Source organism: Pteronotus mesoamericanus, unplaced genomic scaffold (assembly GCF_021234165.1).
Source record: "Pteronotus mesoamericanus isolate MK-2021 breed Mesoamerican mustached bat unplaced genomic scaffold, CSHL_Meso_final contig_173, whole genome shotgun sequence".
Classification (NCBI taxonomy): domain Eukaryota; kingdom Metazoa; phylum Chordata; class Mammalia; order Chiroptera; family Mormoopidae; genus Pteronotus; species Pteronotus mesoamericanus.
This window is the reverse complement of record NW_026555072.1, coordinates 12411452-12555630: the sequence shown is the minus strand read 5'-3', so window position 1 is coordinate 12555630 and position 144179 is coordinate 12411452. Positions and strand designations below refer to the sequence as shown.

Here is a 144179-nt window from a genome sequence, read left to right as displayed (position 1 = left end):
CCATCCCTGCCCCCACCTAGCAACAGACCCCATTTCCGGTGCCGCGCACAGCCAGTCCTGCAGGTGTCCGCCAGTCCTGCAGGTGTCCTCCTCCCCGGTTCCAGGAGGGAACATTTCGAAGTCCCACTGCCTGCGCCCTAGATTCAAACTCCGGCCGCCCGGGTCGCCCAGTGCCAGGGCACCCCGAGAGCCTGCAGCCTCCACCCTCGCCCCTGCCGCTGCCGTCCCCGCCGCTGCCGCCCCGCAGCCCCCGCTGCCTCGCCGCCTTGGCCTCGCTGCCCCGTGCCTGAGCCTACGCATAGAGACATGGAGACCCCGTCCGGGACCTCCGCCGTGCCTGACAACTACCACCCTGACTGCGAGGCCGCCGTCAACTACCAGATCACCCTGCACCTCTACGCCTCCTACGTGTGCGCGTCCATGGCGTCTTACTTGGACGGCGCAGGCCTCAGGCACTTGGTCGAGTTCTTCCTGCAGCAGTCGAGCAAGGAGAAGGAGCACGCGGAGAGGCTGATGCAGCTGCAGAACCAGCGCGGGGGCCAAATCCACCTGCGCAACATCAGCAGGCCTGACCGCAACAACTGGGAGAGCGGCCTGAAGGCCCTGGAGTGCGCCTTGCACCTGTCCGTGGTGGTGAACCAGAGGCTGCTCGATCTGCACCAGCTGGCCACCCAGAAGGGGGACACCCAACTGTGCGGTGTCCTGGAGACTCACTACCTGCACCAACAGGCGATGTGCGTCAAAGAGTTGGGGGACCACGTCACCAAGCTGCGCAAGGTGGGAGCCCCGAAATCCGGCCTGGCCGAGTACCTCTTCGACAGGCTCACCCTGGGCGGCAGCAAGAACTGAGCCTTGGACTGCCTCCCGCGATAGCCGCGGGGTCACTTCCCCGGGGCACCGTGTGGAACATGCCCGTTTCTCTATGGCCCTTGCAAAACGGTCGCTTCAGTTTTTATGTTCCAGTTTCACCACTTCTTCCAGTAAAGTTATTGGTTCCTAAATAAATAAAGGTGTTTTCAATGGGGGGGGGTGGGTGTGGGTGTGGGGTGTGAGTGTGGGTGCGGGTGCGTGCGTACGCGTGCGTGTGCGTGTGCGCCTGCGCGCGCACGCGCAAAATCCACGCCTTTTAAGATTTAAGACAGGTAAGCAGGAGTCTCTCCACTCACCCATGCCCCAATCAAGTACAGCTCGGAAACTCCAAAGATGGAGGGAGCGCGTGTTCCGTGGGACCCGGGATGGGGGGAGAGGGTATTCCCAGGGGCCGTGGATGGACGGAGGATGTATTCCGTGGGACCCTGGATGGAGGGAGGGGATATTCCCTGGGACCCTGGAGAACGGAGGATTAATCTTCCTCTTACAAAGAATGTGGTATATGCGGGTGGGGTGATGTGGGGCCCTGGTGAACGAGAGTGCATGTGCATGGCAAAAGTATAAAAGTCAACAATGAAGAACATAATAAATAAATAAATAAATGGAGAAAAAAGAGGAAAAGACGGTATGTATAGAAACATAGCCTGAACATCAGGATTGCCGTTGCCTCTGGGGAAGAAATGAAGGGGTTGGGATGAGGCAGAGATGAAAAGAAAAGGGGTCTTCACTGTACCTGAAATGTTACTGGTTAATTCTAGGTAGCTGGTTGGGAACCTTGGACAAGCTCACCCTGGGCTGCGGTGATAATGCCCCTGAGTATCGCTCTGGCTTTCCCAGAGACATGGGGTGACTTCCTGTAGTCACCAGCGCTGGGCATGCATACTGCCCTTCCAGTACCTCCAGGTGTGATTTCTCTCGCTTAAAGCAACATGGTACCCCAAAAACACCTCTGTAAGAGGCCTGAAAAATACACAATGGTGGCTGGGGGTCAGTTTCTGATATTAAATATTTAATCGAATAAACCCCACTGCATGTTAGGCCAGTGACTGGCTGCTCTGAAGCATGTGCAGGACAGGAGAGAGGTGAAGCTGGGAGACCAGTTAGGACGTACTGCAGCTGGCCCAGGTGACAGACAACTGGGGTTGGGCCGAAGTGGAGGCTGAAGAAATGCGGAGACAGACAGGCTCTAGTGGATGTGGACCAATCAACGAGGTTTCCTCATGGACCAGAGGTGAGTAATGAGTTATGAAATAACAAAAATAATCTACTTTCGTGTTTGACCTTGAACACCCAGGTTGAAGGTGTGGCTATTTATTAATCGGGGGACATTTCCAGGGAGACACGAGGGGTGGGGGAAGGCACGTCATGTTAAATCTGAGATGTCCGTTAGACGTCCCAGGAGAGATGTCATGCAAGTAATTGAAGCTGGAGCTCAGGAGGATGTCAGGGTTGGCAATACACACGTGGGAGACATCAGCCATAGATGCCTTGAGGTCATGGGACTGGATAAGCTCACTGCATAGTGTAGAGAGAGTATGGCCCAGCCAGTCCCAAGCACAGGACGGCTAACATTAGGGGATGAGTTGAAGTGTTGGAACAGCCAGGTGGCTACTGGCCCCACCTGGGCCATGACCTCCTTCCAGACCGTGGCCACCTGTGTCTCCTCACAGTCTATCTCGGAATCAGCCTGTTCCTAACCTCCGTGTGGCCTCTGCTTTCTCCTTGCGTGATGTGGAGAGGAGTTAGCCTGTTACCTTGTCTTCATGGCTATGGGTAGAAACAAATTACTGTCCTGTTAATAAAAAAGATTTCATAAGAAAATTATAGGTGTTTGTTTCTTATATTTCCCTTTAAAGACTCAGCCTCTCTCTCAACCCAGTGTTTTGGACCACATGAAATCTCTACCCATGTAAACCCTAAGGCGGTCCCTGCCTGCGAAATCATAACACACCTTTCCTCTGTGCCTGTTGTGGTTACAAAGATAAAAGTTAAAAACTGCAGGTTTGCATACCTCATCAATATCACATGGCTAGCTGGAGTCTTTTTAAAATTTGCCGATAGCTTTGAACACTATTAACATATACACAAGCTTAGCTATACAGTAACAGCCTTCCTTAACTTCTATTGCCTGGGTTCAAATCCCAGTCTGGCCACTTTCTAAACTGTTAACTATCAACATAAAATTTGGTTGCTGAGAGATCAAATGAGGTAATGTTTTTAAAATGCTTTCCGTAGTGCCTAGCACATGTAGCAGATGTAGTATTTGTAAGCCTCCTTTATCATCAGCCCCATCCATTGTCACCATCGTCGTCTCGCCCGCTTCCCAGTTCCTCTGTGGTGTTCGTGCTTTGGGGAGACTTCATGTCTATGCTTTGCCACTGGAGGTCTCCCTTGCATTTCAACTAACTGTCCCCCTGCATCTGGGGAAGGAAAAATCCTTCCTAGTTGTCAGGTGCTGCCAGGACTCAGGAGGGTACATGGCTCTTTCTGCTGCCCCAAACTCAGGCCCAAGTCTAGAGGTGAGTTTTCCTGTGACAACTGTCTGTGTAACCCCCCATTCGTCTCTACCTGCCTTCCCTTTAAATCACCCCCCTGGGACACTTTGTGCTTATTCTTCCCCCACCCAGGTGCCTGAGCCTCCTCCTTCCATCCTGAACGACATTCCACCGTTCAGAGGCTGGAAGGAGTGAAATGATGAAATGCTAATCCTGACCCTTCCATCATCTGGATGTTTGCACCTGAAAAGGAGAGGAATGGGTAGACTGGAAGTGAAGAATGGGCAAAAGGGCTACTGATAACATAAAAATTGATAAATCACGATGTATTTTGCCACAGATGTTCTCACGGTTTGCTGCCCATTAGCACAACCTAGAAAGCTTTTAGAAGTCTCAATTCATAGGCCACATCCCAGGCCAACTCTATTAACCTCTGGGGCAAGACCTCAATATCCTAGGCATTGAAAAACCATGCAAGTGAAGTGCCTTGCTACCCAAAATGTGGTCTATGGAGCAGTATGTCAGTGTTTTCTGAGAATTTGTTAGAAATACAAAATCTCAAGCCTTATCCCAGACCTACCAAATCAGTGTCTATGTGTTAGAAGACCCCACGTGAATATGGTGAACTGAGAAGCACTCTTTAGTATTCTGGTTGTGAAACATGGCTTCACCTTCAATCACCTGGGTCACTGGAAATAACACTGATGCCTCTATTTAATTCACTTAGCCATACATTTATGTAAGTACGGGACCTAGAGCAACAAAAACATACTGTAACTTCAACAACAATTATTGAATCAACAGTTATTTATCATACACACATACATTGTCACTCACATACTAGCTTTCAGCCAATCTGATGTTTTATCACAAACTAGTTTGTTTCAAAGTATGGGTTGGCAAACTGCAGTCTGTAAGCCAAATCTGTCCTCTGTGCTTTTACAAACAGTTTTATTGGAACACAGCTGCACCCATTAAATTACCTATTGTCTGCAGTTGCATTTGTATTATAAAAGCAGAGTTACTAGTTGTAAGAAAGACCATATGGCCCACTCAGCCTAAAACATTCACAGAAAATCTTTGCCAAGCCAAATTTTATAGTAATTTGCCACAGGTCTCTGAATTCATTAAAAGCCATCAAATATTTTAAACTTTTCACCTGTCTTTATGCATCTATTTGTCTTTTTCTGTTTCCTTTTATTTTCTCTCACTTTTAATAAATACTCTAGAATAGTTTGGATATTTAAAGTATTTTATACACACCCCTAATTCTCCCACTTACTAGAATTGTAATTGTTACCTTCCGGACTGGTGTCTTTGTGTATTTTAGAAAGTCAACCTGTAGACTTTCTTTGTGTCTTCAGTTTTCCCTGTCCCTCAGTGTTCCTTTGTTAATTGAAGGCCATCAGTCACCGTGCTTCTGGGAGCATCAGAGTGGAACAATGCCTGACTAGCCTTTTTGACTAATCTCCATAATCACATATTCATCAAAGAGGCTGTTTAAAGGGAATTTATTTTTAAGTTATTGCAATCTATCCCAATCATTTTTCTTACTGTGAAGCATTTGAATTTCATTAATATGCAAAGCTACTGCCTTGCGTGAAAGGAATATACTCCTTCTTTTTTATCTATATTTCAACATTTATTTTTTGTAATGCTTTTGGCTAACAATTTATTACATGATATTAAGTATGCCACATGCAATGAGATTTGTTCTCTTTTTTTCTGTAGGATAATACTCTGTGCATGATTTTTTTTCTTCCAAAGTTTAATTCTTTTATAAAGTTTATGGAGAAGTAAAGCTCCAGTTTAAAATATATTTTAGAACTAGAAATCAAGAAATAAACTTAAATGAAACATTCTAGGACAGGAGCTTTCACGCAGATTTTTAATTTTTTAGCCAAATAGCTATTTTTTTCCAAAAGATTATATTGAGTCCTATGAAGTGTCTTGCACTATGCTTGGCACTAGGAATATAAGGTGACTGGGGCACAGCTTCTGCTCACAAGTATAGTGGAAAAGACAAACACATAGATGCCTTCAATCTGTTCAGGTAAGACCTAAAAGTGAAGTAAACACAAAGTGATATGTGGGTCCAGGAGAGCAAAGGGGTCTAAATTTTACCTGACACTTAAGAAACATCCACGGTGGAGATACCAATGAGCTGAAAGATAAATTGGAATTCTATAAGTGGAGAATAGAGGAAAGGGTGTTTCAGCTATGTGTATTTGTTGCAGAGGGACCAACAGAGAGGGAAAGGTTACAGATTCAGGAGTGTATGGGATATAGTTAATGAAAGAAGACCCAGAGGAAGGGAGAGGTGATGGATTAACCTTATGTAGGAGGAGGGATAGTTTTTTTTTTATTATTATTTTAAGAAACTCTACAAAAACTCTTCCCTCAAAGGTAATCATTGATCACTTTTCAGCATTTGCCCTGCTTGATCACTCTGTAGCACTTAACAGTGTTGACTGTTCTTCAAAGGCAAGATTTATCTATGAATAAAGAGATACCTAAGATTTATCTATGGAGAAATATACAGACATAACCACCCTCCTGGATCCTGCTGTTGGTCTCTTTAATTCTTGTTCTATATATACTCCCCCTAGAGTTCAACTACATCCATAGCTGATCTTAGTGTCTCTCTCTCCGTCTCCCTCTATCTCCTTTCTCTCCCCACTCAGAAGCTTCCCTTGAGTATGAGACTTGCAAAGCCATCTGTGACACATCTCCTTCTGGATGTTTCCAGAAAACAGACTCAATAAACCCCCAAATGAACTCATTGTCCAGTCCCCAAACTCTTCCTAGGTTTGCCATACTTTCCCATAGTCTCACAAGTAATAAATTTCGGAGTCACCCTAGACTTCTGGCCTAACAATTTCTATAATCTCCGTACCTGTCAGAGTTCTTGGTGACAAACCATAAAATATGACTCAGGCTAATCAAAACAGAAAAGCTAAATAAACTTGACTCAACCAGAAGGCAAAATGAATTTAAGCTTGCTCTTGACATGTCTCTTATATCATATTATTTTCATTTGTAATGGAAAAACTGAGGCAGCTAGCATGTTCATCATTAGTGACAATCTTTATTTTTATTTGCAATGGAGAAACTGAGGCAGCTAGCAGGTTCACTGTTAATGACAATCTTTCTTAACATTAATAACTCTGTCCCCAACAGCAATTCTCTATTATTAATGAGAAATAGCTCTGTTCCCGACAACAATTCATTATTAAATCATTTTGAAGTTTGGAAGGTAGGCCTGAAAACATGTTTATAGAGAACTATTTGGTTAATTTTGTTTTATTTTATTCTAACTTGTTAGTTTCTGATCAAGTCCTAAAGAGGCTAGAGTATCCTGTTTGAATGCCCATGTTCCCATACAACTTCATCTTTCTTAGGCAGCCCAGTGATGACAGATCAAGAATGAATATTTCTGTCAAATCATTTTTTAAAACATTATGCCAGCTTAGTAGAAGGAAATGCAGAGGATGGCAGTGGGTAGCAAGTAGGATCTTCATCAGAGTGAGAATGCTCCTCTGAGAAACAACCACAACCATGTTTTTCAAGATACATTCTATTCAGCTAAATTTCCTTAGCAGAGGAGAGAACAAGGGACTTGAGTGGGGAAAGGCAGTCCCTACAACTTCACTCAGAGCCTTGGCAGATGCATTCCTTGGGCCATTATCATTGTCTATTCCATAAGTAAGCCCAAACAGATAAAATCAGGTTTGTTAAGCAAACATCTCTGCAACCAATCAGTAAAGGGCTCAGGTTACGCAAGTAAAGGGCTCAGGTTACGCAGAGCATAGTTTCATCCAGCTCTTGTGTTTTCAGATCTTGAGATAATGCTTTGTGAGTTCCTTTGTTAGTTCTCTTCCTCTAAAGGGATATCTACACAGTGCTGCCTTCCTAGGAAAGCAACTCAGCAGGCCCCATCAATGGTTGCTTGTAAGCACTGCAGACTATAGGGCTTGGCAAGAGCAAGGTGCCTGGAGACACTATACAAGCTGAATTACATTGGCTGGCACTGCAAGGAACCATACTTTACCCTGGCTCATGTCAAGTTTTTACCTGGTGCAGTTCACAGAAAGACCTTAAGTAACTCCTGCCATACAGACTTTCCTGCTTCTTATGCTGTGCTGAACATATCCTTCTAAGTAACCTTGAAGACCCCACTTAACCAAATGTCAAAGATGTTATTACCAATAATGAATAAACCAACATCATGTGCCTCCTGATGTGGTGCTCTAAGAAAGAAACAAAGCCATTTCTGTAGCATTTCTGCCAGGAGAGTACATAAGCCAAATCGAACCATGAGGATACATCATATGAACCCAAACTGAGAAACTCCTACAAAATGGCTAGACTGTATCCCTTAAGAATGCCTGTGTCATGGTATCATGGAAGACAAGAAAAGGCTAATGAATAGTCCATAATAAAGGAGGCTAGAGAGACATGACAACTAAATGCAATGCATAAACCTGGATTGGATGTAGGGGAAAAACAGAATTGCCAGAAAGGCAATGTGGAGATCACTAGTGAAAATTGAATATGGACCATATCTTATATAATAAATAGCATTGTAAATCAATGTTAAATTTCCTGAATTTGATTCTTGTACTGTGGTTTTGTAGGAGAATTTCCTTGTTCTTAGAATATATATGGTGAAGTTAGCTGGATCCATCTGCCTGTTCAATCTGAAATAATTCTGCATGTATGTGTATGTGTTTGTATACACATATAATGCACATGTGGGAAATGTTAGCAATTGATATATGTAGATATAAGGTAAAGGTAGGGAGTTATTTGTACTATATAGGCAATTCTTCTGTAAATTTTAAATTATTTCTCAATGAAGATTAAAAATATCACTTTTTTATTAAAAGTAAATAACAAAGAGAAAGATTTTTTTAAAAATATACTTATGCCAGAGTAAAGTGGAGAGAATAGAACTCATTACTGCTAGCTCCAGCAACAAATAACTAAGTATTGTGGGATAAAGTCTCTAAATCACTCCTGGACTCAGGTCTCTATAAAATGCAAGAACTGGTCTAGATACTCTCCAGGATGGATTCTTGTTCTCACACTCTATAGGACGTCTCTTTCCATATCTTCACTTCAATGACACTAAGTCATAAACTCTTTTTCAATTGTATTCATTCTTTATTGATTCATTTAAATATAGCAGTCTTCTTCCTGAAAGTAAAGCCACAAACCGGCAGTAATGACCAGTTACAATATAAATGTCTGGAAATGCAATTTAATGCATTTTGGAATAGAATTGTACTAACAGGAAATATAATTAATTCAGAGGCATTCTGACAGAGTAACCCCAAGTTTTTTGTATAGGTTCATTTCAGCATAGAGTCAAGGGAACATGACTGAGGTATATAGCACATCAGCACATCTGACACATTTCAGTAGGGGAGATGCAGTTTATATTCCAAGTAAATAAATGAGAAAAAATGAATAGTTTCATCAACAAATTATGCCATTATCTGATGGCAATATTAGTCTAACTCCTAGTAATGCAATATAAGCCCAACAGCTAGCTGTAAGAGTAATGAATCTGAACAAAAATTGATTGTGAAGTGTTCTTGGCTTAAACCTGGAGTAACTATCCTGCTGACCTAAGAGAAATCCCACAGTAAATTGCTTCAGGAGGCGTAAGAATCCAGAAAACTCTGCTTCTAAAGGGTAAAGCATCATTTTCATTGTGAGACCTACTTTCAGGTGCTAAATTAAATTTTAGATGGCCTCAGCTTTTTTCATGTCCCTAAAAGATCCAACTCACATATTTGTCATGCCTCCAGTTTTGGAAAGCTGGCAATGGTAATCTTTTCTCAGATGAATTCTGAGCCTCGTTCAGCTTGGTTAGTTAATTACAGTCATTATCATGAAAAATACTAGGTCACATTACTTCCTTTTCTTTTTTGCAGAAGAGAGTAATGTATGAATCTTTAGCCTGGTCATTTTGTATTCAGCAACTAAGCTGGCTTTTATTGCTTGGCTGTGACATTGGTAGAGGTCAACTGCAAAGCAAGGAACAGGCAGGATAGAGTAACTTATGTCAGGAATGTGATAACTGCATAGTGTCACAACATTGTTTTCTCCTTCAACATGCACTGAGCCACTGTCCCACCCCCAACTCTGTCATATTGGAAAAATGACTTGGCTTTTCTGTCCCCCAAATGTTCTATCTGTAAAATGGGGATATGATTTTATTTCCCAAGGACCAATGACTGAACTTCCTTTTCTAAACTAGAACAAAGAGTTCTTATTTTTGAAGGAAGTGTAAATCTGGAAATGTATGACCTTCCTTTTGCTCCTTCCCAAAGCTCCACTGAAACAACAGGGAAGGTGTTAAAGATAGAAACCTGAAAGGATAAGTACAATAGGAGATAAGACAGCAGCAGCAAAATTTGGAAATGGGAAAGCAGTCAATGACCTAGAAAACCTGAGAAATATGAAATCTTAAACAGGCAGCAGGAAAAGCTGAGAATCAATTAATGTAGCCAGCAGCACCTTGAAAAGCTTAGGAATTGGTGCTAATAGCTAATCCCAAATGTTGGGATGAGGATGAGACTGAAAGTAGGAGGATTGCGTGAAAAACTTTTTATGAAACATTTAGAGTCCAGATCCCCTACTTCACTATGTGTAGCATTTGACCATCCTGCCCACACTCTGGCAGCAACTCAGGATTGATCTTTCGACAGGATAAAACAGGGGACTTCTGACCTGCAATACTGAATGAAAAAAGTGATTAAGCTAACATTTATATACTGAATTTGATATGCCACTTCTCCCAGCCCTCTTCTTCCACTCAGACCCTATAACAATGGCAGCCAGACTTTGTGCCTTCCAAGCAGATTATATCCTTCTTTGTGGATGTAGATGTCATATATTCCCCAAGGGAATGTGCTGGCCATGTCGCCACATTACCATGTCACCCACACTCAACAAAACCCATCTAGTCCCATAGAGCTTTTACTCAGCTTTTTAGTATTCAATTCTTAAGTATGAACAGACATACCAAAGATCAATAGTCTAAAGAAAGCCTCTAACATGAAAAACAGAGGCCAAACAACACAAAATAAACATACAAACAGAAAAAGAAGTGTGGCAAGGAGGAATTGAATTTGCAAGAAGAAAACTTTAAAGAAGAGAACTGCATTAATATCCTCAGAAAAGAGAATATTGCACTTATAAAATAAGAAGAGGGGGCTAGTACATCAGAGAAATGCAGATCAAAACCACCATGAGGTACCACCTCACACCGGTCAGAATGGCCGTCATAAACAGATCCACAAACAACAGGTGCTGGCGAGGCTGTGGAGAAAAGGGAACCCTAGTCCACTGTTGGTGGGAATGCAGACTGGTGCAGCCACTGTGGAAAGCAGTGTGGAATTGCCTCAAAAAGCTGAAAATGGAACTGCCTTTTGATCCAGCGATTCCCCTGCTGGGACTATACCCTGAGAACACCAAAACGCCAATACAAAAGAACCTATGCACCCCAATGTTCATAGCAGCACAATTGACAATAGCCAAGTGTTGGAAGCAACCGAAATGCCCATCCGAAGATGATTGGATCAAAAAGTAATGGTACACACACACAATGGAATACTACGCAGCAGAATGAAAAAAAGAACTACTAAACTTCACGACAGCATGGATGGAACTGGAGAGCATTATGCTAAGCGAAATAAGCCAGGGGGCGAAAGACAAATACCATATGATCTCACCTATAAGTGGAACCTAAGCAACAATACAAAGATGCAAGGAAAATAAGACCAGCAACACTGAAAGAAAAAAGAAACCAGCAGAGACAAGAGGGAAGGAGGGGGGGGACGGGGAAAAGAAAGGGAAGGGGAAAGTCAAGGAACATGTAGCAAGGACTCATGGACAAAACCAAAGGGGAAGAGCTGAGGGAGGGGGCAAGGGAAAGTGGTGGGGGGGAGGCAGAGACAAATGTATTTGAAAAAATATAAATAAATAAATAAATTTAAAAAAGAGAGAAAAAAATAATTTAAAGGCTGAAAAAAAAAAAAAAGAAGAAGAAGAGGGGGCTAGTAAAAGGAACATCCAGAGGACCAAACAAAGTATCTTAGAGATGACAATTAGGATAGCGAAAACAAAGTTTGGAATATAAATTTGAAGAAATCTTCCAGAAAGTAGAGCAAGAAGATTAAGTGATAATATGGTACAAAATTAAAGGACCAGTCCATATCATCCAACATCTAGTTCATAAGAATTCAGAAAAAAAGGACAAAGAAAACAGAGAGGAAGAGATTATTCAAGAACTAGTAATAAAACATCCCATTACTGAAGGATGTGAGTTTTGGGGTTAAAACTATCAAGTGCCCAGCAACACTTATAAAAGTAGCTACACCAAAGCTATCATCACTAATTTTCAGAACCCTAAAAACAAAGACATGATCCTACTTCCTTCCAAAGACAGAAAAATTGTTCATATTCAAAAGGCCAGAAATTAGAATGACTTCAGTTCTCTCAACAACAGCCCAGTAGCTAAAAGGCAGTGGGGAAATACCTTCAAGATTCCAAGGGAGAATGATTCCCAATCTATAATTCTATTTAATTATCAATAAAGTGGCAGAGTATAATGAAAATATTTTCATATGAGCAAAGTCCCCCCAAATTTACTTCATTTAAGTCCTTTTCCAGGAACCTACTAGAAGATGAGCTCCATCAAAATAAGGGACTAAATCAAGGAAAAGGGAGATTAGGAATCCAAAGAACACGAGATGCAGCTAAAGAAGCCACATAGATTCACAGTCTGAAGGTTGAGGGAAGATCATAGGATGGCAGCCATGCACCAGAAGAAGGGACCCAGAAGTCCAAATTGGAAGTGCTCAGAAGACTTTAGAGAGGTCACTTACGATGTTGAAACCGAGAGAACACATGATGTATCAAAGGTGTTAAAAGGAGATTCAGACAACCAATAGAGAGTTGGGGATTGAGTTGGTAATAAGAATGTAAAAAATTAAGCAAGTAAATAATGACAATCATTAACTACAGGTAAAATAAAAAGTTGTGCAAAATGGAAAAATAACCATACTATTGTATGAGGCTCAGTTGTGAATAGTATTTACATAGTCAATGAAAACACTAATATTGAACTCACCATAATTTTGCTGTAACTATATGAGGATGGGAATCAATAGATAATTCTGAAAACCAAAAACAAAGGAAGTAATAAGCAAGTTATTTAAAGATATCAAACTAATTAGCTAAAATAATTGAAAATTGTTGCTAGTGGGGAAATGATTTGACTTTTATACTCTGTGCAAATATAGCTTCAATATACATAAAAGCTCAATTATAAGAAAGAAAGAGGACATCAATAAGAATAATAATCAAAGCACATCAAATATGGTTCTATTTATGCTGGGAAAATAACTTAATCTTTTGAAAGCTGGAAAATAAAGGGGAAGAACTAAGAATTCATCTTGTCTTTCCTATACACATTGTATGTCAAAATAAGCAAATAGGTGTTGAAGGAAATTTTCTGTTATTAAAAGTTTTCCAGCAATAAGAAGAATGAATGATAATTAGAACATTACCACTTTGTGACTCTAACAGTATAACAAATCTTGCAAGAGATCATCAATGTCTACTAACTGCCCCAAAAGCAAGAAAATAAGGCACTATGAGCCTCATGATGGAAGAATACCATAAAGTATTCTTGCCAACAATTCAAATCAAGCAAACCAAACCTCTATAGAAATTTGAACACCGACTGATGATATAAAGGAATTGTTATTTAAGCATATCAACAATATTAAGGTTATTTTTTCCTAAGTGTTCTTATGTTTTAGTAGAAGGGTTATCAAACCTGAATGTACATCAGCATAAATAGGAAGCTAAGTAAAAAACAGATTGCTGAGTCCTGATGCCCAGAGCTTCTAATTTAGTAGATCTTTAGGAAAGCCTGAGAATTTGCATTTCTAACTAATTCTCAGGTGATGCTGAAGCTGGCGATATGGGGACCACAAATTGACAACCACTGTTTTAAATATATATTCTGATATATTTACAGATATAATTATATAATGTTTGAGATTTGTTTCAAAATAGTCTGGGAGGGAGACAAAGGAGTAGAAAGGGGGTAATAACATAAAGATCAACCACTACTTGGCAGCTGTGGAAATTGGAATATAAAACATGGAGGTTCATTATACTCTTCTGTTTAATTTTATATATGTTGGACATTTTATATAATAAAGGTTTTTAAGGGAGAAAGGTAAGAAGACAACCAAAATGAAATAAAGTAAATAAAGCAAAATATTTGCAGGGATTTTCTTTGAGTACTTTCAATTTTTTTTAAAGGATGACCAGGTATTATGTTTATATTCAGGAAAACTATTAAAATTTATTCATGCTTTATAACTGGAACCTAATCAGCAAAGCAAGCAGCCAAGGAAAATATGACCAGCAACATTGAAAGGAAGAAGACACCAATGGGGACGGGAGGGAGGGAGGGAGGGAGGAGGGTAGCAGGGAGGGGAAGGGGAAGGTTCGGATCAAGGAACAAGTGTGAAGAAGACATGGATGAAGCCAAGATGGAGAAGGATTGAGGGGAGGAGGTGGGGGTGGGTGGGGCAGGGGAAAGTGGTGGCAGGTAAATGGAGACAAATATATGTGAAAATTGAAAAAAAAAGAAATTTAAAAAAATGTTACTAGTCTGATATATTATTAGAATAAATAAATATTCTAATACTTATTGCAGGGTTAGCAATAAAGAGTTAGAAAAAGTAATTTCCAAAAAGGACTATCAATATTGCCAATAGAAATATAAAGTTCCTTGTAAGGGATAAATCTAATAAAAGTCATGCAAAACTTGGATGCCAAAAATTTGAAAAATTATTGAAAGACAATAGACAATGAAAGTTTAAGTAAATGTCGAGGTCAATCATGTCAATGAGTAGGAACACTCAATATTCTAAAGGTATTTACTTCATATTTTAATCAGTAATTTCAATGCAATTCCAATAAAATTTTTAACTTAACTTTCATGAAACTTTATCAGCTGATTTTAAAATTAATATGGATAAACACAAAGTAGGAGGGATTACAATACCGGACATCAAACTCTACTACAAAGCCACCATACTCAAAACAATCTGGTACTGGCACAAGAACAGACCCATAGACCAGTGGAACAGAATAGAAAGCCCAGAAATAAGCCCAGGTCTCTATGGACATCTAATATTCGACAAAGCGGGCAGAAGCATAAAATGTAGCAATAACAGCCTCTTCAACAAATGGTGTTGGGAGAGCTGGACGGCTACATGCAAAAAATTGAAATTGGATCATCAGCTGACACCATACACAAAAATAAACTCAAGATGGATAAAAGACTTAAATATAAGTTGCAACACCATCAAAGTCCTAGAGGAGAACATTGGCAGGAAACTCTCAGATATCCCACGCAGCAATTTTTTCACTGATATGTCTCCTAAAGCAAGGGACATAAAGGAAAGAATAAACAAGTGGGACCTCATAAAAATAAGAAGCTTCTGCACGGCGAAAGAAAACATCAGCAAAATGAAAAGGGAGCCAACCCTATGGGAAAATATATTTGCTAATGATACATCAGATAGAGGTTTTATCTCCAAGATATATAAAGAACTCACTCGACTCTACTCCAAGAAGACAAACGATCCAGTCAAAAAATGGGCAAAGGACTTGGGTAGATGCTTTTCTAAGGAGGAGATACAGAGGGCCCAGAGGCATTTGAAAGGATGCTCAGCATCACTAGCCATCAGAGAAATGCAGATCAAAACCACCATGAGGTACCACCTCACACCGGTCAGAATGGCCATCATAAACAGATCCACAAACAACAGGTGCTGGCAAGGCTGTGGAGAAAAGGGAACCCTAGTACACTGTTGGTGGGAATGCAGACTGGTGCAGCCACTATGGAAAGCGGTATGGAATTTCCTCAGAAAGCTGAATATGGAACTGCCTTTTGATCCAGCGATTCCCCTGCTGGAACTATACCCTGAGAACACCAAAACGCCAATACAAAAGAACCTATGCACCCCAATGTTCATAGCAGCACAATTTACAATAGCCAAGTGTTGGAAGCAACCTAAATGCCCATTAGTAGATGATTGGATCAAAAAATTATGGTACATATACACAATGGAATACTACGCAGCAGAAAGAAAAAAAGAAGTACTAAACTTTGCGACAGCATGGATGGAACTGGAGAGCATCATGCTAAGTGAAATAAGCCAGGGGGCAAAAGACAAATACCATATGATCTCACCTATAAGCGGAACCTAACCAACAATGCAAAGATGCAAGGAAAATATGACCAGCAACACTGAAAGGAAAAGAAATCAACAGAGACAAGAGGGAAGGGGGGGGCAGGGAAAGGGAAGGGAAGGGGAAAGTCAAGGAACATATAGCAAGGACTCATGGACAAAACCAAAGGGGAAGAGCTGAGGGAGGGAAGGTGGGAGGCGGCAAGGGAAAGAGGTGGGGGGGAGGCAGAGACAAATGTATTTAAAAAGTAAATAAATTAAAAAATATATATATATTAAAAAAATTAAAAATAAATAAAAGCAAAATTAATATGGATAAACAAATGGACCAAGAATAGCCAGGATGACTTTGAAGAAATGAACTAGAGAAAAGGCTTTGTTTTACTAGATATCAAGATTTATTAGAAAATTATAGTATATAATAAACAGTGGTATTGGTTTAAAGATAAAAAGACAAACTGAGGAGAAAGTTCAGAAACAGACCTACGTGTATATAGAAACTTTATATATGATAGAAGTGCTGCTTCAGTTCAGTAGGAAAAGGATAAATGTTTTGATAAATAGTGTAGGGCAGTTAGTTAGCAACAGAGAAAACAATTGAATCCATACCTCACATCATACACCAAAAACAATTTCAGTAGACAGTGATATTTAAATATGAAAAATAATGTTTAGAAGTAATGTTTAATTTAGAAGGACACTAGAAGAGAATCATTAAAAATAATTTTCTTTATGATTTGAGGTAGGAAAGGGGTTCTTAAACAAGACTTTAAAAGTATCAGCCACAATAGAGAAAGAGTGATAAATTTAAAGATTAACTAAATTAAAATTGAAAACATCTATGCATCAAAGATACCAGAAAACATTGACAAGACAATACATAGACTGTGATATTTTTATAACACATATAACTGACAGAATTATCAGAATATATTAAAAACTACTATAAATCAATATAAGAAAATAAAAAACCCAATAAAAAATAGGCAACAGATATGAAAATGCACTTCATGAACTAGGAAAACCCATTTACCAACAAAGATAGTAATGATGCTGTAATATGGGAGATGAATATTAAAGCAACCATGAGATACCATTTTACACACATTAGCTTGACAAAAATAAAAGTTTGGGTCAATGCGGAGTTAAAGCAAGCAACCTCTCAATTATTGCTGGTAGGGTTTGAAAATTGCCTCAACCATTTTGGCTTAAAATTAGGCACTAACTAGTAAAATGTATGATATGCCCATTTTATGACCTAGCAGTTCTGATCCTAGATATACTCCCTAAGGAACTCTCAAACAGAGAAACAAGTGGATGTTTACAGCATTACTTTAGTAAGAAAAAGAGTAAAACAGCTTTAATGTTCATCAATGCAAAATGGGTAAGTATATTGTGGCATAGCATGGTCATACAGTGAAATATTACATGGCCATGGCATGCAAAACTACATGCAAAAACTGGAGCTACATGTAGCAATACACATAGATCTCAAAAACCTATGTTGATTAGAAAAGTAAGTTACAGAGGTTATGTACAATATGATATCATTTGTATAGAGCTTATTGACACACTATCTATACATACAAATGTTATATATGACATATATAGCATATAAAATATGAATGAAAATAATAAATACCAAATTGAGGGTTGTGGTAACCCGTAGAGTGGAAGAATACATAATGTCCAATAAAAATATTGTCTTAAAATCACCCAACTAAAAATATTCATAAGGGAATGATTAAAACACCATTTTCAAAGTCTCACTACTGATTACTTTATGTACATAAAGTATTTAGGGAGTTTTAATGAGATTAGAAAACCACCAACTGCTAGCCTGAGTAAATTTTAAAAAGCCGTCACTAGAACTCTATCAAACTAAATAATAAGAGTTACTGTTTGATTATGGGTTAGCAATGAGAAAGATGATGCTTCTTTCTTCAGCCAACTTAGAGCAAAGTTGATTGCACCTTCTCAGCCAAAGGATATTTTCATTGTTTGCCTTGCACTATTTTAAGTATCTATCAGGTCTTGAGCAATTCCTATATATCCCTTTGGCAGCAGTCCCAATATTCAAATTAGCAATTAGATGTATGAATAGCCAAGCAAGATAAGAATCTCTGTGTATTTTTAACCTAAGCCCCACTTGTCCAAAGGGCAAGTAAAACTCAACCCACTTACAATAATAAAGGCATTCCTGTCTCATAGCTTAGTTGTGCTGTTATTTATAGAGTTACATAATTTTCATATTGAGACTTCACAATAGGTCTTTTCTTTTAGAAATGAGAGAGTATGGCAGTGTAGTAAAAATTACTTAACTGAATTATTTAAGTTCTGCTATGACATATACTATCATGAACCACTCTGCCAAAGAAGGAGAAAGGATTTCATGTCCCATATTGACTTACAAAAATTAATGGAATACAAGATAAAAAACAATAGAAGAATGTAGCCATTAAAAGTTATACTTTTAAGGCTCTGGTGTGGTAGCTCAGTTGGTTGGAGCATCGTCCCATACACCAAAAAGTTGTAGTTTCAATTCCCCATCAGAGCACATGCCTACCTAGGTTGCAGATGCCATCCTAGGTCAGGAGTGCATGTGAGGCAACCAATTCATGTTTCTCTCATCTCTCTCTGTCTCTCTGTCTCTCTGTCTCTCTCTCTCTCTGTCCCCCACCCTTCCTCTCATTCTGAAATCAATAAACATATATTTGGGTAAGGATTAACAAAATTATACTTTTAAGGAAACTTTAATAAAAATTACAGCATTTTCACAGGTTTTTAAAAATCAGCACGTCCTGTGTAAATGCATAAAAAATGTGTGCTGAGACAAAGAAATATGGCCCAAATGAAAGAACAGATCAAAACTCAAAAAAAAAAAAAAGAACTAAGCAATAAAGAGAGAGCCAACTTATCAGATGCAGAGTTCAAAGTACTGGTATTCAGGATGCTCACAGCAATGATTGAATATGGTCGCAAAATGGAGGAAAAAGTGAAGGCTATGCAAAGTGAAATAAAGAAAAATATACAGGGAACCAACAATAAAGGGAAGGAAACCAGAACTCAAATCAGCGATTTGGAGCAGAAGGAAGAAATAAACATTCAACCAGAACAGAATGAAGAAACAAGAATTCAAAAAAATGAGGAGAGGCTTAGGAACCTCCGGGACAACTTTAAAAGTTCCAACATCTGAATCATAGGGGTGCCAGAAGGAAAAGAGGAAGAGCAAGAAATTGAAAACTTATTTGAAAAAATAATGAAGGAGAACTTCCCCAATCTGGCAAAGGAGATAGACTTCCAGGAAGTCCAGGAAGCCCAGAGAGTCCCAAAGAAGTTGGACCCAAGGAAGCACATACCAAGGCACATCATAATTACTTTACCCAAGATTAATGATAAGGAGAGAATCTTAAAGGCAGCAAGAGAAAAGGAGACAGTTATGTACAAAGGAGTTCCCATAAGACTATGAGCTGATTTCTCAAAAGAAACCTTGCAGGCAAGAAGTATTCAAAATCATGAAAGTCAAGGACCTACACCCAAGATTACTCTATGCAGCAAAGCTATCATTTAGAATGGAAAAGCAGATAAAGTGCTTGCCAGTTAAGGTAAAGTTAAAGGAGTTCATCATCACCAAGCCCTTATTATATGAAATGTTAAAAGGATTTATCTGAGAAAAAGAAGATGATCAGACATATGAACAGTAAAATGACAACAAATTCACAACTATCAACAACTGAACCTAAAAAACAAAAACAAACTAAGCAAACAAATAGAACAGGAACAGAATCACAGAAATGGAGATCACATGGAGTGTTATCAGCGGGGGGGGGGGGAGAATGGGAGAAAAGGTACAGGGAATAAGAAGCATAAATGTTAGGTACAAAATAGACAGGGGGAGGTTAAGAATAGTATAGGAAATGGAGAAGCCAAAGAACTGATATATATGACCCATGGACATGAACTAAGGGGGAGGATGCTGGGGGGAGGGGGATGCAAGGTGGAGGGGAATATAGGGGAGAAAACATGGGACAACTGTAATAGCACAATCAATAAAATATACTTAAAAATTATGAAAGGAAACATGAAAATGATACATATCTCTAGATGTTGGGTTACGGGTTATAGTTTTCACATTTTCTACCATGAGCACATACTGCTTTTCTAAATGGAAAGATGTTTTTTACTAAGAATTCAGTATGGTAATGTACGTAAGAGCTTAAAGGACATACTTTCAACCCTAACTGCTGAGTTACTAATAGAAAGCCTGAATGACTGATTATTCCGATATGAAATTTCATTTGCATGTCTTGGTCATTTTTGTTTAAATATGTTAAATGTTCCATTCCAATTCAAAGTGATAGTCCTTTCCTTTTCTAAAATCACCTCTTCAACAATTTTTTCCTCCTCTGAACTATGCTTTGTCCACATGTCAGAAATACCTGTTAGTCATTCACCTGTGGATTTATAACTATGGTGGTTCTAAATCTTTGCTGCTTATTGAAATCACGTTGGGGATTTTAAACAATTCTGATGCTCAGGTCATGCCCTGATACATAAACCAGAATTTATATTGGTGAAATACAGGCACCAGTAGTGTGTAAATCTTCCCAGGTGATTCCAATGTGAAGCCAGTGCTGAGAATCAGTGTACTAGCTTTATTGCTCACAGTATGGCCCGTGAACAGAAGGATCAGCATAACCTGAGACCTTATCAGAATTACAGAATCTTAGACTCCACCCCAAACCTACTAAATCAGAATCTGCATTTTCACAAGATCCATAAGTTATTCACATGCATGTTAAATGTTGGGAATCACTCCTCTAGAGTCCTCAAATGAGTCATTGAGGTTAGTAAGACCAAGGTCATGAGTGTGGCCCATGTTTCAGTTGTTTGGCTATGTTTGAGGTAGCATTTGTGTTCAACATTTTCTAATTTAATGGTCAAGTGTGTAAATAGTCTTTTGTGTCCATGGGTAGATGAGTGCTTGTAATGGCCTGCCAATGTAAAGGATGTTTCTATTCCTTGTTAGGTGTTCCTTATCACCCCAAGAAAGCATGTAATGATATTAAATACTCTGATGCCATTTATGAACCTCATCACACAAGACTCTTTACAATCAGATTCTACCTACTTTAGTCACATTCTTGCTGGACCCCAAAGTCTTTCACACACCCATGATTCACATTGCATGGAGGAAGCCCTCAGTAAATGTTAGCTAGATATTACTACTATTTCTGCCTTCCTCACCTGGCAAATACAAAGTTAGCATTCAAATACTGACTCACTCTGTAGCCTCACCCTAAGCACCCTCAGATGAGGAGCCCCTCTTGTGTGTGGACTTCTGTGATTATAATTTATCTGCTGTTAGGCAGCTGTTCCTCCTCTCTGTGTGCTCCTTTAGAAGAGGTACCAGATATCCTTGAACCCCTAGATCTCCTAGGTTCTTCATAAATATGAATATGATGGATCAATAATTGAAAGAAAGAACCATCTCCCTTTATGGAGACTTGCCAAGTGCATGGCAGAGGTTCTATTTGGGCAGAATAAAAAACCACCAGAAAGCATCTGGTTTTGAAAATGATAGGGTTATGAGATGTATTTTTATTATGCATTTACAGTTTAAAGGAAGATTGTTAAATAGTGCATTCTTTAAAACCCTGAACTATAGACTCTCCTATTTCTCATATATGGCTTCCAAAGAAATTTTCACATTATTATAATTGGACTTTTATCTGTTCTTTTGTGCATTAATTAATTCATTCACTTATTCATTCAATAGTAAATCATTTTAAATGTCTACTCTAAAGCATTAAATGTTTTAAGTGCCTACAGGAAGGCATAACAATATGAATGTATCACAGCTTAGCAGGATTAAGTAGAAACAGTATCATCATATCATAATGTCTTACAATAGGAGATGATGTATAGCTTGCAATTAGGCAAAATATCCCACACTTGCTGTAGAGGGCACAAGGATCTATTTTTATGGGCTTTTGTGTATTCCTGCCTCAACTTTGGTATGCTTTCAACATCCTAGCCAACACCTGCAGCTCTTCTTCAGGAGGTAGACACCACTCAGGATGCTGGAACTGTGTTGCAATGACTGTGGAGGTGGAAGTATGAAAACTCAGTTTACACTCCAGAGTTCCCTCATAGAAATAGGTTGAAGCTACTTGCTATGAGATTTAGCCTAAAATGGCACCCTTACTTGGCTTTTTCTCTTCTGCTTTTTTACTTCTCCCACTCCCATTATTGGTGCCTTCCCTGCCCCACCCTCCGCTCTGTCCAACACCCTGCCATGGGAGCATGTCAGTAATAAATCACTTGCATGCATATCCTTTTCTCAGGATCTGCTTCTGAGGATCATGACCTAGGCAGTTTTTTTAGTGCTGCATCTCCATATAAATATGTAAACACACACACATACACACAGAGTTTTACACAGTCAGCACTCTTTAGCCTGTATTTTATTTTGCCTTTGTCAATTTGCCTTTTATATTCTTTATGTAGCTATATTTCCCATCAGGTTAAAAGGTACTTAAGAATGAGAAAAGTGTTATTTCCTTTGTGTCCCCTGTTCAATTCTCTTCCCTCTCCACCACAACACCTTATAGACTACCCATGCAGAATACCTGCTCAATAATGTTGTTTGTGTTTTTCAAACAAGATAGGATACACATACACATTAATTAAGAATAGTCAAAGAACTTAAATCATATGTTATTAAAGGATTATTCTTCCAAGCAGGCAGAACATATATTTTAAAAGTCTTATGACTTAAAAATAACCAAGTGGATTCTATTTAAAATGAATTAATCATTTTTTTAAAAAGGGTTAAAAGTAAGAAATGGTGAAAATAATTATACCACTACAGAACTTCTCTTTTGGATCATTTTATGATTAATGCCTACTAAAATTATTCAAATATAATCTGACACAGATTTTTCAAAAAGCCATAATGAGAAATAAAAGAGGAGATAAAAAGGTTTTAAGCCTCTTTCTTTTGCTATTCAATCCAGTTCTGCCCAATTCCTTTTTATGAATTCTGTTTCCCTAACATCCTTTAGCTAAATCCCATTTGGGGCACTCACATACAAAATTCTCATGGCAGGCAAATGAGCTTGGTAACCTGGCTGCCCTGAAAAATTCTCCTTTTTATCATCTCCCAACAGTGATAGTCTCCAGAACAAGGAAAGTAACCCCTTCCAGTCTGTTTGCTTTAACTTAGTTACCTGCAAAGCCTTGGAATGCTCTTCCCATCAGGCACTTATACATTGAATTTCAGAAGTCATCTTAATAGAGATAAAATTGATCTCCACCTTCAACCAATTTCCATGCAAATTAGGCTTGACTAAACATGTAGCCTTAAAAAAAAAAGCCATTGCAGAAATTCCAAAGACTTATTTTTGGAAAGGAAACATGGTAAAGAAAAATCATTTTTCCATAAGCTTCCCTCTGCCTGAGTAGCTGCTTCATGCCTGCTCTTCACAAATGTCAAGAATTTTTTCAATGTGATTCTTGCTATTTTAATTCTGTAGTTTTTCATTTATTGTCATGGTTGGCCCTTATTGCCGAAGTACTAAGAGAACATATCTCCTAGTATTAGGGCATGTAGATGGAGGTGTGACACTCTAAGACAATGTCAAAAATAATGGTGCCTCAGTGCCAGAGAAAAATATTTCTCAGTTTCTTTCAAAAATCACCTAAGCTAGAATCGGTTGGAAGAGCTTGTTAGCAAAGCCGGTTCTCAGGATCCACCTATTAAACCCAAATTTCTTGGAGACTGGGACCTCTCTTTTATCAAGCTCCACCTAACTATCACTGATTGGCCCAGGAGTAAGCCCATGACTTAAACAGAGCCAATGAGAACTTTAGCTTAGAATTTTAAATTTGGGGCTCTGGGACTGGAAGCTCAACTAGGAGGAAGACCTTTTTTGTTGTGTTCTCTGATGTCTCTAGTGCCTCAGATAGTGTTGGGTACATAATAAGAGCACATGAAATGGAATTAATAGAGTAAATCTCAGTTTCCCTTTAATGGTGAACATTGTGAACTGTGAGGCAGCCATGTTGTCCTACATTTGGTAGAAATATAGAAACAGAAGGAGATCGTCCTAGAAATACTCGTCTCTAATTCCAATTGTCCCCGAGGCCTAGTTATCTCTCTATGCTTTACTTGGTATTGTGAGCCAATAAATTGCCTGAATTTATTGCCCAAATATGGGTGTCTTGATTTGGGTTTTTGTCACTTGCAACAAAAAATATTCTAATTAGTACAGTCAGGATCTTAGAGTGTCTGCCTTATTTGTAAATTATTTTATTGTAGTTTACCACTCTCTAGCTTAAATCAACCTTTGAAATAGGTTTAAAATTTATTGAGATACAAAGATGTTGAGAAAACTTGCCTAAGGTCACATGTTAGTGTGTGACAAAACCAGGAATAAAATTCATATTGATGCTTCTTGGTGGAAAAGAATAGATAGATAAATGCTGAGGGATATTGAGAGACTTGAATTGTTTTTAACTCTATTGCTTTTCAATTATTTAAAATAATACCATAACTGGCTCAGTGATGAGGGAGAGGTTCAGCTACTAGGCACTTACAGAAATCTCATTCTACTAAAGATAAAATATAAGATACACTACCTGATAAATTCTTGTATAGCCCCAGTAAAGGTTTCATTTGTCAATGAAGAGGGAGAGTAATAAGGGAATTGCTGCTTTTGATTTCATTCTAACCACAAAGAAGAATTAAGCGGTGATGGTGGTGATGTAAAAGTGTTAGAAATCTAAAAAATATTACCTTGCTGTCTTAGAAATTGTCTGACTTAGACCTTGGATATACCTGAATATATATTAGAAAAGCAGAGAATTTAAATTTTTCATAGGAAAAATAGAAATAAACTTTGATAGTTCTGCTATAAGCATAGAGGTAAAAGACTAAGAAGAATTTGGGATGCTTTGTTTGCCCAGCATTCTTCATTTGCTTTGGCATCAACACCATAATTTCTGTTGGGGAATCAATTCACTCCCAGAATGTGCTGTTTGGTGCCACACATGAGCATATAACCAAAGTCTGGCCAACCAGATCTGCTCTGGAATGGGCATGTAATCCAAGTCAGGCCAAAGAGAGTTAAAATCGAGAGAAGTACTCTTGCTAGGCCAGTGTGACTCAGTTGTTTGGGTGTCATCTCACAAACTGAAAGGTCAATGGTTCAATTCCCAGTCAAGTCACATGCCTAGGTTGTGGGTTCAGTCTCTGGTCAGGACACGTATGGAAGGCAGCCAATCGATGTTTCTCTCTCACATCGATATTTCTCTCCCTCTCTCTTTCCCTCCCATCCCCTCTGTCTAAAATAAAAAAAAAAAACTAGAGAGAAGTACTCTTTTTATTAAGATTGTTAACCTGTAGAATTTAAGCTTATCTCCACTATCTGGTGGTGGCTATTTTGTCAACACAAGCAATGAGGTTGCCTAAGATTGAATCCAATGGAGGGCGGTTCTTAAAATCATTGTTTAAGCACTTCATCCCAGCCACACCAAGGCGTTTTGATTATGAGCCTGTAAATTCCCTTTTGTTGAAATCCAGCTAGAGAAGTTGAATTGGGTTCTGCTTAATACAGAGTCATCTAGAGAATCCAATGTATTTACCTAGGAAATTTGCAATGAAGAAAAAAAAAAAAAAAAGATTTTTAAAAGACAAAGAGAAGATGGAGCATCTAACCAAATGTGAATAAGAAGGAGTACCACAAAGCCCTAAGAATGGCATCAGGAAGACAGAGAGGATTCAGGTGCATTAAGTAAATGTGCAAAAACAAGACAGTTCTTTTAAAAAATATTTTTTTCAGCAAGATGGTAAGAGTATCTGTTGGGTCGTGACAGATGACAGAAGGAAAGTTAAAACTATTCCACTTCTATTATGTTTCTATTGTTTTTCCATTGGAGAAATTTATTTTCAAATTAATAAGGTTATAATAACAAAGATAAGGAGAAAATAGAAATCCTGAACCCTTACAGAGAGGTTGGATATATGTCAGTCAGAAAACAACTGGTTGATTTCAACAGGAAAGTGATTTATTAACAGGAAATTACGAGGCTCATAGAAATTGGGAAGCTCATTGGAGTGGAAAGCTGGGCACAGAGACTAAGGACCAGAGGTATTAACCTAAATGACCCCACAGAACAGCCTATTGAGGACTCAGCTGCCACCATCACTGTGCAGTGAATACTACAGTTTGTGCCACCAGTTACCATGGTATAGGACCTTATAGCTGCCACTAGGACTCGGTATCTTGAAACAACTATACTTTTCACCAGAGATGACCCTCGATAATCACAGACTTTGTGCATGGTTGGCTTCAATTCAAAGTCTAAATGCATTTACAAGTGTATCTGATTAGCAGAATGTAGTTATGTATTCACATCCTAGATGCAAGGAATGCTGGTAAAAATCTGAATGTAGTATTTTTAAGTCTACAGAAAGAAATAGGTTTTGACTCTAACTGAGTGTGAATTCCTCAAGCTTTTCATGTATAGCCTTTAATGTGTTGAGGTAAATTTCTTCTATACTTACTTAGTTTGTTGAGAGTTAGGATCATAAAAAGGCATTGCATTTTGTAAACCGCTTTTTTCTACCTACATTGAAATGATCATGTGATTTTTATCTTGAATTCTATTAATGTGGTATATGACATTTACTGATTTGGGTATGTAGAACCATCCTTACATTGCAGGGATGGATGCCACTTGATCATGCATTAAAAAGGATCCTTTTAATCCTTGCTAGTATTTTGAGAATTTTTGCATCTACGTTCATCGGGGATATTGATCTGTAGTTTTTTCTAGTAGTGTCTTTTTCTGGCTTTATTAGGGTAAGGCTAGCTCCATGAAATGAGTTTGACAGCATCCCTTCCTCTTTAAATTTTTCTGGAGAAATTTGAGAAGGATTGGTATTATTTGTTCTTTAAATGTTTGGCAGAAAACATCCATAAAGCCAACTGGTCATGGGCTTTTCTTTGTTAGGAGGTCTTGATTACTGCTTCAATTTCCTGACTAGTTGTAGGCCTATTCAGATTTTCTGTTTCTTCATGATTCAGTTTTGGTAGGTCATCTCTCTCTAGGAACTTATCCATTTCTCCCAAGTTATCCAATTTCTTAGTGTATAATTGTTCTTTGTAGGCTTTTATAATCCATTTGATTTCTGTGGCATCAATTGTAATCTCTTCTCTTTCATTTCTGAGCTTAAATATTTGAGTCCTCTCTGCTTCTTAGTCTAGCTGCAGATTTGTCAATTTTGTTGTTCTTTTTGAAAACCAACTCTCACTCTGAAACAAGATTCTCCTTCATTTATTTTGATTCGAATATTTATCTTTTCCTTCCTTCTGGCATAGTTCTTTTCCTAGTTCCTTAGCGTTTCTAATTTGAGATTGATCTTTTCTTTAAAAATTTTTTAAAAATTTATTTATTTTTAGAGAGAGGGGAAGGGAAGAGGAAAGAGAGGGACAGAAATATCAATGTGGAGTTGCCTCTTGCACACCCCCTACTGGGGACCTGGCCTGCAACCCAGGCATGTGCCCTGATGGGAATCAAAGGGACAATCATTTGGTTTGCAGGCTGGCACTCAATCCACTGAGCCACACCAGCCAGGGCCTGAGATTGATCGTTTTTAATGTGGGCATTTTTCTTTTGCTATGAACTTCCCTGTGATTTCTGCTTCTGTTGCATCTTATAGTTTTAGTATATTGTGTTTTTGCTTGTCTCAAAAATATTTTCTAATTTCTATTTTGTTTTCTTCTTTGACCAATTGTCAAAAATCTGTTGTTTAATTTCCACATGTTTGTGAATTTTCTAGTTTTTCTCATGCTATTGATTTCTAGTTTCATTTAATTGTGGTCAGAAAAGATACTTGATATGAATTAAATCTTCTTCAATTTGTTAAGATTTGTTTTGTGACCCAACATCTGATCTATCCTAGAGATTGTTCCATTGGTTCTTAAGGAAAATGTTTATTTTGCTGCTGGGTGGAATGTTACACACACACACACACACACACACACCCCGCTAGGTGTATTAATCTATAGTGCAGTTAATTCCTCTGTTTCTTATTGATCTTCTGTATGGATGCTCTATCAATTATTGGAAGTAATATATTAAAATCCCCTACTATTATTGTGTCACTCTCAATTTCTCCCCTCAGTTCTGTCAATGTTTGCTTCATATATTTAGGTGCTCTCTTCTTGGAGAATATATATATATATAGAGAGAGAGAGAGTGTGTATGTGTCTTCCTGGTGAACTGGCCATTTTATCATTATATAATGTCCTTCTTTGTCTCTTGTGACAGTATTTTACTTATATTGTCTGGTATAAGTATGGCCACCACTGCTCTCCTTTGAGGTTTCCATTTGCATGGAACATCTCTTCTAGTCTTTTCACTTCTAGCCTGTGTGCGTCCTCAAATCTAAAGTGAATCTTTTAGACATTGTATATTTGGATCCTCTTAAAAATCCATTTAGTCACTCTATATTTTTGATTGAAGAGTTTAATCCATTTATACTTAAAGTAATTATTGATAGGCAATTACTCATTGCCATTAAAAATTATTTTCTGTCTTACTTGGAAATATACTGTACTTCTTTTCTCCTCTTGCTGTTTTACTTTATGTTTCATTGATTTTTTTTTTGTAGTGTCATGCTTTGATTCATTTCTCATTTTCTTCTATGTATCTTCTAAAAGTATTTTCTTTGCGGTTACCATGGTGCTTACAATGAGCACCTTGTAGTTATAGCAAGCTACTTTAAGTTGATAGAAATTTAACATCAACCAAATATAACAACCCTACACTTTTACATCTCCCCCACACACTTTGTTATTGATCTAACAAATTACATTTTTATATTGTATATCTATTAATATATTTTATAGTTATAGTTATTTTATACTTTACCTTTTAACTTGTATACCAAAATTAAAAGTGATTCATATATCTCCACTTTAGTATTACAATGTTCTGCATTTGTCTATATATTCACTTTTACCAGTGAGCTTTATATTTTCTTATAATTTTGTGTTGCTGTTTAGCATCTTTTCCTTTTAACTTGAAGGTCTCCCTTTAAAATTTCTTATAAGGTAGGTCTAGTGGTCATAAATTCTCTAAACTTTTGTTTATCTGGGAAATTTGTTTAATTTTACGTGGTCGTATGGCAAAAGCAAAAGTTTGTCTGGTTATACTATGTTTGCTGAGCAGGGTTTTTTTTTCCCCACCACTTTGAATTTATCATCCCACTCCCTTTTGACCTGCAGAGTTTCTGCTGAGAAATCGGCTTATATTCTTATGGGTTCTCTTGTATGTGGGGAGACACTTTTCTCCTGCTGCTTTCAAAACTTTCTTATTGTATTTGACTTTTGAAAATTTGATTATAATGTGTCTCAGTGTAAACTTCTTTAGATTCATCTTATTTGGGGTTGGTTGGGTTTCCTGAATCTGGAAGTTCATTGCCTTCCCCAGATTTGGGGAGTTTTCAGCCATTATTTCTTTATATAAACGTTCTGTCACTTACTTTCTCTCTACCCTCCCCTTCCCCCTTCCCCTTCTTCTGGTTCTTCTTCATCTTCTTGTACTCTAATAATTCAGAATATTTGTCCCTTTTTTGATGCCATAGTTTTTCTTAGATTTTCTTCGCTCCTTTTTTGCTGTTTTTCTTTTTGATCCTTTTACTGGATAATTACAAATGACCTCTTCTTTGAGTTTGCTGATTCTTTCTCATGCTTGAATGTGTCTGGTGTCAAATCTTTCTAAGAAAAATTTCAATTTGGTCATTGCATTCTTTAGTTACAAAACTTGTTTATTTTTTATATTTTTATCTCTTTGTTGAAATTCTCATTTCATTCATGCATAACTTTCCTAAGATTCTTGAGTATCTTTATGAGAGTTATTTTTAATTTTGTGCCAGGTAATTCATACATATATCTGTTTCTTTAGTGTTGGTTTCTGGAGATTTATTTTGTTCCTTTGGGATATTTTTTCTTGTTTCTTTGTGTTTCTTGTAATTTTGTGTTGGTATCTGCACATTTGAAAAAATAGTCAATTCTCCTACTCTTTATGAACTGACTTCATACAAGTAAATACCTTCAGCAATTAGTCCAGCTAGAGGTTATGGAGGCCCCTAAAACCTTTTCTGTGGATGTGTCTTCTCTGGATCTGTGTATGTAGATTCCTAATTAAAGATGTTTACTAATTTCTTTTTTTTTTCCAGGACCTTATAATCTCTTATTCCCTCTTGTGTCTGCCTGCTCTACTGCAGGTCCTCTGAAGCAGCAAGAACATGCTGCTCAACTCTTTTGTACTCAGCAGCTCCAGGCATCTCAAATATGTCAGCTCCTGTCTGTGATCTGAGAAAAGTGAGTCAGAAACTAGTCCTTTAGGCAGCCCCCCAAAAAGCCAGAATGTTAGATGCATACTTCATTCCTTTCCCCCTTAGGGAGAGGCCACCAAGCTGTATTAGCCTTTGTCTGCTGTGCCACAGGCCTTCTGGAATAGCAGAATGCCACACAGCTGTTCTTTGTTCTCACTGACCCCTAAACATTTACAGTATGGGGGTCTCTGAGATAGGAAAGACAGAATCCAGTCCATGAGGAAGCCCCCTGAAAATACAGAATGTTAGAGACATGTTACACTCTTACCCACCCACATCCTCCCAAAAAGAGAAAGGCTGCCAAGTTGTATCAGCCATTGTCCATTGCACTGTGGTTCTCCTGGAGCTCTAATATGCTGTCCAGCTCTTTTTGTTGTTGTTCTGAGCAATATCTAGGCATTGAGAGTGTGTAGGTTTTCATTAGTGCTCCAAGACAGGTGAAACAGAAGCTTTGGTAACCTTTCAAAATCAAAACATCAAATAGTATGATCCAGTCTTCTCTTTATAGCTGCACAGAGAAGCCAGAAGATAGGAGTTTGCTCCAAATCACATGGCATTGTGCTGCAGGGAGAGACTATGGCAAGAGATTGCTACAAATTTTTCTATGGACTTTAAGGTGACTGGTTTCACCCTTCCCTTCAATGCAGAAGCCTCTTAACTGGTTTCTGGATTTCTCACAGAGCGAATTGGTCCGTGTTTTGTTGTTGAATCAGTACTTCCCTAACAGCAAGGAAGGTCTGGAGCTTCTATTCTACCATCTTGATGGTGTCACTCATTATACTTTTGTCTCTTTTTTCAATAGGAAAGAGAAATAAACTCCTACTGTGGTTAGGATTTTTGATATTTTCTTTTTAATCAGCTAAATATAATACAAATGGAAGCAGATAGATGCCTGCTTTGGATGGAAGCTAATAGTTGAATTCTTAAAACTTTATAATTCTTGGACACTGTAAATCTAAGATTCAAAGTCAGAGAAATACAAGTACCATATGATTTCACTTATATGTGGAACCTACTGGACAAAATAAACCAACAATATAGAAACAGACTCATAGATACAGAGAACAGACTGACAGCTGTCACAGCGGGGGAGATTGGTGAGCTGGGTGAAAAAGGTGAAGGCATTAAGCAAAACAAACAAACAAAAAAACCCTCATAGACACAGACAACAGTGTGGAGATTACCAGAGGGAAAGGGGGGTAGCGGAGGTAGAAGAGGGTAAAAGGGAAATAAATGGTGATAGAAGGAGTCTTGACTTCTTGGCTTGGGGTGTTGAATACGCAATACAATACATAGATGATGTATTATAGAACTGTACACCTGAAACCCATATAATTTTATTAACCAATGTCATTCCAAAAAATTCAATAAAAATAAAAAAGTAAAAACAAAGTATTTTTATTCTCCCAAATATTTTATGAAAAAAGGAAGTTTTTTAAAAAATAATGAAAATATATAAAAGTACAGTTTCCAAGAAAGAAAGTCCTCCTGTTTGATTTATTTTTGTTTTTACCAATAGGAAAACAATGGCTCTTGTGCTGTTTTGGTTAATTAGGAAGAACAGATCAGACATCCAGATTTTAATCCCTTAGATAGTCTCATACTTCACATCTTTCTTTGGCCTGGATACTTACTGTATTTGCCATGTATAATGCACCCCCATGTATAATGTGCACCCATGTTTTTGGCCCAAACTTTCAGGAAAAAAATGTTTCATTTTAAATTTATAATTCAATTTTTTATTTATTTGTTCAACAAAACAGATTATCATATTCCAGCCTATTATTTTGCATATGGATATCATTATTGCTTTCTAGAGTTACACTTTTAATGCATAAGCATTAACAGGAGAATTAAAAACATTTATACAGATACAGAATTAGTACTACCCATGTATAAATGACTCGTCCTTTTCCCTCAAAAATTTGGCCAAAAAGTGTACATTATACATGGCAAAATACGGTACTCTTCATCAGAAACCAGAGTCAGCTTCTTCTAAATGAATGATCTCATTTTATTTATATTTAATCATTTGCTAAACGAAATAAAGCCATTAGAGATAATAGACCTCAGATTTTAAAATAAATAGTGAAACTAGATAAATATCTATGCTTTTTCATGACATTTATCTGGCAGCAGGAACCTATTAGACTGTCAAAATGTTCTATTCCATTGACTTATCGCCAGACTCTTTTTTATAGAAGGCCAATCTTCTGGATGCTTTTACACTCATCATTTATATGTACTTACTTATCTCTTCTGCATCCTCTAGCACTATATGTCTGAATTCCAAATCTACATGTTTCATGCAAAACTCAAAATACAAATGTACATTGCTCTTGACAAAAAAAAAAGGCTAAATGTCACCATCTGAATAAAAACCAATTTTACTGAGTAGTGGTAGCCTGGAGATGCTTATTGTGAATTTTAAGTAACTATATATGAACCACTCACCTGCATGTTAAATAGAAAGATAATATTGACAATTTCCCGGAACACACTAATTGAAAGAGAAAAAATATGATTAGAAACTAAAGATACTGATTTTTCTTTTAACTAAATGTGTTTTGTATAAGTTCTTGCCAATAATAAGCCAGGTTTCTCTATCAATCTTCCCAGAAGCAGCTCAAATAACCAAAACAACCAAAGATATCTTGCAGAGTTTTTTTCAAAGTTGGGAGAGTTTGGTAAAGAAATGAGTAATTTTAGAGAGCTTCTATTATAGTTAAAAGATAGAAGACCACTGAATTAAACATCCCCCTCATGTAGTGCCTGCTTATCCTCTCTTTGTAGATCTACTCAACTACATGGCTTTATGTCACCTGTTTTTACCGTACTGCCTACTTACTCTTGTCAGTGCAGAATCAGAAAGTCTTGAAAAGGATCACTTTTACTCTGTTACACATTAGCAACAATATTTTTCAACTTAAATCTTTGTTACCGGCGATCACATCAAAGCTGAGAGACACAGCATGTTTTCTTTTTCTTTCTTTCTCTTTCTTTCTTTCGTTCTTTCTTTCTTTCTTTTTCTTTCTTCCTTCCTTTTCTTTTTCCTTCCTTCCTTCCTTCCTTTTCTTTTCTTTTCTTTTCTTTCTTTCTCTCTCTCTCTTTCTTTCCTTCCTTCCTTCCTTCCCTCTTTCCTTCCTCCCTCCCTTCCTTCCTTCTTCCCTCCCTTCCTTCCTTCCTTCCTTCCTTCCTTCCTTCCTTCCTTCCTTCCTTCCTTCCTTCTTTCTTTCTTTCTTTCTTTCTTTCTTTCTTTCTTTCTTTCTTTCTTTCTTTCTTTCCTTTCTTTCTTTCTACCTTAGAAGCTAAATTTGACACACCAAAAAATATCTTTAGGCTTGTAAATGGAGTAAGTTTGAGTTAGGAATCCAAGAGAAAGAATAAGCAAAACAAACAAACAAACAAAAATCTCTGTGAATCTTTTCTAAGAACCAAAGTAGAAAAAGAGGAAGGTAAAAGAGGTTACATGGTAAGCAGGCAGCAGGAATCCACTTCTTGAAGCAACTATATGTAGAATAATAATGATTTTGGACAAATGCTAACATTCATTCAGAGCTTGACATCAAGTTAAACCCTTTATGGGCATTATTCTAACCATTGTTTGAAAAAGATTCTGTTACTATTACCAATTCATAGAAGAGAGAACTGAGACTTAGGAAGGTTAAACAACTTTCCCAAGGTCACACAGCTAGATCTGGTGGGGCACGAATCTGACATCAGGTCTTATTTCCAAACCTCCACTCCTTCATTGCTCAAGAGCTGTTCTCAGTCAGCTCTTATTCTCAATCAACCCCTCAAACATGACTTCTACCACCTTTCTAAACATTTTTCTTGTTTTCCTCCTTGCCTACTCAGCTTCTCTAAACAAATCATAGCAAACTATGATTTAATGTTTAAATTATTAAAACCCAGAATTAGTCTAGACCTCTTTCTTTTGCATGTGACAGACACCCACTTGAGCAAAAGAAGGAATTCACAAGGCCTCATAATTGAACAGTCCTTCAAGTAAGGAGGCCAGGTGCAGCTGTGCCTAAAATATCATCAGGTCACACTTTTTGTCTGTGACTCAGTTGTTTTCCTCTGTGTGGCTCTATCAGCTTGCTTTCTCCCTGAAGTTATAGGATGGCCACCACCAGCTTCAAATCTAAACCTTCTACTTTTGAAATTCCAAATTTTCCAACGGTTCTAGCCAAGGAAGCTCAGAATTGCTTCTCCTTGGGCAGACCAGGGCTGTTCACTCTTGGGGACACAGGAATGGTTTTGCTACTTTTAAATCACATGTTATGGGAATGGGGGATGGTTGTTTCTCAAAGGAAACTCAAAATATTATTAGTAGGTGAGGGAATGGAAGCCTAACAGACATTGTTCTGAAGTCTAGCTGCACTCATTTTCTTATATTACTACTATATTAACCCATTTCTAAAGCTTACCTCCTCCAGTGTCCTTTAATTGCTCTTACTGAATTTTTATTGTATTTTCAGGACTTAAGTTCTGAAATTTTTATTAAAAATATATATATATTCCCATAGGAAGACTGTGAAATCATACCCAACAGCTTCAAAACTCAGTTTTCTATCCTCTTATGCCCAATACCTATTCTACAACCTATATCCTTTGGCTTGGTGAGTAGCACTTCCATTGGCCCAATTGTTCAGAGCAGAAACCAGCCATAATCTTTGACTCTTTTCCTTCCTTATGCCCACATCCAGTAGGTCATCAAGCTCTGTAAATCCTATCTGCTTAAATTTCCTGATTTCTTCTAAGTCTCTCCATCCTTCCTGCTACTGATCTAGCTCAGATTTCCTCATTTCTTGACTATTATACTTACCTTCCTGAGATATCTTTCTCCTTTCAAATATATTCTCCATTTTTCCAGAAAAAAAATGATCTTTTGAAATCACAGATATGAGCCCATCACTCTCCTCTTTGCAATCATTTAGTGACTCCCTGCTGCATGACTGCCATGGGCCATAGTTTTCATATTAATTAATTAATGGAAAGAATTACATTGATGATCTCTTGGATCCTTTCAGCTCCATGATTCTGTTAATCCTTGCTCACCTCAAGAAGTTTGCTTTCTTTGGTCATCCGATAATGGATTTTTTGGCCTTTTGGATTATGGGCTGAGATCCAGGTTCTTTCTGGATATCAGTTCTTATTGTATGCCATGGGAATTCTGGGGTAAACTATCTTGAAAAGTCATCTTATATTGAGAACAGTTGGGAAATTATGATCATGGGCATTCCAGAGTCATAACCAATATTAATTATTTGAGACATATCTGATCTTTTAACTACCATTTCTTGCATTCATGCAAATGTCTAGAAATTGTATCAGAGAATAAACTATACTTCTGATATTGGGACTTCTTTCAACAATGAGAACTATACATGTAGAAGTAGAAATATTGGTTTATCATAAGACAAAAAGTGGGAATGTTAATGCATTATTCACAACTAGGTTATTATTTGACAGCTGTTGAACCATAATACCATAGAGATTCTTAATCACTCCTTTCTTCCTAACATTCTAAATATTGGAGAAAATGTTAGAAATGATGACATCTAGGAAACTGTCATAATTTTCAGATTAAAGAATTCACTTTGACCAAAGAAATGCCTCCATCTCTACTTTCCAATTTAAGGTATCTTTACACAGATTCATCAGCGTCAAATGGAGACATATCTGTTTTAGTACTGCCACACACAGCAGTGATTTATTATAGTGCATTCAAATAACACATCCATACACATATTATGGTACCTAAAATTCTAATTGACATCTATTTTTCTCATATCCAGTAAGTTGGGATGTGTCTTACAACTTGATCTTGGCCAATGTAATTGATCAAATGCACAGTCCCTCTTTCAGATGGAGTGATGAGTGCCAGCTCACTTATTGCACTGGTTTCTAATTCTGCCATTGTATTGTGTACTGGTGATCATGTTTGACATATAATGGCTAAAAAATGCTTTAAAATGGTAATACTGGATGTAGAGAAAAACACAAAAAAAAGAGAAACAAACTCTATGTTAACATGCATGTTTTTATGGTTGCTTGTGCAAAGGAGCAGGATCAAGAAACCAGTCAAGAAAGGAGAGAGCAAAGCTTAGCCATCAATTAGAAACTGGTAGAAATTTTGACATTGTGAAGGGTATCACAGGCATCAATAAATATCTCTTGAGCAAATACTGCATGCCAGGCATTAATCTAGGTACTGGTGATAAAGTAGGGAGCAACAGGGACAAAAACTCCTGTCCTCATGGGGATTGCATGCTAGTGGAGGAAGAACAAGAAATAGCATACATTGGTAAAATATATAGTTATAAGATACTAATGGTTGGAGGGAAAGATTGTAATTTAAAATAGTAAGTCATGGGAGATTTCAATGTCCTAGATAGAGGTGAGGGGCAAGCTATGAGTATATCTTTAGAAGAGCATTCCAGGAATAGGAAACTGTGAAGGAAGATCCTGAGTAAGACTATGACTAGTATGTTTAAGGAATACCAAGATGGCCGGCATGGCTGGAACTGAAGGAGCAAGGGGAAGAGGAATAAGAGGAGAGGTCAGAGAACTAATGAGGGCCAGGAGGCAGTGGGCCTTTTAGGCCATTCTGGGAACTCTGGATTTTACTTTCAGGGACAGGTGAAACACTGACATTAATCAGAAGTCAGGATCTGACCTATATCAGTCTGGCTGCTGTTTTGAGAAGGGCCTGTTGGGTCAAAAGAGCCGAAACAGGAGAAGTCTGCAATTAAGTTGCTAAGCTAATAATTCAGAGATGTGTCTCCAAAGAAAATGTACTCTGAGGACTGAACTTAGCACTGATTAAGTTATCTAAACCATTTCCAGGATGCAAAGTATTCTGAATGTATTTTTAAGATGGTTTATCCCATAAAGTATACTAAGCCTTAAGTGTTAAGGTTTTACAGTTATACAATTACCAATTTTTTTCATATTCACCCTTAGATAACAATGATTTGCATAAGAGGAACCCTTCAATTTTAATACTTGTTCCTGGATAGTTTTTGCATAATTTTTAAGTGATTTCCTTGATGAACCCACTTAAAACTATTTTCCATCCATAGTTTCGCATAATCTGCACAATCAGGAAATACTGAAGAAGAACTATGAACTGGACAATTCAGCAAGATCACAGAAACCATGTGTAGGGAGCTGCCTGTCAGCAAATGATGCTAGAGATTCTGTAACTCTCAGGAAAGATCTTGCAGATAAGGGCAAAATTAATGGCTTTGGCAAGATTTTGTATAGGTTGCATATTTCTTGTGGGGTCACCGCTGCCTTTAAAGAATCCAACTAGAATTATTACTTTGGAACACAACTTTCTGTGTGCCTGCATACCTCTTGTCTCCTGGTCCAGATTCCCCCAAAATATGCCTCTGTCCAACTAGTCGTTGCCCTTTTGAGTGAGCACTATTGATTATAGGGTACTTCTATAGTATTGAATTATGGGAAGCTAGCAGGATATTCTAGTTGCCTTTCCCACATAAAAAATTACCCCGAAACTCGGTGGCCTGATACAACTATTTCATTTTGCTCATAATATTGTGGGTTAGGAATTGTGGAAGGGCTTGGGATGGCAGTTCTCATGGAGCTGCAGTCATCCGAAAGCTTGATTGAGCTGTATATCCAATGTGGTTCACACACATGGCTGCCAGTTGGTGCTGTCAGCTATGCTGTTGACCCAAGCACCTGCACATGACCTCTTTACGTTGCCTGAACTTCCTCACAGTTTGGCAGCCTTGGGGTAGTAAGATTCTTACAAGGTGGCTCAGGACTCCCAATATGAGCATTTCTGCATGTAAGATAGAAGCTACATCATTTCTTATGACCTCGCATAGTATGTCATGAGGTGTCATTTCCATCGTGTTCTATTGGGTATAAGTGAACCATAAGCCCACTCAGATTCAAAAGGAGGGGACATATACCTTACACCCTGATGAGAAGAATGTCAAGGTCACATTGTAGAGGAGCATGTGGCATAGGACATATTATTGGGACCATATTTGGAAAATATAATCTGCTACACAGGATTAGTTATTAAAAATAGAATGTGTGAAGTCACTGAATTCAAGGTAAAGTATAGAGGTCACTGGGCTTTATTCAGAAACAAAGTAAGGAGGCAGAAACTGCACAATGTTTATATTCTTGCACTCACAAGAGCAAAAGAATCCAAGAAAACAGAAGGAATTTAATCAAGTCAGGTTAAAGTTTCAATAAAGGCTTCACTCTGCATTTTAAACTCCAGGACACCTTGCTAATGGTGCTCTTATGGCAATTCATTAACAATTCCACAAACTTTTAGTGAATGTCTACTACATGCACTGGGGACTATTTTAGGCTCTTGGTGCTATCAGTAAGTAAATGTAACAAAAAGCCTGACCCTCGAGGACAGTGTATGCTAGTGGGGTCATGACATTAAAATAAATAATACTGCTTGGGAATTAAGTAAATGACATCAAGCTCTCTGTCTAAAAGGACTAAGCTTAATATTATATTTAAAAATCAACCTGTTTTGGCAGTGTGATAGCAATATGGAGGCCATACTACCCACTATGTGGATGTCAGTTCTGGCAGTAATCTTGGCAAAGAGAGCTCCTTTTCCAGAATGCATCAAATAAGGATGAAGGGGCAGGCTATTTAATCTCTGCTACCAAAATCATTGTAACAATTAACATTTTTGAGGAAAAAAAATGCCTCCAAACAAAACTGGCCTTTCAAGTTAAGTCTTGTGCGGGAGCAGTTGCTCTCCCCACAAAGTGTCAGAAACTTTTCCATGAGTCACTTCTTTTGTGTCTTGCACAGTCCCTATCAAAATGCAAACACCTCAGGAGAGGTGACATCTGGCCTTCACTGGTTGACACTTTGGGAAAGGAAGAATTATTTTATTTTATTAAAAAAAAAACATTTTATTTATTTATTTTTTAGAGAGAGGGGAAGGGAGGGGGAAAGAGAGGGAGAGAGACATCTATCTGTTGCCTCTTACACGTGCCCCAAACCAACAACCCAGGCATGCACCCTGAGCAGGAACCCAACCAGCAACCTTTCACTTTGCTGGATGACACCCAAACAACTGAGCCACACTGGTCAGGGTGGGGAAAGGAATAATTATTTTAGAACAGCAGAGCAAAACAAAGGCTGCTCATTGTGTGTTCATTTTCTGCCTTTCCCACTGGAGTGTAAGCTCCGAGAGGTCTAGAATCATGTCTTTTTTTGTTTGTTTGTTTATTCCTCTATATCCAGAGTCCAGGACTCACAGGAGACCCTCAATAATGTCTTCAGAAGGAAAGCAGAAGAAACATGGGAATGAAGGAAGGGAGGGAAAGAGGTAACTCAGGACAGCCAGAAAAGGGTAAAAAGCCTACTTAAAATTCTAGCGCAGCATTTACGCTTATATTAACCTTATTCTATAACTGATGACCTCAGATATTTATTGAGCTCTTACTATGCATACATGGGGGAGGAGAGGTCTCCAGAGTAGAAGACAGAACCCTCTTACCCTCTCGCCCTCTTACCTTAACTTGGTGTGGTTCTTTGAATTTTTACATCTGCATACTCCGAGAAAAACGTCACAACAACCAAGGCCAAGAAACAGTTTCCTTATGGAGCATTTAACCATTTTAATGCACGAAACGTGAAGTACTCAAACCTCTCAGCCTTTGGGATTTAAGTATTCAGAATGAGAACTCCAAAGTGACCAAGATGAAAAACAAGTTTCAGGAGGGCGCTCAGTTTTTTACTAGTACTCTAGTTCAGTGACATCTCAAATTAATGTGCATGCGAAATCACTTGGGGAGGTTGCTAGTATGCTGATTTGGATTCACTAGGTCTGGAGCGAAGTCTGAGATGCTGCAGTGTTAACATACTTCCAGGTGATGCTGATCTGCTGACTCCAGGACCACACAGAGTAAATAGACAAGGTACTCGAGGTCTCCACCTCGACCGCCAGGTGTGCTTCTGCTTAGCCTCAGCATTCGGAATCGCTGTCCCGCGCTTCCTTGGCCTTCCGCCAAGAGGGGAGGAGCTGGGGGCGGGGCGGGAGGAGTGGCGCGGGCTCCGCGTGGGTCCTGCTAGAGATCACCTCGGCCCCTTAGAGAGGCAGCCTAGCTGCGGCGGCGCAGGAGGGGGCGGTTCGGAGAGGGCGCGGCCTCTGGGAGGGGGACGGGCGGCGCACAACCCCCGCGCTCGTCCCGGCCACTCGGTGGCCACTCGGTAGCCTCGCGGCAGCCGTGTGGCCCACTTGGCAATCCGGTCCGTGCTTCTTCCTCGCGCCCGCCTCCTCTTGTCACCTCCCGTCCCAGCCTCTTTGCTCAATCCCAGCCGAATCTACCACTCTCCAAGCGCCGCAGAAAGCGATAGGTGGTGTGCGGGGCTGCAGGACGCGCCCTCAAGTGGACCCCGGCTCGGCGTTGGGGGGCACAGGCAGCAGCATGGACACCAAGCGCTGCTTCGCCAACCGCTTCGATGACTACCAGGGCAGCCTGCTGGCTGGCCAGTGCGAGGAGGCGGTGGCACCGTTAGTCACCGCCACCATCGAGCGCATCCTCAAGGAGCTGCCCCCGCTCGCGGGCGGCGCTGAGGCCCGGGGGGCGGCGGCCGCGGCCAGCAGCTGCCAAGGGGGGCTGTACGGCGGCATCGCCGGGGTGGCCTACATGCTCTACCACGTCTCGCAGAGCCCGCTTTTTGCCGGGGCCCGGGAGCGCTACCTGCGCTCGGCCAAGCGCCTCATAGACGCGTGCGCCCGCGCTGAGGAGTGGGGCGAGCCAGACGCCGACACCCGCGCAGCCTTCCTGTTGGGGGGCGCGGGCGTGTATGCCGTGGCTACGCTCGTGTACCACGCCCTGGGCCGGTCTGACTACGTGCAACCGCTGGGCAAGTTCCGAGCTCTGTGTGCCGTCTGCGCGCCCGTCTCCTTCCTGGAGTGTGGCTCCGACGAGCTGTTCGTGGGCCGCGCGGGCTACCTGTGTGCCGCACTGGTGCTCAAGCAGAAACTCGCCCAGGAGGTAAGAGGTAGCCCCGGCAGCGGGGTGGGGGTGGGGGGGTTGCTCGTTGCCTCCAGGGCCCTACCCCGCTGTCCTTCCTGGGCTGGGGCTCCAGGCTCCAGGCGCAGTGCCCCTGGCCATTCTCCATTTCTTTGTTACTCTAAGCGCTGTCATTTCTTCACTCTCTTGAGGTTTATCTCTGCTTTTCTCTGTTTCCTCATTTCCCGCCCCCTCCCACCCCGCCTTTTACTCTCTCATTGTTGGGATTCCGCGTCTTTGAGCTGTCCGGGTTTTCCGCTGAACGTGCCATCTGACTAAATTCCTCTTCGCCCAGTAGCTTTCTGGAGGCCCTTTCAAATGAGCTTTTAAAAACACCTAAAACGAAAGGGATTTCCCTTCCTTTGACCCTCTTGTCAAAAGCTGAAGTACACTCGAATGTTAGAGTACTAGAAAAGTGATGGAGTTTGGGGGGCTGATTATGTCATCATGGTTTCCATCGCTAATGTGGAGGTCAGTTGCTTCTGTGACTCCCGGGTCTGTAACCTAGAATAACTGCCCAGCTGTAGGTTTGATGCGCTTACTATTCAGTTCATCTTACGGCTCTTACAAAATTCGTATCTGTTGGGGGTGTCCTCTTTTTAAATACATAAATGTAGAAAGAATTGTACCCAATTGTAATCAAATGTGCATTTTTCATTTTGAAATGATTAGTAAGGATTGTCAAAAAGACAGCGTACTTGACAGGGCAGGTTTTCTTAATGAATAGCTTTCCAGTGGCTCCTTGAAGTGAACTGGATTTCACAACCAGATATAGGCTTTTTTTTTTCCCTGGATTAAGTTTGGATATAGTGTGTGGATATTAGAAGAGAATGTGTTAGTTCCTGTAGAGTAGGGAACAAAATTCTAAGGATCATAGTAACTAGAACTGAGAAGCTCTTTCATTCATAATCCACTGGAGCCTTTATTTAGGTGAGAGAGACGCTTGAAGAAAAATTAAAGGTAAACAGAGCGTTTTAAACGTGTAATTCACTTAGATAACCTTTACAGAGGCAGACTTGATTTTTTTATTTATAGAAGGTGAGGTTGATTCAAGTGAGAGAAAAGATTACTAAAGACTGCTCTGTGCTAGCAGGGCAGCAAAGATCTGTGTGACAAAGTTTTCTTGAAATAGTCACTCTGCCTCTGAGTCACTATTTTCTGCTACCAGTTTCTCAAGGGCCCTTCCAAGTTGTATAAAATCTTTTAGAAGGCCACAGGACTATTTACATATCATTTGCATTACATTTGCATCTGCTCCTCAGACCTTGCTGTCTGGCAGTAGGCAATTTTCAAAGTCTTACTTTCCCACTTGCTTTCCTTAAACTTCTCTTATTACCCTTTCAGTGCCGCGGGGCCTTTTCTCTATAATGGAATGGCAGAGTGGGAGACTCATCAGGTCATACAAGTGGAAACAGACCAGAGGGACTCCATTCCCCAAAACTAGGGTCCCAGGGACAGTCTGCAAGGCTGATACACTAAGACATTTATTGGGACCTCTCTTCTGACCTGCTGCCAAACCAGATCTGTCTTTTTATACTAATTAAGTTGAAGTGTTTTGGCTCCCGCTCCTAGGAGATAGAACAGCTCTGAGGGTAAAGAGACAGCTCTTCACCGGAGCAAATCAGCTAGTTTTTGTCAGCCTCAGTTGGGGCAATCCATGAAGTTGAGGCTAGAAAGGGAGAGGAAAGGCAGGGGCTAAGTATGCCAGGCTGGAAGCCCTTTGAAGGAAAAATACAAGTCTTACGCACCATCTCCACCCCTTATGTGCTAGCCAGGATATGGCTTTGCCCTCAGTAGATGATCCATAAACCTTGATTAAATTGAATTGCAAACTTCTGTCAATTCTCTATAAATAATCTGTCATTATGTCCTGAGTTTGTTTCCCTTCAATGTCATTTAGAGTCATTTTCCTCTGGCAGTTCCCTGAGTTATCAACCTGGTCTAGATCCTCCCCTCGCTACTTGGCACATTTTTGGCACCTAATAGTTGAATGAATTACCATTTACTGGGATTAGTGCACTGTACTCTGAGCTGGATTCTCTCACTCAAAGCCATTCCTTAACACTTTGCATTATGTTATTTCTCTGCTCAACATCCTGCAATGGCTCCCTATTACCTTTTGTCCAATGCTTCCCGTCTCACTTGCAGTTAGAGCTAAGACACTTAAAATGGCCGACAAGGCCCCACATGACCTGGCCCCCTGCATATCAACTCTCTTTCTTGCTCACTTTGCCTCAACCACACTGGCCTTGCTGTTTCAGACATTTATTTGCAGGTTGTTCCCTCTGCTTGGAAGACTTCTCTTAGCTATTTTTATAGCTAGCTCCCTGACCTTGTACAGGTCGTTACCTCCTTAATGAGGCCTTCCCTGTCCACCCTATTTAAAACTGCAACCCCATTCCATGACTTATGCCCCTTTCTTGCTTCATTTTACTTATTTTGTTGATTTATGTCTTCTCCAATTAGAATGTAAGCTCCATAGGAGTAGAATTTTTGTTTTATTACGTATATTCCCAGCATTAAGACAGTGGCTGGTACATACTTAGGTTCTCAACTTTCCTTTATTTGGTGTTGCAAATAGTGTATACTCTATGGCTTGCTTTATCATTCAGTTTCAGTGCTGTCTCATTTATCAATATTTTCCTTTATGGTGGTGCTTTTGGTGTCATGTTTAAAAAAGACTTTCCTGCCACCAAGGTCTCAGTAAATATTTGTTGAATGAATGAATGAATGAATACTAATTTCTTAAAATTCTGCCTCGGATCAAGCCTGACCACTAGATCAGTGCTTGTTCAGTGTTAATGTTCATAGGAATCACCTGTAGATGTCATTAATACCAGTTGTTATAGCAGGCATGTGATTGGGCCTGAGATTCTGCATTTCTAACAAGTGCCCAGATGATGCTGATGCGTGTGGCCAGGGATCATGCTTTGAATAGCAAGGCAAAACATTGCTACATGGATTTTGGCATTATACCAGCCACGTCTGTTAAGGGATGCTATAGGACACCATTCTATGAAACTTGGTATATTTATTTATAAGGTTGTAGTTTAGAATACTGATTACTTTGTCTTACCATGCTTTCATTATGAGGACCCACAAGAGGAATTTCTCTCAGGATTTAGAAACAGGAATAGTTAGTTGTGCTCCTCCTGGAAACTGATTGAATTTTTAAATCATCAGAATGTGTCATGTAGCTGATCATGTTTTTTTACTTTATGCTGGCTCTTAAGAAGCATAGGGCCAGGATTCTGGTACACATACACTTGTATACAGTCCCTAATCACAGGTACTTTTGTGTATAAGCATTTACCTCAAGTTTATCTAATATTTTTCTTCCTTAGTTTATCCTTTTCTGAATTTTATTCCTTGCATTTGATTTTATTGTTTGTATTTAGGGTTATAAGATTCAAAAGTAAAAAAAAAAATGTGTGTGTGTATGTATGTAGAGAGAAACAGAAACAGAAAGAATCACCATATCCACGTATATATTCCTTTCTGGAAATACTCAAGGGAAGTGGCTTTGAGGGTTAATCAGGTATCCTTGAGCAATGGGCACTAAAGTCCCAAGAAATCATACCATAAAAACTTGCACTGGGTCTATTCTGTTTTCCACAAATTGGCTGAAATGTAGCAAGGCAAAGGGAGTTAGAAAAAAATGGAAAGGGGATTAGAGCCTAGGGGCCACAGTTAAAATAATAACTTTGCCACTGGGCAACCTTGGACAAATAATTGAACATCTTTGAGCCTCAATTTCCTTACTTGCAAAATAGATTAATAATAGCTTCCTCATTTACTTATTCTCTCATTTATTCACGGATTCAGTGAATGTCAGGTATTTACATGTGCCAGGCACCTTGCTAGATGCCAGGATTTAGTAATGAACAAAAATCAATATAATTATGTTGTTATAAGTGCTCTGAAGGAAGTAAACAGGAACTAAGAGGGGGCAGGACAGGAGAGGGGAGGGGCCTTGGCATAGGTTAGTGAGGAAGGCTTTTTTGTGGGGGTGATTTCCTGGCTCATCACTGAAGCATGAGAATGAAGTGGCTGCTTCAAGAGCAGTCATTCCAGGCAGAGGGGACAGCAAGGACAGAGTCCCTGAAGTGGGAAACTGCTTGGAGATTTCAAAGAAATGAAAGCTGGACAGTATGGTTGGAGCAGAGTGAGCGGGGCCCAGATGGATCGAGGAGTTCAAGACCAGGTAAGAGCCCTGAGCAGGGTAAAATCACCCTGCAGAGCCAGGTCAGTCCCAGTTAGGAGTGTGCATTTGTTTCAGGTTTAAACAGGAGAATGTCTTCATTTTACTTACCTTTTAAAAAGCTCACTCTGCTTTTCCACATGAAAAGTGGATTGAATAGTATTAAGAATGATCACAAGGAGGACTGTTTATGGGGGGGTCTAAACACCTTTTGTGCCAAGAACCCCTTTGTAAATCTGGTGAAACTTATAGTGCTTCTTTAAAAAAAATTTATTGATTGATTTTACAGAGAGGGAGGGAGAGAGACACATCAGTTTGTTTTTCCACTTATTTATGCATTCATTGGTTGATTCTTGTGTATTCCCTGACTGGGGATTGAACCCATAACCTTGGCATATTGGGATGATACTCTAACCAATGGAGCTACCTTACAAGGGCTCTATAACACTTCTTATAATAACATTTTAGATGCATAAAGTAAAACGCATAGGATGACAAAGAAAGCCAATTATATGGACATTCAGTTACCAAAACATTTAAAAAATGTGTGATGCAGTAGCATATGTGCTTTTTTATTCACACATTAAATAACAAGATTTGGCAGCAGGTCTAGGGGTTATGGTACTTTTGAAACAGTGATGGAGTCAATGATATTTCGAGATATCCAACAACTGCAGTATGGTATGAATATATCTGTAATTTCTGTAAATGGCAAAGGTACAAGTATTATTGGTGGTTTGTGGTCTGCATTTGTAATGAAGGGAAATACTAAATTGTTTAAGTAAAATTTGAGAAAATATAGATGTGATTTTATTTTCCCAGCCAAAGAGGAAATTGTCTGGAAGTTGCTGTGATGATTCACTCTAGATAAAATGCCTAGTATAGTGCTTGGCAGATAGTAGCTGCTTATTGAAGTCAGAGTTATTCCGTTTTGTGTCTACTAACAGAAAATCAGAAGTGCTTCTGAACACCACATAGAAAATTATACCCAATACAAGAAATCTATCTTCCTGCCATGATTAAAAAAAAAAAACAACTATTGCATGATTGTTAATTGGGTCCTCAGCTCATTTCTAAGGCAGGTGGTTAGCAGCTGTGTAAGTGGTGATGCTTTGGTTTGCAAATAAATGAGTATCCAATAAAAAGTGATCTAAATAATGGGAACATTTATTACCTAATTTTTCAAGGGGTGTAGAACTAGGCCACTCCAGGATTGGTTCAGCAGCTCAAGAAGGGCATCAGAACCCAAGCCCTTTCCAACCTTTTTCTCTGTTATTCTCATTGTGGGAGCTGTATCACTCCTCGAGTTTGCGAGATGGCTGCTGCCATTCTGAGTTCCTATACAATTGAAGTAGAATGGGAGGGTGTGAGGTTGTTTTCTTGAATCTTTAAAAAAAAATCATACAGAAGATTTTATCTGTGAAGAATTTCCTCTCTGCCTCATTGCCCAGCCTTTGATCACTGGCCGTTTCTGGTTTCAGGGGAGGCTGGGAAGGCTAGTGTCCTTCATTTCTAACCTCTATCATTACACGCAGATTCTGACAAGAAAGAAGAAAGGCAAGGGGTAGGGTTCTTGTGTGGTTACCGAAGTATCTGTCCCTTGGCAAGGTCTGTCTTGTGACCTTCCCACTTCCTTGGCTATTATGAATTATACTGCAGTGAACATGAGGATGCAGGTATCTCTCTGAAATCCTGTTTTTATTTCCTTTGAGTAAATACCTAAAAGTGAAACTGCTAAATCATATATTAGTTCTCTCTGTAATTTTTTGAGGAAACTCCATACTGTTTTCCACATTGCCTGCACAAATTTATATTCCCACCAACAGAGTACAAGCGTTCTTCTTTTCTCCGCATCCTTGCCAGTACTTGTTATCTCTTGTCTTTTTGATGATAGCCATTCTAACATGTGCGAGGTGATATCTCATTGTGGTTTTGAATTGCACTCCCCCAAGGATTAGTGATGTCGAGCACCTTTTCATGTTCTTTTTGGCCCTTTGTATGTCTTATTTGGAAAATTGTGAAGTTCCTCTGCACATTTTTTAATTGAGTTGTTTGCTGTTTTGCTATTGTTATATGAGTTCTTTATTTATTTTGGATATTAACTCTTTATTTTTAAAGATTTTTATTTATTTTTTTAGAGAGGGGAAGGAAGGGAGGAAGAAGGAGAGAAACATTGATATATGAGGGAAACATCAATTGGTTGCCACTTGCATGCCCCCAACTGGGGACCTGGCCCACAACCCAGGCATGTGCCCTGACTGGGAATCGAACCTTTCAGTTCACAGGCTGGTGCTCAAGCCACTGAGCCACACCAGCCTGGGCTGGATATTAACTCTTTATCTGAGATATGATTTGAAAATATTTTCTCCTGTTCTGTAGATTTCTTTTTCATTTTGTTGATTGTTCTTTTGCTGTGCAGAAGCGTTTTTGTTGTGGTCCCACTTAATGATTTTTGCTTTTGTTGCTTGCATTTTTAGTGTCATATCCAGAAAATTGTCACCAAGACCAATGTCAGGGAGCTTCTTCCCTATGTTTCCTTTATGTTCTACAGTTTCAGGTCTTATGTTTAAGTCTTTAGTCCATTTTGAGTTAATTTTTGTGCGTGGTGTAAGATAAGGGTCCAGTTTCATTCTTCTGCATATGGTTATCCAGTTTTCCTAGCACCATTTATTGGAGAGACCATCTTTTCCCCATTAAGTACTCTGGGCTCCCTTGTCAAGTATTAGTTGATCATATACACATGACTTTATTTTGGGCCTTTTGATTCTGTTTCATGGCCTGTCTGTTTTTGTGCCATTAACACTGTTTTGTTTATTTTAGTTTTATAAATCAGAAAGTATGATTCCTCCAGCTTTGTTCTTTCTCAAGATTGCTTTGGCTATTAGGGGTGTTTTGTGGTTCCATATGAATTTAGGATTATTTTTCTAGTCCTATGTTTAGTTGGGGTTTTGAGTGTGGCTTATTCCAGATCTTAGAAGAAAAGCATTCATCATTGAGTATGATATTAGCTGTGGGCTTCTTTTATATGGCCTTTATAATGTTGATATTTGTTCCTTCTTTTTTTGAGACTTTTTATCATAAAGTGATGTTGAAGTTTGTCAAATGCTATTTATGCATCTATCGAGATGATTACATGATATTTATCTTTCATTCTATTAATATTATGTATTGCATCCTTGTGTCCCAGGGATGAATACCTTTTAAAATCATGTTGTATGATCCTTTTAATGTATCATTAAATTTGGTTTGATAGTATTTTGTTGAAATTTTTAAACCTATATTTATCAGGGACACTGGGCTGTAGTTTTCTTATAGTGTCCTTATTTGGCTTTGGTATCAGAGTATTGCTGGTTTCATAAAATGAGTTTGAAAGTGTTCTCTTCTTTTCAATTTTTTTGGAACAGTTTGAGAAGGATTGGTGTTAATTTTTCTTTAGATGTTTGAATTCACCAGAAACCATCTGGCCTTGGCTTTTTTTTTTTTTTTTAGAGGATTTTTGATTACTGCTTCAGTCTCCTTACTTGTTATTGGTCTGTTCAGATTTTCTATTTCTTCATGAGTTTAGTCTTGGTAGGTTGCATGTTTCTATGAACTCATTCATTTCTCCTAAGTTCTACAGTTTGTTGGTGTCTGCTTATTCATAGGAGTCTCTTATGACCCTCTGTATTTATGTGGTGTCAGCTATAATTTCTCCACCTTCATTTCTGATTTTGGTTATTTGTCTTCTTTTTCTCTCTTAGTCTAGTTAAAGGTTTGTCAGTTTTGCTTATCTTTTTAAAGAACCAATTTTTAGTTTTGTTGATTTTTTAAAAATATTATTTATTTTTTATAGAGGGGGAAGGGAAGGAGAAAGGGAGAAAAACATTGTTGTGTGGTTGCCTCTCTTGCACCCCCCACTGGGGGCCTGGCCCACAACCCAGGAATGTGCCCTGATGGGAATCAAAGGGGCAACCATTTGGTTTGCAGGCCAGTGCTCAGTCCACTGAGCCACTGCAGCCAGGGCTGATCTTTCATATTGTATTCCTAGTCTCTATTTCATTTATTTTTGTTCTAATGTTTATTCTTTCTTCTGCTAACTTTGGGGTTTAGTTTTTCTTCTTTTTCTGGTTCATGGGGGTATAATGTTAAGTTGCTTAAAATTTTGATTTCTTCTTAAAAATTTTTACTGTCGTTATACAAGGTAAAATCAAACAAAAAGAGGATACAAAAAGATATATAATAAAATGCCTTCTTTCAGCATAATTGTTAACATTTCCTTTTTTAGAAATGCTATATTGTATAAATATCTATATTGTTATACACTCAAATGGTCATGTTGTGTGTGTGTGTATTTTTTCTATAGCTCGATTTCTTGCTATAGTAGTACCTTGGGCATTTTAGCACGTTACTGCATTGAGAGATGTCTCATTCTTTATACTGATTTAATTATTATACCACCACTTAATCATTATTGACAGACATTAAGTTGATTCAAGTTCTTTTTTTTTGCTACCAAAACCTCTGCTATAAAGAATACACATATATACATATAATATGCATATATACATATAACACTCATGTTTCTATATATGTATCTTTGCCTTTTGTTGCAAATATACAGGGTCTGGCACAAATAACGCCCCCTTTAATTACAAAATCATAAGCATGTAATTCTGTAACATAACAATATCACACTCAAGCACACCATATGACATTTCAGGTAAAATGTTCAAATGCTGTCTATCTTGTGTGAGACATTCTTGTACCCTACCAACCACACTCAAGCAGGCATTACTTCTGCCAGACCCTATATATGTAGGATAAATTTTTAAAACAATTGCTAAGTCAAAGTTTAAAGGTATTTTTCACTTGATAGAGATGATCAAACTGCTTTCCAAAAAAGTATAGATCAATTTCCCTTCCTTTGCCAGCATTCACGGGTGCCTGTGTTCCCACATTATTTTCAGCACTGGGTTCAATCAGACCTCTTAATATGTGACAAACTGATAGGTGCAAAATGAGAATGGAGGTTTCTAGGGTAGCAAATTAGTCTGTTTATTGTTGCTTTCAACAGTCACTTCAATTTGGATATGGATATGAGTGGTCTGTTTTGTAAGCAGCTATATGTGTGCACTGCATAAGTAAACCCTCAAGTTTGGCTTGAAATGACAGTAAATTGGGGAAGCTGGATTTCTTTTTTTCTAGGCCAAGTCCAAGTCTAGTTCCTAATTGCCTGATTGTAGACCTGCCAGAAAATGGGGTTCTTCTGTAAGTTATAGCTTAGATCTTTTTGTTACTCTTGACATAGAACCCTGTGATTGCTAAAAGGGTATAAGAACTAACACTGATTGTTCCCTTATTGTGCATACTGGTGTAAACACTTTAGAGGTATTGTCATTTAAGACTACTGGCAATTTTATGACATAGGCACTGTTATTATCTCCATCATACACAGGGGGGAACTGAGGCACAGAGCGGTTGTGGAAGTTTTTCCAAGTTACACAGATAGTGGCAGAGATGGTCTTCCATATCCCACAGGAGGGTTGCCAAATCTCTGCTTTCAATTAATGCTCTTCACACTTCAATGTGCACACAAATCTCCTAGGGAATCTTGTTTAAAGTCAGGTCTTGATTCAGCAGGTCTACGGTGAGTCTCAAGATTCTGCATCTCTAGCAGAGCCCCCCCCACTCCAGGTGATACTACTGCTGCAGGGTCATTGAACATACTTGAGTACAAAGCTCTGAATCACTATTTGTTTTCAGTGTATGGGCAACCTAACAACAAATTTGACTGATTCCAATAAAAATTCATGATTTTCATTTTTTGTCCTTCATACTGAAAATGACTTCTTCCACAAATACCAGAATATCAGCTCTCTAGTTTGTAGTTTATGCTGAAGGAAAGATTCACTGCCTGGCACATCTCCTTGTGGGATTAAGGACTCAGCATCTGTGAGTGAATGCGTGGATTTCTTTTTTCTGTTAAATGTAATTTTGCATTATATACAAAAGGTTTTTTAGAATTTCTTTAAAAGCCCAAATAGACATCATTCCAGCACTTTTAAGTTATTTCATAATGATAAAAGAAGAGACATTATATTATAACATTCCTAGATCAGATAGAAAGTATGATCTGGATGCTCATGGAACCATTCCATTGTAGAATCATTCAATTACATTTACTTGTGTGAGATAAAGTAGTGCTACTCCCAACTTTAAATTAGTTTAAATTGAAGGTACCTAGACATTTCCTTGTTATTTTTTTATTAAAATTTTTTTTCTGATAGACTAATTTAACAAATCTAGTCAAAATAATCCTGATTTTCTTAGATATAATTTTATACCTTTTTATTTATTAACATACACTCCACTAAAACCTAAACTTATTATTTGTATTGTAATTATTTGAAGAGAGCATGGCTTGTAATTTCTGTATTACTGAATGAATAAATTGGGGAAATAAAACAAGCATAGTTAAAATTCTTTTAAATATACTGAATTATTTATTTTGCCAATAATTCAACCTTCCAGTGTTGTATGAGGAGGTGGTTTTAATGGAATTTCACTCTGTTTATTGATCTCTGAATGTGAAAATGATAGATTGTATTAATTTCTTATTAACTTGGTTAATTTCATTTTTGCTGGTTACTTGAGTGAGTGATGTTTGTAATGTGAGTGGCTCCTACACAATACACAGTGGATTTCCTTCATGTGGCAGGGCAGTCTTTTAATATCCCCATGTGGTGATGGTCCTTTGATAAATTGGCTGATAGTTCATGACGTGTTCAAGTAATTGTCTCTTCATGATTCACTTTTGCTAATTGATTTCTGACCTATTAATTAAATACAATGCCTTGGATATTTGGTTTTTCTCAAGGAAAAATGTTGTGCTCATGATTGTTCTATCTATCATCTCTCTAGATATATATTCACACGCACATATATATTACTTCTTTTTTCCTAGTTATTTTCTTTATGGATTTAAGTTAATAGACTCATTATTCTTGGGGTGCTAGCCACTTGGACAACCCGAATTTTCAAGAAGTTATTTGATCCATTCTTTATTTTAACAAACTGAACAAAGAAGTGTTTGTGTAAGATCAGATTTCCTTTTCTGAATAGCTTTACCCATTCAACAACCCAGACAAATGAATGACTTTGATGCATTAAGTGTGAGTGTTGCTACCTGGGCCATAAAGAAGCTGTTTCCCACATGAGAGGCAGTCTTACAGACGTCATGGGCAAGGACATCATCTAAATGAGAGGTGGCAAAACAAATATTGGTCGTAGTATTATGTGCAGTTAGCTGTTAGTGTGCCCATCTGCTGGCTCCATTGCTTTGCCTGGGATGGATTCCCTGTGCTCAGTGAAGTGTTGAAATTTGGTATCCATGGCAACCAAAGCATCACCGATCTTAAAGCAAACACTATAGGGACCAGCTGAATCTCTACTCATACAGTGACTTTAGGAGGGAGATTCCTAACAGACTTTACAGCTGTCTAAGGCTACAGAGATCCAGTACTCAACCATAAAGGAAGTATTGTCCTCATGAACATTTCAGTAAAATAATATTGCTACTTGAAATGTTTTCAGTCCTTGTGAGGCAAAGAAAATTGCACATGTATCATAGACTGCAACTTGCTAAAATACGTGGGACTCTCAATGAAGGCAATACTTGTGGGTAAATACAGAGCATTAGGAGTCAGGTAGCCTTGGGATGGAATCCAGGCTCCACCACCGTAGCTGGTTGACCTTAACCAAGTTACTTAGCATCATTGAGGCTTAATTTCCTCGTCTGGTTAATGTAATACAAGCAGCACTCATCTTATAGGTGTGTTATGAAGATCCACTTAGTATGTGCATGTAATATGCTTAGCAAAGACTCTGTTAGGCATAAAGGCTGTATAACTTAGCCATTATTTTATTAGTATTTTGAGTATTATTATCATTGATGTAAAGTGAGACTCTGTGTTGACTAAAGAATATAAGTATGGTTTTTAGACATTCAGCCAGTCTGTCTAATGTTCCCTGTGGTGGTATTCAGAGCTGTTATATCCCAACAGCAGAGCTTTGAGATCTTCACACAGAGACCATAAAGGGCTGGAGGGAAATATCCTCTGCTCTCTCATGCAGGAGATTAGGCTGAGCTGCTCAGAGAGATTATGTGTCAAAGTAAATTGAGTGGCTGGTCATCACCCTTAAATACAAACCTGTGTGAGTTACTCTCTGAGATTTGCTTCCTCCAAGGACAGGGTAGTTCTTTGCTCTTTTTAAAATTTTAGGTTCTTGGTGGAATTAATCAAGGAATTGGCTTTCTTGTGTCTCTGATCTGTTCTCAGAGTAAATCACCTAATTGGCTTTAAGCGACTGTAAATTGCTACGCAGGTGATGTTGGAATGTTTGTTTCTTGCTCTGTTCCCCCAGATTCTGAGTGACAGATTCAAGCTCTCTCTTGCTCTTAAGTTCTCCTCTTTGCTTCTAAAGATCATTTGCTTGCATGGCACTAATTCAGAATTTCAAAGGAATTTCAAGAGTTGTGTCCCTGGTGAAGTGACAATTTCAAATGAGTTTTCCTCAGCAAATGTTACAGACCATGTACATTCCGTAGCTTGTTTCAGAAAAACATTAATATAATTAAGGATTCTATCAAGTGTTTCTTCAGCTTCTGTGCCCAGAAACTATGGTTTTTGCATTAATGCACTTTTGTATTTGCATTTCAAGACTGTGTGGTATAGGCTCACTGTCAATTTACAGACTTAAAATCTACATTTTACTCTTTAGCTCCCAGCTCCGATTCATATTCATTTATGAGCCCCCCCCACAAAATGGAATTATCTTCTGGAGGGCGGGCCCCTTGTAGTATAGGCTTCCCCAGCTAGATGAATGTCCTAGGAACCCATCTGTATCAGTTACCAGTTGGCATTGTTGTAAGAGGCTGTGTTCAGCTTCAGTGAATTTTTTTGAAGACTTTCAACACATTTGCCCATTTCATGACAGGTGATTTATGAGCGCACCTGCCCACACCATGCTGAGTGTTCAGCAGTTTTTGACCCAAAACGGCATGACCCCCGTGCCCCACCCTCCCTATTCGCCTGATATTGCCCCAAGCAACTTTTTGTTTTGTACTGTTTTCCCAGATGAAAAAAAATCCTCAAAGGGAAACATTTTGCTGATGTGGAAGAGGTGAAACAAAAAAATGTTAGGAACACTAAAAGGCATCAGAATCAACAAGTTCAAAAACTGTTTTGAGCGGTGGAAAAAACATCTCAATAGGTATATTGCATCACATAGAGAGTATGTTGAAGATGACTGAAGTTTAAATGTGTAAAAATAAATATACATTTTTTAATAAATTCCATTTTCTGGGTCCCCCTCTCATATAGCATGATGATCTTAATGTTTACAACTATACTATTATAATAATAAAGGTATACTTATGACTTACTCCTATCCCTAATAATTAGGTTTATATAGATATTTGTTAGTTCTGCTTACAATGTTTATTACCATACCAACTGACTCTAGGTCTGGGTGTTCTTCTCCATGGGGGTCTGTTATATTTTTCTCTGATCTATGGCCTTAGGTCAGTGTTTCTCGCACTTGATTGTGCATTAGAATCCCCTAGAGGACTTGGTATAACACATGGCTGGGCTCCATCAGCAGAATTTCTGATTAAGTAGGTGTGGAATAGGGCCTGAGACTTTGCCTTTTAACCAGTTCCCAGGGATGCTACAGCTTGTCTGGAGCCTACATTTTTTGAACCACTGCCTTAGATAATAACCTTAACCTTTGCCAAACATCTCTGAAATGTGGGAGCTAGATGAAGGCATATGGTGGTAGTACCAAAATCATTATCGCCACCAGAAAATAACTCAAAGGATAGGACTCACTATATGGCAGGCACTGTGATGAGTGTGTCTGTTTCAAGGGAAAAAATTGTGACAGAGAGGTTCAATAACTTGCCTATCATCACACAGATAGTAAAGTAATTGAACCCACGTTTTCTGACTATAGAGCATCTTAACTTCTATAGATGTAAGTCAGGTGTAATATTTTTTGCATGTTTTTCTACTAAAGTACACACTGCCAAGAGGAGAGTGAGTTTTACTCGAAGACTTTTGGAATAATAGCCTGAACTGAACTCTGAAGCTCAAGGTGTTTCTGAAATTTACCTTAAAATTGAACAAAAATGACAGTACAGGAAATTGCTCTACAATTGTTCTGAACTTCCAGTTTCAGCTTCCTGGAATGCTCTAAAGGTTCAGGAATTGGAGGTTCTTGAAATCACTGGTGGTAGTGGGGGTTTGGGTCAGGCTCCAAATCAGAAGTGCTAGTTGCAAGTTTGATGAAAAGTGGTTAAACTCCTGGATCCTTTCCCAAACCTAGGCAACTAGATGATGGTCTTAGGTCAGGTCTCCAAAAGGTGACTCTGAGAGGCAGAATCATGGGGAAGTGCTTCGGTAAGGAAATGCTCCCAGGAGAAACCAGTATAGGAGTGGGGGGAACAGTGAAGGGTAAGAAGGCAAGCAAAAGGGTGATTTTAGGCTCTCAGGCTTGTGTCCCATCCTTTAGAGGAGTTCTGGAGTATACATTACATCTCAGAGTTTGTTCTGACTAGAGGCATGCTCTTGCACAAATAATTCGCTATAGCTGGGTGTGAGGGTGTTATCATCCAGGTATGGACAGCTGTGTTGTAGCCTAAAACTAAGACTCTGAATAAGGCCTGCAGGTGAAGGTGAAAGTTAGTAGAAGCAAAGCACATGGACACTGGGGGATGGATTCATAGAATCAATTGGAAGGATCTGAAGGGATCTGGTAGGAACACACACAGTTTCCATATATGTGCCCTCCAGACCTTAGCAGAAGCCTTGAAGTTCACTTTCTTGCCAAATTGAATTAGAGTAGCTCTGGGCTTTGAGGACCAGTGCAGTGCCAAGGACAGAGATAAGGTATGTCACTGAAAACAGCAGTACTACAAGCTGAATGGTGAAATAATCCCCCTGTCTGCTACCCCCTCACACAAATCTAGTTTCCTCCTCAACTCAACTCCCATAACACTGGCAGACACCAAGAGTTAGGTTCTCAAATAGATTTAATAAAAAGAATCACAAATACTCACATTTTTAGTTGTATCTGTTACCAATGCGAAAAATCATTTACACTGCCTTGTTGCAGTAGAGTAAATCCCAGCAATTAACTAGCCCTCTTCCACACCCAGAATTCCCAATGAACTTTTTAGGTACAGACCCTTAAATAGGAACTGTCAGTCAAAAGACATTTGAGGAAAGCATCTAATGTGAAAGACAGTGATCATAACAAAATAAACAAATAGGAAAACTGAACTAACAGTAAACAGTTAATACTGGGAGCAGAAGAAAATTTCCTACGTGCCCAAATATATAATTAATATTGTCAGGAAAGCAATCACTTGTATGAAATAAAAGCAGGATAATATTGAAAGGAATATTCAGACAACAAAAAAAAAACTCTTAGAAATTAAAAATATGGCAGGAGAAATAAAATAATTCAGTAGAAGGATTAGAATGAGGATGTGTCCCTGAAAGTTCAACCTTAGATAATGAGATTGATAAAAAGAGAAAAGACTACTTAAAGTCCAACCTCTGTCTTGTAGTCAGTCCTAATAAAAGAGAACAAAGTAAATGAAAGGGAAAAATTATGAAAAAAGAACTCAAGCATATTTTTCATAAGTAAGGGACATGAGTTTCCAGAGTTAAGGGGGCCACCAGTATGTTGGATGCAAAAAGAATAAAGAGATTCTAAAGGCTTCCAAAAAAAAAACACCAAAAACTGGTTCCATAATAGGATTAGCACTGGCCTTGGGATGGCAAGTCACAAAGCTACAAGATGATGGAGCGAGGCCTCCAAAAATTCACAAAGAAAATTACTTGTCAACTAGAACTCTTCTTTTTTTTAAATATATTTTATTGATTATGCTAATACAGTTGTCCCAATTTTCCCCCTTTGCCCCCCCTCCTCCAAGTACCCCCATTCCCTTCAGCAGTCCCCACCCCCAGTTCATGTCCATGGGTCATGCATATAACTCCTTTGGCTACTCCATTTCCTATACTGTTCTTAGCATTCCCCTGCCTATTCTGTACCTACCAATCCGTTCTTCTTAATCCCTGCACCTTTTCCCCCATTCTCCCCCTTCCCACTGCCAGCTGGTAACCATCCAAATGATCTCCATATCTATGCTTCTGTTTCTGTTCTTCTTGTTTGCTCAGTTTGTTTTTTAGATTCAGTTGTTGATAGTTGTGAATTTATTGCCATTTTAATGTTCATAGTTTTGATCTTCTCTTTCTTAAAAAAATCCCTTTAATATTTCATATAATAGCCCTAGCTGGTATGGCTCAGTGGATTTAGTGCCAGACTGTGAACCAGAGGGTCTCTGGTTCGATTCCCAGTATAAGGCACATGCCTGGGTTGCAGGCCAGGTACCCAGTAGGGGGGTGCATGAGATGCAATCACACATTGATGTTTTTCTCCCTCTTTTTCTCCCTCCCTTCCCTTCTCTAAAAATAGAATCTTTAAAAATTTTTCATATAATAGTGGCTTGGTGATGATAAACTCCTTTAGCTTTACCTTGTCTGGGAAGTACTTTATCTGCCCTTCGATTCTAAATGGTAACTTTGCTGCATAGAGTAATCTAGGTTGTAGGTCCTCGCTTTTCATCACTTTCAATGCTTCTTGCCAGTCCCTTCTTGCCTGCAAGGTTTCTTTTGAGAAACCAGCTGACAGTCTTATGGGAACTCTTTCGTAGGTAAGTCTCTGCTTTTCTCTTGCTGCTTTTAAGATTCTCTCTTTATCTTTAACCTTTGGCATTTTAATTATGATGTGTCTTGGTGTGATCCTCTTTGTGTCCATCTTACTTGCGACTGGGTGTGCCTCCTGAGCTTATATGTCTATTTCCTTCACAAGATTAGGGAAATTTTCTTTCGTTAGTTTGGCATATAAGTTTTCAATTTCTTGCTCTTTCTCTTCTGTTTCCAGCACCTTTATGACTCGAATGTCGGTATGATTGAAGTTGTCCCAGAGGCTCCTTACCCTGTCCTCATTGTTTTGGATTCTCTTTTCTTCTTGCTGTTCTGATTGTATTTTTTCCTTCTTTGTATTCAAAATCATTGATTTAATTCTCGGCTTTATCCACTCCACTGTTGATTCCCTGTAAATTTTTCTTTATTTCACTTAGTGTAACCTTTATTTCTACCTGAGTCTTTTTTATGCTGTTGACATACCCAATGAGTTCCTAGAGCATCCTAATAACAAATGTTTTCAACTCTGGATCTGATAGATTGCTATCTATGTTTCATTTAGTTCTTTTTCTGGAGTTTTGTTCTGTTCTTTCATTTGGGTCATAGTTCTTTGTCTCCTCGTTTTTGCAGCCTCCTTGTGTTTGTTTCTATATGTTAGGTAGGGCTCCTTTGACTCCCTGTCTTAATAGCGTGGCCTAATGTAGAAAAGAGCACTCATAAGTTGGATGGGGAGTAATAACCAGGGTGGGCCAACTCCTGTGAACCAAGTTGATGGAGTCTTAGATATGGTGCCACTGCTCTGTGGCTCTGTGTGGGTATGGTCTCAGAAAAGGGACAGTGGTTGCTTCCTGGCCCCTGGAGTTTTGTCCAGGAGGAAGTTGTGCCCTGGTACTTGACCTGATGCCAGACAATTCAGTTTCTCCCCATATGCCACTGGTGCCCTTTCTGTTTGCCCGGTGTTGGAGCCCAGAGGGAGTGAGTTTGCTTAAGTCCCAAGTCCGTTGCGGGTCCCTTAAGAGGAGACACCTGAGAATCCTGCAGTTTCTTCTGCTGCCCTACCCGCACTGGATTTTACAGCCAGAAATTTTGGGGACTTATCCTCCTGGCACTGGATCCCTGGGCTGGGTGGCCAGGTGTGGGGCTGTGCTCCTTCACTCCTATGATCCCTCACTCCTGTGATATCCCTCCCTATTTTTATCCACTACATGTGGGTGTGAGACCATCCATTCCCCGTCTCTGGTCTCTGCCCCTTCTACCTATCTGGATGAATGTGACCTCTTTAATTCCTTGGTCGTCGGACTTGTGTACAACTCAATTTTCTGATGATTCTGGGTGATTGTTATTTTGTAGTTTAGTTATAATTTTAGCTGTTTGTGCAAGTAGGTGAGCTGTGTTTACCTACGCCTCCATCTTGACTGGAAGTCAACTAGAATTCTATAGCAGCCCAAATTATCAACAAAGTGTGAAAGTAGAAAAAGATAGGTGTCTCAAAAAAAATTTTAACTTTTTCTTTCAAAAGCATAAAACAGACATAATCTAGCCTCACAGAACATGTGATTTAAAAACAACAACAACAACAACAACTACTTAGGGCCAGAGGTTCCAAGCGAATCAGCCACCATCTGTAACACTTTCTAACTGGTAAAATGTTTTGTTTTGGTCAATTGCAAAGGGGAAATGAATTTTTAAAAAAAGGAAAATATGGGATCTCAAAAGTTGGAAAACCAATACAGGTGGAATAATAGGAAAGTTCCAAAGTGATGGTAGAGGACAGCTCAGGGCGACAGCTGGGTATCAGGCCTGGAAGGCAGCCAGTGAATACTGAAGCAGAGTTATAGCCCAAATATGGCCAGGAGAAAAAAAAATAAAAAGAATAGTAGATTCACCCTGACCAGCTCAGTTGGTGGGGCGCTGTCCCACAAAGTGACAGGTTGCCAGTTCAATCAATACCCAGTTAGGACACGAGTGGGTTGTGAGTTTAGTCCTCAGTACGAGAGGCAACTGATCAGTGTTTCTCTCCATCTTTTTCTCTCCTTTCCCCTCTCTCTAAAAATAAATGAAATCTTAAAGAGATAATAGAAGCCTTATCTGATGTGTTTGGCTGTACCTAGAGGTATTTGTCAGGTCTTACTGGAAGGTTGGGCATGAGTTTGTTCTAGACAAATAGAAAACCAAGCCATATAAAAAGAAGAGTCAGTTATTAACTTGCATGGAGGATAGAAGGGGAAAGGAAATGGTAATCATTGCACATAATTTAGCTTAATGAATATTAATTTAACAAAATAAACGTTGTTTTGGTAACAAATGTGATAAAACTATTTTGAGTGAGAAAGGAAATGTACGTATAAAGATATTATAAGAGAGCTAAATATTCATCTTCCATGTTAGGAAATTAAGAGATAACATCTAAAATGGAAAAGTCAAGAAATAGCTGTCAAAGGATGTCATTTACAAATAAGAAGATACAGCAGATCCTCAAATAATGTCATTTCGTTATAATGTTGAGATGCCATAGGAACTTAACTCTTGTTTTTATCAATTATCCCATGGTAACATCGGTTTTGTTATATGTCATTTCACCACAGTGGCAAGAGCCTATCAACAATGTTAAGTGAGGACTTACTCTAAGTAGCTAGAAAAAAATACACATGAAAGTGTTTTAAGTTTTTGCCTCAGAGGAATCAGAATGTGGATGGAGAGGGGTAGGGCAGGAGCCTGATATTTTAAAGAACTTTTTAAAACTGTGAACATATAGTTTTTGGGAAATATGAACACTAAGAAAATAAACATATTTTTCTTAACCAAACCTGTGCTTTTTGGGCTGCGATTTCCCCATATTCTGTTCTGTTCTTCACATTTATTCTATTGCTGCTCAGCGATTAAAAAATATTCTCAAAACATTTCTAGGGTGTTATCTAATAACAGAAATAATGTCATTTATAGACAAATTCTGTAAAGAAATACTTCCCTATCAAAAATATGGCTTGATATTATCCCTTATATCTTTATAAGTAGTACTAAGTTAGAATTTAATGATGACATTAGTTTGAGTGGTTGTAAGCTCTGTCAGTTAAAATCTTTATATGGTTTCATTCAAACTGTTGTGCCTTTATTAATAAAGTATTGAGTAAGGTAATAAGAATCAGCAGTACATTTATTAAGCTTCTACCCAGAAAGGAAGAGGAGAGTTAAAATAGTTAAAAATGAAAAGATAGATGATTAGAGTATAATAAAACTGGCTGAACCACTTGTGTAAAGCAGAACAATAATATTTTTTCATGGCAGTTACTCTAAAATGCTCCAAAATCCTAAAATGCTTCCAAGTCAATGGAACCAAAAGTAATAATTATATAGAACATTAGGTCTGCTAAGTGCTTTTTACATAAGCTGTCTCTTTTAATTCTCACAGTACCTCAAGTTGGATATATTACTACTTCCATATTCAGAATGAAAAATAGAAAACGTTGCAGAGGTTAAGTAACTTTCCCAGATATATAGGGTTGATAACAGTAGGATAATGGTATTTATCCTACTTATATTAATATTAATAAATTACAATGGGTAATTTATTGCCTGAGCAGGATACTTTTATAAACCAAATCTTACCTATGGGACTATGGCTTCCGATTGATAAAGAATTGAGCCTAGTCTAGAACTCAAGTTCTTTTTCAAAGTTGAGCTCTTTTTGCTGCCTTGGGCTGGGGGTATCATTACTGTTGAACAAAATCTCCCACTCCTTAAATATGCCTAGATATGTTGACCAATAAAACCAACAATTGTTTCTCTTCCTTTGAAAGAACCCTCAAGGGAGTGGGTGGAGCTTCTAAATCAGTTCTGGGGAGTTGGGACTGAATTGGTTGCTTACTTTTACCCCAGGTTCCTCATAGTAGCTTGAAAACTCAGAGAGAAGGTATTTGGAAGGTGTTCTGGTACAGGTGAGAAGTTCCCAAATAAAACATGGTTAAAGAAATGGTAGTGGGATATTGGAGACAAACATGGGTGACTAAGTGTGAGAATTGAAAGTAGACGACAAATTTTGAGATAAATAATACTTAGCAGAATGTTTCTCACAATATATTTGTTCCCTGAGTTTCTTTTGCTGTTTTTTTCACAAGCCTTCACCCCCCACCCCCGTCCCATAGTCGATCCCTCTCCCCAGCGTCTCTGGCTGCCTTTTTGGGTGTACTGTTCACTGCACATACCATGTTTGTTTTCATCTTCCACATTAAGAGGGGGCCTTTCCTGTAGCATAACTAGGGCAACCACAAGCTCTTAATCACTACTACCTTTTTACTACCACTGGGCTGAGTAACAAACACACTCCTGGCAAACAGAAGATTCTTGATACAAATTTACTGAAGAAAGGAATACAGATGAAGTGTTTTTAATCTCATGAAACTAAATAGCCCCCTTTATTTGAAGCTCAAGAAGGACAACCCGTATTTTTTTTATTTAAAACATTATTAAATTTATGACATTGGTTAGTAAGATATAAGTTTCAAGTGTACAATTGTAGAATATCATCTGTGTGCTGCATTGTATGTTCATGTACATGGATCTTGAAAATATGCTAAGCAAAATTAGATAAAAACAAGAACCATATGATTTTACTCATATGTGGGATATAAAACTGAAAATGACAAACAAGACAGACAACCCACATTTTCAAAGGAGCTCCTGACTAAAATGTGTTTTAGCTTTTATGGGGCTGACAGAAGCACCACTTAGGATTAAGTATTTGATGGACAGGATACTTGGTTGTTCATGAATATTGTCATATTTTTACTCACAATCAGACTTTTTACAACCAAAGAATGGTAAAATTCTACCACTCCTACATTACAAAGTGAGGCATGTGCTCACCTGTGCATTTCTATGCTGACAAATAGAACTCTCTGATTGTTAACATAAAGTCACCTTTTATGACACCATTGTTTTGGACTTGTATAATACCTGACATATACAAAGGCTTTTGTTTTTAAAATAATCTGTTACTTCTGTATTCATGTAGGTGATAAAATCTTATGTGTTTCTCAACCTTTATCTCCATGATTTAAAACTTGTATTCATTCTTGATAAACACTGACAGACCGTACCCTTAATGAGCTATTAGAATTTCTTTTTTGTTTGTCTTGAAGAATTTATGCTTTTCCTGTAAAGAGAATGTCATGTAGAAAACAGACACTTTAATTGCATCTTAAAATACTGTTCCTCAGTTGTTGAATTAAATATTTATGAATCATATAGGTACAAAAATAGTAGAATCAAAACCAGTTTTCAGTAAGTATACTTTTATTCATCTAAAAAGTGAATACCTCATCACGTCCTTCCCAATGTGAATAAACAAATACCTGAAGAGGGTATAAATCAGAAATTAGGAGGAAAAATGGACCCTCAGCATACTACAACTTAATTTAATATTTCTCTTCATCTTAGGTAACATGAGCTTTTAATTAGCAAGATGGCACAGCTGTTTCTGATTTATACTCTTCAGTGTTGACCAACAGGTAAACTCCCCATCAGTATCTCCAGCAGTGAGAGAAAAGTCCCCATTTTTCCCCTTGGTTCAGGTGACTTCTTATAGATTCTAACTAAAACTACTGTGTCAAATGGCTTTTAACATTCAACTTTCAAGCTTGAGGCATTTTATGTTTTTCATCAGACAACTATGTTCCTGTTTTAAAAACCAAATGTGAATCAAAGGCAGGAGAGTACCATTTTCATTTCTGTGTCCGTCTAGTGTTTTTGTTTTTGTTTTCCTACAGATTTCAGTCCCAAAGTGACACCTTCTAGGTAGTCCCTTGTTCTAAAGTTCTGTTCTCTGGCAGTTAAGATGCTGTGATGATTTTGATGTGTTTGCAGTGCCCTCTGAATTTTGATTGCCAGGGATTTCTTTGTGTTTGGCTATTTGCAGTTTCGCTGTAGTGAACCTGGATTTCATTTTACTTATCCTAGTTATATGTTGTGCTTCTTGTATTTGTAGGTTCATATAATCACTTCTGGAAAATTCTTAGCCATTATTCCTTCAAGTATTACCTCTCCCCATTTTTAATAACTCTGTTGAGATATAATCTACATATCCCACAATTTGCCCACTTATAGTGTACAATTCAGTGGTTTTAATATGTTCATTAGGTTGTGCAACCATGACCACAATCGATTTTAGAAAATTTTTATTACACCAAGTGAACACTAAACTATTAGCAGTCACTCCTCTACTCTACCCAGCTCTTACCCCTGCCCCAACCCCTACTGCCCTAGGTAATTACTAATCTACTTTTTGTCTTTAGGATTTGCTTATTCTAGACATTTCATACAAATAGATATAATACAATATGTGGTCTTTTGCAACTGACTTTCTTTACTTAGCAAAATGTTATCACGGTTTACCTGTGTTGTAGCAAGTATCAGTGCATAATTCCTTTTTATTGCCAAATAGTTTTCCATTGTATGAATACATCACATTTTATTTATTCATGCATCAGCTGATGGGCATTTGAGTCATTTCCAGTTGGCTATTATGAGTAATGCTTCCACAAACATTAATGTACAGGTTTTTATAATGACATATGTTCTCATTTCTCTTGGGTATATACCTAGGAATGGAATTGCTAGGTCATATGATAACTCTGTTTAACATTTTGAGAAACTAACATGTCCACATCCCTATAGCAGCTGTACCATTTTTCATCAACACCAGCAATTCATGAAGGTTTTAGTTTCTTCACACACTCATCAATGCTTTTTATTATCAGATTAAAAAAAAATCCTCACCTGAGGATATCTTTATTGGTTTTAAAGAGAGAGGAAGGGAGCGGGGAGAAAGAGAGAGAAAGAAACATTGATGTGAGAGAGAAATATTGATCAGGCACCTCCTATTGCACACCTACCAGGAATGGAACCTACAACCTAGGTATGTGCCCTGAATGGGGATTAAACCTGCAACCAACCTTTTAGTGTATGGGACAACACTCCAAGCAGCTGAGCCAGCTGGCCAGAGCTGTTATCAGACTTTTTGATTATAATCATGTTAAGTGGGTGTGAAGTGGTATATAACTGTGCCTTTGGTATGCATTTTTTCTAATGAGTAATTGATGTTGAACATCTTTTCAATTGCTTATCAGCCATTTGGACATCTTTGGAAAAATGTCTTTTTGGATCCTTTGCCCATTTTTAAGAGTTATTTTTCTTTATTATTGAGTTGTAATATTTTTTTATATTTCTGGATATAAGTCCCCTATTACAAATATAATTTGCAAATATATTCTGCCATTGCATGGGTCGTCTTAACTGTATTGATGATTTTCTTTGAAGCACAAAAGTGTTAATTTTTATAAAGCCCAATTTATCTGCTCTTTTGTCATTTTGCGCTTTTGGTGTCATATCTAAAAAGACTGCTTAAACCAAGTTCATGATCTCCACTTTTTTAATATCAATGCTTCCTTCTCTACCTTGGCTGCACATTATAATCACCCAGACAACTTTAAAAGTTTCTGAAGCCCATAACAATTTAGAAGTTTCTGAAGCTCAGACCATGTTCCGTAACAATTAAATCAGAATCTACTGAGGTGCAACTTAGGCATCAATAGTTTTACTGCTCCACAGATGAGTCCATTGTGCAACCAAGGTAGAGAACCATTGCTTTATATCCCTCTGGGATCCAAATGAACATATTGGGTTGGCCAAAAAGTTCCTTTAGGTTTTTGGGTTTCTTTGTTTTGTTTTGTTTTGTTTTGTGCAATGGCTCTTGTAGTACTTAGTTGTCTTTAACTTCATTTGAAACAATTTTGTTAGATTGTATTGTGACAGAGGTCATATCAGTGTGCATTTTAAAAAAAAGAAGCGTATCAGCCCTGGCTGGTGTGGCTCAGTGGATTTGAGTGCTGGCCTGCGAACCAAAGGGTTGCTATTTTGATTCCCCGTCAGGACACATGCCTGGGTTGGGGGCTGGGTTCCCAGCAGGGGGCACATGAGATACAACCACACATTGATGTTTCTCTCCTCCTCTTTATCCCTCCCTTCCCCTCTCTAAATATAAATAAATAAAATTTTTTTAAAAAAACCTTATCAAAATTGGTGAGTTTTTGTGTAGCCATTTTAATATTGAAGATGGAAGAAAATATGCAACATTTTCTGTGTATTATGCTTTATTATTTCAAGAAAGGTAAAAATGCAACTGAAACACTCACAAAAAATATTTGTACAGTGTATGGAGAAGGTGCTGTGACCGATCGAATGTGTCAGAAATGGTTTACGAAGTTTGTTGGTACTATGGACATTTCGGCCAAAGAATTCTTTGATGTGGGGCTGTCTTATACATTGAAAGATGTTTAGCAGCATCCCTGGCCTCTACTCACTAGAAGCCAAAATTGGGAGATAGCTGACATACTCAAAATATCAAAAGCAGTAAAGTTATTGATGAAAATGAAAAATGTGTCTTATTTTACAGAAAAAAAACCATAAACAGACTTTTTTGGCCAACCCAATATATTACACCTTTGTGTCATTTCATATTGCTTATATTCTCTTTTACATTTCTATTTAGTTACTTCTCTGTGTTGCATTATTGGTAAGTTCTTCAGATCTATCTTCCAGTTCACCAGTTCCCTCTTGAGCAGTGTTTCACTTGCTATTTAACCATCCATTCAGTTTTCTATCTATCAATTTTATTTTTCTTTTCTGTAATTTTTAGCTGAGCCTTTCTCATGGTTTCACACAGGGTGGGGCAAAAGTAGGCTTACAGTTGTGAGTACATGAAACAGAGTTTATTCTTGTGTTATTAATTATATTATTTTCCATGTAAACAACTGTAACCCTACTTATACCCCACCCTGTGTTGCTTGCTAACTTTTGTTGATTTTACCTTTTGGGGGGAGCATTTAATGCGTTTTCGCATTCCATATCTGGTAATTGCAATATTGGAACTCCTTGGTGGTCTAATTTCCTTGTTTGTTGTTTCTGTATACCTTCACCCATGGTGGGTTGTTTCCTCAGGTCTTTGATCTTTCACCTTGCATACATATTTGATTGATTTTAATATGTAGTATCTAAATGGAGGATGCTTCCCTACTGAGATTTGTGTTTGCTGCTTTTGTAATGCAGGGGCATTGGCAGCCTGGAACCACTTTAGCCTTCTTCCTGGGTCTCCAGCTTGATGTAAGAGAAATCAACATTTGCCTTCAGGGCAGCATTACGTTGCTTATCACATACATTTCAGCTCAGATTTTTTGTTTTCTTTTGCTTCTTTAGGGAGAACTTAGGTCATCCCCTTACTGTATTTGACCTGTGTATTGGTAAATATGCTTTATAAAGGATATACAATATTTAATCAATTATAGTAATCTGACATTCATAAGATGCATTTCTTATATGCCAGTAAGAAAGGGGAAAAAACACAATTAAGCTGGCACAATACGTGTCATCACTTAGGATTTTGTACTTATTAAAAGAGCCCTTTTAGAGTTACTTAGACATTGATTTTTATCGCACACTTTAAAGAACTATATAAACAAAATTAATTCATTAAGGTAGTCAAAACTTTCTCACATTCACACTCCCACAGGTCTGAATAACTTTCTCCTCAGAGTTACTGATGCTCAAGATTTTCAACAGAATATCCTCTGTGCCACCAGCAGTGCTGGTGATGCGGCATTTCTTAAAAGTCTTTTACTTTGTTGCTGGCATTTTTCCCAAGTGATTGACACCCATTTGGGAGGTTTCAGTGCACATGCACAGACCATGAATGCTGAAGTCCACAGCCTCTAGGCAGATAGTGATTTTTGAGATATATTCCAATCTCAGAGATGTTAAAATGTGAAAAAAAGGGTGCATCTTAAAAGCAACAAGATTATGTAGTCACTTTGTTATAGAAGAAGGCCTTCCTGAGTATCTAGACAAGTGCTACTCAAAATGTGGTTATCAAGACTGTACTATTCTGCAAATGTGTTACTGGTCTAAAAAGGTAAGTACAGTAATTGAGAGTAAGCATTTAGGAATCCAAGTAAATTTTAATCAGTTGAATCTAATAATAAAACATTTGGAAAAAACATTGGGGAAAAAAACATTGGGACTAACATTTCATGTGTCTTTTTAATTTCATTTTCCTGGCAGTGTATCAGTATGATGTTTTACAATAGTATCAGTCCATGAAGGATTAGAGATAAAAAACAGGTCATTCACAAACAGCAGTTTGAGTAGCATTGATCGTAATGGTCTTCAAAGTTTAGCTCCCAGCAGAATCACCTGGAGGGCTTGTTAAAACACAGGTTGCTGGCCTTAGGGTAGGTCTGGGGTAGGGTGTGAAAATTTGCATTTCTAATGAGTTCCTAGGTGATGCTGCTGCTGCTATTTCAGAGACCACACTTCCAGAACCGCTGCCCTAGGCCACTATACTGCTGGAAGCAAAAATCTTATTGCCAAGAATTTACAGCCTTGTTTGACAGGCAGGATATCCTGTTGCTCTCTTGGAAAGTTCCTTCTTCCAGTGATTACTCTTAATAAATTTAGAATAAATTCCCTAAATCTCTGTTTGTTTAATCTCCTTTCCTTGGTGCACTGTGCAGAACACCACTGACTTTCAGAGCTGGGATATTCAATGTAGACTGCAGGGCATATGTTGATCATATTTGACCAAATGTTCACACTTCTGGAATAGCAAAATGTATATCTTACTATTTAAGTGAATTGGTGCCATGACTGGGTGTACATAAGCTTCCAGCCAGTTCTTGTTGATAATGCCATGGCCAATCTGTTGACAGAATTGTAGGGTCTGACCAAGCAGCACAAATGCCCAAGGTAACCTTTTCCAGTGGTATAAACCAGACTACATACCAGATTTCTGAAATATTTGTGTAGCTTTGTTGAGGTGATAGGAGGAAGTGTCTTTATGAGAAATATGTATTGCATATCCACAGTGTAGTTCCCAACATTAACTGTTGTTATTGCTGTCATCCTGTAGAACATGTACTACCCTCAGAGACCTTGATAAATGACCCTGTAGAGGGAAATTACTGTCTGTAGATGACTCAAATATATTAATTATTGATGTCACGGGCAGAGTAAATTTTCTTTATACTGCCATGGCAAGTGCTGTAAATCCTTGCAGTATCTGCAGGCAACATTTATGGCCCTCTGAAAACTGGACAATGCCTTACATTTGGTGGAGTGGAAATAATTAACATCTCCTGATTCCAGGTGTTATGACATGCTAGGAACATTCTTAGAGTTCTAAACCAGTGCTTCTCAAACATGAATGCATCTGCATAACTTGGAGAGCCTATTAAAGACCTGGGATGGAGCCTGAGATTCTGCATTTCTTAGACGCTCCTAGGTGATGCCAGTGTTCCTGGTCTGTGGGCCACATTTTGAGTGGCAAGATGCTAAAACACCTTCAAACCACCTGCTTTCATGGGAATACCCCTCTTGCATACTAGCAAGTGGGATACTGGTGGAGACCTTCACCCAGAAGCTTAGCCTCATCACCCAAAGTGATCATTGCCTATATCCTTATGTGCAATTAGTAAAAATATTTCATTTTGGTCTTGGGCAAAACAGGAATGATGAAAGATTTTAGAGCCTATGCATGGCCATCTCTTACTATGAGGCCCTCACATGCTTCTGTTCCCAAGGAGCAGGCAAATTGCAGTAACCTAGTAAGAATTCTTTTAGACAATGAAATCTACTGGGATCTGAGGGTCAAGGCTGCATTCCTTTCCTGGCCAAATGTATCAAATACCAGTGCTTTTAGCTGTAAGTGATAGAAAACATGCCTTTCGGTGGTTTACACAGTGGGTTATCATTCTAACATATAAATAAGTCTGGAATTAGGTGGCTGCTGGTATTTGTTCAATGACCTGGTGATATCAGGGCCAGTGTCGATGCACTTCTTTGCCTTTTCCCCCGCGTGGCTATTCAGTGTGTGAAAGCCGCAGATGCCGTGTCTGTGTTCAAGGCAGGAGGAAGAGGGAAGACTGTACCAACTATGTCTGATCTTATCATGGAAGCAAAAGCTGTCCAAGGTATCTCCACTAAGTTTCACCTTGTGTGTGCTGACCAGAACAGTTGCCTGAACACACAAGGGAGACTAGGGGAGCTTGTATTTAATTCGTGCCACCTTGAAACTGTTGAGATTCTGTTAGGAAGAAAAAAGGTAGAAATGGATATTGGGTAGACAATGAACAGTGTGCCACATCTAAAGTAACTTGAAGTAAAATTTCTCTGCCTTCTGTGATTAAACTTTCTTTTTTTTTTCTTAGCAGAATCCAATATTCATTACTAGGAAATACAGTGAGTGTATGGAAGGGGAAGGTTTGGTAGAGGGAAGAAGCAAAAATCAAACGGCTTTTCAACATCCAAATTCCATCTCTGAGTGAGGTACATATACACATTGGGTTTTGAAGGCACAAATTACACCTAAAATCAAAAGGAAAAGTAAATAGACATCACATTGAGCACACAAAGTAGTTTGGAAATTCAGCAACAGAATTTCCAAAGCCAGAAATATGGTGGTACTCCTTATGCTGCAGTTTTGTTAGAAAGTTCAAGTATTAAACAGTTTGTGTTGTCAGCTTAATGAATCCCTAATGATTTTGAAAGAAAACCTTGTACTATTAATTATAATTTGAATGCCTCTTGGGACACTTCAAGATTCAGTTCTTGATAAATACCAATCAATAAAGACTTCCGATAAAGAATGAAACAGTATGGAATGTGAAAACCTTGGCAGTGTGTTCCTTTTTAAAATGTTCTTTGGAACTTGATCCTTAAAGAAATATCTTTTCAGTGATGTTATGTATTTGCTGTTGATTTTAGAGGACCTTTTTTTTTTTTTTTATCAGTTCGAGTTAATTAGGCCTGTATTAGGTTAGGATTTTGCACACTGTAGAACTCACTCTTTCTTTATCCTTCTTCTTCATTTAACCTTAAGATAATTTTGTTGTTAGGAGTTAACTCTTATTTTAAAGATGAAGAAAAATACAATTTGGGGTGAGAGGGTGATGTATTTCTCTTTTTTGATTAAAAACATAGTGTGGACATTCAAGATTAAGCTTTTCAGTGTGGCTTTGTAGTATTTGTGAAGGTGATTGCCTTGTTTAATCCCCTGTGCTTTCTGGCTCTGAATTAGTTTGTACATTTTTATCTGTAGCCTAGCCACTGGATGAAAGGGAATGACAATTTCCATATCGTGCAGATTTTAGAATTTAGAGGAGAAAAGTGAGATAAAAAGACAAGTTTTCATTTTGTTTTATTCACCTAAAGGAAATAGAAGTGTTTCAAAGATTTCCCACATACAGTCTGGCAGAAGATGGCAATTGTGAAAAGATAAGGGTGGGCTTCTTTCTATCTATCTTGAATCAGGACATTAGTTCATACAGAGAATTCCCTTCCTTGCTTCCAAAAGAGAGTATAAAATAGCTTGTGTTGGGGGAAAAGGACGAGTAGGGTCCTGGTAGGATTGTATGACAGAAATACAGCAAAGTAAAATTCCAGGGTTTTTCATGTATACCTCTGAGTAAATGAACTGAACTTAACAGACCCTGGGAGATGTAAACACTGAGGTGGATTGCTGTGCTCTAGCTTTACGTTGGTTCCTCTGCCCTTATTGACATACTTGTAAGCACTTAGGCCCTCTCTTGTGTTGGCACAGAACCATAGCACTTGGCACCGTGGTTCCTGAGCTCTGGCAAGGCTGAGAGCTCTTTGAGGCCAGACCCAAGCCCTCAAACTCCAGAGGGCAAGGAGTGTGTTCTGTCTTGTTCATCACCATTCTTGGTGCCAAAAAAATTGGTGAGTGAATGAAGAACCTCATTGTGATTCTCACATTTGAATTTGTATATCATTCTGTGATTCACATTTTCACTGGAAAATTGTGTTGCTTTTACTGTACTTATTCAACTTGTGAGAATTCTTGGTATGACTTTGTAAGGTACTTGAAACATCCTGACCTTTTCTTTTCAGAGCACAATGATTAGAAGGGATACCTTGTGTAGCAGTTAAATCTCTCCCTCCTCCCCCCGCCCCGCACACACACACACACACACACACGCACGCACGCACGCACGCACGCACGGAGTCAGGGGATGAAGAGAATGAAAAAGGTATTGAGGTTGATGGGCATGGATACATAACAGGTTTTAAAATAACTTTGCATGTTGCTGACTAAGAAACACAATAATGTGGGAAGCTCTGTTATTCTTGGGAGATGAAAATATTCTCTCAGCTCTACGAAATGAGGCTGTAATATTGAAATGATGCCAGCCTCCCTGCTGGGCAGCCTGCCTACATTTCACCCTGTCACTGAGTTCTTTCTCAGCTGCTCTGGTGTCTGTGCCCTTCCTGCTGTTCCCAGCTTTGCCAAAGGACCAGCCTCCCTGAGCCACGTGAGAATCTGCCCTTCATTGTACTTAAGCAGAGGATGTTTCCAGCAGTATGACAAGTGTCGGACTCTCAAGTCAAAATGTAAGGGCTGTTCTGAAGTTAAGCATGCCATCTTTGAAATGAGTGGCCTCCCTTTAACTCCTTCAGGCTTTGATATGATAGTCAGATCTGCCATTGCCCTAAGAGATACTGTGAGACATTCTGCAGTGGTTTTAGCTTTGGTGCTTCTGTTATGAGGCATCTGGAGGACTTTTTCAGAGACAGACACTCAAGCTTGGGCACATGTGTCAGTTATCTGTTGCTGCAAAGTACACTACCTCTAAACTTAGTTGCTTATATTTCATTTATTTTTATTGCTCAGAAGTCTGTAAGCCATCTGGTGGTTCTGCTGACCTGGGCCAAGTTCAGTTGATCTTGACTGGGCTTGCTCATGTGTCTGCAGTTAGCTGAAAGTTCATCTGAAACTGGCTGGTCTGGGATGGCCTCACCTGTATGTCTCTCAATTAGCCAGCTCTCTGTTGGGATGATGGGGGTGACTGAATCCCAAGAGCAGGAATGGAAGCATGCAAGACCCCGTGAGGCTTAGGTTCAGGAGTGGTGCATCATTACTTCTGATGAATACTTTTGATTCAAGCAAGTCATATGGCCAGTGCAATTTAAAAGTGTAGCTAGCTAGACTCCACCCGTGGGTGAAAGGACACACAAAGTAAGATTGCAAGGGCATGGATGCAGAGAGGGAAAGACTCTGTGGCAGGCTTTGCAGTCTGTCACAGTGTGGGACATAAGCAGCATAAAGTACTGTGTTAGGCATGGATGTGTGGATGTGCATTCTCAGGGTTCTAGACTTCTAGGAAGTATGGGAAGATGTGTGTGTTGGAGAAAGGGTGGGGACAGGTTCTGAGGAGTATTTCACACCTCCAAATCCTCTCTGCCTTCAACATCTCTCATTAGGGATACCATAAGTAATCCCAAACAGCTTTATTCACCCCATTTATCCCTTTGTACCTTTATAAGGCCAGTGCTAGGTATTAAATGTATATAGTTGCAGAGTGAGGTCTGAATGGATGTGGTAGTGTTCAGTAATGTGCTTTTGCAATTTGCTGTTCATATGAAAAGCAAAAAATGGATAACGATTATTCAACCCAATTATTAAGCTATTATGTTGTTGTATTTGACATATTCCTGTCTTAAGATTGAAATACAGTAAGTCCTCGCTTAATGTTGTTTATAGGTTCTGAGACTTTATATGAAATAACATAGAATGAAACAAGTTTTACCATAGGCTAATTGATATAAACAAGAGTTAAGCTCCTGTGGTGCCTTATCAACATTACAATGAAATGACATTATTTGAGGACCTGCTATATAATGACTCAGCACCTGAGATTTTCTCCCTCAGACCAATGCAGATATGCAGCCCACTTACCAGCTATGAAATTCCATGGTGTATATATTTTTGTATATTCACCTCACCCTTGACTTCATCTTAGTTATCCTACTTTTATTTTTATTTCTTGTTAACCTCATGGTGGCCTACAAAACCCTATGGTGTCACCTCTCTGAACTTATTTCCTATCTATCTTGCCCTGGTTGTCACCGCTCCATACACACAGGCCTCCTTAGTGTTCCTCAGATGCACAGGTATACTTCCACACTAGGGCCTGGGCATGAGCTCTGCCCTCAGCCTAGAAAACTCTTCCCTCACATATCACCTCAGTTAATGTCTTCACCTACTTCAGATCCTTGATCAGATGGCTCCTTTTCAGTGAGACATACTTTGACCCTCCTATTTAATACAGTGCATTGCAACTCCACCAAAACATCCCCATCCTTCTTCCCTTCTCTCCATTTTCTTTTTTCCCTAACACCAATACCTTATTGTTTATTAGATAATTTACTAAGTTATACTACATGTTGTCTGATCTTACCCCTCCTGGGTTTTGGGGTCCCCAAGACTACCCCAGGATTGAGACTCACTCGAACTCAAAGGACTCAGCATACAGTCATAGCCTCCACATCCTAATCTGATTTTCTGATTGCTTCACATGTAAGTCTGTCTCCTCAACAAAGCGCCAGACTTTTGTGATGGAATCATGCAGCATAGGAGCTGCAAAAGGACCTTCTCCCTCGTGCGTTCATTTGCCAGGAGCAACATGTTAAGATCAACCTAGTTAATTGCGTAGTAAGGACCCTGGTGTCTTGAACTTGTTTTTCCTCTTGGCTGCATTTGGGGTATTTTTGTTGTTGGTGGTGGTGGTGTTGTTGTTGTTTTTTGCCATCCCACAGTGCCTACCATGGTGCTAAGCAAATGTTATATTGTCTTAATATTTTTTTAATTTTTTGTTTTTTAAAAATTAATTTTATAGAGAAGAGAAGGGAGTGGGGGAAAAAGAATCATTGATGTGAGAAACATAGAGCCATTGCCTCTTGCACAGGCCCCTACCACATCTGAACCTGCAATCCAGACATGTGCCCGGACTGGAAATAGAACCTGCAACCTTTCTATTTGCAGGACAATACCCAGCCAACTGAGCCATGCCGGCCAAGGCTGTCTTAAACATTATTAACTGGTTTGGTCTGAAGACTGGTCTGGACGGATCCTTTAACTTTACCTGGGTCTGTGACATTTATGCAAGCAATATCTTATTTCTTCCTTTAAAGTTTATTTTTAAAGGCAAAATACTGTGTTAAAGGACTCCCCCCCCATATACATTTCCTTTTTTTTTGTTTTCAGAGCCCCACCATTTTTCACTGTGACTATGTAAGCTCTTTTGTTTACCTATTATCAGTGACTCTTCAGGTAAAAAGCTCATTTTTCATTCCCTGCTCCCTCAGTAATAGAAAGATTAAGCTAATTGCAAAACTACTTGTGTCAGGATTCATCCCACTTGGAAAGTTTGTTTCATCAGAGGCTTGCTGGTCACATTCTGAAGTTTAACAAACGGATGGAATGAATCATTTGTTGAAATTCAACAAAGAGCACCTTGCCCTTCTTCTGCTTAAGATCTGCTTAAGATCAGTCTCAGCTGTAAAGTATGGAATTAAATTTATCACTAGGAAAAATGAAAGGTTTTCAAAATGAATATCATAGTACCTTCTTAGAATATAAACCTTATATAACATTTGTCATCAAAATTAAGTTTTACTATTACTGCAAGAATGTATTAAAATATCTTCCCACCAATAGGTTGGCATCTTAATAACCATCTTAACTATTGCTGAGTCACTTTTATACAGGGAGAATATTCTTCTGAATGGAAGGGGAATTAAGAATCTATTCTTAGGGCAGATAAAAAATAATTGCACATCAAGATTCCTGGACTGATGAAATGAATTAATATTCCTGGCAGAGAAATGATAAATTCTGAGGGAGATAAACTGTCAGGGAGCATTCACCAGCAACTTTTACAAATGACTTGGTCTTGACAGAAACGTTTTAAATACAGCTCTAGTTGTTTAAAGTATTTAGTCATTTTGACAATATTGGGTTAGCCTTTCCTGAAATTTAAAAAATCTGACATAAAAAATGGAATCATATGCCAAGATACTACAGTACTCAGCTAGTGCTCTTCAGGGCAATGGTTTTGTTACCTTCTAGAACTGGTTAAGGACCTAAATGAATTGCTGTCTCAAGTCTTTTATAAATGAGAAAACTGGTTCAGAGAGGTGCACTGGCATGGGGAAGGCCACCCAGTCGACTCATGGAGAGCTCAGGTCCTTTCACTTTCAAGTCATTGTACCATTCTGATCCGCTTTGGTGTTCCAAAGCAGTGGTTCTCGCAATCCACCAAGCATCAGAATCCCCTGGAGGACTTGTTAATATACAGATTGCTGGGCTCTGCTCCAGAGTTTCTGTTTCCATAGGTCTGGGATAGGGGCAGGGAATTTGCCTTTCTATCAAGTGCCCAGGTGGTGGTCATGGTCCTAGTCCATTCACCTCACTTTTGAGAACTGCTGGGCTCAGAGACAGAAGGCATAGTCAGGAAACTAAGAATAAATGTGGAATTTTGTGCAGGGGAAGGGGTGATGATTGATTTGATTTTTTTTTTTTTTAGCTAGTTCTGAATATCTTTGTGCTGAGAGACTAGAAGGTCTGGTAGTAATTTTACTTTTCCTATTGCATTTCTAATTATTGTTAATTAAGGATTCTACTATTAGCACAAGTACCTGGTAAATTCCCTACCTGACTCAGAATTATGACCCACTGGGGGGCCTGGATAATGGGTGAAAGGGAATGGGTAAAAGGGATGATAGCAAAGCAATGGCAAGGAAAAGAAAATCCATGAGGTATTTTAAAATATGAAATAATTGCCCAGTTAAAAAAACTTCTTCAGAATCCAAATTCTTACCAGGAAATCGTCAAATTGCCTTTACTCATCTTGAATACTCACATTAACATAGGAAAAGAGCCAGAAATGATGACTGATAAAATTGGGTAATTGAGTTGAGAAAGAGAATTGGATTTAGAGCGGGACTTTAATCCCTCCAGATTTTGCTTGGGCCAATTAACAAATCTGTTGCCAGAAATGTGCTTTTTCTTGGTGCTACACAATGGGAAGACTTCCTGATACTAAGATTAAATCTAACAACCAAATTCTTATGTATATTCTAAGTACATTTTTTTCATTAACATAACATTTATCTTTATTTCCTGTTATCTTTTAGTCAGCATTCATTAGCCAGTTAGATTAAAATGGATGCTTTGTAATATTTTCAGACCAAATCAAAATTGGTGGTAGCAACCTTCCTTCCCATCTCCTTCCAGAAATCTTTTGTCTGCTAAAAAGAAACCCATATTTGCCTGCTTAGAATCCCTCGTTTTTTGTCCCTTTGACCTTTCTAGAGTGGATAAAAATTATTCCTCGCTGATCTACAAGCTAAATCAAGGTTTTGGGAGGAAGGATGAGAAAAAAGAGAGAGGGGGAAAAAAGAACCCAAATGGATTCTGGGGCTTGAGAAATCATTTGTGTGAGGGACAGAGGAATTGGAGATGGGGGAATGGGTTTGAGGAAGTGTTATTGTAGGCTATGAATGGATTTCTATTACGGTACTTCGAAAGACAAGTAAATAAAGCTGCTTTTTCATGATCTGTAGCTGCCAAAAGAGGTATTACTCCAAGATTCGACCACATGGGTCCTTGGATTTATTAAGTTTACTCAAAGTTCCTATGACTCAATCTCTTCTCTAATAAAATTCGTTTGCAAGGGGAAATCAAAGGAATCAGTGGAAAATCAGGTTTCCAAGGAAACCAGCCTGGATGGAATAAGAGGAACACTATGCCTATCCATTGGTTAACAAATATTTATAGTCACGTGAAAGCTCTTGCTGTTGGTGAGGTGGGAAGCATTTCCTATTGCTCCACCTGAAGTAGAGAAAGAGGAAAATATACTGTGGCATCAAAAAAAGGTTCTGGTAAAAACTCTTGAGTCAGTTTTCTCTTCTTGGGAAACTGAGTATATCAACTGCAGTTGCATAACACACTGCCTCAAAACTCAGCAGTTCAAAATAAAAACAACCATTTATTTTGTTCAAAAATGTGCAATTTGGATAGTGTTAATCACGGAGGGGTTGTTTCTTCTTCTGTTGTCAGTTGGCAAGGCTCAACGTCGGACTAGAGGAACCATTTCCAAGATGGCTCACTCACAGGATTGGCAAATGTGTGCCAGTTGTCTACTGAGAACTCATCTGGGGTTGGGAGCCTTAGTTCCTCTCTCCATTGGCCTTTCCATGGACTGTGTGGGCTTTCTTACAGCATGGTGGCTGGATTAAGTGAGCACCCTAAGAAGATATGGCAGGAGTGTATGGCATTTCATGACTTAGCCTTGGATGTCATATAGCATCACTTCTGAAGTATTCTGTTGGTCAGTACAGTCACAATGGCCTTTGAAGCACAAGGGGGATGGAAATGTTCTGGAAAAGCGTGGCAATGGGCTGTTGTAGACATTTGTGGATAATATCTGTTACACCGAAGAACCTAAGGCACGCTCTAGGCTTTAAATTAGTGTTTATAAAAGTAAAACAGGTGTCTTAGTGTTTCTAACTTTGTTCCTTTTCCTCCTTTTAATCTTGAAGAAAGAATGTTTGGCCATACTAAAAGTTCAATTCCAAAAAATAATGCTAATTTTACATCTTTGTTAAAGAGGCCAATTTTGGCCATTTTAAACATTTCAGGTCACAGATCTGGGAAGAAGAGAGTCAAAAAGTATTAAATAAGAGAAACAGAAGTTGCAGGTGTTAACCAGTGGCCTTTCCAACCAGCAGTGGCCAATTTTAGAAATTCACCTGTGGTAGTCACTGTATTTATTGTATATACTCCTTGTCTTAGTTTGAATTCCCCTAAAATACACCGTGTAACAAGGATTTGGGAGCAAATAGTTTACTGGAATAGATTTAGGAAGCATAGTGAAGGAATAGAAAGTGAGATAGGTAAGTTAAGAAAGTGAGCAGAGTGTGTGATAATAAGCAGGTGGCCCCTGTGGGCTTTTGAGGCATAATCCCCTTGGGACCTTTGATAGACAGTGTAGAACATACCCCAGAGTTGTTCCCTGGGAGGAGGTAGGGAAATGGAGCAATTAACCATCAGTTCCTGTCCCTGGTTGGTTGGGGGCATTAACTCTGACACTTCCAGCCTATCTAATACCCAGACCAAACCTGCTCATGAAGCCAGGGAAAGGCTTCAGGCAGAAAGCGCCAGTTTTTACATTATCTCCCAGATGCTGCTGATTCAGCCCAAGTCAGAGAAGCAGAATGTGGAATGCTGATATATTTTCTCTCCTCCTCTTCTCACATAACACCCCCCTCCATCCATCTCCTCTATCCCATGGCTCCTATGGTTTGAGGTGTGTATACTCTGCCTTACCATGATTTGTGTAATGGTCCATTCTTTCCATGAATGTAGGCCTAGTGATCCTCTTTTTTAGAGCAAGGAGGATATGGCTGTGATCAGCTTGGGGATAGGAACCGCAGTTGCTCAGTCCATGCTTAGGCGGTGAAGTACAGTGGGCTATTCAAGTTTTTAGAGAAGTTATTTTAATAAATAATTGAAAACTCTCTTCTTTCATTATGCAAAATAAATAAAACAAAAAGGTTGGGGCCTGTGTTCCCCGTCTGATGTGGGAAATACAAAGGTTCCCTAAATGTCCAGGGTCAAGGTAACAGTAATTTAGTTAGAGGATGCAAGAATTGAAGGCAAAGGATGAAGCCCTGGTTTCTATTCATATCATACAAATCTTTTGCCTTTTGCTAAAGTGAAGCTCTTAGGCCACCAGCATACCTGGCCTTCCTGATGGAAATCCCAGATGGCAGTTGACTGAGGAGCTTCAGATATAGAGTGTCCAAGTTTGAATCCCAGAGCTACTTGCTAGTTGCATGACCCTGGGCAAATTACCTGAACTGTCTGTGCCTCATTTTCCTCATCTGTAAAGTGTGTCATATGATTGTTTTGTGGATTAAATGAGATAGAACCTAAAATTGATTTATGGTGATGCCTGGCAATTGCTAAGTGTTCAGGAATGTGAGTCATTGTTTTTATGATTATTCTTGTCCATTTCCCAGACCTAGTGAATTATAACCTCTGAAGATGGAACCTGGAAATCTGCATTTCTAACCAGCCCTTCATGTATTTCACATATATCTTGAGGTTTGAGCATCAGTTCTCCAGGCTGAGAGAGAGAGAAGAGAGAGAGAGAGATCAGGAGATGTCAAGACAAGATTGATTAGCACAGTAATGCCTCATTTCCTCAGCAACTTTGGGAGATGAGGAGTTTCCTTTAAGTGAGTCCTCCAGTTGGCTGATAACTTTCCTCTTTTAAACACCCAATCTTAAAAGTTAAAACTTGATATATTATTCATTTTGAAGTCTAAATTCTATTACATGCTTACACAGAGAATTCTGGAAATAGTAGTATTGTAGCAATATTTGGGGGGTAACTCAATATTATGGGACAACCAGGCAGATAGTAAATATTTATTGACTGCCTTGCTATGTCCCCTCATTATGGTAGGTGCTAGGGATACAATGACAAACAGGACCAAATCCCTGCCTTCAAGATACTTACCGTCTAGTGGAAGAGAGGCCAGGAAATGGCACTGACACAGTAAGAGAAATGATAGAACAGAAGACTTTTAAGCTTTATCATCAGGGTTTCTTAAAAAGTAATGAAGTGGGAAGGTATGTGGCCCTCATGTGGAGCCCTGCTGAGTGATTGGGCCTACTGATTTATAGTTCCTGTGTCCTTCCCTCATTGTCAATGGACACTCCTCACTTCTGTCAGTTTGTCTGCTTTTAAACATTCCCATCCTCATCTAATGCATTGCTTCTAATCTGCTGTGGGCTGGAAACCAGATACCCTGAAGTTGCTGGAACGTTTCCCTCTCAGAAGGGCCTTTTCTGACCTTGCCATCTAAAATAGCATGTCCCACTCCACCCCCCACACACATACTCTGCAGCCCCTTACCGTGTGTGATTTTCCTTCATGGTATTTATCACAAGCTGACGATATATTACATGTATTTGTTTATGTTCTGTGGTCTGCTTTCTTCATTAGTATGTAAGTGCCAAGAAGGCAGGGGCTCTGTCGGTTTACTACACCTCTGTATCCAGCACCAAGAACATAACCTGCCTCAGAGTAGGCTTTTCATAAATATTTATTGAGTGAGTAATAATAATAGGAAATATGTTTCTTTTTCTTTATTATTTATTGAGGCATACCTTGCATCGAGTAACGTGCACCCATCTTAAGTGTTCAACTTAACGAATAGCGTATATGTGTGCACACATCGTCACCGCACAGACCAAGTTATAGGGCGTTTCCAGTGGCCATCCTGCAAGCTCCTTCAGACCCCTCTCAGTACCTCCTCCAAAAGGTAACCACTCTTCTGACTTTTCTCACCATGGCTTGTTCATATAAATGTAATCATGTAATTTGTGCTCTTATATGTCAGCTTTCTCAGCATCATGTCTGTGACATTCATCCATGTTGTTGTATGTAGCTGCAGTTCATGCTTGATTTTATTGCTTGTGATATTCCAAGTGAATTGACTATAATATATTTAACCCACTCTACTCACATGTGGGTTGTTTTCAGGTTTGGCTGATATGAAAAATGAGCTTTGAGAACAGTCCCGCAAGGCTCTGTGAGTAAAGGGCATGGATTTTAGGGTAACTGTTTTGGATAGATAACTCCTTACCCTATTTTTTCAGTCCTACGTTTCTTGAACTGTCCCCTTTCTTACTGCTACTCCAGGCTTCTGATTTATGCTTGGGTCTGTGATATGTGTCTGGAGCTAAATCAAATTTATAAAACTCCTACTTGGCCTGATAGAGCAAAGTCACATTCCTGGTGGTTCATCCCAAAACATACAAGCAGAATTCTGATGAGCTTTCCCTTCCGATGTCCTTTCCTTCTCTTCCTCTTTGTCCTTGATTCCTGTTCACTTTCTGCTAATTCCCTCCACTAACTGGGGCACCTTTGGGCCTAATGTGTTTTATAGCAATAGTTCTCAACCATGGCTGCACATTATAATCACTTGGGGAACTTTCAAAAATACCCATGCCCGAGTCCCACTCCAAAGCAATTAAATCCATGTCTCTGGGGATGGCGCCTGGGTATTAGTATTTTTGGAAAGCTCTCCAGGTGATTCTAATAGGCAGCCAAGCTTGACAACTATTGCAGGACACGTCCTAGGAAACAGCACATGTATAGATTCAGCTCAGCCCCTTTTCCCCATCAGGCAGAATCAACTTGTTTCCATATGTTACTTAGATAGGGCTTTTTTGAATGCTGTCCCATTCTAAATCTCAGGGAGCAATTTATATGGGAATTGCTCAACAATGAGCAAGTCAGGCAGTGTGACTTTTTCTTCTACTGCATTAGTTACTCCATGGTGTCTAGAGCAGTACTAATTCAAATTTGGCTCATGAATTACAACTTAGATCCATCACTGAAACTCCAAGCTGTGGCAGGGATGCTATGACTACTGTTGAATGGGTACTTCTGAAAAACTGTTACTGTTAACCTTTTTTTAAATGGGTACCACATACAAATATAAGTAGAATTAGCACTGATAGGTCACAAGTATCTTGAGGTCAGAGTCTGTTTTACAATCATTTGTTCCCTGACAATACCCAACAGTATTTTGTGCACTGCAGCTAACATTTGCCAAGTACTTCCTGTTATTTACTGAATTCAACTTTTACAGCTCAGTTAATCCTCACTATAACAATAGTCTTACTGAACACTGCATACTCCTCCCTTTTCTAAGCTCTCTATATGTATTCATTCATTTACGCCTTTCAACAGCTCTGTGAGTTGAGTTTTATTGTCCCTATTTTGTGGATTAAGAAACAGGCACAAATTGGTTAGGTATAATATCATACCAAAGGCTCACAGATGGTAACTGGTAGAGCCTAAGATTCAAGCAGTTTGAACTAGAGAATGTTTCCTTATCATCGGTGAAGTGCTTCTGAAATTTTAATGTGAATGGAAATTACCTGGGGATCTTGTTAAAATGCAGATTCTGGATCACTAGATCTGCATTTCTAACAAGCTCCCAGGTGATGTTGATGCTACAGGTTTATACTCTATGTTTTGAATAGCAAGGTCATATCCTATGAGATAATTTCTATTACTGCTGTCATTTTTAGGTGAGTACAGTAGTCCTCCCATATCTCTAGGGCATACATTCCAAGACCTCTAGCGGATGCTCAAAACCACAAATAGTACTGAACCCTGTATATACTATGTTTTTATACCAGTAGATATATGAGTATACATAACACCTATGATAAAGTTTAACTTATAAATTAAGCACAGTAAGGAATTAACAGCAATAACTACTAAGAAAAAAATAAGTATTACAATGTACTGTAATAGAAGTTGTGCAAATATGATCTCTCTCTCAAAATGCCTTACTGCGTTGTACTCACCCTTCTTCTTGTGGTGATATGAGATGATACAGTGCCAATATGGGGAGGTGAATAATGTAGGCATTGCAATGTAGTGTTAGGCTATGAGGAGGGTTACTTGAACACAAGTATTGTGATACTGTGATAGTCAATCTGATAACCTAGCAGGCTACTAAGTGACTAATGGGCAGGTACTGTATACAGCATGGAGATGTTGGACAAAGGGATGATGCATGTCCCAGGCAGGACAGGTCAGGATGGTACAAGATTTCATCACACTACTCAGAATGTGGTACATTTTAAAACTTAAGAATTGTTTATTTCTGAAATATTCCATTTAATATTTTCAGAGAACAGTTGACCATGGGTAACCAAAACTGTGGAAGGTGAACTACAGACAAACTGGCACTACTGTGCCCTCCAAGCTTAGAGAGGAGAGCTATTTTTCAGGTTCTCACAGCAAATACACAGTAAAAAAAATTAGAATTAATGCAATGGGTCTCAAAAGTGATTGTTTAACCATTATGCTTGGGTGTTTGGTAAGTGGCTATTGAATAAATAAGTAAACTGACATTGGATGCTGTGTGTAACAGATCATCATTGTATAGTCAGAGGTTGAACTGTAATGAGTAGAACCCAGGTAATTACATTTTTCATCAGTACTTTTTACACCTTGGAAATTAATCTACTGTCAGCCTTTATCTTCACCATTTTTTTTCTCATGGCCTAAACAGGCCATTTTACCCTTAATTTTAATAGGAAATAGGTTGGCAAATTTTCATTGGGGATATCTTTGTGTTTTTTGTTGTTGTTTTTTTTGTTTGTTTTTTTGGTTGTTTTTTTGTTATTGCCTTTGCTTTTGAAAAAGTGGCAGAGACTTGGAATGTTTCTTATTAAACTGAACAACAATACTAGTAGATATAGAAGCAATATTCATTCAAAAATAGTACCACTATTTAACATTTTGTCATCAACAAAGAGATTGTTTCCCTCTTTTTAGATGAAAGGAAACATTTCCATTAGTAACCTTGACCACCATGTTCAATGCAGTTGTGTGGGGGATGAGATCCAGGCCCCCATCTCTCACTCTTTTAATATCATAGATTTACTCCTGAGAACAAGGCTCATCAGAGAACAAAATCAGAATCAAATGTCATGTTCTTTGCAGCAGTTCAACTGTTACAGGTTCCAGGAAGAACTCTCTACACACTCCCATCACTCAGGATAATATTTTCCAACCAGATAATTCATATATGTGACAAAGAGGCTCTGTCTGGAAGAAAATTTACTTATTAGATTATTTTAAGAGGCACTTCTTGGCTCAGAGAACCAAAGGGAAATGTGTAATATAAAATATGTGACTCATAAAAATATGTGACTTCATGCAACAGAAATCAGGGATGAAATTGTGGCATGTCTACATTATAAATGGAGTCCAATTTTAAGAAAAGGGACTCTTGGCTGCATTTATCGACTAGAATTCAGAAGCTGTTAGTTTCTCTGCCGAAATGTCTGTTGAAGTACTGGTTTGTCTCATGTTTTTCAGTGCCAGGAATAAGAAACTAGACATGAAGATTGGCAGCTGTATTCACTTCACTCATTCAATAAATGTTGTTGAATGCTGAGTAAACCAGAGGTACCAAGGAGCACAAAAGAGGGTCTCTGTCCTCAAGGAGTTCACAAAATTACTGGAGTTATAATACAAAAAGTAAAGAAGTTAATAGTAAGAGACAGTGTGTGTCAAGGATAACACAAATGGTACACAGTGTCATTGAGCAGCGTTTCCTCAAAGTGTGCCCTGGACGATGCATCAGCATCATCTGAGAGCTTATTTGAGATGTAGATTCTTGAGCCCCAGACCCACAGAATCAGAAGCTTTGTGATTGGGGCTCAAGGTTCTTCATTTTTTTAACAAGGTGATGTGTATGCACATTAACATTTTAGAAGCACTGTTTTAAAAGATCACTTCTCTCAGAGGAAGGACACATTCAAGTCTTTCCCTCATGGGCCTATCATTTAAAAGAAAAAATGAAATTTAAATATGAATAATGAAATGTGATAAGGAAATGTGACTGTGGGAACAAAGAAGAGGGGGGTAGAGAGACAAATTTTACCTGGTGGCAGGTGGGGAGATCTCTGAATGTTTCTTGGAGGACAGGAAATGTATCAGTTAAGACTGTATTTGGCTATAACAGAAAACCTGATTGAAAGTGAATTAAAGAAGAGGGGTTGTTATTTTCCTTCACAAGAAGTAGTCTGGAGGTAGGAGGCCTCCAGTGTTGCTTCAGGTATTCAAAGATTTCAGGGTTCTGGGTCAGTGTCTCTTCAGTCCTCTCTTTTAAAAAAATTGAGGCATAATTAACACTCACCATTATGTTAGTTTCAGCTGTACAACATAATGATTTGATATTTGTATATATTGCAAAATGATCACCACCATAAGCCTAGTTAATATCCATCACCATACATAGCTCCAGATTTTTTTTCTTGTGATGAAGACTTTTTAGATCCACTCTCTTAACAACTTTTGAATATGCAATACAGTATTATTAACTGTAATTGTCATGCTGTACGTTATATCTCGATGACTTAATTTATTTTATAACTGGAACTTTGGACTTTTTGACTCCATTCACCCATTTTGCCCCCCAACCCCTGCCTCTGGCAACCACCAATCTGTTCTCTGTATCTATGAGCTTTTTTAAAATTCTACATATTAAGTGAGATCATTTATCTTTCTCTGTCTGATGTATTTCACTTAGCATAATGCCCTCAAGGTCTATCCCAAATGTGCAGCCCTCTATTTTTCTCTTTATGATCACAAGATGGCTGTTGTAGCTCAAGAATCACATCCTCATCCAACTGTATTCAAGTGCAAGAAGCAGAGAGGCACGAGACAAACAGTTCTGCTTTCTTATCAAGGAGGCAACTCTTTCCTAGAGGCCTCCTAACAAACTTCCCCCTTGCTTTATTGACTGGAACTGGGCATGTGACCACCAGTACACTAGGGGCTGTTTGATCTTCTGTGGCTTCTAGGAATCCTAGATTAGCCCAATATTCAAGTAGAAGTGAGCTTCTTTTAGCTAGCATACAAGTATTTTTTAATTTTTTAATTTTTGTATTTTATTTAATCTTTTTTCCATTACACTTTAATCTCCTTATACCCCACCACCCACCAGCAATCACCACACTGTTGTCCATGTCCATAAGTCCTTTCTCCTTTTTGCTTAACCCCTCTACCTGCCTCCCTGTACTAGCTCTCATCCTGCTCTCCATCTAAGAGTCTGTCCTCATTTTCCTTGTTAGTTTCTTTTCTTCATTAGATTCCACATATGAGTGAAATCCTATGGTATTTGTCTTTCCCTGTCTGGCTTATTTCACTTAACATAATGTTCTCTAGGTCCATCCATACTGTTGCAAAGGGTAAAATTTCCTTTTTTATGGCTGAGTAGTATTCCATTGTGTAAATGTCCCATAGTTGTTTTATTCACTCATTTACTGATAGATGCTTGGGCTGCTTCCATATCTTGGCAACTGTAAATAGTGCTACAGCTAACATAGAGGTGCTTATGTTCTTTCAAATTAGTGTTTTGGGTTCCTTCAGGTATATTCCCAGAAGTGGGATCATTGGGTCAGAAGGCAGATACATTTTTAATTATTTGAGGTATCTCCATACTGCTTTCCACAGTGGCTGCACCAGTCTGCATTCCCACAAACAGTGTAAAAGGGTTCCCCTTTTTCTACATCCTCAGTACAAGTATTTTTAAATGGCAAAGTTTTGGGGTATTGTACCAACACCATAGGGCACAGGAGGATTTCAGTTAGTGGAACCAGGAGTAAGGGCATTCCCAGGACAGGGAACGGCATTGAAAAGAAGTCATGGAGGGTGAAGTGTATGTGAAGAATGGTTACTAGATATGCTTCACTTAAGCTTAGGGATCTTATGAAGGAATTTAAAGACATTTATTATTAATCTGTGGAACCCTTTGTTCAATTGGAATTATATGTGGAAGCCCAATTCACAAAGGAGCTGATGTGGTCAAAAGTAAGGTGGGAGGCCTGCTGGCCTGTTCCACCTCTGGCCTACCGCAGCTGAAAGGACTTCTTTTTTGTTTTATTGAGAGACAATTGGCATACTGTACAAGTGTAAGGTGTACAGCATAATGACTTGACTTATATATACTGTGAAAGGATTCCTACAATAAGTTTAGTTAAATATCCATCATCTCATATAGATATACAAAATTTTTTTCTTTTTGATGAGGACTTATATGATCTGTTCTCTCAGCAACTTTCAAGTATACCATGCAGCAGTGTTAACTATAGTCATCATATTGTACTAAAATGGCTTCCTAAAGGCTAAACTGAAGAACAGTGCCCCAGATACTGTGCTTTTGGCCTTGCCACGTCCAAGGTTCCCTGAGATCCTCTCCTTACAAGAGTCCATGAGGCATCTAGCAACGTCGCCCTATTTGGCCTCAAGCTGGAATTTCAAAGCTTTATGTGGAAAATATAATGATCCAGGCTGGGTACGTGTGTCTGTTTTTATGGTGTTACTCTTTGCAAAAACCACGTGTGGCCAGCCCTGCACCTCTTAATCCTGTTCCTGACACTGAATCACTAAAACAGGAGTTGAGGAGAGCACCATGGGGATTCTAATAGATGAAAGGGAGCTCTATTCCTTTTTAGAAGGAGTTTGCCTTCTCACCTTCTACCCTTTCCATCCTGTGTTAGTTTCCTAGGGCTTTTGTTACAAAGTACTGTGAGCTTGGTGGCTTAAACAACAGAAATGTATTGCCTCTCAGTCTGGAGACCAGAAGTCTGAGGTAAAGATGTCAGCAGGGCTGGTTGCTTCTGAGGGCTCTGAGGGAGGATCTGTCCCCTAGCTCGTGGTGATTTGCTGGCAGCCTTTGGTGACCCTTGGCTTGTAGATCTCTACCATCATCTTCACATGGTATATCACTTCTATGCCTTCACATTGTCTTCCAGGTGTGCATGATCATCTGTGTCCAAATCTAAGGCTTACCCTAATGACCTCATCTTAACGTCATCATCAATTTCCAAATAAGGTCACCTTCGTAGGTACTAGAGGTTAGGACTTCAACACATGTTTTTGGAGGGATACAATTTAAACCGTAACACATCCCACATTGCAAACATCCACTTCTCTTTCTCTGGGGCTTTTCCCTCCTACTCTTGATCCCAGTTGCCACAGTCTAGTCATTTAACTTTTGAACCAGTGGAATTTAGTGGGGCAGGTGGGCTATTTTAAGGAAGATTTTATCTTCATTGCTCTGTTTGAAGGGGTGATTGTGTGAAATAGTATATGAAAAGAAAACTGGAATTAAATTGCAGCTATATTCAATCTTGTGCATGGGATCCTAAGTTTGAATAAAAAAGTGAAATCAAAAGATGAAATACTAATTATTATAATTATTACCACTATTACAATATAGATAGCACTTTCACACAGATTCTTTTTTGGAAGCAATTTCTTTCTGCCAGAGATGAAGATCTCTTTTTCCCATGCTCTTTTACTCCTTAACAGGTTTTCCTTGAGATTGTTTTCTGACAGGACTGCCTGCAAAAAACCCGTTACTCAGAGATGTAACCTGATCATCTTAAATTTAGCAGCATTCATGCAATACTGAGCTGAAACCCTAGTAAGGGAAGATGGAGAGAGAGAGTAAATGAGACAATGAAAAAATATAAAATGGAAAATTTTTTAAAAAATTTAAAAAGATATTATTTATTTTTTACAGAGAAGGGAGGGGAGGCAGAACTATAAGGAGAGAAACATCAATGTGAGAGAGAAACATCAGTCAGTTGCCTTTCACACACCCCCAACTGGGGACCTGTCCCGCAACACACACATGTGCCCTGACCAGGAATTGAACTAGTGACCTTGCAGTTTGCAGGACGACACCCAACCCACTGAGCTACACCAGTCAGGGATAAAGGAAAATTTTTTTAAAATCATATATATTTTTTTTTTGGTAGGGGCACAGATAAAGATGGGGTTAAAATTTGTTTGGGCCTACTTATTTTTAGATTTTATGGTCCTAATTTGGCAGTACACTTACTTATTAAACTTTGAATTTTTCTAATTAAATACTAGTTATTAGTGACAAAAATCTGTCCTTGATCAAGGAAGCAAAAAGGAGAAGTTACTATGCAGGTTATAGTCTCTTCACTTTCTTGCAGTCAACTATGTTGTCAGATGTTAAGACTGTATCCTCTTACTTGGTGGAAATTTCCTTCTTTCCCATTTTCCCTGGAAATAGAAAACAGCTGCACAGATCCTTAATTAGCCCTCCCTGTACTCCCAAACTTTCATTTTTGTCTTCAACTCTTCTCTCTTCTTTATCCTAATCTATCAACAGCTCTATTCATTTATCTTCTTCAGAGTCCTTTAAGCATGACACTTAAGCCATTGATCACACTGTCACTTCTACCTAGAATGGTTTTCTCTCTTCATTTTTTGCCAGATATATTCCCTCTTCCTTCAAGTCTTAGTCAAGTGGGGAACTCTGGAGCACATATGGAAAGGCATAAAATAGGGATGCTTCCAGAAAGGCAGGTAAACAAGTCCTCAGGTGACACAGCTTGGTTTCCTTCTCTTTCTCTGTAGCCCTCCTAGTCTGCCATGTCTAAAGTGCTGATCATTATTGACTAGTTGGGAGTTTTACTCCTATCAAACTCAGCTAACTTCTAGGGTGAAATACAGAGTGTGGGAGTCTCAAGAGAAAGAGGGCCTAAGGCAAAAGAGCAGATGACTTTTGGGGTCTCAGGCACAGGAAGATAAGTACAACCAACAGGAAACACATGTAGGTTTAGGTAACACTTGGATCCTGGAGGATCAGACCACTCCTGAAGAAGAAAAGGAAGCAGATACTTAAGCCTGTGATAGTTAGTGAATTTCATTTACTCAGTTCCTATCAGGTCTGGGGAAATGAGGACCAGCTTCAGAGTGTATGTGGTTTTACAGAAGCTGGGGCAAGTTGCAGAGAAGTTCCAGAGACTTTTAAGCCCAGTGTAGCCTGGATTTGGGGTACCACTCCAGCACAAACTCCTCCCTGTCTATGCAGTTCTTAATTGCTGGCCCCACTTCCAGAACCAAAATCCCAGCATACCTTCCCTATGCCCTGGGGAACTTGCAAATGGGACCAAGACTGTAGGACTAACCATGAGACCATGTCCAAGACTGAGGGGTTCAGTTATATTTCTTAATATCTCCAGACTGGTGATAACAGCTATTGAAAACTGATGAAGTCTTGTTTCCTGAACAATCACCTGGATATGTGGTTATTCTTTGACATTGAACCCCATATGGCCGACTTAAAGGAGGGTCCTTGCCAAAGTTAAGAAGCCCTTGCCTTGGCATGCATTTTTCTAGTACACACTTAGAATGACTCAAGGGATTAGGGAAATGGCAGCAAACTCTTAGCTCACAATTTCTCAACACTGATTCCCCATAGATCACAGCCTAGTTTTTGTCATACCAACAGCTCCCTCACCTCATTTAAATCCAAATTAAGAAAATCTTAATGTAACATTTTACCCTATCCAGATTGGACCAAGTTGACTATGGGTAGCTCAGGAACAAGTTCCTTGCCCTTTTCCCTCCATTATTTTACTCCTCGGGCAGTCTGCAGCACTGGTGGGTACAGTATTTATGTAGCCCTGCCCTTCTTCTCTAATTATCCATACTTTAACGTCACGCACTGTGTCTTTGTTAGTTTTTCAGACTTTACACAGAGCTGAGCTTGACACAGCATTTGTAGAACACAGATGTTATTGCTTGACAAGTAAATTCAAGATATTTGATTGATTCTGGGGAAGATCAATTATGTACACTTTCTCTAGCTGTAGGCATGAAGTTCCAGGAAAACCCTGTGCTAAAAGAAATCCTGGTTGAAGGTCATCTTTATGTTGGAAATAAGTGTGGTAGATCAATGGCACCCCATTACAAACACTTTCACATTCACTGAAATGAAACATTAAAAGCGGCATTCTAAATAAAGAGAATGCCAAGAACACATTTTATCACCTTAAATTGATATTTCATTTTTTTCTGTTTTCTGTTTTCTTCAGTTCACTTGAAGTGTCTTTCTTCCCTCCAGTTTCAATAAAATGGTTTGTTTTGCTTGGTTATAGAAAATATTCATTTGTTAAAAGACTATTTCGGACTGTGTCTGGTCCCATGACCAGAATTTTAGTCTTTCTGATTTTATAACTTCAAATTGTTGACCTTGAACTCCAAGTGATCCACCTTAGTAAACCATCGTATCTCACAGAGGCAGAGGCATTTGGAAGCTTGAGATGGAAAATGCCATGCTGGTGTAGATCCAACTCAGCTCCTGCCCCTACTGCCCTTAACTGGTGGTATACCCTCAGCCCCCTCGGTGTGGGGGGGCATCCATAGCTCAAACCAAAGCACCTACTGTCCACTCCTTTCACACTTGTCTCTCTGGTGCCCCCTGGGGATAATTTATAATTTTCAGGCCTAGGCTGATTTCATCTCCCTTTGTTTTTCCCAAGATGTTGCCAGAGCCTCTGCTTCTCTTTACCATCTGTTTTTTTAATTAATTCTCAGATTCCTTTTTATTCTAAGGGCCCCTCACCCCAGGATTGACCCTCCCACTTGGCATTTCCTACTCACACTTCTTAGAGTAGTAAATAGGTGTGAGACTATGTATGTGAGAGGAACTCAAGTTAGAGAGAAACTTGTGTACTCATGAAGGAGAGCATCTAATGTTTCATGTCAGTACTTCAACTCATTTTACAACCTACAGCTTATAGACCTTGTACAGGTCCTTGCACCACTTCCTTTCCCTGGGATGAGTAAGGGGTTACCTGTTGCCTCTCTGGGAATTTCCCAGAGTTTTGATACTATTGGAGGTTGTACAAAAAGAGGCACTTTTGTTCAATATTTTCTTTTGTAAACTCTAACCGACTCTTAGAGATGCATACTACACCAAGAAATCCTACACTGTGGGGTAAAAAAAACAAAAACAAACAAACAAAAAACCCTTTTGACCTAGCATTGCTCAAATATTTAACCACCAGAACCAGGACCCTCACTTCCCACCCACCACCCCTCCCCCAGTCGCCAACTGATTATCTGTTATCTGATAAGACAGAATTTTGTAAACACATGGGTAACACATGAATTGCACACTTCCTTATGCCTTGCAAGCCTGCTGCAAACTGGACTGAGCATTTTTTTTTTCCAAACTGAATGTTCCCTCTACTTCACAACATGATGCACTGCTGCTGGTGACTATTTTCTCAATTTGCTGATGGTCCACCCCCAAGTCTTTGCTTATGCCATTTTATCAACCTGAGTCCTCTTACCTTTAGGCATGGCTTGTGTTCCAGATCCAGTGGGAAGCCTTTTCCAGCTTCCCCTTTCTCTAACTGCCGGTACTCTTTGTCTCCAGGACTGCACCAATTAAGACCTAATTCTGTCCCCAAAATGAAACTGTACATCACCATAAGGCATGGCCATATTACATCTAACTGCTTTAGGTTGTTTTTTTTTTTTTACCTCCTTTTGAGGATATAAGAAATGCATTAAACACCTACACCTCTTCATTGATCAATGAATAACAGGATGTTCATTTGACAACAGAAGAGGCACTTTTGATAGGCAGTTTTTGTTTTGTTTTGTTTTGCATTGAATGTCATTTCTTTAACCAGATATAGTTCAGTTTTTCCTTGAGAATGTAGCTACTCTGCATTTACCCCTTGAAAACATAACACACATGTTTCTACTTTAAGGAGAAAATCAATGTTGTGAGCCTTTTATTTTCTAATTGTACAGAAGTGATTGCTTTGATATTTCATAATGGCTCAGTGCCTCAGAAACATTTTAATTCTTCTGGACCAGTCATACCATAGGTATAACTGCAGGGTCTTGTCCCTCCAGCTCTCTGCGGTAGAAGATGAGCCATGAAGATAATGCAGGCATTACCTTTCCTGTGTCCTCAGAGTTATGTAAATAACCCTACCTCCCTTCCTGACTGAAAAACTGTCATTCGTTTCCTTTTCAGGTCATTCCCTGTCTACTGAATGAAATTCAATAGTCCTTGAAAATTCAGCCTTGCACAGTCTAATCACTAGATCATTGTTAAAAAAAAAAGTTACCCTTTTAAGCACGTTGATTTTTCTAGAATAATAGGAAGGCTATTACGTGTTTTTTTTCCCTTTATACCTTGAGGGACTGTTATTATTTATTATATTTATTTTTATTAACTAGGTTTTCATTTTATAAAATGTTGTATGTACTTGATACACACACACACACACACACACACAGAGTCTACACAGGGTATATAAAATGAGAGGTAAAGTCTTCCTCTCACCTCAGACCCCCAGTCTCTTTTATCTCCGTAGACAAACAATTTTGCCTGTTTCTTGTGAATCTTCCCAGGAACATGCTAAACATATCCACGCACATCCATGTGTAAGTGAAGCATGCAACAAAGACTGTTATATACCCTATTTTTAAATCTGACCATATATATTAGAGAACTTCAACAACCATTCATGGCTGAATAATACTTCATTGTATAGGTGGTACCACACTTTATCTAGTACCTGTTAACAGGCATTTTGGTTGTTTTTAGTCCTTTGCCATTGTATATAATGCTGCAATGCATTACACATACTTCTCTGAATACCTGGGCAGAAATATTTGTTGGAATTGCTAAGACAGTTTTTGACCCATGTTACCAAATTGCCTTCAAGAGAGGTAGTACCTATTTACCTCCCCCTCAATAGCATATGAGTGCCTGTTTCCCACGAGTCGCCTGTGCTATAAATTTTGCTTACCCTTTCCTGCCCCTCTACTAAATTAAACATGGTATCTCATTTTAGTTTGCATTTTTCTAATTATGAATGAAAATCATATTCGTGTAAGTTTCAAGTGTTATGCATATCATTATATGGAAATTCCATGTTCATACACTTTTCCACTTTTTCTTTGAATTGCTGCTTTTCTCTGATTGGTTTATAAAATTTAAAATATTATGCCCTGGCCGGTGTGGCTCAGTGGATTGAGTGCTGGCCTGCGAACCAAAGGGTCGCCAGTTTGATTCCCAGTCAGGGCATATGCCAGGGTTGTGGGCCAGGTCCCCAGTGAGGGGCGTGCGAGAGGCAGCTGCACATGGATGTTTCTCTCCCTCTTTTCTTCTCTCCCTTGACCTCTGTCTAAAAATGAATAAATAAAATCTTTTAAAAAATCTTAAAATATTACTATTATCTGTCACATATTTTGCCAGCATACATAAAATCATTTCTATGTGTTTTTTCTACAACTCTTATGATTGCTTTTTAAATGTTTAAATGTTTAGATATTTAATCCATCTGGAAATTATTTTATTATACTAAATGATGGCAAAACAATACCATTTAAATCAGTTATAAGTTCCATGAGAACAGACACCTCTGAATGGAGAAAAACTCACAGTATTGTATACCAGTCAATCTGAGATCACTGGGGAGAGGCGAATATCCTAGAAGATTTTCCGGAATGCTCTTTGACTATGGTATGACTCTACCATGTGCAGACACCATGGGTGGTTACAGTTGAAGCTCACATATACCATCAGTTTGGAATTTGAAATTGATAGCCAGGTACAGCTTTGTGAACTTCAAAACACTCTTCTTTTTAATTAATTAATTTATTTTAATCCTCACCTGAGGATATATTCATGGATTTGAGAGAGAGTGGCACGGAGAGAGAAGTATCAGTGTGAGGGAGAAAGATTGATCAGCTCCCTCCTGTATGCACCCCGACTGAGGATAGGACCCACACCCCTTTGGCGTATGGGACAATGCTCCAACCAACTGAACCACCCAGCCAGGGCAAAATACTCTGATTTTAAAATTCATAACAAGCACCCCTAAATCTCAGTGGCTTACAACAGTTTGTACTTTTTCTTACTCGTGGGGCCAGTGTCTGTTGGTTCAGGTTGGCTCCATATGTGTCCTCATCCTCCTTGGGCCATCAGTTACCTGGAGGATGCTTTTCTCATGGCAAGTGCAGAAGTACAAAAGGACAAGCCAGTTCTTGCCACCATATGGAGCTCACCAAGGTCAAGTTGAAGGGACTCCCAAGAAGCTTCTGTCTACCTACCACAGAAGACAACATTAGGTACTGATAAAGGTAATGGACTTTGGAGCCCGACCACAATGAAATGGCAGGCACTGTTGAGTACCTACTCAAAAATCATTTATCTTCCCTTCCTTCCATAATGGTAGTCCCTAGTCCCCACAGTAGAAGCCTATGATTCCAGATACTTCTCCAGCATCAGTCAGCTGTAGGTAGCTGTGTTACACAGTTCTGGCCAATGAGACATTAGGAGAAACCTTCTCTGTGTCCTTGGGAAATTATTTTCCTATTTGAGCAAGCCACTTAATTTTTCAACCCCTCAGTGTTCTCATCTGCAAGTTTGAGCTAGAAATAATTCACAGAGTTGTTCTTATTAGCCAAATTTACTTTGTCACAAATAATCCTAAATCCAGTGGTTTACAATAACATTTTTCTTGCTAATAGTCTACAGGTCATCTGGGGTAGGGGTGGCTCTGTTTTAGGCTGCAGATAAGGTTTAGCCCAACTCAATGTGTTTCAGGACAAGACAATCTATGCAAGTATATTTAAAGCTTTTTATCACTAACATGCCTATGACCAAAGCAGTTCACATGGCCAAGGCCATCAAGAGAGGAGTGAAATATGCTCCATCCACAATGGAAAGTACTAAAGTTACATAGTACTTTAGTAGGTATATAACTTTATTATACTAGAATACCTCTCACACTTCCTTGTTCTGTGAGCAGAAACCATTAGCTTTTTAGAACCTTATTTTCCTTATCTTCAAGATGGCACTGGGTTCTTTTCTCTGGGTTGATGTGAAGATTAACATAAACCATGTGCCATCGAAGGCCCTTAACAAAAGTTAGCCCTCTGCCCCAACCACCAAACTCTGAGTTTAGTAAATGAGTTTCTTCCAGAAGTCAGGTGTGTGATTTAATTCTGGCATTCTGTGAGGATAATAGTTGACGAGAAGTCACCGAGATGAAGGCTCTGTGAGGGAGGAGACAAAACGTTTCTTCACTAAGCATGCACTCATTATTCAATACCTGAAATCAGTATTTCAAGGTCGTTATCATGCTTTCATGCTTCAATAAGCTAACTTTTTTCCTTCTTTTTTTTGGGGGGGGGTGCGGTGGGGAATGGCCCTTAATTCACTCAGGCAAGATCATGGGAATACTGGTATTTTAGGATCATTTTGGCTGTTTCATAAGCTCCCTCTGCTGGAGTAAAGTGGCATCCTTTTTTTTCTCAAGACTTGAAGATCCTTTCCCTTTAATTGAAAGTAAATGTAATAAACAATTTGCTGCATTGCTAGCCTGGCTTTTCATATAGTGTTTCTGCAGTCATGTCCTAAATTTACCTGTCACAGAGCTGTAACAACAACTGCCTTTTCAAAGCAGAGCCTTAGAAGGACACTGATTTTAGAGATTTTGCCAGAAATGTGAATTGTTAATAATAAGCAGATTCTTGTTTCCTGTGAATAATGTCCTTGTTACTTGAATTCTAACCTTCCTAGTTTTAGAACACCTGGGAATATTATGGGACAGCTGGGACAAACCTTTTACAGGTGCTTGCTGAAAGGAAGTTTAGCCTGATTCACCAGGTTTGTTAGGTAGGTAGGCTACCATTTTCTATGGAAAAAGTGATGATAGATAAAAGTGAACACTTTACCTGCGAAAGGGAGCCACATTTTCTTGGGACACACAGGTTTTCAGGGCTATCAACACAAGATATTATGTAAGCTTATTTTTTATAAAGCCATAATTCATTGCTTAATGTTTACAGAGGTTTACTTTATTTCTGGCTTGGTGGTGTGTCAAATAAGTCTCCTCCTTTCTCACTTCTACATCTTTCTGGAGCCACTTTTGTGGCCTAAATGACTTCGTCGGGTGTCCAGTGAATTCTGAATTGACTGAGTAAAAGAAGCTTCTGTGTGATGGTATAGGGTAAAAGGGAATCTTGCAGTATTGCCGACTTCAGTGTGTGTGAGATAGTGGTAGCACTTTCATTTTCTGCCACAGCCCAAAGCAGTGTTTCCCTCTAGGTTTGAAACTCAAAGTATGGCCTGAACCAGCACCACCAGTGTCACCTGTGGACTTGTTAAAACTGCAAAGTCTCAGCCCTCACCCCAGACCTACTGAATCTGACTCTGCACATTGACAAAATCTCCAGGGAATTTATATGCACGTAAAAATTTGAGAAGCCCTGGTCTGGAGGAAAGGGAGATCTCACAGTAATGCCACCCCTGAGGTATGTGAGATAGTGTTGACACCTCCAAATCTGCCACAGCCAGGAACACCTTACTCCTCCACGCCCCCGAAGTCTGTGACTAACACTCATGGGCCCAGGGCCAGCTCCACCCATTAGCTTTATAATGCTGGGCAATGAGCCCACAACCCCTGCCCTGCAATCAGTGCTTACTGTCCTTGTTGACTAGAGCTTGCTGACATTGACCCCATGCCCTCCTGGACCTAACTGTCCACCCCCCACCTCTGACTTAGCTACCTTCCATAGTATATTTAGCATCTGGTCTTCTTTGACCCAGAGTCCTAAATTCTGATTTTCCCCAGCTTGGATGTAGCCAGCTGAAGTGATGACACACCTTCCTGTGGAGCCCATATTAAAAGGGCCTGTAGGTCTTCAGCAATGAAAGCCTTAAATTAGTCATAACTTTTAAAATCTCAGATGAAAGAAATTCAACTTGAAGGAGCTTAATTTTAAAAGAGGGGCACCAATCTGGACCAAATATCATGACATCATTTCTGGGATATTTCTGCCCCAGTGCATAATTTGAATCAATTTGATCATGAGGAACATTAGAGACATCCAAATTGAGAGACATCTAGTAAATAAATTGCTCATACTCCTCAGAAATGTCAAAGTCAAGAAAGACAAAGAAAGGCTGAGGATCTGTTCCAGATTAATGTTAATGGCATCTAAAGAACATGACAACTAAATGTAATGTGTGATTCTGAGTTGCATCCTGTGACAGAATGTGTGTGTGTGTATGTGTGTGTGTGTGTGTGTGTGTGTGTGTATAAAATCTATATTTAAGGGACACTATTGGGATTATTGGAAAATTTTAAATATGGACTAAGATTAGATAGTAGAACAATACCATAGGATGTTAAATTTCCTGATTTTGATAATTGTACTGTAGTTAGGTAAGAGAATGTCTTTGTCTATAGGAAATATACACTGAAGTGTTTTTGAGTAAAGGGGCACTATGTCTGCAACTTACTCTAAAATGCTCCCTCCAAAAATAGAGAATGAGAAAGCAAATGTGACAAAATGTTAACAAAAGATGATTATGGGTCAGTGGTATATGGGAAATTTTGTACTATTCTTGTAACCTTTTGGAATTCTAAAAATTCACAAAAATAAAAATAAATTAAAGGGAGTTATTATTAACAATACCAGAGAACATCAAAGAATTAAAGGAAGAGGTGTACGACCTCGGGCAGCATGGGGGCTTTGGGAACTGGAAGTGAAGATTTGCTGCCACCACAACGAACTGTGATCAGGATAAACATTTTTAACAGAGTAACTGAAACTTGGAAATTTAGAGCAAGAAAAAGGCTTTTAAAGTCCTTCACTGTCTTCATTTCAAGGATAAGAATGCTGAGATTCAAACAGCAAAAGTGATTTGTTCAAAGACTCACAGATAACAGTTTCCAGCTGCAGACATTTAAAACTCCTCTCAAATTGATTTATAAACAGATTCCCAAAGTTTGCTCTTTTCCTTTCACTTTTAAGTTAGAATATGAGTTGCAGTAAGAACAGGTTAACATAAATGATAAGCATGCCATAACGTGAATGTGTTCTATGAACAAATATCTACAAAAGATCCCCCATATGATTAACAACATAATTCCCCCAATTTTACCATTAAATGTGTATATAATAAATACAATATTTCAACATCAAAAGCAATTGTAGTTGTCTTCTAACATCATTTTATTCATATATGAAAATCAGCTAGAAGATTTGAATTTCTCTACTTATCATGTAGGTGGGTACAGTCTGTCCTTTTCCACAGCATCTTTCTCATGTCATTGAATATATTGTCTCTCGGTTGAAAAATAACATTAATCTAGCCTCGATTATTTAAAATGTCCTTTGTGATTTGGAGAGACTGTGATTACAGTCCATTGAGAAAGCATAACATCAGGAATGTAGGGATGCTTAGAAGCCATCCAGTTTCACCCATTCCTTTTAAAGCTGAAGACTGCCTGTAGTTAGTTCCTTACTCTCCCTTCATCTCCTGCATCTGTTTCACACAAAGGAATGGATTTAAAATGGCATAGTACCTGTGTATATTGAAATAATTATCTTTGAGATCACTTCTGAAATAGTATATTTAGAGAAAACAGAGCTACTTTAATCATGCTTCCTTTAATCCTGTATTATGTTTTGGTATAGAAAAGGAATAGACACAACAGTATGGTGATAGCCAGAAGGAAAGTGGGGTGGGTGGAAGTAGAGGTGGGCAAAGGCGGGGAAAATGGGGGACAAAAAGAGACTGTGCTTGGGGAGATGGGCACACAATGCAATGTACAGATGATGTTTTATTGAGTTGTACACTTGAAACATGTATGGTTTTGTAAACCAGTGCCACCCCAGTAAATTCAATAAGAAAGAAAAAAGGCATTTGTGTAGTGGTTGGATAGTTAGACTGGGAGCCGATAAACCTGCCTTGACCAATTACCTCCATGACAGCTATTGAAATAGAATGCAAATCCTAGCCAAATGATCCTAGGTAGTGGAGTGCAAAATTGAATATATAGTGGCTTAGTGTGTGGTGAAAAGCAATGAATTTTTTTTAATTAAGTGTACTTTCCACCACCTGTGTTCAGATGCAGTCATGAATGGCTAACAAATTTTGCAGGGAACATGGATTCCTCTAGTTCAGTCTGGTGACAGACACCATCTATTGTCTACCAGACATTCATATTCCACATTTTCCTTCCTAATGGAACCCTAATATTGCTTGACATAGCAATTTTCTCAGATAATTACTTGATTTTTCAACCTCTCTGTCAAGGTGGCTATGTCAAATTGCACCAGCTAATGACACGTCAGTGTTATGTCTGCTGGGGAGCTCAGGGAAACCTTTTGCTTTCCTGATAAAAAGGAATAGAAGTGATTGGTGCTTCCCTTCCCCTTTTCTTCCTGCCTTGGATATAAACATGGTGTCCAGAGTTACAGCAGCCATTTTGTGTGTATGGACCAACATGAGGGAAGGAAGAGAGAATTGTGATATCCTGGCTCTGACAGCACAAACCACTAAATGATATCAGTAGTTAGCTGCTTCCTAACTTTTTGTTATATGGAAAAAAATAACCATTTATTTGGTTAAGCCACTGGAAGTCAGATTTTTCTAACAATTCAACTTAAAAAAATTCCTGATACAAGTGTAGTAGTCCCTGCTGTGGAAGTTGGCGTAGCTAAAAATAACCCAAGCTCTCTGTGACACACTGTCCCTGTCTCTCTCGGTGGATCTTTGCACCCATGTTGACGCAATTGGACTAAACACAGCGGACTGAGGGTGAGCCAATCAGATCCTCTCTCTTAGGAATTTGAAACTGAGTTTTAGTTCATCCTGCAGTGCATCTAAAATGGAAGGACATAATAAAATGTGGAAACTGTTGTGTGTGATGGTGTGATAGGAGGTCACCATTCAGCCATAGAGAACTAGACATAATAGGTCTATAGGAAGTGAGACAGGCAGAGACCAGTGTTACCAAGAGAGAGCACTGCCTAGGGCCTGGCAACTTTCTGGGCCCAAGTATTATTCCCTTCCCTGGCCCGGCAGCCCTCAGATTCCAGTACTGCTCCAGCTTTCTTCCAAGAACCAGGCAGCCCTGCATGATTGGCAGAGCTGTGCCCTGCACAAGGGCACCTGGCTAAAAGGGCAAGGAAAGTGAAATCCAGCCTCCGTGTTTTGGTCAATAATCTTTGACCTGGGGTTGCATCAGTCTAAAGGTAAGTAATATGCTTATTTATGCAATTCATCTGCCCAGAAGAGAGTGCACCATTTTTTTTTTTTTTTTGGAAATGTCACACAAGACTCAGGAAGGCCCTTCTTTAGAGTAGCTATTAAGTTGGTGTCTTACAAACAGAGGACCTTGACATGTAGACAAAATACATTAACAAACAGCTAAACCATTTGATATGCCTTGATTTATTTTGTTTTTGAAAATTGAAGTATAATTGACATGTAGCAGAATGTACAAATCATAACTGTGTAGTTGAATGATTTCACTGTGTGACTACCCAGATTATGGAAAAGAACATTTCTGTCATCCCAGAAGTCCCTTTATCCTAATCAGTAACACTTTCCTAGACACACACAAGGGATATAGGGAGGTAGTCACTCTTCTGATCTCTATCATCATAGTTTGATTTTGCCTGTTCTTGAATTTTATAGAAATGGCATCATATAGCAAGTATCCTTTTGTGCCTGGCTTCTTTGGCTCAACATGTTCATGAAATCTGTCCATGTTGTTGCATTTATCAGTAATTCATTCACTTTTTATTGTTGAGTAATATTCCATTGGGTGAATATACCATGATTTATTCATTCATCCTCCTGCTGATGGGCATTTAAGATGTTTCCAGTCTTATGAATAAATTCCTATGAATAAAGCTGCCACGGACATTCTTATACAAGTGAACATAGGTATGTATTTCTGTTGGACATTGATGTACTATAGTAGAAGTCCAAATTATATATCTTTCACAGTTAAAGATACAGATGTAGATATGTAGATATAGATCTCATATGCACCTGGATAAATTTTTCTCTTCAGCTGTTTCTTCATAATGTAATTGGAAGGCCTTATTTTGCAAGTACCTCTTCATTATTAATTATATATGTAATGCACTTACCCCTTTATACATATTAAATACAGGCCTACCCTCTCAGTATTATGGGGATGCATGCTTTTGTTTATTTAAAAATTGATGGTCAGTAGTAGTTTGTTTTACAACAAATGAAGCAAATTTATAGCGAGGGTGTCTGGCATTAAGCTTATAAATAAGAGTTTAGTCTGTGACTGGTACTAAATACAGCAAAGCTACATGAACCATGTAAGATTAAGCTGAGTTCCTTTTTCCAACCACCTGTGCTATTTGTAATACTAGATAGTGCTGATTTGCCATGCAAAGCCCTGTGAAGCAACGTCTGTCTCTTAGCATCATGAATGGAACATTTTTTTTTTTAAATATGAGTGTTTGGTCCTAACCCAATAAAAACTTGGTGTAGAAAGGAACCTGTATTTTTAAACCTTTTCATGTAATTATATGTTTCAGCAACTGGCCAGCTGGCCATTTCTTTCCTATGCCCATCCTTACAGTTCTGGTGATTACCTTCAGTTGAACATTGGAGCCTGTGAATGGATTTCATCTGTTAAATTTTTTTCCAGGCAACATGAGCTGAGGCAGACAATTTACTTAATACTGATTTCTTTATTAAGACAGCCCCATTAAAATAATAACAATTTATGGAGAGTGGCTGAATAAGCCATATTAGGGTAATAAACTGTGGAGAACAATATGAATTTATTCAGACTGGAATGTAATCTCCACGATTGCAGGGATTTGTTTCTCTTTTATTCACAGTTCTCCTAGTAAGCCATAGCAGGGGTCAATAATATTTCCACAATAAACCTTGTACATATAAGACAAGAACCTTAGTTAGTAACTCACAAGCTTATAAATTCTGCTTTGGTTAGTACTGGTAATATATCCCAGTTGCTCATCCCAGCCTTTCTAATGACCAGGAAGAAGCCTCCCTAGCTGCATTCCTTTGGCAGTGACTGCTTGGAATTTGTGGAAGCTCAAGTCCAAGGACAGGGTTTTGTGGAGCTTCTTGTCCTTAACAGAATGAAGGTGTCAATTTACTTTACTGTTTTCTTCAGTGACAGAGCCAGCTCCTCCTGAGATTCTTCATTCCTTCTCCTTCCCCTAAGTGTAAAAAGAAAATGACCACAATGACAGTTTCGTCCATCATGGCTTGCGTGGAGGGTGGACAGTGGCAGCTCCCTTCAGCATGCCTTCATGGCCAGGTCATCCCAAATTGTCTTTTTTATTAAATTTATTGGGGTGTCACTGGTGAATAGGGTCATAAAGATTTCAAGTGTACATTTCTATGATACTATAGCTGTATTTTGCAATGTGTGCCCGCCACCTGAAGTCAAATCATCTACTGTCATCATATATTTGGCCCCCTCCAAATTGCCTTTTTTGATGTGTTATTTATATAGAAAATGATACTGTCTGGTTTTATAATCTAGCTCTCTAAAAGGTTTTCGCTAAAACTTTTTCTGAAAAGAAACCAGAAAACAGCCATTTTCCCTTTAAACTATCTGAAAACAGTGTTAACTACTTAGCAAAACTACTTTGGGCATGATCAGACAGGGGATTCCCTGCAATACCTAAATGAACACAAGAGGAGGTAGGAAAGTTATGTATATTTATAAATCATGGAAATTATGAACCAGAAAAGTCCTGGGAAGCTATTCATTTTACAGATGAAGATAGCGAAGGGGCCAGAGGGGTTAAACTAGTTGCCTTATAATGACAGAGCTAGAAAGTCTGAATTTCCTGAGCCATGGTCACTCAACACATCCCATCTCACCCCAGCCCCAATAGCTTTAGGTTTTACTTTGCACACAGAGAAGGTACCATTCATGGCCAAACCTACACTGTTATCACACTACTTCCGTGAGCCTCAATAAAATGTGTTGTGATGTGCTGAAAAAAGAAGAAAATATTAATCAGTTTTAAAGAATCCCTGCATTCCCTCCCCAGTTTGTTACCTTTAGGGTCCATGTCAAACAGCATGGTAAAAAAACAAACAAAACCCAAAACCAAAACAAAACCAAAACAAACCTTTCAGTTCTGTTCAAAGTATCTAGGTAAAAGAGTTATTGAATCTTAAAATATCACAAATTGTTCAGGTATTGTTCATCTATGACCATTTTTTGTGAATAGGTCTCTAAAGTGACAGAGTAGGTAGTATATAATGTAAGTACTGAATTTGAAGTGACAGTGGTTCCTGGAAAAGAACATAGTTGCTTTACAACACTTGTTGCTGAGGTGCCCATAGGCCTCCTCTTTGCCTTCCCATATCGACTTTGAGGATTTGAGGATCCACTGTCGTGGAGGCAGATTGCAGAGTGTCCATTGTCCCTGACCTGGAACAGGGTAAGTAGAGAAGTAGGGGAGTCACCCAGAGCAATGGCAGCAAAGTGACAGTGTATTTTCCAGGCTTTTTCTCTGGGCTCCAGAATACCACTTAACAAAAATTAATCACAACCTTGTGAGTGCAGCCCCAAGTGGAAACTGCATTTGAGTTTGTTAATCTATCAGCCTCACTTTGAAGAGCTCTGGGGCTACAGGTTCCCATGGAAACAGAGGTGCACGCGGGCAAAAATTGCTTCACATGGACATGAGTGCTAGCAGTGCTGTTGGGTCGATACTTTATGGCTGCCCAGTTGATGTGAGTTTGGCTGCATGTATTCCAATCAACAGTGACTTTAAGAAAGGGAATAGTTTTTTCTCTCATAACAAGAGTCCGGTGATAGGTGGTCCTAGTTGTGGTACAGATACTCAATGATGTCCACAAACTCCAGAGTCTGTCTTTCTCCCCCATCATTCTTTCAATGTTGGTCTTTCATCCACATGTTTATTGCCTCAGGATACAAAATGGCTGCTACAGCTGCAAGCCTGACATAAACATTCAAGGCACCAAAAAGAGGAAAGGCAGGTAACAGCGAAGTTCATCCATTTTATTTACATTTACCATGAAATAAAAACTTTCAAAGAAGCTACTGCCCCAGCAGTTTTCCCCATTGATCAAAGTGAGACCACATAGTCAACCCTAGCTGCAAGGAAGGGTGAGAACTGTGTATCTGGCAAGGGACAACAGGATTGACATGATTGGCTGAGGCTACTCACTAGTTGTCACCTAGAGCTAAATAAACACAATTGCCACCCAAATAAAACTGATATCCAGTAGCAAGGAATGAGGAAAGAATGGATGTTTAGTAGCTAATTAATAGTGTAAGCTGCAAATATGCTATAAGAATAAGCCTTTCAAAAGAAAAAGAAAAAGCCATTTGCTGGCTACCTGATTATATGTAACATATGTATATGTATACTTTCTGTACTTTCTCTATACTTTCTATACTCCCTAGCACGGTGTCATGCACCCAGCAAGTACTTGACAAATATCTGTTGAACCATGGTTTAAGACTACAGCAATGAACTGGTGCAGCCACTGTGGAAAACAGTATGGAGATACCTCAAAAAATTAAAAATGGAGCTGCCTTTTGACCCAGCGATCCCACTTTTGGGAATACATCTGAAGGAACCCAAAACGCTGATTCAAGGGAACATAAGTGCCCCTATGTTCATTGCAGCATTATTGACAATTGTCAAGATATGGAAGCAGCACAAGTGCCCATCAATAGATGAGTGGATACAGTAACTATGGGACACTTACACAATGGGATACTTCTTGGCTGTAAAAAAAAAGAAGAGAATTTTACCCTTTGCAACAGTATAGATAGACCTGGAGAACATGATGCTAAGTGAAATAAGCCAGGCAGAGAAAGACAAATATCATAGGATTTCACTCATAAGTGGAATCTAATGAACAAACTGATCTAACAAGCAAAACAGAGACAGACTCACAGATGGCGAGCAGGGTGACAGGTATGGGCGGGGAGATTAGGGTGTGGAGGAATTGAGCAAAAAAGAAAAAGGACTCATGGACAACAGTGTGGTGATCACTGAGTGGAGGGGGGTGTAAGGGGACTAAATGGTAGTGGGATAAAAACATAATAAAGATTAAATTTAAAAAAGAATACTGCAATGCCATACTCAACTCTGGCTTAGAGGAGGGTCTGATGTGAAATGGTCAATTACACATTCAGTCTTAATAGCTAGTCATTCAGTTTGAGGGCATTGGGAGCCCAAAGATTACAAGCATTCATGTAACTAATAACAAGACTCTAAAACAACTTCTATTTTTTTTTAGCTTTTTACTAGGAAGGAAGGAAGTATATAAGAGACTTTGCATCCTGATAAAATAAAATGCCTAGAATTGAGGACAAGTTAAACACATGCTATAATCTCATTGCAAAGGACTTTTTGCTTAGCCTGTAAGAAATGAAACAATTATAACATACCATCACATCCACATCCCAGAAATAGAGCCCAAATAAGTATATGTAGATTTGTAAATAGTTGATGTAAAGTGTTGAATCACAAAATAACAAAATGCTATCCCTGAAAGGCACATTAAAGACCACATCAGCCTAACTCCTTGTTTTTTCAGATAAGGAAACAGGTTCAGGGAGGGTATGTGATTGGGCTAAATTTACATAGTTGGTGACAGAGACTTGTCTAGAAACCAGAAAATCTTGAAAAGTATGTTGAAAAAGAAAAAAAAAATGTTGTTTGGGAAACAGGTCAGTTTGAGCCATAGGAACGGCTCAAAGTGTGGTGATGACAAAAGCACATATGCACATATGACGGGCCCTACATTACTAGTTTATGAATTACACGTTACAACAACGTAGGAATGCAAGATGACACAAGCTCATTTTTGGATGGAGGTTGCGGGGTGGGAGGTGAGCAACAGCAGGATTATTTTATGCGAGATACCCTGAACACAGACCTTCAAGGCCTATGGTTTTGAATGGTGTGAGTTGAGTCACTATTGGACTTCGATGTCTGTCTTCTTTAAAAAAAAAAATTAAAGATTTTATTTATTTTTAGAGAGAGGAAGGGAAGGAGAAAGGGAAAGAAACATCCATGTGTGCTTGCCTTTCACATGCCCCTCTACTGGGGACCTGGCTCACAACCCAGGCGTGTGCCCTGATTGGGAATCAAACCTGAGACCTTTTGGTCGGCAGGCCAGTGCTCAATCCACTGAGCCTCACCAGCCAGGGCTGATGTCTGTTTTAACTATAGCTTACGTACATTGCGTACATATTTCATGCCAGATTGTGTTAAGTGTCTTATATGGAATCCTCATAGCTATTCAGTGAGATAGGTAAGTCTTACTATTGCTGCTTTTTACAAATGAGTAAACTGAGGCTTAGTATTAAGGGACTTGCCTAAATCCATGCTGCCAGAAAATTGTGAAGCTAAAGTTGGAACCATGTTTTGTTTTGTTTTTGTTTTATCAACATTCTATATTCCAAACTCTTCCAATGCCTTAGAAAACCTTAGAGGTCACCTAGTATAGTGTTCTTCCCCAGCCCAACAGCATGCATATCACCTCAGAGCCCAGGCCCCATTCCACAGCTACTGAATCAGAACCTCTGAGGGTGAGGCCCCAGAAGCTGTGTTCTCGCTAGCTCATCAGGTGATTTGTAGGCACACTAAAATTTAAGAAGCACTGACTTAGCGGACAAAGTCTAATCCAGTCCTTTTATATTACAGCTGAGGAAACAGAGCTCTAATGACTTAACCATGGTTACTGTGGCAAAGCTGGATTTCAAGCCCAGATCTCCTGAATCCTAGTCCAGTGCACTGTCTGCTGTGTTCTATGGTTTCTCCATTTCTCTCCCAGAAAATGTGCATTGGTGTCTGTGTTGGAAACACTGGATGAGGTTCACTGGACTTCCAGCCTGACCCAGCATGCCCATTCATGTTCACACAGGGTTTCTCCCTTTCACTCTCCCATGACTCAGACCAAAGGTATTTCTTTCTACGTGGGAGTATGTTTTGCTTGTTTTTCCTTTAGCTCTCTTCATCATTATAGTCATCATCATAGTATGATTACTGTGCTTTTAAAAATTATTTTCTCATTCGATATTTCATAGTAGTGATTCTCAAACCTGACAGCACTTTGGAATCACCTGGAGAGCTTTAAAAAAATACTGATGCCTGGTCACACACCCAAAGTGTCAGATATCATTGGTTTGGGGTGTGGTTAGGGCATTGGAATTTTTAAAAGATCCCCAGATGATTGCAGTATACAGCCAAATACCGAGAATGCCTTTTTTTAAGAGTCTCACCTTCATACTGGCAGGTAGGTGGAGCAGGTCATTTTGATCCCCCCCCCTTTTTTTTTTGTAGATAAAGAAACTCAGGCTCTGAGACATTTAATGTCTTGCAGGAAACAGTGAAATCATCTACTGACACTTGGTGCAGACTGTGTTGCCAGGTACTTGTAATAAATATTTAAAGCCAGCAGCCACCCTGCAAGAATGGGGTAAAACCTGTTTTACTTTTCTGGTTTCCAGTGTTTCCTTGGCTTGTGTTTCTTGAAGTGAGAAGGAAAATGAAACAACTTCCAAATGGTATCTGAAGAATCTCTTTGATGACTGGAAGATAAGCATTACTAGAGCAACCCACCTCCCATTCTTCACTGCCCAGCATAATCATGGCCAGGGAGCATCAGGAAAACCAGATGGAAGGGACTTGCTCATTCTTCACCAGCACACATGCCCCATTAAGAGATTAATTTAAAAAAAAAATAACAAACCTGGCCACATTGGCTAAGAGTTCCCCAGTGGGAGTTGCAAATTTGGACATGTTTTTCCTATACATCGCATATTGGAAGAGAATCTCCAATTTTTGCTGCTTCTCTTTCTTGGGGAATCTGATCGCTTAAATGATCATGTGCAATGTTCTTGTCTGGTGCTCCCTCTTGCTTCCTTGAATGTTTTTGGGAACTTCTATAGTTCTTTCAGTCTAACTTCTCACCCTTCCCAAGGGAAATTCTCTGCTGCAGCCAGCCTCTCTGTTCCCATAATCCGTTTCTGCTGCTTGTGTGTTTTCACAGACCAGCAGCAGCATCACCTAGGAACTTGTTAGAAATGTAGAATCCTGGTCCCATCTGAGACCTACTGAATCATAATCTGCATTTTAACCAGGTTATTTGTGTGCACATTGTAGTTTGAGAAGCATTGCCCAAATACACAGAGTTTCTCCCAGTATCCCACAGCATAAAACGTCCTCTCTCCCCCGGGTTCATTTTATCCACTACCTACTTGTTTGTCAATGCACAGCTCATATCCCTCTCCCTCGGTGAAGCCGCCAGTATTTACTCTCTTCACCTTACACCTGTGATTTTAAAGTTTAAACGCTGAATGATTCATTATTTGTATGGTTCAGATGTTAACTTAGTCTAATTATTAAGATTACATTTTCCCTTAAAGCGCCTGGCACAGGCTTTGCACATAACATGAAGTGTTCAACTCAGCAAAATCTGTTTCCTGTTTAAAAGCTTCCCCTTAGCCCTACCTTCTTTCTTTAAGCTTCTTCTGACTCACAGCAGCTCCCCTGAGTTTTTGTCCTCTCAACAACTGAAGTAACTCTCAGCCCACTTCAGAGATTTCCTGAAACCTCACTCTTCCCTGTAAGCTAGTAGGTTCCAACCCAAGCACAGCCCCAAAGAGGCTTCAAAAGTAAAAATCTAACCAATTGTGAAAATTGGCACAGAACCATGGAACAGACTGAAAGTGACCAGAGGGGATGGGGAAGGAGGACAATGGTGGAAAGAAGGGGAAGGGACTAGACAAAGGACATGTATGAATGACCCATGGACAACAGAGTGGGAACTGACTGGGAGTGGGGGTGGGGGTGGGATGGGGCAAAGGGGGGGAAAGTGAGACAACTGTAATAGACTAAACATGATTTAAAAATAAAGTTTAAAAAAAGAAAATTGATCTGTACCAAAAAGTTTCCCTAACTTTTTTTTTATTTAATTTTAATTTATTTTTTCAAATACATTTGTCTCTGCCTTCCCCCGCCACCACTTTCCCTTGCCCCCTCCCTCCTTCCCTCCCGCAGCTCTTCCCCTTTGGCTTTGTCCATGAGTCCTTGCTATATGTTCCTTGACTTTCCCCTTCCCTTCCTTTTCCCCGCCCCCCCTGCCCCCCCCCACCCCCCGCTTCCCTCTTGTCTCTGTTGGTTTCTTTTCCTTTCAGTGTTGCTGGTCATATTTTCCTTGCATCTTTGCATTGTTGGTTAGGTTCCGCTTATAGGTGAGATCATATGGTATTTGTCTTTCGCCCCCTGGCTTATTTTGCTTAGCATGATGCTCTCCAGTTCCATCCATGCTGTCGCAAAGTTTAGTAGTCCTTTTTTCCTTTCTGCTGCGTAGTATTCCATTGTGTATGTGTACCCTAATTTTTTGATCCAATCATCTATTGATGGGCATTTAGGTTGCTTCCAACACTTGGCTATTGTAAATTGTGCTGCTATGAACATTGGGGTGCATAGGTTCTTTTGTATTGGCGTTTTGGTGTTCTCAGGGTATAGTCCCAGCAGGGGAATGACTGGATCAAAAGGCAGTTCCTTTTTCAGCTTTTTAAGGAAATTCCATACTGCTTTCCATAGTGGCTGCACCAGTCTGCATTCCCACCAACAGTGGACTAGGGTTCCCTTTTTTCCACAGCCTCGCCTTTAATTTGAAATTATTTGGACTGGGAATTTTTTATTGTATTTTTCTGTTATCATTTAGTCCCTTTATACCCCGTCCTCCCACCACCATCACCACGCTGTTGCCCATGTCCATGAGCCCTTTCTCCTATTTGCTTAGTCCCTCCATCCCCTCCCCTCCCCTCCTTAGCTGTCATCCTGTTCTCTATGTATGAGTCTGTCTCTATTTTGCTAGTTAGTTCAGTTTGTTCATTAGATGCCGCATGTGAGTGAAATCACATGGTATTTGTCTTTCTCTGTCTGGCTTATTTCACTTAACATAATGCTCTCCGGGTCCATCCATACTGTTGGACTGAGAATTTTTAAAAGTAAACTTGCTTCAGGGGATGGTCTTTTTTTCTGGTTTACCATAGTACCCACAGAAAACTCAGGATTGTCTCTGGCTTTCTTATGGGATGTGCCATGTAATGGCATCTCTTTTACTGGCCCCAGACCCTGAAGCAGTAAACGTATCTTTGTGGCTGCCATCTCCCCAGGCAGGAAGGAGGCATATATTCTAACCACCTGTAAATCCCTAAACCTATCTGGGGGATTACAAGTTTGTCAGAAGGGGGTGTAGCAGGAACTCCAGACTTTCAACTTCCTGGTGGCTATATATGTATACTTCAAGTCTGTTTTTAAATTAAATTTATTGGACTGACAATGGTTAATTAAATTATATAGATTTCAAGTGTACAATTCTGTGATACATCATCTATATTTTGCACTATGTGTTCACCACCCAAAGTAAAATCTCCTGCTGTCATCATATACTTGGCCCCCTTTACCACCTCCCCTACCCCTCTTCCCTCTGGTAACCACCACACTGTTGTCTGTCTCTGAGTACTTGTCTGTCTTGTTTGTTCATTTGTTACTTTCAGTTTTATATCTCACATATGAGTGAAATCATATGGCTCTTGATTTTTTCTAACTTATTTTGCTAAGCATGGCAGTCTCAAGATCCATTCATGTTGCAAAAGGCAGTATTTCAGCTTTTCTTATGGCTGAGTAGTAGTCCATCATATATATGGACCACATATTCTTTATCCAGTCATCTACTGAGGGACATTTCAGTTGTTTATATATCTTGACCACTGTGAATAATGTTGCAGTGAACAGTGGTGCATGTATCTTTGTGAATAAGTGTTTTCAATTTTTTTGTGTAGGTGCCTGAATGAGGGGTTGCTGGATCATATGGTGACTCTCTTGTTAATTTTTTGAGGAACCTCCATACTCTTGCATGGTGACTATACCAGTTTACACTCTAACCAGCAGTGAATGAGGGTTTCTTTTTTCTCTACACCCTCTCTAACACTTACTATTACTCTCTAACACTTACTATTATTTGTCTTGTTAATATGGTATCAACTTTAAGTATTGATACCAAAATACCCAGGTTCTAACAACTCAAAAGCCTTTCTCATCAGAGCTGTTATCCTTGGGTATCAAAGTTCATTTTGATGTTCATTAGTAGTCAAAAGGCTTGTTTCATTCTCTGAGCAGAAGCCTGTGCTGCTACCAGAATAATAGGATGAAGGATTGGGGTGAAATTAATTGCAGGAAAAAAAACACCTAAGTCAATATCAAATTATTACTCTGTTACTTATGTATTTGGCATGATATTGGAGTGACTTTCTGCAGCGTATGTAGATGGACAGTCACATACTCAGGGCATTTTGGACTATTGTTTGGTAATGTTGGCAGTGGTTCCTATGTGACTAGCAAAGACTTCCACTTCTGAGTGCCCATGGACAGGACATGTGCCCTAGAAAACGGTCTGTGGTGAGGCAAGTGTTCGGTGACTTGGTCCATTCCATTCTTGTCATTAACAAAGGTCATCTCTCCTCAGCGTGGAAGTGTTCCGTAACAACACGATCTTCAGGTAGGGCCAAGAAACCAAGCATGGACTTCATTGCTCTCTCATCTCTTCATACTCAGAGCCCAGCCCAACGGGAAAATTTCATTGCAGACATTTCTGTTTGAGGATCAGAGAAAGGAATTAGTTAAACTAATGAAACTCTTTAAACCAAACTACCACAGACTTACTTTGTACTTTTGAGATACCTTAATTTATTTTAATTAAATGTAAAAATTTATTTAAAGAACCAAATCCATCCAAAATATCAACACATGCATCGGCCTTATGTGCTCCAAATTCAGGAGAGGGAATTTGGGTTTGTCTTGATAAAGGCCTCATGAGCAGGGAGTTCTCTGTCATCCCGAGCCACTTTTTTTCCACTGGCAGTGCCATTTTCTCCATCCCAGGGCCTCAAGAGTGTTTGAAAAGCACAAGAGGTCATCTTCTTGGAGGTAGTGTGTGTGCTCATGAGCATGTTCCTATGTTCTAGGACTGGGAAATGGACGGGTATCTGAGAAAGCAGACAAATGAGAGAATAAGAACAGGCCCCTTCCCTCGCATCTCCTCTTTCTTCTTTCTCTACTGTATGTGGGGCAGAAGAGCACCCTGTTCCTCAATGTTCCCTTCCACAGTCTTAATGAGCATTATTTTCACTTTTTTTTTTTTTTTTACTAATCAGTGAACTCAAGGGTAGGTTTTGTCTGTTCCCAGAGATAAAGAACTGCATGTGTAACTGGTCTTTATCATGGAAGCACGATTTCTCTTTGTTTTTCAGTGTTTCTGAGAGATAAGAGGAAACCACCCACACGTGATGCATGACTGAGGAGGTTTTGAAATATAAACTCATTCTCTAGTCTGAGCTGTGGATTAGGGATGGAAAGAATGGGACAGTGCACAACATATAACCTAAGTTGATTTTTTTCTCTGGGTTAAAAACAAGCAAGTAAACACACACACACACACACACACACACACACACACACACACAGAAAAGGGGAGGGATATGTGAACAAATGTTCAACCGAGGAGAGATTTAGCCAGTTTTCAATTTTTGGTACAGGAGTCAAATAGGGAGAGTTTTAGTAGTTCAAATGAATACATACCCCCAAAATTCAGGGACCTTTTCGCATCACAAACACTGCCTCTATCACATGGATTCAAGACCAACATTTGCAGATAGGGCATAAGGTCAGTTGAAGAGCCAGATATATTCCAAGGAAAATATGGGATGGGACCAGATTAGAGTCCTACCAAGTTCATGCCCTTCAGAGCTTTTAGCAGGTTTTTGAGAGTGAGCCAGGATGGAGGGGTTGACATGAAACCGGTGATGCCAGACATTAAGTAGAGTAAGGCTAAATGTAAGATCAGTTCATTCTGATAAAGACCTAAAGAGTAAGATGTTTTTAATACCAAGTGAAAATTTTGACAGCAGTTTGAATAAATGCAGAGTAGGAAACGATTTAGTAGAAATTTGTTGTTCAGCTAAGGAAAGACCTGAGGTTGAGACTAGAAATGTTGCTGGGAATGCATGGGAAGGTAAAGTGTTTGGGAATTTTAGGCAGTAAGGAAGAGTAAACCCAAGAGACAAACTACATAGCTAATAAAAGGAAAATTTAAGTCAAAAGCCATGACACAATTGTTTCTGAGCAACCAGTTGGAAACCAAGAGGACAATAAAGTCTTAGTGAAGCTGAGCAGTGCTTATTGTCTGTGTGCCATACTCTGCATTCCTGTTTCTTTTCACCCCTAGGCTCATGAACTTTAATTGCTCAAGTATATACTTTTGTATATTTCTCATCTACAGTGCTGGCTAAGTTTCCTGTAGCGAAAAAATGTGTCCCAGGCTTTCTAGAAATTCCTTCACAATTTGTAGTACAAGGCCTTACTCGAATAGTAGTTCAGTAAATGTTAATTGGCAGAATTAATTAATGAACAGCTTTCTTGTTATGTAATTATTTTTTCCGAATTAAGTGCTAGATTTCAGGAGGCTAAAACCTGGATTATATTTTACCCTTCTAATGGGTAAATCAGAGGAGCAAGTTATGAGTTAAGAAGCCATTAGTGCTTCATTTCAAAAGGAATTAGTGGGTCTAATGGCAGCTAACAGGTAGGAAAATTGGATGTCTTAGGAGAGAGGCCAAAACCAATGAATTTTTTCCTTTATCCCAGATTCATTCAGGCCAAGGCTGAACTTTAGATGGTGTGTGTGTGTGTGTGTGTGTGTGTGTGTGTGTGTGTGTGTGTGTGTGTGTGGTGTATTTCTCTGACTGGTTTTTTTCTTGTGCAGGTCTGCCTTTTGGGAAGATTTACTTTATATGAGAGCAAAGCTCTTGTCTATCCTGTTCACTGTTGTATCTCCAGCATCTATAGCAGGCTTTCCTGGCATATAGTAGGGGCTTAAGAAATAAATGTGGAAGGAAGGGAAAGAAGGATGGAGGAGTGAGGTTAGAGAGGGGAGGGCTGTGCTTTTCATGCCAGTAAACATGGCACTTATTTACTCATTCATCAATTACCAAAGGCCCTCTCAGTTTCTGTATTAGGAACCAAGGATGTCAAAATGATGAGATGCCACAGTGTTTGTCCTCAAATAACTGATCGTTTAGTAGAGAGAACCATAATACATCAGGTGGTTAGTGCTACACCAAGGAGTTGTGATGGTACAGACTGTGCCAAAGGGATCATCTGATCTGCCCAGAGGAGTGGAAGGCAGAGAACATCGTAAACCTGAGCATAATCCTAATAAACTCAGAGATGTTTTGCAGGCTTGAGAACATTTTAATCTCTGTACACACAGTCTGGAAATGACTGTGTAGATTGAATAAAATATTGACAAATGCAAATCCTTGCATTTTAGCCATTCTCTATTCAGAATCATTTTGATATTAAAAGTGATTTTGCCTTGGTACTTATTGGACTTCATTCAGGAATGCCAAATTCTACACATGAGTCCATCATGTGGCAGCTTGTTATAGAATTGTGGTTTTATGAACACCATTGAAATGACACAAACTGAAGGCCCATTGTCTGGACCACACCCACACTGTACACCAGGATTAACAGCTCTAATAAGCACGATCAGTTAGGACCAGTCTTTGCTCTTTTCTGATCAATATCTTGTTTCTGTGACAAGGATTAATGATATGACAACTGTAATGTGGTCTTTGCATTTCATAAAAGCCTATAGCAGTAAAGGTGTGTATTTCCCATCAAAACAGCAAATTTTCTGAAGAGGGTAGAGAAACAACAAGGAGAGAATCAGTGGTTAGAAAAAAGTTATGCTTGGCGAGGCTTATGTACACCTAGGAAAAGGATTTAGGGGATATGCTGATGGACTTTTTAAGCAAGAAAATCCAGTGTCTGAGAAAAAAAAAGATCCTGATTTGACTTCTGCTTCTTGATTTCCTTACTCAGGTGCTGACTCCAGCACAGATCAAATCTATTTGCCAAGCAATTCTTGACTCCGGGAAGCAGTATGCCATGAAAAAGAGGAAACCATTCCCCTTGATGTATTCTTACTATGGAACTGAATACTTGGGTGAGTGAAGGTGTTGGCGAAGGATAAAGGGAGTTTCTAGTATCAACATTGACTAAAGACTGGAAGATTTGTTTTTGAAATACGTCACTATTCATTTAACTAGAAATACATTAAAATGCCATTAAAGTATTGATAGATAATACAAATTACAATTTAATATTTATTTCCACAGTCTACCTGATGGAAATGTAGCTATTTTAGAAATTAGTTTCCTCATTCTAAATTGTGAGTTCATTGGCCCAATTTTGCTGAGTTTGTGAACAGTTTACACACTTATTTCAACTAGTGTGTCTGCACGGGGAAACAGGATTCAACCACCAACATTCTCAAGTTTTAATGTTAGTGGATTAATAGCAGACTGTTTATTCAAACAATGGTGACTTTTGAGCTATGAGGCATGTAAAATGAAAATTAATTACTCCCTTTACCCCTGAGCATGACTTGCAAGGCCCTTTGTAGATCACCTGCCTCCTCCAAACTAAACTTTATCTCTTCCCCTCTCTGGTTCTGTCCAGCACAGTCTCCTACAAGCAAAATGTTCTCATATCTCTGTAACCTTTGTGCCTGTTCTTTTTGCCTCAAATGCCTGGCTTCTCTCAACCCCTTCATCTATCTGTATACCCAGACTTCAAGACTCTGCTTAAATATCATTAGATCTATTGAGGAACTTTGGGCTTTTGGAAAGTAGGTTTATTGAACCTCTCTGGAGAAATGGTCACATGGTTCAGGTTTTTCCCTGAAGCAAAATTTGGTTGTATCATGTTATCCTGCCACACTTCTATTGGAGTCCTTATCACATTGGACTGTATTAGTGGCTTACCTTCCAACAGTCTTAATGGGCTCTGTGTACCTTCAGGATAAGGGCTTTCTCTCATTTCTCTTTGTGATCTCTGGATCTTTAACAAGAGCTTGTACATAATGAGGGTACACAGACGAATGAATGAATGAATGGCTCATGAACAATGAGCTTATAGACAAGCAATTCCCTGAGAGTTTTCTCAAAGAAACTTTAAGTTCCTATCTAACTTTTCTTCTAATCAGACCTTGAGAGAAACTGTAAATGATTTATTTGGGAAGTGATACAAGAAAGTGTTGATAGAAGAATGAGTAACTGAGTCAGGATAGACAAAGAAGTTAATAGAGGATGTAGTAATGAGCAGTTGTAGATAATTGAGGTTCAGTTCCACTTGGGATTTTTAAAGATTGAACAGAACATGTGTCAGAATTGTTCTAACTGAAGGGGTAAGGAAGCTGGGTTATATTCACTCACCAACCCCCTGCCTCCATCAATAAAAAGGGATTTTCCTGGGTTTTTTGCTGGCCTATCTTCAGCCTCTAACAGTATCTGGCACATAGTAGGTGCTTAATTCTTATGTGTTGAATGAATGAGTGAATATTTAGGATAGAAGAACAAATTATTTTCATGAACTTTAAGAGCATTTCCATAAAAGCTATCAATATGTTAATTACAAAGTTTTCAAAAAATATTTTCTCTAAGACGGGTTGATTACTAAACTTTTTTTTAAATAAAGGAATAAATAATACATATTTTAGGCCTTTTTGTCCCTGTGGTCTCTATCACAAAAACAACTCTACCATTGTAGCACAAAAGCAGCCATAAACAATAGATTAATGAATGAGCAAGGTTATGTTTCAATAAAACTTTATTTACAAAAACAGGCAGCTAACCAGATTTGGCCTGCAGGCTGTAGTTTGCCCACCCCTGCTCTAACCTATGTTCCCCAGAAGCCCAGCTCTTTGGCAGTTCAACTATGTGTGCTTGCAAGTAATATTACCATTCTTTTTATTTATGTTATGATTGTCTTTTCACTAAGTTAAACTGGCTCTCCTACCAATTGTGTGAATTAATTATGCTTTGTTTGTCAATATAGGAGCAGCTCATGGCCTGTCGTCCATTCTCCAGATGCTTCTTTCTTACTATGAGCACATCAAGCCCTCAGATCAGGAGCTGGTATGGCAGAGTGTGGACTTCCTCATGGAGCAGGAACAGAACTGCAACTGGCCACCTGAGCTTGGCGAGGCCATTGAGAGAGAGAACGAGCTGGTGCACTGGTGCCACGGCGCCCCAGGTCTCACACTCATTATTATCTGAAAACACTGCATTTCACCAGGCTTAGCCAAAGAAAGGTGCCTTTTCTGAGAAGTGAGGGTATTTCTCATCTTATCTCATTACTACATGAGATAAAAAGGTCAATATGAAAATGTTTTAAGCCAGAAAAGGCTTGATCTATAAAGGATGTCCAGAAATGATCCTGTAATTTTTAAAAATATATGCTCTATATATATTTGCATGTGATTTGCATATGAATCAAATATCACTCTCCAATAAAATATATTAGGCATATATAAAATCAAAATTTTAGTATCTCCATTAAAATGTAAATAAAAACAGATGAAATTAATTTTAATAATAGGTATTATATAACCTAATATGCCCAAAACATTTTTTCAACATGCAACCAATTTCTAAGTTGGAGCTATTTCACTTTTTTCATTGTCTTTGAAATCCAGTGTATATTTTATACTGAAATGCCATCTCAATTTTAGACTAGTCACATTGCAAGTACTTAGTACTGCCTTGGACAGTGAAGATATGGAGCCTGGCCCTTCAAAATGTGGTCCCTGGACCATTGGCATGGGCAGCCTGGGTGGTTTTTAAAAACCCAGAATTTCAGGTGCCACCCAGACACACCGAATCAGAATCTGTGTTTTAACAAGATCCCTGGGTGATTGGTATGCACATTAAAGCTTAAGGTACACTCTTCTAGAATTCTTTTTTAAATGAGGATTTCCATCATCACCTAATAAAAACGTCTAGAGAAGAGAAGCCATCTGCACTGAACTTTCTGGAACTGAGCCTAGAAACTTATCAGATCCCATCTTTTCCTTTTTTAAAACCTCATTACAGTACTAATTAGATCTTCGAAGAAGGGGCAATTCAAAAGAAGTTAAATTCAAATAAATCAATTAATTTTGTTTGAATGGCCAGGTGAAAGATTTAAAATACCAAAATAACACAAAATTTTTGGATTAGGAATGGATTTAATTTTCGAGGTTATGCCTCAATGCTATAAGCACTGCTATAAAATATATTTGATTTTTCTTTAATTTATTACCAGGTTTTTATTACTTCCCTCCCCCTCCTTACCTAATTAATGTTCTTTAATCCAACTATAATTTCATTTTTTCCCTTGGTACAGTTTGAGTTGATTAATAATACAAATGTTATTCCATTGGCCATTTTTTCTCTGCTTGCCACATTTACCTAAGGAAGGGACTTCAAAGGCTCCTGTGTGTGCTAGTACCAGTGCCAGAACGTTGTGCATTATGTCTAGGCTAATTCCGCCAGTTACAATTTGAGCTCATTTCTTGTTACTTTGAACTTTTTCGAGGAAAAAAAAAAACAAGTTATTTACCATTCTGGAAATGATAGCTTTTCATTTTACGCTCAACAATCCCATTTCCAATCTCTTTCATCATTTTCAGTGATGGTCTCTGGATATCCTCCAAGCATGCAAGGATCCTTGAATTTTACAGATCCTCCAAGTTAAATACAGAATATTTTACAAGGACTCAGTCGTACCAGTAAAAGCCCTGTAAAGAAATGAAAGAATCTACTAAAATGAGTGGGTCAGTTTATTGATGTGGGTGTGTTAAAGGGCACTTATTCCATCCTTTTTGTACCCCATACTCCATCTGTCTTCATAAATCACATACCATAACAATACATCAAAGGATTCATCACCTTGGGGACTTTATCCTCACGTTTCGTTCATGTTCAGCATCTTGGTAAGATTAAACACAGGTTGCAAAGCAAAATCATTCAACCCACATATTCACTAGACTACCAAAAATAAACCAATTTACAAATGAGTAAAGAACCAAATGGGGCCCGTTACTTCTGCCAATCTGCACTCTCCCATCAAGGGTATCAGTCTTCCTTTTAAGAGACCTGCTAGAAAGAGCATCAAGAGTGATTATATAGCTGATACATGCAGGTCGAAGACCATCATGATTTCTCTGAAGATGACAACAGTAAACTCTCCAAAAATTATAAACAGAAGATGACCTAAAGAAGTAATTTTTATGTTTTTTAGGAAAATGTTTTTTGAGAGGAGATTTATGGACCATACAGATGGTTGGGGATGCAAATTGATTCTGTGATTAAAAACCGGCCACAGATAGCCCGCAATATGGAACTTCTTCAACGATACTTTATTTCTTCCTATAATTGTTTCCTATGGGCTTGCCTTCAACCCACCTCTATAGGTGACCACCTTAATTTTTATTTATGCAGTGTAGAAATAGTTCTTAACTCTAAGTAAAAATAGTAACACTGGGTTCTATTTGTAGCTCTGACAGTCACCATCTACGTGACCTTGACAAAAACACTTTGTTTCTTTTATGTCTTTATTTCTTCATCTGTGAAATGAGCCCATGGAGATGGAGTAGTGAAACTCAATATTTTTATCACCACACACCCCCTTCTATCCTGTGCACCTTTGCTGTCCCTGAGGGATATATCCCAAAAGATTGGCAGACACCCACATATATAAACACCCAGTGTGTTGTATAGTTTTTCTCACTAAATGGAATGAAGTATGACCTTGTCATAGCTTTAATGATTTTGAAGTACAGGACAAAAGTCATTTAAAAGTCATTAAAACACAAAGCTGTGGCTAAAATAAAGCTTAGATTGCATTATGTTACATCATCGCCGTGGTAACACTGACCGTGCATTTCCTTTCCTCTGTGTGAAACACAGGTGTGGCTGCATTTTAAAAAATCATTTCACAAGGGCTCCTGGATAGGTAGCTGAATTGAATACGACAAGGGCTTGTGCAGGACAGGTGTCATTGTCACTAAGCCTTGTAGTACACGCTGTGCAATGCATGCCTCTGTGAAATTACTGATCCAAGAATGGACCTGTCTGGTGATCCCTGGTATGATGAAACTGTATATGCCAAGTCTGGCTGTCTCAAGGCTCTGTTTGATTACACATTTTCAAAGACTTAGTCTCTCAAACATTAGTTCTTAAGTAATAATTCCTTTCTCCAGTTATCTTTGGCAGAGGCATATATTATTGCTGACTCAGGTTTCTTGTCATCAATGCACCTTAGCAGTCCCATGATTAAATGACATAGTTCCCATCAAAAGCAAAGAAATCCAACATTCCTTCCTTTTAAAATCTTATTGTGGATTTCATTAGGTAGGGGTTAGGAGGCAATAAATTAGAAGTTTGTCAAGGTCCCTTCCATGTACCATTCTGTGATCCAGGCTGCAGGAAGAGACCCTTTCTCTCTGGCCAGAACCATAGGATCAATATCTATTAGCTGCCTGGGATTAATGGCCTGGTATAGCAATTGGACCATGTCAGCCCTTCTTCTTTCCACATGTCTCATCTCTGCTCAGTGATGACCTCTTCTGGGGTGAGAAATGAGACATGGTCAGCAGACCTTTTTGAACCCCTCGGCATGTGTCAAACACTGTGCCACAAACTCGGGGAGCAAAACTGAACAAGATAGAGATCCCGCCCTTGGGCAGTTTGCAGTACACTAGGGGAGGCAGACATGGACACACAGAATTTTAATGTGATAATTGTGTAAGTGCTAAGGTTTGTATAGGGAGTGATAGGAGCTCAGAGGAGGGATTCTTGGTGCACCTCCAGGTTTAGGGAAGGCTTCCTGGAGGAGGTGATACTTGAGGTAAGTTGGCCAGGCCAAGAAAGGTGGGAAATTTGTTCAATAAAACTCAGTCAGAGGCATGGGATCCATGGTGAAGGATGGGGAACTGGATAGTTTGGTTTTACCAAGTGGAAAGCTTTAGGTAGGGAATGGAGGGAAAATGGCAAGAAAACAGAGTAGGAGCTGGGTCGCAAAGGGCTTTCTGTGTCTCACCTGGAGATTATCTTTGCCTGGGTTTTGAGGGGAAATTAAGTGGCACAGATTACACCACAGAATCGGTTTGTCTTCGGGCAGGGAGCTGACCTTTTGTACCCCTGTGTCAGTCGTTGGCTGAAATATGCTGGGGGGTGGGCACATAGCCTAACTTCCCATTTGGCTGAGGGAAAATTTCCCAAGAAGAGGGCAGTTATGAACTTTGTTAGCAGCCAGGTCATAGCAAATGGGAGATGGGGCACGTGCCGGCAAGGTCAAGGGGATCTGGCAGAGCATCAAGGGCCTTCAACTCACTTGGCTAGCTCTTCTTCATCCTTTTATACTCAGGCTAGATGGTGTCACTCCCCCTCGTGGGCCTTTCTTACCTTCAAGCGTGGGTTAGGAGCCTTCCTGTGTGCTTCCTCATAGCCCAATTACTCCCTCACATAGCCTAATGAATGCCTCCAATTAGGTTGTAAATACTATGAAGGCAGGGACTTTTCAAAACCTTGGCACCTACTGGTATGCCTGGCACACAGTATTCAATTAATAACTTTAAAGCCACCAAATCCTGTCAGCAATCTCTTTCATTAGCCTCTTTGTCACCTCTCTGCCAACATGATCAGTCCACAGCTACCCCATTGCCCTTCTTTAGGTCTCTCCAGACACCGGTGTGGGACAGTTTGTCTATAATACTAAATCACATCACTAAAAATAAAAACCAGCCAATCCACAACAAAAACACTCCCACTGGCTGGTTCCCTGTTGCCCACAGAATGCAGTCCAAACTGCCTAACTGGACTTGTAAAACCAGCCCTACTGTGAACCCAATCTAGCCTTCCACCCCACTGTCCTGTTGGTTAGAACATTGTCCCACTGGTCTTCATGTAGATTATTTGTCCAGGCTCGGAATCTTTGCCCCTGCTGATCTTGAAGCTTAAAATGATCTCTCTCCCTAACCTTGAGCCTGGAGTTTCCTATGCATCCTACAAAGTCTTGAAGAAAGCCCTACTTCACCTGACTATCTCCCTCAGGGAACTTTCACTTTTCTGATCCATCTAGTATAATTGACAGGGCCATTCATTTTATGCTGCAAAAGCATCATGAACTACATGTCCTATTATGTGTCAGTCACATGTATATATTTTTCTCTTCCTTTCTAGACAGCTGCCTTCCTGAAGGGCAAGAATTATGCTTTGCACTTATTTTGAATCACCCATATGTGCACCTCAGTGCTTATAGCATTGAGGACTTGTTACATAATATGGGGAGGATAGGTGCAAAATGAAAATGCACCCCTCTTTTAAAAATGATTAAGAATTTTGAGATGGCAACAACAGAGCATTAAACACAACATGAGGCCCTTCTGGAGGCCTTTGTGACACTACAGATCACATGCCCATGAAGCCAGCCATGCCTAGGGCTATGCATACAGTAGATAATGAACACTTTCAAATGAATGGATACAGTGAATGAATATATGTATAATTAAATATGTTAAATTCTTTTAAAATCCTTAGTTGGTAGGAGATACTTTGTCCCTAAAACTGAAGGAGGACAATGCAATAGATCAGGGAACCCCAACCTGGCCACAAGCAAAGCTCACCTGAGTTCCACCTCCTGTCCCCCAAACCCCTCAGTCTTCCACAAAACTGGTCTGTGGTGCCAAAAAGGTTGGGGACCACTGCTATAGATGACCATTTTCAGTGGTTGACTGGAAACCATTGGCTGAAGAGATCCAGTTATGTAAATGTTAATCATAGGAAGTGTTAAAGGTTAAATTTTAAAAGAGAAAAAGTCCTGGCTGGGGTGGTTCAGTGGATTGAGCGCTAGCCTGTGAACCAAAGGGTCGCTAGTTCAATTCCCAGTTGTGGCACATGCCTGAGTTGTGGGACAGGTCCCCAGTAGGGGGTGGATGAAAGGCAGCCATACACTGATGTTTCTCTCCCTCTCTCCCTCCTTTCCCCTCTGTCTAAAAATAAATAAAATCTTTAAAAGAGAATAAAGTCATGAGTCTCAGACAAATATAAATGTAGGAATTATTCTATTTGCTCATTAATTAAAAAGGAAAATCCAAAGAGCAGACATAGGCCATTAGGAATGTGGACATGAATTTGCTCAGTAGCTGCAAAACTTGCTTCCTTCTACAAAGGCTGAGGGACATCAATCCAAACTTTATCAGACAGAATGTGAGTTTCTAGGGACAGGAATTCTTTACATTACTGTCAGTTTTCTATGCAATAATCCTATTTCTACAGGATTGTAAAAGAGCCTAGTCAAGGGCTAAGACGGAGGTGCAGGTAGATATGATTCACTTCCTCACACAATGAAAAGAAGGATAATAACCAATGTAAAAACAAAAAAAAACAACTGCCAGAAAATCAAATTTTATGGAAATCCCACAACCAAGGAGTTAAAGAAGAAACATTCATCCAGACCGGTAGGAGGGGCGGAGATGGGAAGCTGGGGTAGAGAGGATGCGTGACAAGGCAGCAGCTGGCAGACTAGGCAGTCCCACATTCACATGCAGATAAACCAGAAGGAAAAACTGGGGAGCAAGACAGACCACACAACCCAGGGTTCCAACGGAGAGAAATAAAGCCTCAAAACCTCTGGCTGTAAAAATCTGTGGGGGTTGTGACAGCAGGAGAAACTTCCAGTCTCACAGGAGAGTCCACTAGAGAGACCCACAGGGTCCTAGAATGCACACAAACTCACCAACCCAGGACCTGAAAGGGCACAATCCACTTGCGGGAAGTGAGGGAAGCGACGGAAAGTGGGATGAGCGCTAAGCAAGCTAGCGAGCGGCATTGTTCCCTCTCTGACCCCTCCCCCACATATAGCACCACAACGCAGAGAAGTCAGTTGCCCAGCCCTGGTGAATACCTAAAGCTCCGTCCCTTACAATGTAACAGGAGTGCCAAGGCAAAGAAATATGGTCCATATGAAAGAACAGATCAAAGCTCCAAAAAAAGAACCAAGTGACAAGTAAATAGCTAACCTATCAAATGCAGAGTTCAAAACACTGGTAATCAGGATGTTCACAGAAATGACTGAGGATGGTTGCAAAATAAAGGAAGACATGAAGGCTATACAAGGTGAAATAAAGGAAAATATACAGGGAACCAACAGTGAAGGGAAGGAAACCAGGATTCAAATCAATGATTTGGAAAAAAAGGAAGCAATAAACATCCAATCAGAACAGAACAAAGAAACAAAAATTCAGAAAAATGAGGAGAAGCGGAGGAACCTCTGGGACAACTTTACATGTTCTAACATCCGAATCATAGTGGTGCCAGAAGTAGAAGAGGAAGAGCAAGAAATTGAAAACTTACTTGAACAAATAATGATGGAAAACTTCCCCGGTCTGGCAAAGGAACTAGACATGGAAGTCCAGGACACTCAGAGAGTCCCAAAGAAGTTGGATCCAAGAAGAAACATAGCAATATACATCATAATTAAATTACCCAAGACTAAAGATACGGAGAGGATCTTAAAAGCAGCAAGAGAAAAGGAGACAGTTACCTACAAAGGAGTTCCCGTAAGACTATCAGCTGGTTTCTCAAAAGAAACCTTGCAGGCAAGAAGGGGCTGGAAAGAAGTATTCAAAGTCATGAAAAGCAAGGACCTACATCCAAGATGACTCTATCCAGCAAAGTTATCATTTAGAATGGAGAGGCAGATAACGTGCTTCCCAGATAGTCAGTGCTTGACTAAGTTAAAGGAGTTCATCATCACCAAGCCATTATTATATGAAATGTTAAAGGAACTTATCTAAGAAAAAGAAGATCAAGTAAGCCAGGCAGTGAAAGACAAATACCATATGATCTGTCCTATTAGTGGAACCAAATCAACAAAACAAACAAGCAAGCAAAATATAACCAGAGACATTGAAATAAAGAACAAATTGATAGTAACCTGAGGGGCGGGGGGAGAGGGATAATGGGGGGAAATAGGAGAAGGGCCATCAAGGAACATGTATAAAGGACACATGGACAAAGACAAAGAGGGTAGGTTTGAGGGTAGGAGGCAGGGATGGGTGGGGAGGGCGAGTGATGGGGGGAAATGGAGACAACTGTACTTAAACAACAATAAAAATAAGAAGAAAAAGAAAAAGAAGGTAAAAAACTGAACAATAAAATGACAGAAAACTCAAAACTATCAGCAACTCAAACTAAAAAAAAAACAAACAACTAAGTAAACAAGTAGAACAGTAACAGAATCACAGAAATGGAGATCACATGGGGGGTTATCAGTGGGGAGGGGAAGGGGTAGAGTGGGGGAAAAAGGTACAGGGAATAAGAAGCATAAATGGTAGGCATAAAATAGAGATGGGGAGGTTAAGAACAGTATAGGAAATGGAGAAGCCAAAGAACTTATATGTATGACCCATGGACATGAACTAAGGAGGGGAGATGCTGGAGGGAGGAGGGTGGGGAGGGTGGAGGGGGATAATGGGAAGAAAAAAATGGGACAATTGTAATAGCATAATCAATACAATATACTTGAAAAAAAGAGCCTAGTCAAAGACAATGAAAGATGAAGAAAACCTCAATGAGTTACTTAAGATACTAAATTCCAGTGTTTTCTACTTTATATAAGAGTAAGGTAGCCCCTGTACGAAAGAGAGTGATTTTGGGTTCCTAACTCCTTTTCTGAATATGAGCACCTAAAACTCGGGGGGAAACTTTTCTATTAATAATTGTTGCTTCTGTTGTTTCTGTTCCTGCTTATGTAATTGAAATTGCCTTTGTTGAGAAATTTTGAAGGAAAATGTCTTTCCTTAGAACAATCAAGTTGGGATGAACTCATTTCGCAGCTGAAGTAGAAGTCTTGGCCAAGTCATTTGGGACCATTATAGTCTTTGGCAGGACTCCCAGTTTTGCTCTTAAGAAAAGGTGTATAGTTATAAGTACTTTAACATTATAAATTCATTATAAATTAGGGTGGGAGACAGAATAGGCAAACTATAAACATTTAGCCATTCCAAATAGCCAGATACCCATAATGCTTACCAGAGTATGCATAGTTAAATATTAATTTGTAAATTATGGATTTTATCAGTCTTTGTACTTGTTGCTCTTCAGGGACCAACAGCACAATACAATTCAAACAATTTAAATCTCACAGGAAAAAAATGACTCCCTTGTTGGAGATTCTATAGCCTTGCTATTCAAAATGTGGTCTTTAGCAGGACACTTGTTAGAAATGTAGTATTTCCAGCCCCACCTCAGAACTACCAGATTAGACTGGATATTTTGCCAATACACTGATGATTTGTGAGCCTTTTACAGTTTGAGAAGTTCTGCTCTACAGCATTAAGCCCTGAAAGTCACCTGAAAGTCTTTGATGTTTTCACAGGAATTGCCTATCTGTTTGCCAAAGCTTATCTCGTTTCCAAGAAACCACAGTACCTGGACACGTGTATCCGGTGTGGAGAACTCACATGGCAAAAGGGCCTGCTAAAGAAGGGGCCGGGAATTTGCCATGGTGTAGCTGGCAGTGCTTATGTCTTCCTGCTGCTGTATCGGCTCACAGGAAACTCTAAATACATCTACCGAGCTCAAAGGTCAGCCACTCTTCACATGTAATTTTTTTCCAAATGTTAATCTAACTAATGTTCTGAAAAGGTAATAGAGTCACGTAGTTTAAAAAGTGTAAAAATAAGTACATCAACTATGCACTCTAAATAAATGTATAACAGTACTATATATACTGATCGCAACTTGTATTTTAAATAGACAATTTAAAAGGACACCATTTCAGTTTGTATAGATCTATCTCATAATTTTAAAGACTATGTAGTTATTCACTGTAGATGTATCATGATTAATTTAATCAATCTATAAGTAATGGATACTTGTACATGTTCAGTCTTTACTAATACAAACTAAATTGTCCTAAATATCCCGTACATACATTTCTATGCACTTGTGCAAGTGTTTCTTGTAAGAGAAATTTTAGAACTGAAGTCATTAGATCCATAGGTATTTCTAGCCCGTTTTTCCTACTATGATGTTTTATTGATGATTGTAACTCTTTGTCAATATACACTGTAAATATTTTCCTACTTTGTCATTTTTCTTTCAGCTTAGCTCATGATCTTTCACCAGACCAAAATTTTAAGTATTTTTCTGGTTAAGGTTGTTGAATTTACAAGCTTTCTTGATTTTGTGTTTTGCTTTAAAAGGCCCTTCCCTCTTTAAGATTACAAACAAAACAAAACAAAACAACAGAAAATAGCCCCGGCTGGTATGTCTCAGTGGATTGAGCACCAGCCTGCGAACCTAAGGGTCACTGGTTCGATTTCCAGTTAGGGCCCACACCTGGGTTGCAGGCCAGGTGCCTGGTGAGGGGCACATGAGAGGCAACCACACATTGATGTTTCTCGCCCTCTCTTTCTCCCTTCCTCCCCCTCTCTCTAAAAATAAATAAAATAAAATAAAATACTTTTAAAAAAGGAAAATATTAACTTACATTGACTTTTAATACCATTATGATTTTAACTTACACATCTTTGATTATTCTAGAACTTATTGTTTTTGTTTAACGATGTCAGATGGATATCAATCTCTGTGTTTTTTAAACAAAAGACAAAACTTTCCAGTGACACCTGCTGACCTAATGATTTGAAAGTCCAGTTTCATCATAAACTGAACTTATATAAATGTGTGGGTTTGTTTCTGGACTTCCTATATTTCATTATTAATTTATTTCTGATATTTCATAGCTGTTCTCTCATTCTTCCAATTGTGTTTTAGAATCACTTTTTCAAATTTAAAAAACCCTGTGGCAATTTGATTGGAGTTTCAAGGAATTTATAGCTTATGTTAGTGAGAATTAACATCTTTAGAATACTGAATTTTTCCATCCAGGAACATAGTACATTGTCCCTTTATTTCAGTTTTAAAAATGCCATTTGGTTAAAGTTTTGATCTTATGAAGAAGATCATGTATATTTCTTCTTAATTTTATTCCTAGTATTTTATTTCCAGGTTTGTGAGTGGAATTTTTTCCTCCACTATATTTTCAGGTCATTTCTTATTGGTACTTATGAAAGTTTTTAAAAACATACATAATATTTCCAGTTTAGCAATCTAAGATACACTTCTTTCATATAAATCTGCATTGTATCTTATAAACATTTTAGTTTTGATAAATTCCTAATGATAGATCTACCCACCTCACTGAACTCTATTACTGTTTCTATGAGGTTTACATTAGGTTCCACTGGGTTTTCTAAATAGACACTCATATTATCTGCAAATAATTATAATTTTGTTACTTTCTCATATGTATACTCTTTTTTAAAAAATTTCCTAATACATGGGTCAGAATCTCCAAACCAATGTTCATTGATAAGAGGGATAATGAACATCCTTGCCTTTATACTGATTTCATTAGGAATGTTTTTCTGTTTCACCATGATCTTTTAAATTTGCATCTCATGGTGTATATCATGTTGGATTATGACATGCCTCTGCTCAGGATAATTCAGTGGCTTCCCATTTGACAGAGAAAAAGTAAAAGTCTGTCCTTTGAATGAAAGGCCCTAAGCAGGGGTGTCCAACCTTTTGGTGTCTCTGGGCCACACTGAAAGAAGAGTTGTCCTGAGCCACACATTAAATACACAAACACTAAAGAAACCTGATGAGAAAAAAAAAGAGATTTTAAGTAAATTTACAATTTTGTGTTGGGCCACATTCATAGTCACCCTGGGCCGCATGCAGCCTGCGGGCCATGCCTTGGATAACGCTGTGGCCTACAGGATTTTGCCTCTTTTTACCATTTCAATACCATCCCCTACTCTTCCTCTTGGTTCTTTCTACCATAGTAGCTTCCTTGTGATTTTGTTAGGATGCCAGCTATAATCTGTCTCACGGCCTTTGAAATTTTGGTTCTTTCCACCCATAATGCTCACTTTCTACATAAGCGTATATGTCCCAGTGCCCTCAATTCATTCATACCTTCACTCAGAAGTCATTGTCTCAGAAAGGCCTTCCTAAACCAACTTATATAATATTCTTTTTTGTCAGTTGTCTCCATTTATATATATATAATTGATTATACTATTACAATTGTCCCAATTTTTTCCTCCCCTTTATTCCCCTCCACCCTGCACTGCCCCTCCCTCCAGCATCCCCCCACCCCTTAGTTCATGTCCACGGGTTGTACATATCAGTTCTTTGGCTTCTCCATTTCCAGTACTATTCTTAACCTCCCCCTGCCTATTTTGTACCTACTATTTATGCTGCTTATTCCTTGTACCTTTTCCCCCATTCTTCCCCATCCCCCTCCCCTCTGATCTCCATTTCTATGATTCTGTTCCTATTCTAGGGGTTTTCTTAGTTTGGTTTTTTTTTTTTTTAAGTTCCGTTGTTGATAGTTCTGAGTTTGTTGTCATTTTACTGTTCATAGTTTTTTATCTTCTTTTTCTTAGATGAGTCCCTTTAACATTTCATATAGTAAGGGTTTGGTGATGATGAACTCCTTTAACTACCTTATCTGGGAAGCGCTTTATCTGCCCTTCCACTCTAAATGATAGCTTTGCTGGATAGAGTCATTTTGGATGTAGGCCCTTGCCTTTCATGACTTTGAACACTTCTTGCCAGTCCCTTCTTGCCTGCAAGGTTTCTTTTGAGAAACCAGCTGATAGTCTTATGGGAACTTTTTGTAGGTAATTGTCTCCTTTTCTCTTGCTGCTTTTAAGATTCTCTCCTCATCTTTACTCTTGGGGAATGTAATTATGGTGTGCCTTGGTGTGTATTTCCTTGGGTCCAACTTCTTGGGGACTCTCTGAGCTTCCTGGATCTCTTGGAAGCCTATTTCCTTCACCAGGTTGGGGGAGTTTTCAATTCCTTGCTCTTCCTTCTCTCCTTCTAGCACCTCTATCATTCAGATGTTGGAATGTTTAAAGTTGTTCTGGAGGTTCCTAAGCCTCTCCTCATTTTTTTGAATTCTTGTTTCTTCATTCTGTTCTGGTTGAATGTTTATCTCTTCCTTCTGCTCTCAATTGTTGAATTTGAGTCCCGGTTTCCTTCCCTTTACTGCTGGTGCCCTGTATATTTTTCTTTATTTCACTTTGCAAAGTCTTCACTTTTTCCTCCATTTTGCAACCATACTCAACCAAGTCAGTGAACATCCAGATTACCAGTGTTTTGAACTGTGCATCTGATAGGTTGGCTATCTGTTTATCGCTTATTTCTACGGTAGGAGCTTTGATCTGTTCTTTCATTTGGGCCATATTTCTTTGTCTCACTGTGCCTGTTACATTGGGAGGGGCAGAGCCTTAGGTGTTCACCAGGGTGGGGCAACCCAGGTCACTGCGTTGTGACATTGTGTGTGTGGGAGGGGTCCAAGAGGGAACAATGCCGCTTGCTCGGCTCTCAGCTGGCTTTCAGTCACTTCCTCTGCTACCCACAAGCAAATTGGGCCCTTCTGGTGCTGATTCCAGGGTGAGTTGGTTTGTGTACATTCTAGGACCCCATGGGTCTCTCTAACGGACTCTCTTGTGAAGCTGGGAGTTTCTCCTGCTGCTGCAAACCCCACAGGTTTTTTATAGGCAGAGGTTTTGAGGCTTTCTTTTCCTGCACTGGAACCCTGGTTTGCACAGTCTGTCTCACTCCCCAGCTGTTCCTCATGGTTTATCTGCACGCAGATGTGGGGCCGCCTAGTCCGCCAGCTGCTGCCTCACTCACCTGGTCCTCCATCCGCCGCCTTGCCTCACATCCTCTCCACCCCCACTGCCCATCTCAACCCCTCCTACCGGTCTGGATGAATATTTCTTTTTTAGCTCCTTGGTTGTCATACTTTCATACAGTTCAATTTTCTGGCAGTTCTGGTTATTTCTTGTTTTTGAATTTGTTATTGTCCTTCTTTTGGTTATGCAAGGAGGCAAAGTGTATCTACCTAGGCCTCCATCTTGGCCAGAAGTCTTCAACTTATATAATATTCAATGTTAAACATAAAATATCATTTATGATACTTGTGTGTGTGCATTGAAGAAAAAAAATACTAACATATGTAAGTCCTCTTTTGAAGCTCCATTCTTTTTAAGAATTTTGTTAACATATTTTGATTCCTGGCTCCCTAATCTGTTCAGGTTGTAACCTGACCCTTTATTTCCCATAATGTAAAACAGGAGAGTCATTTTGGATCTTATCTAGACTAATGCTATATCACCTTTGGGATAAATTTCATCAAAGGTTTTCATGCCCTAGAAAGCCTATTAAAAAGAGTCAGAACCACCCCTTATTTTTCTGGCAAGCCATTTCTAGCTTACAGAGTCTTAATCATAAGGTTCTGGAGTCCAGGGCCCTTTAGACAACTTAAGTTTCTCAAAGTTACAGAACAAAAATGTTCCAGTAATATCTAAATAGTGTGTGGGCATTGCATTGAAGTGCATAGAATACTAACATTTCTACTTTGTTACAATTCAAAGTTAAATATTGGGTGGCGCAAAGTGGGGGGATTTTGTTCATTTTGTCAGCTCCTAAGACAATAATGTCAAACAATACATACCTCTCTGGGATAAACATTACTTGGTCTTTGCCTATTACCCTTAATATACAGCTGGAATTGATGGTCACAGAAAAATATTTGACAACCTTTTAAATTTCTTCTATGATTATGTAATTTTTCAGATTTTTCTATCTGTTCTTGAATTAATTTTTTTGAAGTAAAATGTATTCCTACAAAAGCATCTAGTCTGTTTGGATTTTCAGATGTTTGAGGTAAAGTTTTAACAGTGTAGTTCTATGATATTTTATATCTCCGATGTCTGTGTTTATATGCCTCCTAATACTTCTTTTTGATCAGACACACCAGCATTTTGTCTATGTTGTTCATGCTTTCAAAGAACTACCTTTGGTTTTGTTTATTAATTCTCTCTGTTTTTCTCTTTGGCTTTCTAATTTATTTTCTGCCTATATTTTGACTTTCCAGTGTGCCTTTCCTTTATTTTATTATTTTTCAACAGTTTAAAAGAATGCTTAGTTAGAATAACTTCTATCATTCTAATAAAAAATAATAGTAAGTTAAAAACTCAGATGAATGAATTCTCATCTGAGTTTAGTTGGTCATAATCACCAGGTTTTGATATATAATGATCTCAGTGTCTTTAATTCTTTTTAGTTGTATAATTACTATTCTGAATTCTATTTTGACAGAAGAAAATGAATTTACTAGTTTGAACTCTGCACCATTGGGTAGATTTTTGGAAACTATCATTTTCACTTTAATATGGTAACACACTATACTGACTATACAGATCAGAATACAATGAAACTGCTACTCTCAAGCATTGCTATTACACTTGTAAATTGCTGTACTTGCATGTCATTTAGAAATTATTTTGAACAACACAAAAATGTTTATATTATTTTTAAGTAAAACAATGTAGGATACCAAATATTATACAAACTAATTTTAACAATATAATAAATCAATTAAACTTAGGGGAAAGGGTTGGAAGAAGAGAGAGCAAAGTTAACATGTGGGTTTCTTTTAAAGTATGGTGGAATGGTTGTCTCTGTTTAACAAATACTCTGCTATAATATGTTTATGTGAATACATGAAATGTACCATGTATTGAATGCTTGCTATATGCTCAGTGCCTAACATATGGTGTTTTTAATTTTTACAGTTTATTGTATGCAGTTCTGCAACCTCACTATTTTAAAATCAGATTAAGAAATTTTCCAAATGTCATATAGCATGAAATGATCAGAGTTGGGAATTACAACGACAAAGTTCTTCCTCTTTCTATTACATCAGGGCTTCTTAATCTAGGCTTTTTGTATTACACATCAAACTGAAATTGGCATTTTTTTCCATTTTGAACGTAAGTAATAACCACAGGAATATTAGCAGTAACTGTGACTCTGTCACCAATAGAAGTCACATATTACCCGTGTTGCAGATGTTGTAAAACTTATTTCACTCCTACCACTGCTTAGAAATCTACACAGTTATTAGATTCACTACTATTTAATGTGTTGATAAAGAATATCTATATTATTATATCACAAATTTTGTTTAAAAATTTTTGCTATTGTTTTTAATATAATTAATTTCCTTTGGAATCCTATGCATTTTATCTTATGTATTTCAAGGCTTTTTTTCTGAGATGGAGTCCAGACTACAAAATGATCCATTGCACTAAAAAGGTCAACATTCCTTGAAGCTATACCATGAAGCTTCATTGCATAATTACAAATTTTGAATGAACTTATAGGATGTGTCATTATTCTGAGCAAAAAAAGAGCAAGAACTCATGAACATGGACAACAGTGTGGTGATTGCACGGGGTGGGGATGGTGGATGTGGAAGAGGGTATAGGGGAGATAAATGGTGATGGGAAAAAAATTTAAACTTTATTTATAAATTATTGCGTATTCAGGAAAACAGTTGATAGAAAATTTGCACCAAACAGATTTGCAATATGTGTCCTGCTGATTTATTTTAAGCTGCCATCAATAATTCCAAGAACCTTAAAAAGATCAGATGAGTAATCACTCTTCATAAGACCCCCTATGTAGTAGCAATCATCTACATTTATGGCAGTATCAGCTGTCAGGCCTTACCAGCCAGTGAGCTCTAGCCTGTAAATTGGTGATTATTTTTGTTAGTGATGGGAATGAGGAGAGCAAGTCAGTAAAGAGATGACATAGGTGACAGCACTTCAAATGCCATTAACTACTAAAAATGTTACCCATCATAAATAACTTGAATAGGGTTTGTGGCAAACACCAGTAAAAGGATAAAGCTCTTTCATGGAGAATTTCGAGGTCAGTGATTTATTTTTAAGGCAGATGTCCTAAAAATAATCTATCTTGTAGCTGAGTTTGCTATTTGATGTCATGATTATAAAATGTGGTTCGCCTTTTCTCATTCATCTTATTCCTTTGCTTACCAAAAGCACAGATTGTATAAAATCTTGCACATTTATTTTCACAGTCTCTGCTCTCTGTCACATATAAATGAAACCTAGCTCAGAAATAATATTCATGCAGAAAAAGTGTATTTACTTTTTCAAAGGAACAGCCATATATCAGCTTGCTATTCAAGATAAATAAAAGTATGGCTACTTATCTGTCTTTCTTACTTTTAATTAATGGATGACAGAAGGAATGAAATCCTAAGGAAAAAAACAAACTGATTTGCTTTGCAAATGCTCAAAATAGCTGACTTTGCCTGCTAACATAATTTGTTGTGAAACACACACAATTACATAATGTCTCCTCTGTTTTTTTAATGTCTTTCTTAAAATATTATACAATTCTGAAAAGAAAATGATGCTAAAACTTGAATTAAGCAGAGAGGAGAAAGAAGCAACCCAAGGTCAATAATGTGGAAATACTAATGTTAAAACTCTTCATATTTTCTTCTTCTTCTTTTAGGTTTGCTGAATTTTTATTTACCGAGGAATTCAAGGCTGGTTCTCGCGTCCTTGAAAGTATATACAGCTTGTATGAAGGCTTCTCTGGGACTGTGTGCTTTCTGATTGATCTGCTGCAGCCCAGTCAGGCTGAGTTCCCTCTCTTCAGCGTCTTTGTTTAGAAGGCTCCATGTCCCACTGTGGCCCTGCAGAAGGTCCCTGAGATTTCCTGAGCCTACCCGAGGCAGTTTCCACACAAGCCACATTCAATGGTATCACAACCATGAGCCTTAACATTGCCACAGGAAGGAGGGAAAAAAGGAAGGGAGGGGGGAGGGATCAGGCAGGTAAAGGCAATGTGATACCAGACTTAAGGGAGAACAGTCTGAGAACCTGCAAAATAAAGACACCACAACTCTTCTAAAAACCATAGAAGTTCAATATTTAAGAGACTAGAAATGAAATCAGAAATCAGAGGAGAAAGGGAAAGAGAAATCATTTTTTTTCGGTTAGGGCATAAAAAAGAAAATTGAAATGTGGGCAACAGCAATAAAATGGCAATACCTTTGCAACTGGAGAATTTGACCATTTGTAGGTGCCCTCCACCCCTAAAGTCAGAAATAAAGACAACCTAAAACTAAAATAATTGCCCAGCAGAAAGCTGCTAGGAGGGATGAAGTGTCAGATTGCTGAAGGACAAAAAAAAAAAAAAAAAAAAGAAAGAAAAGAAAAAAAAAAGGAAACTCTTGGTTGACCTATGTCTTTACTTACTGAAATTCATGATTTTTACTGAGTGGAGCAATTTTCATATGAATCTCTATTTTTATCATTACCCTAGGCGCATATCATAACTTCATTTAAACGCTGAAATTTGAAGTTTCCCTAGGCCTCAGAGTATCTCTTTACCTGGTTCCTTTTTGTCCCCTAAAGCTCAATTAGAATAGTAAAATTCATAGGCTAGCAAATACTGTAGCAAGTGTTGCTGTCAAATGTTTTTCTCAATTTGAAATGTGAGCTGTTATTGTCTATTATAACTTTTTATATGCCTATGTAATTCCTATGAAGCTATTAGCAAACTGTAAAATATACTTGTAAAAATCACTCATCTCAAAGATCAGGGTAACCATTACAAAAGTGTGTCATTTATGCTTTTGATGGAATACTGTGTCGCCTAGAACAGTCAGCGGCAGAAAAAGGGGCTAGTGATTGTGAAAAGAACATCGCTCAACTTTATACTGTTAGATTAAGAGATCCATGAACTCCCTGGCTGATTACCTTATCTTCCAAGACGCAAGCTCCACAAGAAATTGTCTACAATTCCCACTGAGCAAAGTTGTCATATTAAATTCAACCTTGCTGTAAACACACAAATTGTGAAACTACTTCAAGTAAATAGTGGTTTTCAGAACACCGTAGGAGCATCTGCCTCTTCAATACTCAGAACATGAGTTTACCCCTTTCCTAGAACTTGGTCACTGGTAATTTCATGTATCAAAGAGGAAGATGAAGTTGTATACTGTGTAAGATTTAACAATCATTTAAATAGTAATTGAACATTTGGAGAGATATATATATATATGTAAGTATTTTACATATATCCCCATGTAACTCAAGCATTTACTTAGTTGAGTAGTTCTTAACTTCCTGATTCATAGGTGAACTTTGGGAGCAGCTGGAGAATACTCTGTTGCCTAAAAATATGTGTGTATACATGTGTGTGTGGTGGCATGTGCCCATTTGCTTGTGTGTATGTGTGTGCACATTTTTCTGGGAAGATTTCTAGCATTCATAAGGTCCTCAAAGAAATCTGTGGCTGAAAAAAGGTAAGAACTGCCTTTGTATATTTTATGACTATTTGTGTTTTCAGTCAGAACAAACTAGACACAATAGTTTTGAAAAACATGCACCTTTTTAGCTTGTTTCATTTTCACATCCTCAGATATAAACATATAAAATTGGTTTCTATTGTTCATCTTTGAAAGTACTCAGGTTGGGGCAATACCAATAAGTAGCAGTTTTAAGATGACTTCCAAAGTTGGGTTCTAGAAGTTCTTTTAAGGATAGTCAAGGGCCTCTCTGAAAGCCTTAAGGCAAAAATGCTTTCTGCAAGTAGGCTCCTTTTGAAATGATAGTGATACCTGCTTTTCAAACCCAGGGTTTCACTCCCCAAGTATATTTATTGAGTATCCAGACTAGAAGCTGGGGATATAGCAGTAAACAAAATACCCCATGGAAGTTACTTTCTGTTCCTGTTTGCTGATCCTTCCACCATTCATCCTTGAGACCTGAAACCTAAAGCACTAAGAAGTGATTATCTAGCTCAATATATCAGTTTCATTTCTAGGAACTTCAGAAAGGCTGGACTCTGTCTTGCTCACCTGGCCTTTCAAGGTTCAGTAGGGTAACTGACATTGTTATACTGACCATTGTGAAAAGATAACCCTTTTGTGTGTCAAATCCAAGCAAAGTCCATGTTTGAGTATGTCTTTATGAATTAACATATTGGTAAATTAGAAATAAGGGTAATAAGTTTCTTTGGCATTTAAACATTTTATAAGTTTTCATTTTCCTGTAAAAGTAGAATTATAGGTTTGGGAAAGTACTCTTCTATTGCGTTCTTTTCCCAAGAAGTGGAAAAATACCCCTAAGTTTGAATAGTACTTAATTAAGCATATTGCCTCTTTAAGACTATGGGGCAATTCACCACCAGTAGTATAACTATAGTATTATTTACTATATGTGACAGGAACAATTATAAACCCTGAAGGTAACGTTGGAGATATGCAAGGATATTGAAAGAATCTCTCAACAATAGAGAGACTGCATTATGCTTTGAGAACAAAGTTTTGAGACCTAATACAACTCTGCATTTTGTTTCGTTAACACATTTATGAACCTCCTCTCCCAAACATATCCCCAAGTAGTACATATATATTTCGCCCAGTCCCATTTTAGTCATCGGTTTTTATTTTTTGTTCCATTTGTAACCAGTAAGAACAGAGATTTAATAAGCCACACAGAGAAAGACAAATACCATATGATTTCACTCATATGTGGAACCTAATGAACAAACTGAACTAACAAGCAAAACGGAGACAGACTCGTAGATAGAGAGCAGATGACAGCTAGTGGGGAGGGAGGTTAGGAGGTGGGATTGAGCAAAAAGGAAAAAGGGCTCATGAACATGGACAACAGTGTGGTGACTGCTGAGGGGAGGAGGGTATAAGGGGACTAAATGGTAATGGAGAAAAAGGACAATAATTATTACATTTAAAAAATAAAAAAAGAGCAGAGATTTCACAGCATGTATTCCCCTGTGACTCTTCAGGTAGCTGACTACACACTTAAGGTAATAGTTTTAACTGTTTGATAACTTGAGAAAGAGAGTCCTTTTTTTGATCTATGCTAAATTGCAACTCCTTCATGGCAATTTATATCTTTTAACTTCCTTTGACACATTAATATTTTAATCAAGGTAGTACTCAAATTGTTTCAATTTCTATAGAAAGGAAATATCAATTTCAATGCAAAAATATGTAAGTTTGTGATTTATAACCATATTAAGGAAACACATGATTAAAAGGAAAAATATTAGTAATGCAAAGAACCCTGTGTTGGAAATCTTAAAGCCTTTCTCTACCAAATCCATGGGCCACTATAATAATAATGTAATCACCCTCTCCACTTCACAGGTTGTGATGAGGGTTGTAAATGATAAAATGAGAGTTGTAATATGCAGGTACTTTATATATTTAAGAAGAGAAGCTGAATTTTAAATACCTATAACATGCATAGAAAAATCATGCTCAATTATGACTTCAAATAAGCATTTTAGCCAAATGGAATCTCCATGTGTGGATGTAGTACTTTCTGGATCACCTAACTGGTAAAAAACAAAGTGTATGTTTTTTATATTCTAGAACCAATCCTGACTATAGTATTTGTGCCTCAGAAAGTTCTGCTTTTCTGGGGCTTACTACATAGGCATAGGCTGGTTTAGCTGTTGAGCTCCTTTTGATGCAAATATTTATTTTGCTTGCTGAAACAAAGGATTAAGGTGCCAGTAATGCAAGAAAAGGAGTTGGCAGTCTAGGTCTGCAGAGCCAACATGAACTGGGAAATAAAGTATTTTTGGTTGAGTTTGGTCTGCACTTTAATTTAGGCCTCAGAACTGCATGACATATAGCAATAGAAATATACTCTAGATTGCATATAAGGCCTTCCTTTGGGGACCTGAGTTATTTACTCAACACTATACCAAATTAATAGCTAAATGAGTAAGCGTCAGATTCACCAAGGCCATTTGACCTTGGCATAAACTTAGCAAGGAAAGCCAATGAGAAGATAGGCAAAAGGGTGGGTGGGTGAAAGCTTGCTGCAGCTCAGCATCTCAATGTGAGTTGTGGATGCATGTTCAATGCTGCTAAGAACCATGCATCTTACTCATGGGTTTTATTGCTTCCTAGGATCTCTTATCACTCCCACCCCCCAATTCAGCAACTTCTTGTCTTCTTCCTCTTTAGTCACATACTGATAAGGTTTTGTTTTTGCTTGTGTGCTTAATCATGTGACCCCCTTTGGCCTGGGCAGGCAGGTTTTCTCCTTATCTCTTCCATCCATGTCCATTGGTAGCTAAGAGCTACAGGCTCAGTAAGACTAGACTCCACTCTGGACAGAAGGGCCAAGCTCAGCAAAGTCAGCGGCAGAAGGAGCTGGGAATGTCCAGCACAGCTCACCCCAAGTACAATGTGCATGAGAGTAGAATGGCAGCTGCTTTTATCCTGCCTCTCCCAAAAGAAACCTAGCCATTTTATTTGTACTGTGGTGAAAAAAGAAGTGGATGATAGAATTAAATATCTGGGCCCCCTGCATTATCATAAACCTCATACTGGGAGTGCTCTGTCCTGATTTCTTTAATTGAAAGTGATGATAAATTGAGGCCTGATGGATGATGCCTTTAGGGTTCCAAAAATATTTGTTTTTTATTTTCTCAAAGTGTTGGATCTTGTCATTCCCACTAGACTCTTCCACAAATGGTAGTCTTTTGTCTGCAGAATTTCCTGCATCTTCTTGCCTTTGTATACCTGTTAACTTACCCCTCTAAACTGAATTTGAAAAATTATTTAAAATGAAAACCAAATCGCCCATATTTTTGTTCTTTGGGGGGATTTGTTGGTGAGCAGTATGGTTAAAAGAGCAGTCTATCTTTTTATTTTTCTTGCCTTCCTCCTCTCTGTACAATATGGAGGAAGAAGAGGGAGAAAAGATACAGAAGGCTTGACTGAAAACAGTTTGCAAGGACTTCCTGTTTGTTTCCCCTTTGGTTTTTCTTAGTCCCTGTAGGAAATTGTGTGTGCGCGCGCATGTGCGCGCAAAAGAGAGAGACAGAGAAACAGACACTGAGGACTGAGACTGATGGACTTAGGGAGAGTGTCACATATGAAATAAAACCCAACATTTAGCTATTAGATATATCTGAGTGAATGCGTATATGCAAGTACACATTCATTAATGAAAAGGATCTCCATTGTGTGTTGAGTGCTCTCTAGTAAATTAGCACATAATTAATGAGGGCCCTAGTTACACTTCTAGTTATCTTAAGCATTAATCTCCACTAAAACTTCTTCTGTCAGGTTAAAGCCATTAGCCATCTGTACACGATAACAGATGTGAGTTTCACAAATAGACCCTCAAGTGAGCCATATAATTTTTAAATTTTCTAGTAGCCACATTAAAAAAGTGAAGACAAACATGTAAGATTCGTTTTAATAATGTATTTGATTTAACTCAGCATACCCAAAATACTATCATTTCAGCATGCACTCAATATAAAATTATTGAGCTATTTTACATTTTTTGTACTGAGTCTTCAAAATCTGATTTATATTTTACACTTACTGCTCATCTCCAATCAGACTAGTCACATTTCCAGTGCACAAGAGCCACATGTGGTTTGGCTAGTATATTGGATACCACAGGGCTAGCATCCCAGTGCTGTTTCACATTAATAATAGTTTATGTATGTTTTTGTTGTTACAAAAGAAAATGTAAAAAGAACACTGCCTGTTATTTGAGTACGGCAGTGTTTCCCCGAAATGCGAAATGCTAGTACCAAGAGTGGCCCTGTGGAAAAATAGGTTCTGTGATTAAATAGGTTAGGAAAATTCTATTCTTCTACCCCTCTTTGGAGATTTACATGATGCGTTAACATATCACAGACTCTGAGAAAACTCTCCTGAGTAGAGAAATCTGTTTGAGGTTGAGTTCTGTCTCTGTAAGTTCCAACCTCCTGATTGTGCTGTTGCCCAGCTACTACTATAAAAACATGGGTAGTCCGGCACATTTATGATGTGCTTATAATATTTATTTTTTTTCTAAACACCAATTCCCCTTCCCTACCCCCAGGCCCATTAAAGATACAACAATGGGTCTAAGCCAGAGTATTAAACCTACTAAATCTTGCTCTCACAGAGACCTGAGGTCATTCTTTACTATACTTTTGGAGACAAGAATTTTGGAAATTGCCACAAGTGTCTCTAAGAAAACCTTTGTGTCTTTCCTTCTTTCTCTACTCTCTTTGGGGCCTATCTCTACTTAGTCTTTGTATTCAGAATCACCCTAGAGCCAAGATACATCTTCTTCTGGAACCACCTACTAATTTGAAACCAGCAGATGGCTTTAATGTCTTGTACATGGACATTGATCTTCAAAAAGTCACTAAATACACACCTTGCTCTCATTTCAGAAATTATGAGCACTCTAAACAGATGAGGGGAGAAACATCTGGATGTGCATACCTGTGTGTAAACATAGAATACAGTTTCTTAAGTAGAGTAATACCATCCTGCTGATGCTTTCTTTTTGTATTTTTTGTGTGGTGTTAATTTACAGTGCTATAATTTGTACCTTTTTTGTAAAGTGTGTAAAGTAGCAGTAACTCAGCAATCATTTTAAAGAAGATATAGACTGTACTTGACAACTGTCAATCTTTAGCAAATGGTCTTTTTGCCTTTGTTTTAGTGGGACCTCTGATATGGCCCCTGTTTTGTTTTACAATGTGTGCTTATGTGGCAATTACCAATTACAAATAACTTCTGTTGCTGAATTTGGTCCAAGTTGACTATAGTAACCTTTACATGTGGATGCAGTCAAGTAAGAAGATTGATTAAAATTGATTAGTTTTGTCTCTTTTTTTAGAACTTTAGTATTTCAATATCAGAGATGTCTTCTGAAAATGCAAAGTTTACCATCAGTTTTATATAGACTGTCCAGGGGTAGGACTGGAACATTCTAAGAGCAAAAGTTTGGTTTTAGAATCTGTCTGATAAGGAAGGGCAGCCCATTCTCTAAAAAGGTAACAGCTTTACCAGCTTTGAACACCTGCGATAGCTCTTCTTGGAAAGGAAGTCAGATTTTTAATCTCATGGATTTAGTGGCACTAAATTTAAAAAAATTTAAAAACGGATTTCATAGAATCCAAAGATTACGGGAAACTTCGCAAAGCCATATATGGGAGTAGTCGAGGACCACATCTCAGTTTCAGAATGTGCATTTCCCCAGTGAATATAATTTACTTCACCAAAAAGATTTTTTGCACAATTCACAATACTTACAGAAGTGTAGTTGTATCATTGGGGGAACAAAAGCTCACCTTCCTAATGATACTTTTTACATTCACTAGTAAACTAGTGCAATTCCTTAATTATTTAGGGGGATAAAAAAGAATAATCCGTCAATAAAATACAATTGCTTATTCCTAATTATATCTAGGAATGAATACATACTACTAAAGTATTATTGAATTTTGAAGAACTTCTCAATAAATTAGTATTATTAATAAAATTGCACTCTGCAGTAGATTTACCTCAACACAAATGCAGAGTTAAAAACATAAAATTATGAAAAATACATCAAATAATAAAGATTAGTTATTTAAAATCATACTAATTTCCATTAGCATTAAATCCAACACCATTTGTCTGTAGTATATAATTAAATTTTGAAAGTCTTGCACACAAAACAAGAGGCTTCTCAAAAATGCCTTTTTGCCAAAAACAGGTTCTATGACCTCTTGCTAACTATTATATTTCTTTAGGGGTACTGTGAGACACTTTCAAAGACATATCTCTAGCAGTTAGGTCTAAATATAGAGCAGAACATTCAGTCAGATATTTTACTATATCACAAAATGTTATAGTACTGTATTTTATAATAAAACCAAATTCTCAAGTGTTCTGGTATGTTACATATTATTATACCAAAAAATCCACTTTCTATAAGTCTATTACTGTGTACATAATATTTTTTAAAATGATGGTTATTTCAGTCCTAGCAAGAAAGTATAATGCAATACATGGCATTAAATTGATCTTTAGTCAAAATCCACTTATGTATTTGTCAGGGAAACTAGCAATCACAAGCTTGAATGTACGCATTTTTTTCTCAGTGACAAAAAGGCAAATAATACATAAAGACACGGTCACTGGGGCAATTAGCTGGTGTGCAGACTGACTGGGATCAACTTGCAAAAGCTCATCAGATTTTAGCTTTTGTTATTGGTTGTTACTGGAGAGGAGAGTGCTGCAGTCAGTTGATGTTGCCTCCCCTACACTTGGGG

At 38.8% G+C, this 144179-nt stretch overlaps 2 protein-coding genes across 2 annotated transcripts; both read left to right on the top strand.

Moving 5' to 3' along the window:
* Positions 1-306: 306 nt before the first annotated feature.
* Positions 307-849, top strand: LOC129065177 (ferritin heavy chain-like). Its single transcript, XM_054566407.1, has one exon. It carries the CDS (start codon positions 307-309, stop codon positions 847-849), a length of 543 nt encoding a protein of 180 aa, XP_054422382.1.
* Positions 850-40522: 39673 nt separating this feature from the next.
* LANCL3 (LanC like family member 3) lies at positions 40523-135744 on the top strand. Its single transcript, XM_054566406.1, has 5 exons — positions 40523-41095; positions 116164-116287; positions 118180-118377; positions 127546-127753; positions 135585-135744. Exons 1-5 carry the CDS (start codon positions 40523-40525, stop codon positions 135742-135744), a joined length of 1263 nt encoding a protein of 420 aa, XP_054422381.1.
* Positions 135745-144179: the final 8435 nt, after the last annotated feature.

What these genes read in the sequence shown, in the direction of transcription:
- LOC129065177 (XM_054566407.1), top strand. Translation starts at nt 307, where the DNA reads ATGGAGACCCCGTCCGGGACCTCCGCCGTGCCTGACAACTACCACCCT.
- LANCL3 (XM_054566406.1), top strand. Translation starts at nt 40,523, where the DNA reads ATGGACACCAAGCGCTGCTTCGCCAACCGCTTCGATGACTACCAGGGC. An exon ending in AGCAGAAACTCGCCCAGGAG is followed by an intron (nt 41,096 to 116,163) that starts GTAAGAGGTAGC and finishes TTCCTTACTCAG; the next exon opens with GTGCTGACTCCAGCACAGAT. An exon ending in TACATCTACCGAGCTCAAAG is followed by an intron (nt 127,754 to 135,584) that starts GTCAGCCACTCT and finishes TTCTTCTTTTAG; the next exon opens with GTTTGCTGAATTTTTATTTA.